A 139,777-nucleotide genomic window follows, 5' to 3' on the forward strand; every position below is an offset into this window, starting at 1 on the left:
GAAGAAGAAGAAGAAGAAGAAGAAGAAGAAGAAGAAGAAGAAGAAGAAGAAGAAGAAGAAGAAGAAGAAGCAGCTGTTCAAACATGGCGAGGCCCAGCACTGAGGAAGATTGAACCCCGTCTTTCTGTTCAAAACGTGACATAGACTCCACTGGCTGAAGCCGCTCTCATTTAGGCCGCTGAGGGCTGTTCTGTGGAACTGTGAGGGATAAGGTCTCATGAGACCCTTGTGGGCTTCATGGGTCCTGGGCTGCCATTCTCAGGGGCAGGCTCCTCTCCTGGCCTCAGGGCTCAGAGCTGCCTTCCACTGCACCCATCCCTCTTGACTCTCACTCTGCTTTCTCCTCTGCTCCTCCAGATATGCGGCTGGAAGCAGAGGTTAGGTCAGAGGGCTTTGCTTGGCAGTTTGGCTTTCCTGACTGTAGTTGTTAATAGAAAGGTGAGGGCTTGGAGAGTAGCTCCATGGTAAGAGTGCCTGCTGCTCTTGCAGAGGACCCAGGTTCAGCTCCCCGCACCCACTTGGCAGCTCACAGATTCAGGGGATCTGAAGCCCCCTCTGGCCTCCGTGAACACCAGGCATTCAGGCAAAACACTCACACACATAAAAATTGTTTAAACTCTTCTCTATTTGTTTGCCTTTGTTTGTTTGTTTGTTTGGTTGGTTGGTTGGTTGGTTTTTGAGACAGGGTCGCACTATGCAGCTCTGGCTGTCCTGGAACTCATGTACAGAGCAGCTGGATCCCCCTGCTTCTGTTTCCCAAGTGCCGGGATTAAAGGCACGCACCACTACACCTGCCTTTAAAAGGTCTTTGAAAAACCCCCTTCAAACACAGATTTCAGATAGGTTCCACAGTGCACCTCTGCCGCATCCCGGGGTGTCCGGCTGTGACTGGTGGTCACCCCAGACTCTGCCTCCAGCTCACTGGATAGGAAACTGCAGAAGCCTGTGTCTAAGAGCTGGAACCGTCCCGGGATGAGAGAAAGTGACGATCCTACTGGGCTTCTGAAGATGGGGAGAGAGAACAGAGGGACAGAGAAGACGTTTTCTGAGTTAGACTTGACAAAGGTCAAGATGAGGGGCATCACGGAGCATGTGCAGCACAGAGATGCCGATAAATGGGTGGGCAGCCCATAGGGGAGGTGGAAGGGCTAGAAATCCTGAGACGCTGCTACCACCCTGAGGGCAGGCCTGAGGGCAGGGACTCAGTATTGTCACACCAAAGGCGGGGACAGAAAAGCTCAAGCTTCATCCTTGCTCCGCCTCCCTGCCTCCCTCTGCCACCTCCCACACAGCCAGCCCTTAGAAGCATGGGCAGAGAAGGCTGGAAAGTGGACGGTCACTGTGGACCCACAGGCAAGTGAGACAGGCCAGGACATGAGCAGAGCATCCTGTGTGAAGCAGGCCACGGCTGGAATGACAAAAACCCCGAGCTGAAGCCCCTCGGTCCCGAGTCCCCTTGCAAACCCAGTGTGCGCTGAGAAGCCTGGACCAGTGGCGCCTCCGTGGAAAGCCCATGGCTGTGAGGCACGGGGCTCACCCTCACCGGGTTCACACTGCATGGGCTCCCCGCATGCAGTCAGGGGCGTGTGGGACAAGGCCAGCCTGAGGTTGGTCCTGGGACTGGCCAGCATCTTGGGGTTAGCCCTGGTCTTCCCATCTTCCAGTGAACCTATAGGATGCACAGAGCCAAGCAGGGACTTTCTCAAAGCTTCTTCTCACCATAGTGAGGTACATTCAAAAAGAAAGAACACTATTCATCTCCAGAGTGCAGTGTCTTCTCAGAGCTGTGTGGCTGCAGCATTCTGCCCTGCCCCCACCCCGCCCTGCCCCAACCCCACTTAGTTCCTGATAACCAGAGATGAAACTTGAACAGTGAAAAGGAAGTCTCCAGGCTCCTACCGGGCATCAAATCCTGTTTCTAGATGGTTTCAGGTCTTAAAGACACAGGGTTGCATATTTTCTCACCAAACGAGCTGGAGATAGAGCTTCAGTCACTGCCAACCACATCTGCATGGCCCAGAGGTAAGATGAGACGCAGGCAGAGGCTGCCCCAAATCCAGGCTTAAAGGGTTGCTCCAGCTGTGAGACCTCTCACTGTCCCTGACAATGTAAAGACGTGGTTTGGACAAGCACACAGATCTGTGTGTCAGCTTGGGCTGTGTTCATGCCTCTCCTGCGTCTACTTTGCTAGTCTTCTGCAGAGTGCAGATGACCCAGGGAACCCAAAGAATGGCTTTCAATGGCGGTAAGAAGGCCCAAGCACACACTTATGGTTTCCTGCAGGGAACCTCAGGACACTTTTTGTAGTGTCCCCCAAAGCGCCCATGGATCCTGGGAGAACTACCAGAAGTGTTGCTACCTCCGAAGTATTTGTTCACAAATACAGGTTCTGTTTTAGCTCCTGAGGTTGGAATAGGACAGAGCAAAAACAGATGGTAAGCAAAAACTAAGGGGAAAAGATGGGCTAACGGTAAGGTGGGCAGCGTGGGATGGTGCTCGTGAGGCTTCAGACCCTGGAAGCGCATGGGTCCCAGGACAGCAGGCTGGTGGCCCACCCCTAGTCCCAGCCCCAGAGCTGGAGACGGGTCTACAGAAAATCCAGTGATTCTCCACAGAACTGAGCTCTGTGAGCTCACAGACGCAGCCTCAGAGAACAAGGTGGAAGGGCAGTGGAGGACAGGTCTCAGCGTCAACCTTGGGCCTTCACGGGTATGTGTACAAACATGCAAAAGCACACGCACACACACACACACACACACACACACACACACGCATACGCACACACACACGCATACACATGCATACACAAACACACTAAGAATGGAAAAATACAAAAGGTGTTGGGTACGTGAGAGGGAAGAAAGGAAACGTTTCTACAAACATTTCCTTCAGGCCTCAAGGTGCTCTCCCTGGGAGGCCCTGGAAGAAGATCCTTCGAGACAGTGAGATCCCAGCATTCGGCTGCCTACAGGAGCCATGACAACCGGCAGCAATCAAGCTGTGCCTGACCTGAAGAGGTGAGGCCTGGGGAGTCCGTCTGATCAGGTGTGTCGGGAATCCAAAAGGCTCTGGAGAAAGAGTGTTTCGCCTGCAGCGGAGATGCTCCAAGTGCAGTGGGAAGCACAGAGGAGGAAGAGGAGGTCTGGATTCAGGTGACCGTCCCAGGACAACGGGGCAGGAGAGGCCACAAGGGCCTCTTTGCACCCTATTAATGTTGCCCAAGCATCAAAACGCTGCCTGGCTTTCTGGGTAGCTCCCAGATCAGGGAGCTACATTATTGAAACACTGAGGTCATTAACTACTTCAAAACACAACACAAACTTAATGGCCAAGAAGACAGACAGGAAAGTGCCACAGAGTCAGCATGAGGAGCCGGGGCACCAGAGCCATGTTGTTTGTTTCTAAAGACAGGCTTGCGGCCACACACCTACAACGCCTCTGTGTGGAGCTGGAGACAAGTGAGCCCCTGGGAGCTCACTCATCAGGCAGCCTAGCTCCAGGCCAGCCAGAGACTCGGTCACAGAAAACAAGGGGAGTGGCTTATAAAGGCACCCAAAGTCACACACACACAACGACAACAATGAACACACATTTCAGCCCACGATGTACTGTTTGTACCATGTGCTATGCCCAGAGTCCTGTCCCCAGGGCTGTGGTTCTGTCATTTGGGAAGTGGAGGCATAAGGATCAGAAGTTCAAGATCATCTTCTTTCTTTCCATTTAATAAAAAACAATGTTTGGTCTTTTTGTTTGTTTGGTTTTTTGTTTGTTTGTTTTGTTTTTTGCTTTGGGGTTGTTTTCTTTTTGAGACAGGGTTTCTCTGGCTGTCCTGAATCTGCATTGTAGACCAGGCTGGACACGAACTCACAGAGATCCGAGTGCCTCTGCCTCCCGGAGTGCTAGAATTACAGATGTGAGCCACCCAGCTTTGTTTCTTTCTTGATTAAAAAAAATATACTTATTTATTTTTATTTGATACCTATGGGTGTTTTTTCTGCACATATATCTGTGAACCATTTGCATGTAGTGACATAAAGGCCGGAAAGGGCATCAGATCCCCTGCAGCTGGCATTCCAGGTTTTGTGAGCCCCCATGTGGGTGCTGGAAATCCAACCCCAGTCCTCTGGAAGAGCACCCAGCGGCCTTAACTGCTGAGCCATGTCTCCAGCCCGCAAGGTCATTTCCGACTGAACAGCTAGACCAGCTTGGGCTAGGTGAGACCCCGCCTACACAAATGCATTGATCAGCTAATACTTAAAGGGCAAACAAATCTTGGCTTTCTATTCTGACATGAAATGACCGGGTTCTGTACCTGTGTTGCCCAGAGACCACTGCACAGTGAGGGAGTCAACAACCATAGCCAGCTCAAAAGGGGTGACACAGAGAAGCACGTTGGCAGCCCCGCAAGGCTGAGTCCCAGATCTGCTGTGGAAATGAGTGTGCAAAGGGGGGAAACTGAGCTGCGGGGGGAGGGGCCAGGACAGGGTTGGCAAGGATTCCTTTTCTCTGTCCATAACTCTGCCGCAATCGGCAGAGTCCTCACCCTCAGGATGCTGAGACACTAGCCTCCCGTTCCCAGAGCCCCTTGCTTTTCCCACTTGTTTTAGCTGGTGTTTGGTGTTGTGTGAGGCTGGGCTTCCTGCACCCCCGGCTGACCTCACACTAAGTCTGAGGATAACTCTGAACTTCTGACCTTCCTACCTTTACCTCCTGGTGCTTGGAATACAGTGCTACCATGCCTGGCTTACGTTGCCAGGGATGGAACCCAGAGCTATATGCACATTACAATCTGCCAAATGGGCTTCGGCACCATTCTTTTTTTTTTTTTTTTTTTTAAATTTCAGGCAGGTACTCACTTCATATCTTGGGACTCTCTGAGGCCCAGGCTGGCCTCAGACTTGTGCTGATCTTCACGACGCGGCCTCCCAGGTGCTGGGAGTCCAGTGTGTGCCCTCACAGCAGTCCCTGCTTCTGTTCTTTGCTGAGGGGAGCAGCTGCCCCTGCGCTTCTCAGACTGCTTTCTCTCTCAACCTCGAAAAGTACCAACTGGTGAGCCGCGCCTGCAGTGAGCTTGTGACATTCTGGAAGGTACCTTTGGGCCGTGCTGCTGGTCTGGAGGGAAGATTTGAGTAAGCTCTGGGGACAAGCTGATTTCTAGGAGACCTCACTGCCTAACAATCTGTGACCCCGAAGGTCACAGGCTGGGCTTAGAGCAGAGGGTCAAGACACTGAGGACTTAGACTGGCCTCGGCAACTGTGATTAACAGAAGTAGGCAAGGAGCAGGCTGTTACGGGGATGCCCTGAGCACATGTCTGGCCTTTCACAGGACAAACCCTAGGCTCTCCCTCACACTTTCCCTCGGGGCTGTGGCTGAAATTCTGAGCCAGTAGTCTTCACTCTGATCTGTGAGGACAATTCTGGACTAGAAAATGTCCTGTTAAAACACCCAGAAGTGCAGGTGAGCAGGTCTCAAGGGACAAATCTGCCCTGAGGACCACCTGGACTCAAGCTAGGAGCCCATCAAGGAAGTCCCACCACACTCACTATCACTGGCTACAGACAGGCTTCTGGCTATGGTCACTAGTGATGACAGTGGTGACCACAGGGAGGGTGGTAGCCAAGCTCACCTCCACTGTCCCAACAGATACAGAAACAATTTTAATCTATTTTTTCGGAGCTGTGACCAAACACCTAGCAAGAAGCAACTTAAGGGAGAAGGGTTCATTGTGGCTCAGTTTAAGAAGGGGCCAACTACATGGCTGAATGGCAAATGTGTTTGCTGCCATGTCCAATGACCCAAGTTCAAGCCCTGGGAGCTACACAGTGGAAGGAGAGACCCCCATCTCCACAAGTTGTCTTTGGAGTGCCACATGTGCCCAGGAGCATGTACGCAGCCATCCTTCCAGGAATAAATAAATGTAAGTTTTAACATTAAAGAACAATAAAAAGGGGGCTGGAGAGACAGCTCAGAGGTTAAGAGCACTGGGTGCTCTTCCAGAGGACCCGAGTTCAATTCCCAGCAACCACATGGTGGCTCACAAGCACCTATGGTGAGATTTGGTGTCCTCTTCCGTGTGCAGGCACACATGCAGGCAGAACACCGCATTCACAACAAACAAACAAATAAATAAATCTTTTAAAAGAAAGGCTAAGGCCCATTGTGTTGGCAACGGGATGCGGTAGCAGGAAGGTGGCTGGTCAGGTCTGCGAGCGGAAGCCGAGATCAACGCTGAGACGCTGGGACCTCAGCCCACGGGATCACGCTGCCGCATTCAAGGTGGGCCCTCCACCTCAGCCAACCCAATCCAGAAAGCCCCTCAGTGGCGTGGACAGGTGTGTCCAGGTGGTTCCAGGCGACCGTTTTAAAGCGCCAGTATTGCTTTCCAGATGAGCAGCCCCCAGAAGCTGCCGCCTCAAGCGCTAGTGAGGGGCTGAGGCTCTGGCCTGCAGGGCTCACACTTCAGGCTGTGCTGCATTTCTGAGGGTTCTGCTTCAGCGTGGCTGCCCCATGGCCTCCCCGCAAGTTCAGAAGCCTTCAGTCACCGCTCTCTCCTCCCTCTGCCCATCCCCCTCTTTCCTGTCCCCTCGCTCTCAAACGCCAATGGTGAGGCATGGGTGGCCCACCAGGACCTCCTGTACCCGTGAGTGCCAGGGCTGCCCCTTCCTCTTAGCTGTAGCTGAGGCAGAGCCTACGGCTTCCTATCAGTAAATACACCCAGGGCTGCAGCGAAAGGCCCATCCCTGGGAAAGAGAAGGGGATTTCAAGTCTGTCATTTTCCTGTCCAGTGGAGTCATTGTTCCTAACAAGGTTCCAGCTCAAAACTGGGGCCTAATTCAGCCCTGAAACCCCCTGAACTGTTCAAGGCCAGGCTGGTGCGGAAGGCAGCAGAATTTCGGACAGGAAGTTATGTGGCTGTGTGGGTGTGAGGGAAGCTTCCTCCCTCTCTTACACTTTCTATGCTTTGGGGCTTTGCTCAGCAGCCTCCCCTCCCCCAGCCCAGCAGACCCTCCGAAGCCTCATAAAAAGTCTCTGCTACAGCAGCGGTGAAGATAGCAGGGTGAATTGGCCCTAGGCCACTAATTCTGCCTCATCTTCCCTAGACACTCGATCGCTTCTGACAACACTCAGGACTTTCAGTTCTTCAGCACAGAGGCCTCTTTTCAGAATGCCTGAGCTACCCTGCTCTCTCAGAGAGCGTTTGACCCCCAGCACCTTGGCGATCCTAGCCTGGGTTCCCCGCCTATCAAAGCTCTGTTTCTGGGTAACAAGCAGAGGCAAACTGGACCTCCTCAAACTCAAGCCCAACCTCAGAGCACCCTGCAGCTCGTGAGGAAGTCTCCAGAGTTCAGAAGCGAATTTGAATAAAGTTACTGCTAGCGAATAGAGCAATTTCATGTTGGAACTCAGTGGGTAGGGCTGGGATGTTTAGGAAACGAACAGCAGAATTTGTAGACTGTCTCTGGGGCTCCCGGTCACCCCTCAGATGGGCTACCCTCAGCAGCAGCCCGGCCAGCATCCTGCTGCAAGGACATTTCCTGACCAGCTGCTGTGGAAGGATGCCACAGGGATCGCGCCTTCCTCTCCCTGTGTCTGCAGGACAACTGAAGGGGGCTAGGATGACTTTAACATCTCCTGGGTTAAGAGCGCACCGTTGTGTGGTTCTCCCAGGGAACATAGACCTTGTCTTCCAGCACTAGCCTTCGTAAGCCTTATAAAGGAATTGTGTGATTTTAGCCCTTGCTGAAGAGCTAAGAGGCCAGGAGCAGGGGTGCCTTCCACGATGGGGGCTTGCAGGAGTCACCAGAACCAAGCCCTTTGCCTGGAAAAGGTTGCAGTCTATCCTGTCTTTCCTCTCGGTGCTTTTTCTCCTTCTTCTCTCCTACTTTTATTTACGTCTTTGTAATGTGCTCACGGTATGTGTGTACAAATCCCCAGGCACCAGCATGCGCTCCCGTGCGCGTGGAAGGCAGAGGTCAGCCCTGGATGGCTTCCCCACTACTCACTACCTCTCCTCATTTTTTTCTTCTCCACTGTCTTCCATGCACCACCACCGCCCCCAGACAGGGTTTCCCACCACACCCAGGACTCACTGACTGAGCCAGGCTGCTAGACTGCCGGCCGCTGAGCAACAGCGACTCAGCTGCGCCGTCTCCTGAGAATGCAAGCGTGCTGCGTGGGTACCTGGCTTTTTCCACATACAGGGATGATGGGGATTGGAAGTGAGGCCCTCGGCCTTGCACGGCGAGCACTTCGCTGGCTTTGCAATCATACTAGCACAGCCTCTTTCTCTTCCCCTTTTTCTTCTCTCATTTTTCTTTTTTAGCATCTACACTCACAACAAAATCCTCGCCTTTCTGTCTATGCTTCTTGTTCCCTTTATAAGAAGGTTCCATCTAGCTGAGTGGTGGTAGCACACACCCTTAATCCCAGCACGGGAGGCAGGGGCAGGCAGATCTCCATGAGTTCGAGGCCAGACTCGTCTACAGAGTGAATTCCAGAACATCTAGGGCTACACAGAGAAACCCTACCTTGAAAACCCAACAAACAAACAAAAAGATGACTCCACTTCCACATCACTGAGGGTCCAAGGAAAATGGACTGCTTTTCTGGGGTCTTTCATAGCTTTACTTGACATTCTGGCATTTCTGCAAGAATAGGCACCTGGGGAAGAGAAGTGCTTATTTACGTAGATGAGGAGACAGTCTGTTCATTGATCCTGTGCTGACTACAGAATGAGCAAACAGAGCAGCTGGGAGGCCCAACAGGAACAAGATTCTCAGAGCTGGAAAAATGGCTCAGCAGTTAAAAGCACTAGGTGCTCTTACAGAAGTTCGATTCCCAGCCTCCAGCTCCAGGGAGCCTACAGCTTTTTCTGACCTCTGAGGATTCCTGCTATTAAAGTGTCACAGTGCTAGCTTCTCATGTGCCCAAATGTGCACTCAGGGATACACATAAAATTAAAAGAAGAAAAAACATCCTACCAGTTTGGTATAATGTCAGCACTTAGAAGACAAAGGCAGGGGGATTTCTGTGGGTTCCAAGACAGCCCGGGCTACAGAGTAAAATCTTGTCTCATAAGTAATTAAGTAAATAAGTAAACAAACAAACAAATAAAAAACCTGTGGTACTCTTCTGGATAAGGCTGAAGTCTGACAGTTCTGGATAGCCTCTGTGCTCCATCTGTAACGGTGGACTCCCTTTTCCTCATTAGAGTTCTCTCTCTGTGTGACCTCGTAACCCCAGATCTTGTAAGGAGCATAATGTAGCCCTCAGGGAAGATTACAGGCTGGACCGATTCCTGATAAGAAAGCCAGCTCGTTCAGCACCTGGGGATTCCTGGAAATGCCCAACCCTGTGCTAAGGAGCTCTTAGCTTTCAGCAATGACCTTCATTCTTCCCCACCCTTAGGATCATTAAGTAATATGTTCTCCTTCTGACAGGACTGTGCTACTGCTTGTAAATGAGGCACTGAACCACTACATGTAAATCAAGTATCCCTGGCACCTCCAACCCCAGCAAATCAAACATTCACCCTTGAAACTCCTCCCACTGCCCAAGGCTTATAAATCCCCGATTTCACACGAAATAAAGGTCCATCAGCTTTCCACCATGGCCAGCTGAGATTCATCATTTATTCTGGGGCAGGGCTCCCCTCATTCCTGGAGATTGAACTCCTGGAGCTGAGCTGCCAGGAGCCTGCCTGACTGCCACAAGCTCACTGACCACCAGGGAAGCACCCTGGACCTGCCCTGCACCTCACTGGGCCTGGGCCTCGCCAGGCCTGACTTTCAGCTGCAAGCCGACCAGGTATGGGCTTTTGCCTGTGCCCTCTGCCATGCTTGGCACAGTGGCTTAACCAAGGAGCTATAACACTTTGGTATAGCCACAGACTTTGGAATGCCCGAGCTTCCACTGCCACCGGTAATCTCCTTTTAAAAGAGCTGATTAACCTTAACACCTAGTGGAAAACTCATTTCTACCTCTCCCAGGTGAGACCAGGAGCCGTGCCTACCACTCTAGCAGTCCCTGAGTGAAATGGAACCCCTACCTGTTCTTTGCCTGGAAGCTGACAGCTGTGTCCCTGACTTTCACTGGGAGAAGAATGACAAACAACAGAATTCTATGGCTGAAGTGAGGTAAGCTGTGCCAGATAGGAGGCTAGGTAACAGGAGACAGGTGTGAATCACAGCCAACTCACCCACTGGGACCAAGCTAGGTCAAAGACTTCTTGGGAGCCTCAGTGGCAAAGGAAACCCCACTGTCTTGAGCTCTGCCATAGCCCAGGTGCCTCCCGTGCCCTCCATCCCAAGAAGATGGACAAAGGAAACACAGAAACTATCTTTATTACCCAAATTCTAGGTGAAAAGGCCCTGCCTAAGGACAGGGCCAGCTAGCTGCTGAGGGCAGCCTTCCTTCCAGGGCCTTCTGGCCCACTGCTGTAGGGCTCCAAGTCAGGTGCCCCAGAGCACAACACTGAGCCCAGGCTAGCCCCAGAGCTCCGTGCAGGGGCACAGCCACAGGTACCACTGGACACAGGTGAGAAGGTGTGCAACCCAAGGTTCTGAGAGGACAGAGGAGGACGAGCTGGGGTGTCATCGTGGCAGACAGCTGGCCACAGGGTCGGGCCGAACCTGCACAAAGTTCACGGGGCACAGCAGCAGCGGGCACATCTTCTCGTGCTCCCTCAGAGCCTCACTCAGGTGCCGCAGCTCCTCCCTCAGCTTCGCAATCTCCCTGCGCAGCGCAGCGTTCTCCTGCTCCAGGCCCTCATGCTCCTGCTCGAGAGAGAGGACAGGCAGAGATGGGGTGGAGATGCATCTTGGGAGGGAGAGGCAGGAGGCCAAGAATTCAAGGGCAGCCTGGGCTACTTGAGACCCTTCGTTCTTTGTTTTCAGGTAGGGTCTCTGTATGTCAGGCCAGCCCGGAGCTCAGTGTGTGTCTCAGGCTAGCTTTAAGCTTGTGAGCCTCCGACCCGCCTCCCAAGTGCCAGGGCTACAGACGGCTGCATGCCGCTGGCCACCCTTGTCTCACGGGCTTCAGAGCCCTGTCTTTCCCCCGGAACAAAGTGGTCCCAATTGCACGGCTCTCCTTTCTGAATCAATACTGCTGGGGTGTAATTTACATGACACGTGTCTGTGGTTCAGGGAGTAAGGACGGAATAAACACCTGTGTTAATATACAGAACATCCCCATCACTCAAAGCGGTCCCTCTCACCCATTGCCTCAGCTCTCACTCCCAACGCTCACCTGCTCTCAGAAGGTCCCTGCTGGGCTTATGGCCATCCCAGCACCCAGACCTGGACCTGGACTCGCAGCCTTTGGCTGCGCTAATGAAGGCAAGGATGTGTGCTGTCCCTCCCAGCAGTCTTCCGAAGTTTCTGCTGCATCCGGGTGTAGAGGCCCAGAACTGGAGGGGACCAAAGAGCTGCTCTGCCGTCCCCCACACTGTGCAAAAGCTTCTCATAGTGGGGCTAGCTCCTCCCTCCCGGGGTGGGCACCCACCTTGTAGGGACAGTCCCTGCCCTTTCTGCAATGCTTTGCTCTTTGTACTGAGCACTCCTGTCTTCCATATCCGCCCGTTGAGCTGGGCTCTACCTAACGGAGCCCCACAGAACAAATTCAGTACTCTGCAACCTCAGTTCATGAAATGATAGGTGACAGACTCGCCCCTCCTCCTAAGATGCCCCTGGGCTCCCTGTGCCAGGACTCTGTGCCCTCTGCCCTGCTGGCGCCCATCCCTGGCATGCACTCCAAGTTGGCAGACTCGCTGAGAAGATGCTACTCCCAGCATGCCGTGCGTGGCTCTCGGGAGCACGGGGGCTCTCTCTGGGGGCTGATGCACGGATCATCCTCATGCTGGACCCGAGCTGCTGGGGACTTCCCTGAGTGTCGAAAGCCCCCTGAGGGACTAGTAGAGCCTGACACAGGGCTGCCCCTGGCCCTGCTCTGCCATTGTTGAGTCTCCATGGCGCCCCCTAATGGACACATGTGTCACACAGTTTACATCACCCGGAACTTGGAGAGCAGCTCCTCCTCTTCACCCCAGCCCCTGACACACCCTGGCAGCAGCCCCCGTGCGCACCCAACTCGGCCCTCTCCAGCCTCAGGCGGGCTACATCGTGTTGAGCCTTTGTTTCCATCCATGCCTAACTTGATTTGTTTGGTCAGATCATGACTCAGACACACTGGGCACACTCCCTGAGCTGAGGACCCAGCCTCGTTTCCCATCACACCTTGTCTATCACTGACCATTTTAAACAAGCAGAACTAACGAACGAAGCCTGGCCTCACAAATCCCTAAGATGCACGCACATCCTCCACTTGGCCTGTGAGGCTTTCAACCCGACTGCCTCTGTCCTTTTCTCTGTGAGCCCAGCGTAAGTTCACCACCTCCAGGAAGGCTTCCCTGATCACAGCACCTACAGGTCTCACATTTCTCATTTTGAGTTCCATTCAGATGTTGACTATTGCATCTCACTCATCTCCGCAACGACCGGAGATGCACAGCCCCCAAGAGCTTCTGTCGCCCTCTTCAGAGCCAGCTCACGTGGGCCAACTCCTACAGGCTCACAAGCAGTCAGCATGTCTGTTTTCTTCCCACCTCTAGGAGCCTTTCTCTCTTTCAGGTCCCCAAGAGGGGCTGCAGGCAGAGACCACCTCAGGAAGGCCTCTGCAGCAGCCTCCCTTCCTCCTTCCTGCAGGCTGTCCTGGGTCAGTCTGACCTCACTGGTGCAATGGATGGCCCTGTCCTGTCTTTTCTTACCCTCCTTGTGGTTCACTTGTGGCTCCTGGCATCCAGATCCGGTGTATGAGGCCTGTGTATGAGGCAGATGGCAGAAGCGAACAGTTCCAGCAAGCTGACCACTGGATTTCAGGTTTCACTGGATTCCAGACACCAAACCACCTTTCTCTAGTTCCTGAGTCTGCAGCAAGATGCCCAGAGCTCTTGAGCTTTGTCTGTGGCATCATGAGGGTCCTTCGCCTAACTGCATCCTGAGGTGCCACAGTTTTCCAGACTACTGCTTTGAAAGGCTTCAGCGTCATCTGGCAACTCCTGCACCTGCCACCTCCAGAGGGGCTGTCTCATAAGCGCCCCTACCCCCGTTCGAATGGAGGATTTCATCCTGATGGGTGTACTTTGCGCACATGTACGGCCTCATTCCCTGTTCCCTATACCTCTCTCCCGGTCCCTTCCTCTTACCCATGGGGACTTTCTTTCCCGGACTTATGTTTTATTCTCAAGTCAGCGCTAAAGGGACTTTTAGTGATCTGGTGGAATAGGAAGGAAAAAAAAAATAAAGAGAAGCAGTAAAAACATGCAGGTAGGAGTCATGTTATGAAGAAGCCCCAGAAAGGGCGGAAGAGCCCACAGAACACAATCGGAAGCGAAGAGCAAAGCATGTAAGCATCTTTCATCGAGGACAGAGCACGGGGCAAAGGTGAAGCAAGAGGGGCCACAGCTCAGTGGTGGAGCATTGGCCGCAGATCAGGCCGCCACTGGTTTAAACAGATAGCCCCTGCCAGGCTTTCCTGTCCAAAGTCAGTTTACTGCCCAGGGATTTGGGCCTTCTTGGCTAAGAGGTCATCAGAGGGCAGCGAGGTGTCCACACCCCCAATCACCACAGTCACACTGTCAACACCGGGGTCCGAAAACACGAATGGTGAGACTATGACACATACCAGGCAGGCCTCAAAACTCAAACTCACCTTGCTTGGGCTGGAGCTGGGACTCGGTTGGCCGAGTTTTTTCTACACACACACACACACACACACACACACACGAAGCCCCCTGGGTTCAGTCCTCAGCTCCACAGAGAGCTGTAATCCTAACACTCAGGAGGATCAGAAGTCCAAGGCCAGCCTCAGCGACATGCTGAGTGTGAGGGCGATGTGGGTTACACAAGACTCTGTCGCAGAAATATTTAGTGGTCAACAGGTGCAGGTTAGGAGAGAACGGCCTACAGCAGGCACCCTCTGCCCGCCACATGCATGCCATGGCACACACACTCAGACGCACACAATCCATAAAGATGTAATGAGGCAGTGCCCGCCACCTGAGCATCTGAGGATGTGTCACAGACAAATGGCTCTTGCATCCAGTGGCAAAGCCAGGTGCCCTGCTCAGCAGCCTTCAGGACCTGTCCCAACCCCCACCCAACACACGGCAACAAGGCTAATGCCAATCATGCTGAGGTTGGGAAGTCTTGTCCTGGGGTTTCTAAGGTCAGGGTCACTGAGGCTGAGAACACAAATGAGGACGAACAGAAGAAGTGACAGGCCGGACAAGAGTGAGCAGAGGTCTCAGGGGCACACGGCCACTCCATAAGTGACACAGTTAAACTCTAAGGGGCCTGGAGACTTGGGACCCCAGTGTCATGAACCCCCACTCTCACACATCACTGACTTTTGCCTTCTCTTGGCAGTGTGGGCTCAGATTTCACCACAGTAGTTACCAGAATCGAGATCTCTGGATTCTACAGTTGGTCTGTCCTCAGCCTTATATGAAGACAGTTCCAATCAGAAAAATGGTGTCACCAGCCAGAGCTGTACAAATTAGTGTCATAATCAGTTCCCAAACCGTGTGTGTCCTATCACCAGGATTCTCCCTGAACAGGCAATGTTTGGCAACCCCATGGCAACACTCAACACAATCGAATCGCCCTCGGCATTTGTCAGTTTGTGACATTTAAGCCTCTCTAGGCTGGCATTACTCCCACCTTGGTTATGACTCAGAATTCTTTCTCAGTCTGACATCCTTGGCGCCTGGTCAAATTTTGACCCACTTCTAAGCCACCTTTCCACGTGGCACAGCCACCCTGCGGCTTATCTTGGTTCCTGTCTGTAGACTCAGCTTAACACTGCTCAGAAAGCAATGCAGATCAAAGTCCCAGCCCCAGCCCAAGTGACGTGAGTTTTGAGGCCTACCTGGTATTTGGAGTTCTGTGTGAACACTGAACACTGAGGGTCACCCCTGGCTCCACAAGGGACAAGGCAGGCATAAAGGCAGCACCACTCCTACGTTCCTTGGTTCACTTGGTTATCAAGTTAAACCTTGAGACACTGAGAGGGAACGAGTGTGCCCTGGCGTGCCCTTGCCTGGCACTCTTAAGGGGCACTTGTTACCTTCTGTGGCAGGTAGAATAAGCCCCTAAAGATGCTTCCGTCCCAATCTTGGGGACTTGTGAACAGGAACCCGATTTAACAAAAGGGACTTTGCAGATAAGACTAAGGAGCCTGAAATGGGGGTGATCATCGAGTGGGTCGATGGAATCAGGGGGTTCCTGAGTCAGCAGGGAGAAGAGGAGATTGAACATGGGAGCAGTGTTGCTTTGATGACTGCAGACCCAGCGACAGGGAACTCCCTAGAAGCTGACAAAAGCGTGGAACAACATCTTCATCGCAGCACAATGGGATGGGTCTGGACACCCAGCATGAGGGGGGTGGGGGAGGCGATTAATTTGCTGGGAGCAGCATGAGGAAGCGAACCCTGCCCTTCCCAAGGACACGTGAGGCCTCTTCTCTCTCTGACTCCTCAGCAAGGCTTTGCCCAAGGAACTACTTAGTAAGTATGTTTGGGTCTACCGTGTTGCTGTGTGAAAAGTCTTGTCTCAGACACCTGGTCACCTCTGCACACTCTCAGGACTTACACCACACCTAATTTGGGCTGGAAGATTCTTGAGGGGAGGAGCTGGCTCTCCAGCGTGCACACATGGTCTGGAAACAGGGCCAGCACAAACGTGGTTGCCCTTGGCAACACAAGTCCAGAACCACAATGACCTTAGGAGAAAGGGGACAGCAGGGAGGCAAAGGGCACCTCTGCTCTTCTGTGGAGGTTTGACAGACCTCACGAGGACTGAGAAGACACCCCCCCCCCCCGGAAGCCCAACCAGAGACCCTGGCCTCCAGGCCTCAGCCGTCCTGCATCCAGCAAAGACTCTGACACTTACAATGTATGCTGTCCTGTGGGCCCCTAACCCAGAGTCTCTGGTCCCTGGAGTGTGCGCAATCTAAAACTGTTACCTCTGCTCACCAACCCTTAAACAGATAAGAACAGAGACACTGCCAACTCATCACCATTCCTGGCTGTGGGGTTGTGTAGCGGTGGTCAAGGAGAGCAGGATCTTGGGGATACATGGCCGAATGTGCCCCTACTAGCTGGAAATCTGGTCCCCGAGATAGCAATATTGGGAGGGGGAACCTGGGGAGATGGCTCCCAGATGCTCTGTTGATGGTTGGGTACGCTAGGAGTGCCTGTCCATGGAAGAATGCTCACTGATTCGCTCGCAGTCTGCTCATCCTGCCCTCCACACGTGACCACACAGCAGAGGGCTCTCACTAGCTGCAGAGCACTGAGCAGATGTGGCTCCAAATTTTGAGACTTTTAAGCCTCCAAAACCCTGAGGCAAATAATCTCTTCTTTATCAACTGCCCAATCTGCGGTAGTCAGTAATAGAGAAAACAGACTCAGATATAGGCTCCTGATTTAAGAGATAAGGAACGCGGTTAAGGGCCATTAGCGACCACGTGGAGATAGCGAGAAGAGAAAGTCTTGGGGTGAAGAGACCACATTCTGCATCCGAGGAGCCTGCAGCAGAGCCCTGGGGACGCCTAAGCAACAGGTGACACGTGGCACTGAGCCCGCCTGGAAGGAACTCATGGACTGTTCAGTGCTGACAGTGGGACAAGTTCATAGAGAGATATCCCCCAGCAAGATGAAAAAGCAGGGAGAACCACACCTCAAACAGTTAAGAAAGCGGAGAAGAGGAGGGGGAGGGAAGAAGGAAGGTTGAAGAGGAGGAGGAAGGGAGCAGGGAGAGGGCGGGGGAAGGGCAGAGGAGGGAGAGGAAGAGGAGGAGGAAGAAATGGGAGAAAGAGTGGCACACACTTGTCATCACAGCAGGCGGGGCTCAGTGACACTGTGCCCCAAGGTGGGAAATCTGGGCAGCAGGCAGGCGCGCCCCGGAACCGTAGCTGAGATTTCACATCCGAGCCAGAGAGCTAAGGGGGAACGCTGTGTCAACGCCCACTCCCATCGACACACTTCCTCCAAAGAGGCCACGCCTCAATCCTCCCCAAACAATTCCGCTGCCAACTTCCACACTGAGCCTTCTAAACTATGAGCCTCCAGGGGCCATTCTCCTTCAAATCATCACAGGCAGGATGAAGAAAGAACTTGAAAAGGAGTTAAAAGCATGAAGATCTATTTTGTTTAGCTTTCTCAATTATCTCTGGTTGGGAGTGGGTCTCATGTAGACCAGGCTGGCCTCAAACTTACTTTGTAGCCAAAAATGGCCTGCACTCCTGACCCTCACAAGTCCCACCTCAGCCAGCTTCTTTTATTTATTTATGTTCTTTTTTGAGAAAAGGTTTCACTATGAAGCCTTGATTGGCCTTGGATCTCTCTATGTAGACCAGGCTGGCCTCAAACTGACGAGATCTGTTCGCCTCTGTCCCCAGAGTGCTGGGATTAAAGGCATGCATTGTCACTCTCAGTAATTTTTTTCCTTTCCTTTTTTCTTTTCTTTTCTTTCTTTTTTCTTTTTTTTTTTTTTTTTTTTTAAGATGAAGCCTCATTTGGCCAAGGCTAGCCTTTAAGTCAAGCACAATAAAGCCAAGGTTGACCTTGACTTCTGATTTTCTGATTCTCTGCCTCTGCCTCTGAGTGTTGAGATTACGCTCCACCGTGCCTGAGACCTGGACGCTGGGCATCAGTGGGCAAGCATGCTACTGAACTGCTTCCCAGGACTTTAACGTTACTATTATTAACATCATTGTTATTTCTTGAGTCAGTTTTTCTGTACTTCAAACCAGCCTCAAACTGGGCATCCTCCTGCGTCCATCTCCCCGAGGGCTGATGGACCTCACCCAGCTTTTGCTTGATTCCACAGAGAGAAAACCCAGTGTGGGAAGCACCCGGAGGGCTGGGCTGGAAGGAAGAGGCCCATGAACAGAGAAGCAGAACAGCAGGCTGGAAAGACCCAGCAGCAGCATGCGGCCCTGGTGGCCATCACTGCCCCCTCCCCAGGCAGAGGACAGCTGCCCCCATGGCTGCCCTGCGGTCCTGCCCTGACCACAGTCTCACCTCGTGGAGCTTGTCAGCCTTCTGGGTCTGCTTCCTCCGGCTCCTCTGAGCAGCAACCCGGTTTTTCTCTCTCCTTCGAACCTTCCTGTCCTCGTCCTCGGGGCTCTGGGGGTAACACGTGGCGAGGTGAGATTCTCTTGGCCTTGCTCACGGAGCTCCACCATTTCCCCCGCTGCCATGGACAGTGTGGTCCCCGGCCCAGCAGGCTGCCCCAGTTGAGGGATACCCGTTCTGGGCAGGGGCTTTGTTTTATGTTCACCTCCACCCCCATCCTGAGAAATGTGCAGAGAAACTGTCATGCTAAAATGAGGACTAAGAGGCCTGGGGTGCAGCGTAGTGGCGCCGCCCCTGTGAGGGATATGTGAGGCCCATACCCAGGACCACAAAAATTAAAAAAGACCGAGAGCTGAGGGATAAGAAACTCAGGTTAAGGAAGTTCTCCAGGTATCACGGCCAGTGTGGGGGTGAGTGGGAAGTGGAACTCAGGTCTGCTGGTCTCCAAACCAACGCTCACAAGCCTCTACCTCACAGGGCGTGTGCTGGAAGGGCTGCAGAGCCACTGCTCATCTGGCAGAGGGAAGACTAGAACTTGCCGTGCACAGCCTTTATACCCACACACTGGCAGGTCCTTCTGAAACTGTGCAGACCATAGTACGCATTTATTACTAACTGCTACCACTCAACTCTACCAATACGGAGAATACTGAACATCAATGACGACACGCTCTCTTGAATAATGCTTGGGTGACATTTTCCTCCAGGGGTATTCCAAATGCAAATTTGTGGTGCGCCTTGAAAGTTCTTAACCAAGCATCCAAAAATTCTTCATGAGGTGGTATGAAGTGGCAGACAGAAAAACGCACCGACTGCTGTGCGCTCTTGCTCAGTGGCAAGGTTTGCTTTTCAGAACTGCAGTCAAAACGTGTCTTCCAAAAGTAGTCTCCTTTATGTTTTCTTTTAACAGAGGCTCAAGTGCCCCAGGTTGGTCCTGAACCCTCCACCTTCCCTTTCCTCCCCAGCTCTGGGATTGCACGCCTGTCACTACGCCCAGCAGTGCTCAGAAGGCCACGATAAACATGCAGGGAGCGTCCGTGTGCTCCTCTTACTACCGCAACTCACCCATTCTTCCAATGCAGATAGTAACAGGGAACCCGCCCTGTACTGAGAACGCTGCTTGACCCTGGGGACAGCTGCCCCAGGGCAGACCCCTCTGCTGCGGGGGCTGCTCTGAGAGTTTGACCTCCCGGATCCCCACGCCTGCCTGCTTGAGGTAGCGCTTCTCAGGGGGAGTCGCTGTCGCTGTCAACGGGGCCTGGCTCCTCCGCAGATGTTCACAGCTCCCCCTCCGCAGAATCACCGAGTGGAGACACAAATCATCTATAGCTCGCACAGTCCGTGCAAACATCCTCAGAAGATGCTATGGGGCTCATCTTATAGATGGGGAAACTGAGGCTCAGCCAGTCGAAGCAAATGGTACAAGGCCACTCTTCCTAGTCTGTTGCTAAAGCAGCTAGCTGACCAACAAGTGTCCGGACAGCTGTCTAGATTTTGTCTCAGCTGCTTGTGGGTGCAGCTGTGAAACTTGGGGACAGCAGAGGGGGCTGATCGCGCGGGGGCGAGGAGTTTCCACGGCGCTGGGGGCGGAGTCTGCCCACTAGAGATACAACCCCACACCGGCGGGCTGACCGGTCCCTCGTTCCCCGCGCCGCCCTTAGCGGGTGGGTTGGATGCCGGGACGAACCACCCCTTTGGGCTGAATTCCCAGTATCGGAGCTCCGGCCCTCCCCACCTCCGGCGCCGGCAGTCGGCAAGGATGCGGCCGGCCCCGGGCAGCGCGGACCACGTGCCGGGCGCTCCGGAGGGAGCGCAGGCTGCCCAGGCGCCCGGGGCGCGCGGCGGGGACGCACGGCGAGCACCGCCCTCCCCTCCCCTCCCCTCCCCGCGCCCACTACCTGCGGCTGGTTCCCAGGCGCCGCCACGCTCCTCTGCAGGACGCTGCCCGCGGGGGGCCCTTGCGACATGCCGCGCGCTCGCCGCACGGGGCGCCCTGGACGCGGGGCTCGGCTACCCGCGCTCCGCCCGCATCCCCGCACCTGCCGCCCCGCCCCGCCGCCTCCCGCTCTCCCGGCTCCGCCGCGCCCGCCTCCCCACGCCGCGCGGCCGTCCGGCCCCGCCCCCGCTCCGCCCCCGCGTCCTCCTCGCCCCGCCCCCTCGCCGCACCTCGGCGTCCAGGATCTCCCTGGCCGCTGCTCTCCGCCGGGGGCCTGGCTCTTCGTGGAAGTCACGTGGCAGCCCCGCAGCCCACCCGCGGAGGAGAGCCCGCGGGGTGGGGACGGGGTGCCGGCGCCGAGCCGCCTTCGCGGGTCCTCGGGTCGCCCTCGGGGAGGGTCTCGGCGGCTTCTCCGCGCCCCGGCGCGGGTCCCCGGCGATGGCGACACTGGGCGCCTCCTCCCTGCGCCGCCCGGAGGCGCCCGGGGCAGGGACCGCGGCGGGAGCCTCCGGGGCCGCGGGCGCCCCGGGCTTTTCTCTCGCGGTGTGGCCCGTCCGGAAGGAGGGGGCGGCGGGGTGACCCAGGGTGCATTCTGCGGGGGAGGGCCGGGAGGTCGGGGTGCCGGGCCCGTCACACAGGGTCGCGCCTCCGCGGAGCCGGGTCACGCTGAGGCCCTGGGGGCGGCTCCGCTTGCTTCTTCAGGGCTGAGGCTGCAGCTCACCCAAGGCCGAGGTGTTTCTAGGCGGAGGCACCGCGCGTCCCCTCGCCTGCCCGCGGGTTTTAAAAGTGCCAGCTCAAGATGACTGTGCCCAGTAAAGCAGCGGCCGCGGTCTGCGGGCGGCGCCCAGCGAGAAAGCCTCGCCGCGAGCCGGGCGGAGGGAGCCGGGCAAGGGGGCCTTCCTCGGCTGCCCTCCGCTTCTGGCTTCCGGGCAGCAGGGGAGCCAGTGCGCGTGGCTCTCTGCCAGGATTTAAGGCTTCAGCACGAGGCAGTCGCGGGTGGCAGCGGGTCAGAGCGTGGACAGTGCCCACCGGCCACACCTAGCCAGCCGGGGTCATGCTGGGTGTTCTGCCTGCATTTTAGTTCTGACCCCCTTCTATCGACAACATAATTCGTGGGTGCGTTTGTGTGGGTGTGGGTGTGCGCACGCGCATGAGAGAGTCAGAGACAGGTCTCACACATAACTGCGCAGCACGCTGCTCAGTGCGGGTCAGCCCGGGACCTCCGGTCTTGAAAATCCAAGTGACTATTACCTGGAGGTGGTGGCTCTCCTCTACAGTTTCTCCACTCGCAAGGCTGAGGCGGGCTTCCGTGAGTTCAGAGCCAGCCTGGGCTATCCGGCAACCTCCAGGCCAGCCAGAGCTACCCAGCAAGACACTGTCTCAAAACAACAAAAGGCTACCGAAAGAAGCAGATCTGGGGGCAAATGGTCATAACTTTTAGAAGTTTCATTCTCACTCGTGTGAGAAGGCAGGGGGAGTCCTGCGTACTCTCATGCCTCATTCTAGTCATGACCCCTTTCCTGTTCTTGATAAGCCACCCCACACTGTAAGCCCTAGGCGGGGGGGGGGGGGGGGTCTCCCACAGCCCGGGGCCAGGGCCAGCAGCCCGCCAGAATTGGCTTAGTCTGCTAATGTGATTTCTTTTTTCTTTTCCTTTAATTCCCGCCCTTAGTTTTTCAAGACAGGGTTTCTATGTGTAACAGCGGCGGATGTCATGGGACTCACTTTGTAGACCAGGCTGGCCTCACACTGAACCTAGAGGAGTGCACCACCACACAGCATGGGATGGTCTCTTTCCCCTCTCCTAAGCCTGTGCACCACACCAGTGTCTGGTTCCAGAAGAGGGTGTCAGACCCTAGAAATGGAGTTCTGGGTAGCTGTGAGCCACCCTGTGCTTGCTGGGGACTGAACCTGGAGGCTCCTCCTGCCCCAGCTGTGTCTCCAGCTCCTAAAGTTATTGTCTCTCCTGCATGCTTTCTTGAACTTGAAAAGGTTGACACTGGCTCCCTTACACACGCCACACCTCTAAGGAGTTCTATTTATTTCTGTCATTCCTGTAATACTGTTACAGTATGGTGCTAAGCTCATTTGCCACACTAGAATGCCAGCCCTTTTCTGACCAACATGGATGCCAGCCTGGCCTATATACCAGGTCCCAGGGCGGTAATTAAACTAGGTGTGGTGGTTCGTGCCTTTCATCCCAGCACTTGGGAGGCAGAGGCAGGTGGATCTCTGTGAATTTAAGGCCAGCCTGGTCTACATTGTGAGTTCTGTCTCAAACAGACAAACAAACACATAAATAAACAAACAAACAAACAAATAAATAAATGGCTGAATAAGAGAAAAGAAAGCAAAGAAACACTTTAAATCTCCCTTTTTGTTTTCTCTGTGTGTATCTTTTCCTTGAACTGGGAGAAGACATGACATGATTTTTCAGCTTCCTATTTGCACCACAATGGAGTCTGTCTGGGGGAGGGAGCCGTGGGTCCAGAGCTTGATGCTCCAATGCTCTGGTGATTCACTTCACCAGAAGATGGTTCTTCCCGAGCTGCTTGGCTGCTTGAAAGTCCTGTGACCAGCTAGTTCTCTCCTAGAAAACTGCTCTTCTGGTAAATGTCCTGTCATGGTTTTCCCCAGAAGACAGCCCTGTGGGCTTCTGGTGAGGCCAGGAAAAAGCCAAAGATAGAGACCACCGCATTTACCAGAAACTGGCCACTGGTGTGGGCAGCACAGCCACACCAGGGAGCTTGTGTGTAGACAGACTGCCTCGTGATGGGAGTGCAATGATGGTGTGTGTGTGTGTGTGTGTGTGTGTGTGTGTGTTTTAAAACAGGGAGATCAACCAGGGCTTCTGTGCAGGGCTGTGGTATACCTGGAGGACATGTTCAGGCTGCCCCAGTGCAGAAGAAGGACTGTGGAAGTGCCACAGGAGACCCCAGGCTGGAGAGAGAGGTGGCCGCCGAGAGATGTGGTCAAGAAGGCAGTGACAGCCCTCCACGTGGGCTGCGTCTGTGGAGAAGGGTGGAAACACGAGGCTTCTGAGCAGAGGTATGGCATGACCTGACTGAAGTTGGTACAGATCATGTGGGTGACCTCACAGAATCCAGCTTCCGGCACCGGAGCCGGTGGTGCCTTCCAAGCCATGACAGTAATGGGATGCTTGCGTCTGAAGAACGAGCTGGAAGCAACAGGAGACACAGGAGATGAGGGCCATGAGCAGAGAGCTGGGATAGGGCTGGGAAGATGGCGGAGGGCCATGGCCAGTGAACCGGGCATGTGCTGAGTGGAAGGCTCACAGTGCTCGCTGCCACGGGCACATCCTGAGCCAGGGGGTCCTTTCCCCTGTTCCCCTCGTGATATGTGCACACAAATGCACTGCTCACTTTTGCCCCAGGGAGCAAAGTGCCTGTCAAAACAACCTAAGGGGCCCTGGGCAGAGCCCTGTAAATTCAGAATGGATGAGGTGGCTGCCTGGGAATTCAGCTTTCTGAGGAGACGGGGATTCCCCAGAGCAAGCAGGATAGCAAGGCTGGCCACGTGGTCAGGGGAAGAGCGATCAAGAGCATCAACCTCAGGCCTTCATACAAACTCACATGCGCACACACACATACACACACACACACACACACACACACACACACACCGCTCAACATGCCTAAGCCCCCACAGGCACACCTGCACACCACACACAGAGACCAGAAAACAGAATAAGGAAAGGGAAAAAAGTAAGGGAGGAAATACTTGATTTTGGTCTGCAAGCCTTTGGAGGTTCCAGTCAGTCATGGCACAGAAGACAAAGTGACAGTTCATGGCAGTGGGCTGTCCCCGGTGCTGCTGGCCAGCCGGACAGGAAGCAGAGAACACCCAGGTGAGACCATCCCTTCTAAGACTTCCTCGGTGTCTCAACATAGCACCACCTTCTCGGGGAAACATTCAGAACAGAGGCCCGTGGGGACCATTTTCAATGGTTGACAGTGAAATCTGTAAAAACGGGATATTTAACCACAAATGGGTAAGACCACCACTGTGTCTTTTCAGCTCACCGTCCCTCAACCTCCCGGCAGTCCAGCAGTGCCGAGGTGACTGCAAGCACTTGGGGACCCCGGAAAAGGCAGGCGTAACCAGGGGATTACACAGATGTGGAGCTACATGTGTGTGCTTTGCTGACACTTTCATGCACTTTCTGCTGGTTGAGTGATCTCCAGGAATATTGCCACTGTCCTCTGTGCTCAACTGTGTGACAGCATATGTTCTGCTAAGACAAAAGCACCTCCCACACAGCGCTGCAGCAGAATCATGTGGGTGGTAGCAGGGAAATCAGATCTCACGCCCAAGCATCCAGTCTGAACATTCTGTCATCGAACAGCAAGCTGTAAGCATGGGAGTCCCCTCTGTTTATAGTTCTTCAACAGTTTGCTCCCTGCAGGACTTACACACAAAAAGCACACACAAGAGTCTGTCGAGCCCATTGGTCTTCCTGTGTGTTTCTTGTTAGTAAGAGAAACCTTCTCACAAAGCTTGACTATGCCTTAACTTTTTAAATTGTTATTTTAAGTGTGTGACTGCGTGTGTGATGCCCAGGGAGGACCAGAACAGCTGTTGGGTCCTCTGGGCCTGGACTTACAGAGGCTGGAAGCAGTGTGTGGGTGCCGGAAATCAGCCTGGCCCTTCGCAAAGCCAGCAGAGCTCTTGGCTGCTGAGCCACCTTTCAGCTCCTCAACAGGCACTTTAACCGTTGTTTGGAAATGCACTAGCACGTTTCAGTGAGCGAGCTGCCAGAAGCAGAGTCCTGGCTGTGTACTTGTGAAGGCTGCAGCTCACACCCCTCTAAGTTATGTTCTAGAGAACTGAAAAATTTAAAATGCATGAAACCAAGGAAGTGTGAAAAAGACAACTTCAGGGAACTACAGCCAGAGGGAGCGTCTTCTGTCCACAAACCAATCACGACAAATCTCAGACTACGCAAGGAGGTGGTTCATTCAGAGGAAAGACTCAATGTGGGTGGGATGATCCAGTTCTGAGGTAGGGGCTGTAGAAACACACACACACACTCACCCTTCTTCGCACCTTCACCTGGAACCCAGCTGGTAGGCCACTGCGCTGGGGACAGCAGTGACTGACTAAACCATCCGTTCTAAGAACATGAATCACAGGAAAAGAAACCATGAAATGTCCTGAAAATCACAACTTGACAGTTCAGAAAAATTAATAGGGACTTTTCCAAGTCTGCTAACTCTTAAAAATGACATGACACTGGCCTCACACCACACACACACTACTGTGTGTGGAGTACAAAACTCCCCTGGGTGTTTCTTACATCACCATGCATTTACATGGGCTGAATTATCTTTTCAGTCTCTGCGGAGTGAGGTAGGAGAGGTGCATTGCATTGAAAAAACCGAAAACCACAAGCAGCTAGTGAGAAATGTCCAAGGAGAAATCACTACAAAAGCACTGCGAATCGATGAAATTCCGTTGTCTTGCTTTTAGGGATCTGTCACCTCTTTAGATTGATGCTGAACTCTGCCTTGTTTATTTTTATCTTGTATTAAACATTTTTAGGCTTATTTTGTCTACATACCTGGTATGTCAGAAGAAGCCAGAAGAGGGCTTTGGATCACCCTGGAACTGAGGTTACAAATGGTTGTGAGCCACCATGTGGGTGCTGGGAATTGAACCTGGGTCCTTCGGAAGAACAGCCAGTGATGTCAGCAGCTGAACAGTCTATCCTGCCAGCTGAGGTCTACATCCTTGCCGATTTTGGTGTCCCGTTTATCATGCTTATGTTTCCTGCTCAGTAAGTGCAAAATTTTATTCTCCTGTCACCTTAATTTGCCTTTCCATGCATCTTAGCAAGCTTGATCGTGAAATTTAATGTTCTCTCTCCTTCCTGGTTGTACTTCTCCAAATATGGAGCTCTGTTTGTGTGTGTTCATGTATGCACATGCATGTGGAAGCTGGAGGCAAACCTCAAATGTCATTTTCAGATGGCTTCCACCTTGGCTTTTGAGACAGGATCTCTCAGTGTCCCAGAACTCACCAAGTGTGCCAGGCTGGCTGGCCAGTGAGCCCAGGGATCCTCCTGGCTCAGCCACCACTCTTGGCTCTTTAGGTGATGCTGGGGATCTTACCCAGCTAAGACCTCTCTCCGGTCGCTGTCACTCACGTTTAACCCTTTAAAATGAGCCCTGCTTTGGCTTTGCTTTGGTTCTTGTTTTAGAAGAGGCCTCCACTGCCCCCTCTGAGCTCAGATGTCCAGACCAGGCTGAACAACCCTCCTGCATGTCTTCCCCCTGACACAGGTGCAGGTAGAAGCCTTCATTTCCTGACTGGTGCGGTTGTGGAGGGTCAGGGTCTCCACCGACGTCCACTGTGCTACAGTTCAGAGCTGACACTGCAGTTTCTCAGGGTTATTTTGGGCCCTGCATGGTCTACAAATATATTTCCTCTTACACCTCCTCCGTGGAGGCAGAAAGGCGCCAGCCAGCTCCTCGATCTGCCAAGAACCTTCACAGAACTGAACATTCCCAGTCTTGGGCAATATGCCAAGCTCCAACTTTGGTGTCTGAGGCCTATTTTCCAGGTTTGTTGTTTTTGTCCCTCTGAGGCATTCCTTACGTGGCCTGTTTTTCCTAATAGTTACTTTCCTGGGCTACCTGAAATCGGCCTCTCAGAAGGCCAGGAGCCACATGCAGTGGCCTAGGGAAGCATTCTCTGCGCCGACATTATGCTCACCCTCGGGCCTGGCTTCCGATCATCCCGTGGCCAGTTCTTGCTGACCCTTACAGCCTATGACTGAAGCATGAACTTCCTAGTAAGAGCCACAGAGAACCACACAGGCAGTTCCCGGAACCAGCCAGTTTCTCAGTGAATGGGGGATCAAGAAGGAAAAACAGTACAGATTTACTGTTTCCAGGCAGGGCTCCTCCCAGTCACCCTGGAAAGTGTGGTTACAAAGAACAGGCCAGGGGCCCAGAGACTTCTGGAATGGGGGCCCTAGCAAGGAGCATATCAGGGGACCATTTTTAAAAAGTATTTTATTTGCATTTGTGTTTTGCCTCCATATATGTCTGTGTGAGGGTGTCAGATCCCTTGGAACTGGAGGTATAGTGAGCTGCCATGTGGGGGCTGGGATGTGAACGTGGGTCCTTAGGAAAGGCAGCCAGTGCTCTTAACCACTGAGCCACCCCTCCAGCCCCTGGGGGCCATGCTTCTAGAGAGCTCTGGCCACCAGCTGGGGCACAGCTCGGCAGGGAAAAGGCATGCCTAGTGCCCTAGCTCCCTTTCTGGTGCTCTGATAAAGCACTGACCAAGAGCACTCGGAGAGGAGAGGCTTCATTTCATCTTACACTCTGCAGTCCATCACTGAGGGATGCAGAGGCAGGAGCCTGGGCTCAGGGAGTCAAGAAGGCTCCTAGGAACACTGCTGGCTGCCTCGCTCCCCATGACTTGCTCAGCCTGCTTTATCACAGCACCCAGGACCTTCTGTCCAGGGGTGGCACCGCCACAGCGAGCTGGGCCCTCCTGCATCAATTATTCATCATGAAAATGTCCTACAGGTTTGCCCAGAGGCCAGTCTGGTGGATGCAGCTCCTCAGCTGAGGGGCCCCTTCTCAAGTGACTCTAGTTTGTGTCTAGTTGACAAGGACTAACCAGCACGGCTAGTGTGCTCTCATGCCTGGGTTCAGTCCCTGGCACTAAGCCAGGTGTGGCGCCTGCTCCACGAGCGGGGCTCCAGGGTCATTCTCAGCTACACAATGTGTCCCTGGCTAGTCTTTGGGTGGGACTAGTCTTTGGGTGGGACTAGTTTCTTAGGGGCAGCTCAGGAGCTTCAGGAAGCTTAAGTACACACACGTCGCTCCATCCTGCTTCCTCATTTCTTTCCAAGCTGCTACCATGTGTAGTGCCACTGAAGCGGCTCAGTGTCTTGGGTACCAGAGAAGCTGAGATACTGTGTGCTTCAAACTGAGTCCTGAAGGAGTAGCTGTATGAACTAGATAATTTTATTGTTGGTGTGCCACTTTAAACAGCGCCACTGTGTGAACTCAGGACCTTGATCATCCTAGCGGGCACTCCGCCCCCAGTCACTCCCCAGACCCATCGTGCTGTCTGTTAATGGCCCTCCCACCTCCCATCTTTCATTCTGGGTCAACAGGTCCCCCAGTGGCTAGTGCAAATGTTTGTATAATTCAGGGAGGCATGAAACAGAAAGTGGATTTTACTAGGAAAAATCCCTGTTTTCTGAGGATCTGAATTCTGGTCTGCTGGGTGAAGCAGTCTCATTCTCTGTGGGGGAAGCCCCTTTCACGGATGACAGAGTGAGGTTGGTCATGGTTCTCCTAGCTGACACGTCCCTGTTGGGGATGCCAGCACACACCAACTTGAAGGCACTGCTGTCCCCAAGAGGGCAAGCCTGGAGGTGCTGGGGTTGGGTTGGGGACACAGTCCATCACTCCAGGCAGGCACTATGTTTGTTTATGAACTCTGCACTGCAGTTCCTGGAAATAGACAAAGCCATTTCTTGCAAACAGTTGATTCCACAGAACTTGCCCAAGGCTGAGTTTCACTCTCATGGTCCTTCTGGAGGTTGAAGTAGAGGGAGCTCTGGCTTCCCGGCTCCCTCAGATCTCACTTTTCTCCCAGGAGTTCTCAGCTGGCACTGAGGTCATGTGACCTGAGCACGCTGACAGGTGGGGATGTGGAGACACTCTCCGCCCACCCTCCAGAACTGCTGCTGAGCCACCAAGCGTCTGGAGAAAAGGAAGGCATGCTCGTGAGAAAACACACTTGGTTCAAACTTTGATCACAAAAATTCCCAACACAGAAAGAAGCTCCCCGAGACCAACAGCTGGCGATCTCTCACATTAGGCTTACTTTTTTGACAGGGTATCCCAGGCATCCCAAGCTGGCCTTCACCTCCCAAGTGCTGGGACTGTGCCATGAAGCCTGTCTCTCTACTCAGCTTACTTTAAATTTTTTTCCTGCTCGACTATCACAGCTAAACCTCTTCATTCTGCTACTATAAAAATGTCATGAAGCTGTCAGCATGTTGGAGTAGAGTACTTGCGGCAGCCCGAGTCTGTGTTCCTGGCTCTGCTCACTCACATTTGGCTCCAGAATAAACTCTCTCCTCCCTGTAAGGGAGGGTCCCGGAGTTCCAGAGCCTGCTTCTGTCTTTGGCTGATGTACTCCGGCTGTTTAGTGCCTGCTGGTTCCGTCTTTCGGCCTCTCAATAGAACTGTCCAGATTCTTCAGCGAATTCTGATCAGTAATACTGCCTGCAAAATGTTGTTCCCACGTAACCTATTTGCAGCCATGATTAATTTCCTTTCTTGGGTAAGTGACCTGCTGCTTTTACTGTATTTGCCGCCCAGTTCGTGATCTGGCTCAAGGTTCTGGGAGTCGAAGGGCATGACAGCTTCTGGTGAAAGCCGTGTCCACGTGATTATCCTTGTAGGGTAGAAAAGCAGAAGAGCAAGTAGGTTTGTGCAGAGATACTGTCAAGAAAGGAAGCAAGAGACTGAGCCAGGAAATCAAACAACCTGCTCATCCCTGGATGAAGGTGGAGCGCCCGTGGCCTGCTGACCTCCTGAGGGCCCCTCCCACCCCCTCTTCCCCATCTCGTTGGGGCCGGGCACCCCCACACTAAGTATGTGATGCTGCTCTGGCCAGGTTTCTGTTTCCCCATGTTCCTCTTTGAGACACGCACGGTCTATTGCACTGCTTCTAAGTGAGCCACTCTGCAGCTTGGCTGTAAGCCGCCAGAAGCTGCCACTGTGAGCGACCACTGACTTGAGAGGCATGTTATGGCTGGGCACGGTTGACATACACCTTTAGTCCCAGCACTTGGAAGGCAAAGGGAGATGGATCTCTTTGAGTTCAAGGATCTGAGGGAAGCCTGGTCCATACAGTGAGTTCCAGGCCAGGACATCATAGTGAGAACACCTGTGTGTATGTGTGTGTGTGAGACAGAGACAGAGTGAGAGAGTGAGAGAGAGAAGGAGGAGGAGGGAGGGAGAGAGAGAAGGAGAAAGAGAGAGAGGAGGAGGAGGGAGGGAGAGAGAGAGAGAGAGAGAGAGGAGGAGAGAGAGAGAGAGAGAAGGGGTAGCGCTGCTGACACATCAGAGGACAATTTGTGACTGTTCTCTCCTTCCACCATGTGGGCCCTGGAGCTCAAAGCCAGGCTGTCAGGCTTGGTGCAGGCCCCAACACACTGCTTCCTCTCAGCAGCCCTCAGCCGATGCCCTTAAGAGTTTTCAAAGTCTTCTTGATGGCTCTCTCTTCCTGGGGCTAGATTTGGCCTTTTGTTTAAGTTTTGCTGACAGAGACTCTTAAAAAATGAGTCTGGGCCTTTTGTTTGTACGAATATTTGTGAACCACAAGTGTATGGTGCCCAGGAAGGCCAGAAAAGGGCTTCAGATCACATGGGCCAGAGTTACAGGTGGCTGGCTGTGAGCCACTGTGGGTGCTGGGTTTGAAGCCTGGTCCTCTGCAAAGAGCTCTTAACTGCTGAGCTCACTCCAGCCCTCACAGAGAATCTTATAATCCTCTCCAATTCAGTCTCCCTTTTCCGGCAGACAAACAGAGGAGTTTCAGTTTTTCCTTCTGGCTCTAACTATGATTTTAGCTTCACTAACCCATGGCCTAAGAAGCCGTCTGTTACAGCATAGGCCTGCTCAGCCCTGGTGCTCTCTACCGCTGTGCCTGTATGGCAAGACTGGGCTTCTCAGCACTTCAACTCATCTGTCCAGCTGCTTCCCAAGAAACAAACTTTAAAATATACAAATATAAACATAAAACACATAATATATATGTTTATTATATATAATATATATCAAAGCCCAAAGTAAATGTTATATCACCGAGGTTCAATGCCATTAACATTTCTTATACATTTGCTTAACCTATCAATCTATCCCTCTTTCTTTTGGGAGGTGGTTGTTTCCTTTGAGATAGGGTTTCCCTGTGTAGCCTTGGCTCTCCTGGACTTGCTCTGTAGACCAGGCTGACCTCCCTGAACGCACAGCGATCTGCCTGCCTCTGCCTCCCCAAGTGCTGGCCTTGCAGGCGTGCGCCTCTGCGCCAGCTCATCTATCCCTTTTCTTTGCTTACATACTTCGGAGCAAATCCCAAAATATGCCATTTAACTCTATCAACATGCATCCCTTAAAACTCAATAAAAATGCAACTGTAATTAACATTTATTTTGAGACTTTTTAACACGTATCTTACAGCCTGGTTATATACAGTAAGATCACAAATATAGTCTGTCTTATGAAGGCTGACAGAGGGGTATTTTGACAAGAATTCAGTGCAACCAAGACAAACAGCACTTCCCAGATTGGCTGGGAACACTGCAGCAATCTCACCACCTTATGCTGCTGGCCTGCTCTCCTTGACAGGCTTTTCACCTCAGCACCACTGGCCTTGGGGCAAAAGGTTAGTTGTGTCAGCCACTGGGGCATGCGCAGCCTGTTCACCAGACAACAGTGGCACCCACCCAACACACACCTTGTCTAAGTTAGAGCGGCAAAAGGGCCTTCGCTGTCACCAAAGGACCCGGGGAAGATAACCCTCACTAAGAGTGCCTGCTGGGAGGGGCTCCCCACTGACCCAGTAAGCACTGAGGGAAGCTCACTGCTAAGCAAGTGCTTTAGCCCCAGCCTCAAGTCACATTCATGCCAAACTCCTGTGAGCATCACCTCAGAGCCCCAGTGTGCAAAGAGGCCTTTCACAATGTGACTATAGTTCCAGCCAGCATCATCCAGTGGGCTACCTCCAAGCTCACTCTCCCATCCTATACAGCACTTGCTCAAGGGAAACCTGCCAGATTGCTTCCCAGCCTGGAGTCTCGGCCTTGCCTGTTTGGGCGTTTCTGAAGTGAAATCAACCACAGAACTTGAATGCCATGAAAGGCACAGTAAGAACAGCCAACTTCTGAGTTGCAAAGTGGTTTTAAGGCAAAGGCTAGTTCACTCTGAAATGCAGAGCGCCAGCCTGCTAGCCCATGAAAGCCGACACCAGGAATGTCTTGTTAGCTGGAAAGTGCATAGCACCAAGATTATGGTCTTCTGTATTATTTTAAAAACAAAAATCAAAACACTGTACAATTACTAATACTAAATCAAATCAAATTTTAACCAAACAGAATCTAAAAGCTCCATATTGTGGCCTCACCACAAAGCTTTCCCAATTGATAAAAATAGACAAGCCTAGACGTTTATGATTGGGACATAATGAGCAAGAGCAATACAGATTTTCCAAGTCATGATTAGTAAATCCCTCTAAAAATGGACAGAAGTATATAATCACCACAAAGGGAAGTAGATGGCAAGCTGGACAGCCCGTCTACGGTGGACTGTGGAAAAGACACGCTGCAGAGGCCGAGCTCTGTGCCGCAGCAGGTTAGCGGCAGCTGCAGCAAAGCGGCTGGTGCTGTGTCTCACACCATTTTGCTGGGACAGCTTACCAAGAGGCCAGAGGCAGGACCTATAGTGACTAGGGGCTGTGCATGAGTGCAAGGAAGGTGTTCGTAGAATCTATGAAGAGCATCTGAAGAGAACAAACCCCAACAGCCCCATCACATGAGACACCAGTCAGTTTGATTTCACGGACGCTCTGGCAGGTCTCAGCTGTCTTGTCTACCACGCTGACACACAGACGCACCAGCCTTATAACAAACAAAGAGAAGACCTATGTGTGCCTCCGTGATAGGCCCACCAGGTGGGGAAGTACAGAGTTGGAAGCATTAGGGGCTGGACTGGGCACAGGTGCAGACAGCGTGCCATAGTGAATATTCTGTATGGTAGTGATCCTGCTTCTGTTCTGTTACACTAGAAACAAGACTGAACATGTGAAACGTGAGTGCTCTTTTCCTTCTGAAACCACCACTGCCCTTTGTTCCTTTTCTTTCTTTTTTTACGTAAACATCTTTATGATAATTCAGTTACAAAGTGCTTTTGCCTTTTAAGGTTGGTTCTGGTCCTTGAAACTGTTCCTGCCTGCTTTATAGCTGTGAGTGCACTAACCCTCCTGGGGGCGGGGGAGTGACAAGGTTAGCTATGTCCTCTAGAAATGTCTTAATGAAAAAAAAAGAACTGTTCTGTAGTGGTAAGAGAGGAGACAGAGAAGCTGAAAGAGGCTGTTTAAATCCCAGGGTGTCAGTTTGCTGACACTGATTCTGTCTGTTACTGTATCTCCCGTACCTGGAGCAGTTCACTCTGCTCACATCTCTGTCAAATGCCAATCTATGCTCATATATACTCGGAACTGGAAGGATCTATTTGCAAATGAGGACCCACAAAGAAACTATCAGTTCCTAGTCAAATTATGTTCAAAGATCTATGGAAATAAACGTGCAGGCAAAACATAGAGACTCTATGCCCCAGGTTTACTTTTTAAGAATATTTCCTGCACAAAGAATAGTCTTCTCCTTTACCTTATAAAACAAACCCTAAAACTGCAAATTAAATGCCCAAGGGACACAGCCAAGGCCAGGCCTGCCTTCCGTCTGAAAACCTGCACCAGAAATGTGCACACTGCAGGGCAGAGCCAGCACCAGCGCTCACACAGCGAGGAACTGCTCAGAGCTTCGCACACGGAGAAAGCTGCACACTGAGAAAACCCCTCAGAGCACGTGCCCCTGGCATGCCTGGAAAGCTGCAAGGCAGCCAAGAGCTGATGGCACTGGAGGACCCTGACAGTCTGTGCAACACCGAGAAGGCCTTTTCCTACAGGAAAGCAGTATGGGAGGAAGCAGCCGGTGGTCCACCGCAGGCCAGGACAAGCAGGACAGCACACTGCACCTGCGCACCTCACACGGCTTTAAAGGAGCCCCACTCAGACTGCGACCGAGTGTTGAGCGCTGCCTGTCAGCTCCCCAGCAGGCAGCTTATATATCGAGGTTAATCCTCTTCGGCCGCAGCGGGTAGTTCCTTCTCTGGGCGAGGTCTGGAGCTTGCTTTCTCTTTAGCACCACGTTGGAGACTTTCCTGGCAGCCGTCTCGGTTGGTGAAGTTTCTACCTGTGTGACAAGCTTGTCAGGCTTGGTCTCTACTTTCCTGTGGCAGCCGGAGAAGACTTCCTGGTTGATCCTCTGCAGCTGGATGATAGGCTGCATCTTTAAAACCTGAGAAAAGCCGTCTCCTTGTTCGATTAACACGGGCAAAGCCTTGGGAAGAAAAAGCTCAGGTTGAAGGTGAGTCCACAGAGCAGACACACTGTACACAGACTGGAGCCACTGCAGTTAACTCTCTAACTCAAGCCTATCACTACGTCCTGCTTCCCTGCGGTTAAGGACGTTTGGTTTTCTGTTTTAAGATCCCAGTTCAAGTGGAGGGATTTTAACTAAAGGCTGAGACTCAGAAAATACGGCTCATCCTTCCAACTGGTGGCGACATTAAACCTAGCAGGAGTAACAGAAGTTCAGAGCTAAGAATTTAAAGCCCGGAAGTCCTGCTATCTGATAACATGTTTTAGGAATCTTGATAAGACAAGGGACAGGCACGTTGTGACCCTAATGGATGGAACAGTAAGCATTTGGACCCTGGGGCTCTCTGCCTAAGACCTCAACCTTGGCCAGCCATGGTGGTACATGAATGACTAAAGCTAGTTTGAAGTCAGCCTGTGGAACACAGTGAGGCATTGTCCTCAAAACAAAAGAACTGAACTCCACTATTAGAAGATGAAAAAACACCAGACAGGAAGTAAATGAGTGGTCCCGTCTGTGTTTCAATAAAGCCTTGTTTACAAAAAACGAAGCAGGCTGAATGCCTGACCCACCAACTCTGGATCAAGACTAGGATAGAAGTAGTAAGATGATCAATTATCAGAAAAACATAAAAACCAAAAGAGAATGCCACAGAAGATGGACAGCAGAACTGGAGAGGTTCTGCAGGAATTTAAAAATAATTTCCAGGTAGCAGGAATTTGCTTTTGTGTTTAGGTAAAATAAATGTCCTACTAGAAACCCTGTTATTATGACCTTGAGGCTCTCCAGCTGGAAGAGACTAACAGAGTGATTAAGAGCAAAAGCAAACGGCTAGGAAACATTTGCCAGAGCTGAGTTCAAGCCAGTAAAAAAGCAAAAACAACAAAAGAACAAGTTCCAAAGCCAGAGATCCTGGTTCAGTTACTTGTTTGGGCTTTTAGTGCCTCAGTGTTCTCGTCTATAAATTGGGATTAGCATATCTACCTTGCTGGGTCAGTGTGAGGATTAAATGAGACAGTAAATGGAGCAGACACACGCTCCATAGATGTTACCAACAGCGTCAGCCCAGAATGTCTGACAAGCTGCCAACACAGCTCACGAAGTGTGACCTCACTAGAGAAGCCAGACAGAACACACAGGCCTGCCAGGTAGACTGTGGTACACACGGGCCTGCCAGGTAGACTGTGGCACACACGGGCCTGCCACGTAGGCTGTGGCACACAGTAGTCACCTGATAACGGACTCCTGAGCATCCTCCTGCAGACCCAAACACGCCTGCACCCCCGATGAGCACCAATCTTTCCACTCTGTGTATCAGCACCGCTCTTACCTTCATGGCACTGCTGATTTTCTTGGCTATGTCTTCTCCACGGCATTTCAAATTTTCCACATGAGAAGCTGCAAGAAACCACCAAACAGTAAGTATTTTAGGTTCTTTATCTAATTAGCCAGTCATAAAGACATTTAGACACAACACGGACAGAAATCTGTTAGGGTTTACCTTGTTCTAACCTACGAGTACTCTGTTTGTTCGAGGAGGGTTTCTCTGCTTAGTTCTGCCTGTTCTGGAATTCAGTCTGTAGAGCAGGTTGGCCTCAAGCTCACGGAGATGGGCCTGCCTCTGTCCCCCTAGTGCTGGGATGAAAGGTGGGCCCCTCCCCATTGCACCCTGCTGAGTACTCTGTAACCCACCAAAGTCAATGTCAGGATAAAAGAACGGTCCAGGAGTACATCAGAGTATTACTCAACGGTGTGCACACAAGCCGGCTGGCTGGCTCCAAGCGGCCTCAGTGGTGTCCCGAGAGCACCTGCTATGCATTCTCTAGATGCTGCTGACACCTCAGCACATCATCAAGTGTTAAGACACATGCATTCTGTACCGTGTGTATAATCCTCCACACATACACACAGTAAAAAAAATAAAGCAAAACATCATCTAAACTTCGAATACAAGCACTCTTGTCCTGAGGCCACGCACACATATTATCTGGTAGAAAAAATTTTAGCTTTGGTTGCTAGAATACAAATTTCTTTTTCCTTCCCTGATGCTTCTGAGTGTGTGTTTATGCATGTGTATAATGTGTGTGCATGTGTGTGTGTATGTATGTGTGTGGGTGTGTACACGCATGCTTGCATGTGCAGATGCACACGGCGGACAGAGGGCACCATCAGGGGTCTTCCTCTGGCTCCGTCTTGCTTTCAGACAGCATCACTGACTCAGGCTGATAGGCTAAGAAGCCCATGGCTCCCACTGTCTCTGCATCTCCAGTTTTTAACCTAAGCTCTAGGAATTCAAGTTCAGGTTGCTGTGCTTGCAGAGCAAGTGCTTTATCAACAGCTATGGCCTAGCCCTCTTCTGATGCAGCACGTCTGAGGCTGAAGTACAGACTAAAGGACACAAGAGTATAAAGAGCACCAGTAAAGCCATATGGGCCGGAGTGAAAGCCAGCGTGTGTACCTCATAATTTAAAAAGAACTGTACAAGGAACTATACGAAACTATGCCAACTGGCACATGATGCATAAAGAGGCAAATTGTGATAATAACAGTCAAAGGGAAGGGCAGAGCTATATAGAACAGTGTTAAAATGAGGCTGGTTTAAAGTTACACTGTTAAGACATGAATTGTGATCTCTAATGAAGCCACTAACCCTAAAAACAATTCAGAAAATAAAAGCAATATGCTACCAAAAGATCCAGTGCACAAAGGAGAAAGCGGACGACGATGGACAGAAGTGTGACGCTGCTGGATAACAAGCACAGGTGCAGCAAGCCCTCCCTCACCAGTCACGATCTCAAGTATCAACGGGGTCAACTTTGCTACTGAAAGGCACAACTAGAAGTGGCAACGGGATGAAGAAGAAACAATCCAGTCAGGCCACACCATTACTGCCCCGTAAGCACCGCTGCCACAGAGCTGAGAATGAAGGGAAGGATGGAAACACTCTACACAGAAGCCATTGTGGGACAGCTGAGGCTGGTGCTCAGCGGCAGGGCCTTGGGGGGGGGAGGCCCTGGCAGTGACCCTCCTGCTGCATTAGAAGAGGAGATCCTGATAAAAAGGGGCACCTCATCCAAGAGACCTAACAACTTTTCCTTCCTTCGAGACAGGGTCTCTCTACATAGCCCTGGCTGTCCCAGAACTCACCATTCTAGGCCTGGCTGGTCTGAAACCCACAGAGATCCACCTGTCTCTTCCTTCCAAGTGCTGGGATTCAAGGCATGTACCAACACCCCTGGTGATTTAACACCTGTAAACAGGTGCACCAAACAGAACCCCGAAATTCATGAGACGGAGCTGAGGAACTGAAGAGGCCGTCTGACAGGAACAGCTGGCGACGCCAACAACAATGCTCTAATGAGCTGCACGGCAGCGCGCACTCTCGTGTGCAGGAGGGCCTTTTCCTCTCTGCAGAACACGTGACTCACAGGTCAACAGCACGCCACTTCCGAGAGAAGGTTTGTAGGACAACTTGCATCCTCTCAGAAGCAAGCTGAGAGGTGACAGGGAGCTTAGAGGCCTCTGTCTTGAGGAGCTGAAGCCCCTTCTCCCAGGTCAACGGCGTCAGAAATCACAAGGGATACGACAGTGCTTATCGTTTTAAGCTGTTAAATTCTGAGATAATTTATTAAGGAACATGTTAACTCCAACATTAGAGCAGTGGGTTTTCAAATCAACGCATTTAGTCCTAAGTGTAAATTAAAGTCCCCAGTGAGTGACCATCTAGAACATTCCAGTGCATCTAGAATGTTCCCCAAAGGCCAATGTGTGAAATGCTTGATCACCAGGCAAGCCTATGTGGAGGTCTTCAGGTTTCTGGGGGTTTGTCCAATACATCTTGTTCCCCACTTCACTCTCTCCCAGATAAAATACTTCTAAACTTAAAGAAACAAGCTCAATTGTTGATCTGAACAAAACACAATAGACTATCTTCCTTATGACTCCAGGCTTTTTGGATACTCTGTTGTATTCACGGCACACGTGAGAACATAAGGCACATTTGAAAACAGTTTAAATGGGGGCTGGAGAGGTGGCTCAGTGGTTAAGAAAATAGTTTAAATGTCTATCATCTGTTTATAGTTGTCACACTTATATCGAGATGATGGTGGTTTTAAAAATACATATGTATGTATGTACATATGCATGTATAACTTCATCAAGTTGTGCACTGTACATTACTCTACAAAAGCACACACATGGATCTTCTTCCTCCTCCTCCTCCTCCTTTGGTTTTTTCAGACAGGGTTTCTCTGTGTAGCCTTGGCTATCCTGGACTCACTTTGTGGACCAGGCTGGCCTTGGACTCACAGAGCTCCACCTCCCTCTGACTTCCTGAGTGCTGGGATTACAGGCGTGTGCCACTGTGCCCAACATGAATCTCTTACTTCTATGCCACAGTCTTCACTGTTGCGTAGGTTTTACTAGCAGCAGCTATCCTCCTTGACCTGTGAGGCCCTTCTCTAGGCTCCTCACAGATTGAGTTCTATCTATAACTAACACAGACAATTCCTAAAAGACCTCATGCCACTGTTTTGGCCTTCACTCTCCCCCTGCTGTACAGTATCTGATCTTCATCTGCTGCATAAACAATGACAGCATAGAAGCCAAGAGTGCTTTGGACTTGGGTGTAAAATGGAGCTAGGCTCTCGGCTTGCATTCTGACAGACTTTCACACCCACCTGTGTGATGGGTTTTCTAAAGTTGGGTTAGACATATAAGACATCTACTGTTCCTGACATGACTACAAAACACTCTTACACCATCCCTTACCTCCAGCATCCTCCAACTTCTTCAGAAAGGCCACTAGGGGGCAGTATAGACAACAATGAGAAGCCAGAATCTTGCTAATCCTTGAGGACTTCCTGGTAGGTAGACTATGATCTTTCTTTATTCATGGGGTCTTTTAGCGGTGATCATAGTACCCTGAGAGCAGGTGCTCAAAATCTACGACAGGACACACAGATGGTAGTAGACTTCCTTAATCAAAGGGGGTGACATCACTCACAGAAGAACTGTATTGTGGAAAGTTTGTCTTAAACAGGGATATGATGCCAACATGGACTGGGGAGTACAGGGTCGGAGGCAGGGGGATCAGATGCATTCTGCCCAAATAAGGAAATAAATCAGAAACAGAAGAAAACAGGAACCAGGAAACATGGTCCACAGCAGGAGAGAAGTGAGGAAATTCCCAGGATAAAGGTGAAAGGACAGACAGGATGAAGGTGTTAGCAGGCGAGGGCAGCTGGTCAGGACTGGAATAGGAAGATGAAAGGTTCAAAACAAGACTGATGGATAACCTCAAGAGTTTGCCACACCTAGGAATTTACGATTCTGGGAGAAAATCAGAGATAGACAGGACAGAACAGAGAGAGGCAACTGTCACCTGAGAAGGGGCAGCAACAGGCACTACACAGTGTAAGGTGCGGGGCCAAACACACTGAGTTTCCAACAAGAACAGCAGAGGTAAACAGTGAAGCTAGTGGACAGGCAGGCGGTAATGGCACACGCCTGTGATCCCAACACTTGGGAGACAGAGGCAGGTGGATCTTTGTGAGTTCCCAGAACAGCTGGGACTACATAGAAAGATCCTGTCTCAAAAAAACAAAATAAGACTAAACAAAACAGAACACGAAGCTGGTGAGTACAAATGAGTTTTCTGAGGACCTGCCTATGACAGCACAGAAAGACAGACTCGCCCAAAGCCTATTCTACTCTATGAGCTGCTGTGGACAACACACACCCTGTCATTCTCAGGCTATGTCAGAGCAGGCCTGAGGGCCTCCTTTTACAAAAATCCTGAGAAAGGGAACTGCAACTGGGTAGATTTAGAACTCACAGCTTCTGAAATGCTATGTAACTCTCTAAAATATCACCTTCCCAGAAATCATATACTGTCCTCCTAAAAATGTAATTCAGAAATGGGCAAAACTTAGTTCCAGCAAAATGAAAGTTTCCTGAGATTAAAAACTATGTCCAATACCACTGTAAAGTTAAATGTCTAACTATGAATTTATAATATCTCTTCTTTTTCTAATTAAGTAAATTAAATCCTTTTCGTTGGAAACCAAAACATCTCTGCAATGCCTGGAGGTGCTCATCTTTAACCCCAGCACGGGAGGCAGAGGAGGCGGGCCTCTCTAAATGTGTGCTCAGCCTGGTCCACAAAGCAAGTCCCAGGCAAGCCAGATACATCTTCCCACGCGAATCTGGGGCATGGTGTCTCAAAAACAAAAATAAAAGCAAAACCACAAGACAAAACAAAGTTCACAGTATCAACAACTCTAAAGGAGGAGTTTAGAGGAGAAAGCGCACACGGAAACGTGAGCTAACTGTACAAGTCAGGCAGGCGGCCTGAGCCCGTGACCACAGCACAGAAGGACCGGACAAGAGGGCCGTGCACCCCAAGTCATCCCGCTGGACAGCAAGACCCTGTCCCAAAACAAAACACAGGACTCAACAAAACTCATTAAACACGTGGCATAAACATTCCCTGTGCTGGCAAGATAGTTCAGCAGAAAAGGCACCTGATGCCAATCCAAACAACCTGAGTTTGAGTCCCGGAACTTATGGTAGAAGGAGCAAACTGACTTCTGCAAGTTGTCCTTTGATTTCCACACGCATGCTGTAGTATGCACATGTGTATTCACAAACACACACAATAAATTGATGAACATTTTAAGAAGCCGAAAACATCATTTCCAGCATGAGTACTTGCTAAAGGAATTCCCAAGCAATAAGCTTTTGCCATACTCCCAGTGACTCTAAGTGACCGTCATATTTTATAGCGGAGAACACTGAAGCACTCCTGATACAGACTATTTGCTTTTAGAAGTCTCCTATGCTGGTGGCAGGCCTAGGCCATGAAAGAGACAGGATGAAAATGCATCTCCTGGATGCATTCTCCAAGCTCCTCCTCCACACGCTCAACAAGAACACTTCAAGACACCGAGTGCCACTCTTATCAAGGTCAACAGAAAGTTCCTGAAGAACCGCACCTCACGGGAGCCTATGGGCGTTTACTAAGCACAGTAGGGGAAGGATAAGATGTTTCAAGCCCAGAGCCAAATTATCCAACCCTTGTTAGCCCTTCCAGGTGTGTGCCCTCCTCTAAGTGACCTGACATCTTTGTGAGCATTAGATATGCTCTGTAAAATGTACAAGCTGACCCCAGCTTCTATCAACCAGAAAGCTAAAAATGCTGTCAGAGAGCATGTGAGGCCTACAGCTTTTCTGTCACCACCTGCTGGCGCTTCTACTAATGAACATCTCAGTTTATGATTTTTTTTCTATTCTGCTGTCACAAATGCCATGAAATTGTTACCACATTGCAGCACGAAGTTTGCAGTAACCCAAATCTGTATTTCCTGGCCACTGTCACTCATATTTATCTCCAAAACAAACTCTCTCTTACTCCCCTTAAAGTAAGTGTCCCACAGCCTAGATGCACACATGAACGCTGACAGGTAATTAGCTGGGAGCGTCCACCCGCAGGCTCTGCAGTGCCTGAAACCAGACAGCACTACCTGAAAACAAGCCAGGCAGCCTCGACTTGCAGGGCCACCCTAGAATTCAAGTGTCGACTGCAGAAAACTGAAAACATCTCTGCCATTACTATGTGCTAAATGCTGGGTAGTGGGGAGAAGAGCTCCTCCACTCCAGGGACTTTAAAATGACAAGAACCACATCTTATTGGTAAATAACCAGCTTGCTGGGGGAAAGTCTGCCCTTGAAAAATGTGGAAGTTCAAAACCCCTGAGACACTCTTCCCTAGCTCCTGCTCTCTAAAACAGAGGGAAATGAAAAAGTGGAAATGAAAGATTGGGTAATAAGCCCAGTTTTGCTTCCGGGTCACTGCACTAACTAAACAAGGGAACATGAACCTCCAAAGCCTGCAAACTCGGCAGAAATGTGCTGGCTGCGAGCTTCCCATTTACTTCCACCTTATTTCCTGAGTGCCAACAAACAAGCATGCGCAGAGGTCACCTGGCTTGTACGGTTTCTAGGGCAGAAATCAATGCCACCAATACCTTGCGTGAGAAGTGAGGAGGGAAACCAATGTTTCTTCTGAAGACAAACAGGTTTCAGATCTGTGACCCCAGGCACCCCACTCTTCTACAGCATGGGTGTCAGTCTCCCTTTGGGCCTGTCAAGATCCTAATGCAGGGCTTTTTATCTAGCCTCAGGCGGGTGACTAATCTCATTACTTTTGTTCCACAGTCTCTTAAGTTCTTTCCTCAGGAGCTTTGCCTAAGCTCTTTCCTCCGCTCCAGGGTTCTTCTCCTGATAGTAACCATGTAAATTCCCAGCCACTTTTGCCACAGAAGTTTCTTCTCACCTGCACCCTGTCCTAGCCTCATGCTGCCCACCTACTGTGAACTGGACGCTGCTCCCTGAGTCACACTGAGGCAGCCGCACTCGGAGCAGAGGCAGACTGATGCCCCAGCATCGCAACAGTGCTAGGACTTCTTTAGAACACCAACCAGTGCAACCTGACAGGACCATGTCTTTACACAGAGCCCCGGGAAGAAACAGTGGCTACCAACTTCACTCTGTAAACCGGAAGGAGCTGATGGGCCTCAGGAGGGTAAGAAGTGGAAATCATCAGCTTCCTAGTTTAAACCAAGGGCTGAGGAAGCTGGAAAAAAACGTGCCACCAACCAGCAAGTGTACCTGAAGTACACAGAAGTGCCGGGAGACAGGTGACACCCCAGGCCTGGGCACGGACCAGTGTCCAGATCCACCACCTCCAATGTCACAATGCACAGAGCCTCTGCTGCCACATACAGGTGGCCCGTGCTGCGCCTGCAGAGACCTGAGTTCAATTTCTAGCACGCACACTGGGCAGCTCATAGACACCTGTAATACAGTTCCAGGGGAATGCAAATTCACGTGCACATACCCCCACACACATACATGATTTTAAAATATAAATTAAAAAATCTTTAAAGAAATGAAAAGAACAAAGATAATGAATTCAACATATTCAATATGATGAAAGCAAATAAAATTTAAGAGCAAAGATGAAATAGAAACTCAGAGCTGGCACTTCACAACCTTTACCCAAGGTGCCTAAAAACTGCAAGCAAGAAGCACACCCAAGGGCTGGAGAGATGGCTCAGTGGCTAGGAGCGCTGTCTGCTCTCTCAAAGAACCTGGGTTCAATTCTCAGCACCCACATGGCAGCTCACAACTGTCTGTAACCCCAATTCCAAGGGATCTCACACCTTCAATGAAATAAAATTAAATAAAATTTATTAAAAAAAAAAAAAAGAAGTACACCCAAAATGAAGGCACAAAATGAAAAACAATAGTTATGTCAGAATTTTGAAAACTGGATTGATAAATCCAATTAATCACCAAATACAAAAAAAGTAGCTACTGGTGGTTTATCCTTATAATCCCAGCACTCAGGAGGTGGAGGCAGGAGGAGCATGAGCTCAAGAATAGCCTGGGCTACATAATAGGACCCTGCCTCAAAAAACAACAAACAAAGGCCCACTGGGAGTGTAGCTCCATGGCAAAGCACTTGTGTTGCAGGGACAGGCCGACCTTCCATTCTCAATAAGACAATCAAAAAGTCCTAACAGGTGAATTTTATACGCTTAACCAGAACTAAAACAGAAGACTAGGGGCGGGGGTGTACCTATCAATAGTCAGAGTGCACAAAGGGTCATTTCTTGCTCAAGAAGCGTGTCACCGGACTGCATAAAGTCGAGTAACTTTACTACAACAGATACAACTTTACAGGGGATATTAAAAGAACAGAACAGAACGTCACTTGCAACCTGGGAGACTGAAGAGAGAACACCGAATCCACACAGCAGAAGGCAGCCAAGGCAGGGCTTGAGAAGACAGACCTGGGATTGGAAACTAGAATAAGCAAGTTCCACAGGACAAGATTATGGTCTGAATCTAAAGTGTGACTCACCAGCTATGACCTTAACTGTACTCATCAACACTGTGACTGAACTAAACAAACTCAAGAAGATAAACAGATCAAAAATGTACAAAACCAGGCAGCCACATTACAGACAGACTCTGAGATCATGAAAACAAAAACTAAGACAGCAAAACAAACAGCAAAAGAGAAAGAAAATCGAGTTCCCGTTAGTGGAAGCACAGAAGCAGCCAACACCTGAGCGCATATACCAGAGAGGGGACACTTGCAGAACAACAAAGACTGTCTCAAAATCTAAAAACAAGTGCTAGGTGCCAGCTGTGGAGGAGAGGGCTCACACAGCTGGGGACGCTACAGTGGCAGCTTCATTTTCATTCTTACCTGGGTCAGGGTCACATTTCAGGTCCAAGGGCTGTACAACAGGGCAATACTGCTTCTAAACACAACACAAATCAGTTAAGTTAGACATGTGACACTTCAGATAAAGAAGCATCTCTTTCAGTCAGTGTGAGCAAGTATTCAGTCAACAGTGCTAGCCTCAGGGTTTCTCGTTTTGGACCCTGAACTCTGTCTGTAGGGAAAGTGTCGTTAGGTTTTAACACCTTTTATGTACTGCCATCTGCTGCACACAGTGAGAAATAGCAAAGTGAAGGCATCGTGGTGTTTAAGATACAGGGCAATGGCCACAGTGTGGCAGAGCTCATTCACGACAAATGTTTGGAACTCAGAATTCCTATTTCCACAGAAACTTTTTGAAAACGTGGCTAGACTGCCACACCAGCCAATTACTGTCCACACCTGTGGTACACAGGGACAGCTGGACATTTCACAATCAGGCGAAAGGAAAAGGGAAATGTTCCTTCTTACTCAATGACAACCGGAGCCAAAAGTATGAAAAATTGGCAACAGCACACTAATGCTCTCCAGTTTTGTGTCTCCACTGTCTGCCTAACTAGTGTCAGGGTTTTTTTTTTTTAGGAAGGTCAGCAAGGAGGGAGCCACAAGACAGTCAACACACTGCAAGCTTTTCTCCTGGAGTCTGGGAAGGGCTTGCTGTAGCGGCGAATGCTGTGGAAAGATAAAGCATTCGAGGATTTCTTTTTCCCTGTCACAATATGACTGAATGTTTAGCTCAAATGCAGGCCTGTAGTGCCCCAAACCGTGACTGAGGCAGAGACTACTGGAAGAGCCACACTTTTAAAGGCTAAAAGGACTGTGCACTCTAAAGCCTGCATATAGTCGTTTCCTGGGGCAACACCATCCCAGCAAGCCATCCCAGCAAATCACTCTGGTCCAACTGCCTGTGGCCCTGCCTCATTTGCATTAAGTCTCAGGTCTAATCTGCCTATGCATCTGTTCCAGTTTTAATAAATGTGTCATGTGACAGGCATGGTGACAGACACCTACAGGGAAAAGCAAGCCTATGTAAACAGCCGAGACAGCCAGCTGTGATTCCAGCACACAAGAGGCGAGAGGTGGAGGCTGAAAGATCAGGTAAGTTGATCCAGTTTTTACGTGGTACGATGCTGTGTACGGATTTAAACAGAAACATCTTACCAGACTCTCATGCTGTGCTTTCAAGGTTTGGATGAGGCTCTCAAGGATCCTTCGGGGGTACTGCCTCCGTTTTGTTGCCACATCCACTATGAGCTCATCAAACTCATCTTCAAGCACTTTGATGTCGGAATCTATTTCAGAGAAGTCCCGTATTAGTTTGGAAATATTCTATAAGCTCAATTCACAAAATAATTAAAGAAAACAGCATGGCAAACCAATGGAGTCCCCTCATCCTGTGCCGATCAATTATCAAGCACAGAAAACACAAAGACATACAGCACAGTCCCCAGAAACAGGCACTAGTAACTTGACAAATGCAGCAGGGTATAAAGACAAAGGACACCCGATCAGTGGGAGTTAAAGAACCAACATTAGGCCTGAAATCTGGCTGTAAACCGAGGCACTGGGTGAGCAGGATCTTTGGGAGAGGAAACTGTAGAGCCAGAAGCCATCTAAATGGCATAGAGTGAGTGACAAGGAAAGGGCTGAGGTGCAGCTCGGCATGACCGAATGTGCTTAGAATGCACAGGGCCCTGGACTGGCCCTTCCCCAGCAGTGAAGGCATCTCAAGCCATGGATAACCTTTCAGTCAACCTGTGACAGCAGCAGTGGGAAGCCAGGCAGGAAAAGCGAAAGGCATGGTGACCTGGGGCTTTCTCATTCAGCAACAACTGTTTATCCAGTTGTTGGCTCTCAGCTTGAAAGGGATGACTACCCAGGGAGGATGTTACTCAGGTCTAGGATAGGGCGCAAAAATGAAGCATCCAGAAGAAGTGAATGTACACGGATGCAACTGGCCTCATTTCAATAATAACTTTAGAGTGAAAATACTGGGCTGGAATAAGAGCATCCGCTTAGCATTGTAGGGATGTGCACTCTGCCCAGCACTGAGAGAAAAAGTAGGAATACTAAGTAGCTATGAGTGCCAAGTCCTCACGTAAGCGCTCACACCACGAGCTCAACTCTGCCAGCCTACACTAACCTCATGGACTAAGCTTTTCAAGCAGCCCGATGATGGCACATTTCTGAAACACTCTGAGAGCTGGCTGGTATGTGCACTCCAGCATACAGTGTGTAGCAGCTGCGGCCTCTCCTGTAGCAACTATTCACTGAGTCTACTCAGTGGCTCGCTTGAAGGATATCTGAGGAAGCTATGGAACTCTCACTTGGACACTCTCTGAAATAAGGAGCTTTACATTTTACTATGTTCATTTTAAAGTGACGTCACTAGCCTACAAAGGACAGCACACAGATTACAGAAGTTCTTTTTAAACGTGTGTATGCTAGCAGACGGTGCAAGCATGTAGGGTCAAGTAATAGCTCCGAGGAATCCATTCTCTTTCCACGTCTACCCAAGCTTTTCTTCATCCTTTTACTATGTAAACCCAAAATCTGTTTTGGTAATGTTAAATAGACAGCTAACATAGTCCCAAGTAATAGACAAGAAAATCTTATAGGCACAGCACTCTCCTGCCGTTGAGAAGAAAGGCTACAGGCACAGAGTCACTGTTGGCCTGAAATCAGCTCCAACAATAGGACAATGCAAACACAACACTGTGACTCTCAGCAGTGATGCTGATCAGCCCCAAGTGATGTCACAGAGGGACAGCTGGCACGTGTGGCCTGTCAGCACAGCCCTTCTCTACACAGCACTGCAGATCGGGGCTGCCTGTCTCTCTTCTCTAACTGAGCATTCCCTTCCTATTGGTGCTTCCTTCCCATTCTGGCCTTTCTCTTAACACTCTGCCTTCTTTAGGCATGCTAGCACCATTAGTAAGGCACAATGAAATCTAAGCTGGTATGGTGGCTCATAACTTTAATCCCAGCATTGGGGAGGCAGAGACAGGTGGATCTCTGAGGCCAGCCTGGTCTATAGAATTCTAGGACAACCATGGATACAGAGAGAAACTTTGTCTGTCTCAAAAACAAAAACAAACCTACAAAGACAAACTAAGTCTTGGGTAAGGAAACACTGGTCTTAAGAACAACAAGAGGAGGCATGTTCTGAAGGCACCCTCTGCATGGCACCCATATGGTTTAACGTTACACGTAAAAACACTTCACTCTCTATTATAGTATCATCTAAGCAAACACATAACCTGAATTACAAGGAAGTACAGGATTCTTCTGGCCTATTTTTTTTTTAAATGAAGATAATTCTACAATACCTTCCAAAAGCTTACTGACAAAGCAACTGAAGGACAGATGAAAGACCTTTTAGGATATCATCAGACAACATACAGATCAGGTAACCATGGAGTTTCTCTTGGGTTGTGTTCAATAATCTACATTACTTTCTTCTTTTTACTCTGTAATTGTCTTTTAAAATAACATACTGAGGCCAGCGAAATGTAAAAGTAAAAGTGCTTGCCAGCAAGCCCGAGGACCTGAGTCTGATCCTGGAGCCTCCTGATGGAAGAGAAAAACAAGTCCTGAGAGCAGCCCTTTGCCCTCTACACATGTGCCACAACACACACATCCCCACACAGGAAATAAAGTGCTCAGAAGAGAGGGGGTTTTCCTTCTACTGCTGTGAATCGACACCACTGTTACAGGAGAAAGGTATCCTGGGAGGGAATACCGCAGAGTCACAGTGTACAGCAAAGCGCACACCAAAGACTTACTGGAAGGAAACACAGCGGGGGAAGCAGCGAAGACCTGCGGAGGAGCAGGCTTCTGGGGCAATTCTTTCCAGGGGAGCTTGATCTTGGGGAAAGCTCAGGGACTGGTGAACTGGCTTCCACAAACAGGACCTGGAACCTTAGTGCAAACTCAAGCAACAGGGAGGACAGGCAGGTGCTAGACAAGTTTCGCTCCATCCGTGTGCAGACCTCCAAGCACCCTTTCTGGCCGAACAAGCTCACCCCGGCGTCAGAACACAGCCTCCACTGGGCCTTAGAAAAACATCGCAAGGCACCAGGAAAAGCAGTCTGTGTCCACACCCCAGGTTCCCACAGACTGCGCCCCTGCTAGCAAGGACCCACATGCCTTGCACCAGCCTGCCTGCAGCCATCGGCCTGGCAGAGCTGGTCAATCTGGCATCTTCCCTGGCCGTAGCCTCCTCCACAAACATGGACTTGCCCAGTGTAGAGAATATGATCAAAGTTACCTCTGAGAAGTCCCAGAATATGTCTCTAGAACTTTGCTAGGTTGTCTAGTCCATCAAGTTTGCCCAGGCTACCCAGATCACCCAGATATCCTCAGAGAAGCACAATAAATCGACCAAAGACATGACAAGTCACAAATCTTGGACTCAGGAGACCAGGAATGCAGTTTACTCTTACCTAGATTTTAGCAAGACTGGGCCAAGAAGGCTACCATCTGAAGGGAAGTGAAGTCTGTCTAGACACCAAGCACATCCCCTACCCCCCAGCTTTAGGGAGCCAAAGAAGAGTGAGTGATGTTGTCCTACAGCTTCCACAGGGCCCGCACTAGCTTGTAGCATGGCAGGGCCTGGCACTCTAGCATCAAGGGGCTTACAACCATGACTAAGGAAACTCTTTTAATTGGGGATTAGTCCATTACCTTCATGGTGGGGAGCACATGGCATGCATGCAGACACTGGAGTAGCTGAGCTACATCTGGGGCTACAAAGCAGAGAAGGGGAGACTGGGCATGGCATGGGCTTTTGAAATCTCAAAGCCCACCACCCCCAGTGGTGGCCAGATCTCCTGATCTTTCTCAAATAGTGTCATTTTTTTTTCTGATAACTATGAATTCAAATAAATGAGCCTAGGGAGGTGATTTTTGTTTGTTTGTTTTTTTTTTTAAGATTGATTGATTGATTTAGTATGCAGTGTTCTGCCTGCAGGCCAGAAGAGGGCACCACATCTCGTTATGGATGCTTACCAGCCACCATGTGGTTGCTGGGAATTGAACTCAAGACTTTTGGAAGAGCAGCCAGTGCTATTAACCTCTGAGCCATCTCTCCAGGCCTCTCCCACAGGGGAGTCCATTCTTATTCAAACCACCACATTATAAAATAACATTCAGAATAAAGTTAGCAGCCAGAGCTGTAGTGGCCCATGCCTTTAATCCAGGCAGAGGCAGAGGCACGTGTATCTCCGAGTTTTTGAGGCCAGCCTGGTCTACAGAGTGAGTTCCAGGACAGCCAGAGGTACACAGAGAAACCTTGTCTTGAAAAACTAAAAGTAAATAAGTAAATAAATAAATAAATGAAGAAAGAAAGAAGTTAGATGCAAAAAAACAACCTCAGAAATTAACAACAGAGGAAAAAGTTAAGTCACATACCCATAATACAATGATCTACAGCTTCCTGCCAGGCCTGTCCATTAATGCTGATATTCTCCTGCACAGCCAACTCAAACATCTGCAATAAATTCACAGCAGCCAAGTCAGCAAAAGTGATTAGAAATACTGAATTCAAAAATGTTTGCAAAACAATACTGAAATCTGTGTAACAGAATGGAAACAATGAAAAGTTAACTATTAGGAGAACAGGGGAATACGCATACCATGCAGCAGTGACTGCAATGGCTCTATTAGGGCCAATTCATCCGCGTGACACAGAAGCAACAAACAACAGCGTGGTGAACTGTGGAGAAGTACAGAGGCTTCAGGTTCCACCATGTGCTCCCCGAAAGTCAGTCATTTCAAACAGGACTTAATATACGCTACTGTTTGAAATGTTTTCAACAAGCATGTCTTTGGTACCACTTAAGTATAAATGACTGGTAATTATGAGCTATAATACATATGCCATACGAGCATCTTATAAAAACGGCTGCAATACAGCCCAGCGGACAAGACTTGCCAGCATGTGCAAGGCTTTGCATTCAGTCCCCAGCACTGAAGGAGAAAGAGCTACTCTATAGGGTAAGATTCTTACTATATTAAACTTGAGGGTTAAATGCAAGCACAAATTGCCTTTGAAATTCTCATTGTAGCTCCACCAACCATTTTAACAAGTTACTGTATTGCTCAGTTTTATCTAGAGGTATATCAACATAGTCAAAGCTTCTCTACAAAGGTTTACTTTTAATTCTCTTTAAGATCTCATCCAATAGGCTAAGAGATTAAGGCACATTTGTCTTTTTCTGTATGTAGATGCTCTAAGTATCTTAGCATTTTCTAGAATCAGACAAACCCTCTTATTTATAGCCATCTCCAAAAATAACTACTAAAAATGTTATGAGACATTTCTCTTTTTGCCTTAGTTCCCAGGAGGGTATAACATAGGAGCTACTATACACAAACTGGAATACAGAATTATAATCCAAGGAAGGTTTCATTATTCTTTCACTTAACCTGTCTAACAAGCTACAAGAACTCCTAACAGTACGCCACACCTGCAGTCTGCTCCTCATTTTTTTGTTTTGTTTTTTTTGTTTTTTTTTTTTTTTGAGACTGATAACCTATTTTTACTCTGCACCGTTTTCATTTGGTCACAAATATGCTGTATTACAAGCTTGAAACTTTCACCTACATATAGGCTAGTGTCTGCTAGAATAGAAGCAATCCCTCAAATTTTAGTGTCTTTCCCCAGAAACCATCATACTCAGAGTTTTGCAAAATACAGGAGAAAGGCAAAGTGGGTTACAAGGGCCAATGGGGTAGGGACGGACACATACACACTCTCTCTCTCTCTCTTGTGAGAGTACAGTCTACGTGGCCCTGACTGGTCTTGAACTCATAGATTTGTACGCCTCCGCCTTTCTAATGTTGGGCATGACTGCCATGTACAGCTAGACTAGATCTTAGTAAAATCTAGTGCCACCCACGTGGCACTCCATCACTACAGCATCTTCATCTATTTTCCACTTAAAATGTTTTTGCTGCATTCACAAGATGTTACAAAACAACAGCAACAACAAAACAAAAACAAAAAACCACAAAGACCAAAAAACTAGCCAGTGACTGACTCCAAGGATTACCGCTTCCTGGGGAATTTCTCATACCCGACGGTAAACCTGTGCTGCTCCAAAGAAGCGCCACTTTGTCGTTACTGAGCACTTAAATTATGGCTAGTAACAAAGGTGTTTTGTAAAACATGAGCCATCAGATTTGAAAGCTTAGTATGAAAGTAAAGTGGTCATAGTTATACGTATAGTACTGTACATACTAAAACACACGGGTACACTATTGCCGCCTGTTTCTCAAGATCACATTGAGTGATACAAGCACCCAGGAGGCACTAGCATCTAGTTGCCTTCCCTGGCATTTCCCACGTCAATCTGGGGCATCGTTCAATCCGCGGAGACCTGACTTGGAACCTAAGCCTGGAGCCAGGCTGAGGGGAGTGAGGACCGGGAAGGAGGCGGCCGGTCCGTACCCACTGCGCGTCCCGCAGCGCGAGCTCTCGGATGCTCTCCGGAAGCGCGGGCCCGAGCTCCTGCACGAAGCGACCGCACATCTCCATCACTTCCACCACCGCCCTCTTCAAAGTGCAGCGTACTCGGAAGTCCTCGAGGGGAGGGGGGGATGCTGTGGCCTGGGAGTCTGAGGCGGCCCGGGCATTTTGATCCTGCGGGGCGGAGACGAGCACTGGTTCAGGAACGCCCGCCATCTTCCCGGTTTAAATTGAAGCGGGGGACAACGAGACCGGAAAAATGCTTTCCTCAGTGGAACGCTCCTGCACGCGTCCGGCCGGAAACTCGCTCCTCCGCGGCCGTATGGTTCCGCCCGGGTTTCCGCGGCCCCAGAGTTCCGCCCGGCTTCCGGTTGAGAATCCTGCAGAAGTAGTTATGGGTACCGTGGGTCTGGGGCTAGTGGACTGTCACTGCCATCTCTCCGCCCCAGACTTTGACAGCGTATGTGAGGGCGATTTGGGGGCTTGCGGGAGTCGGGAGGGTCGCGTCCTTTACCACTGCTTATCTTTTTCTCCCCCAAATCCTCAGACCCTGCCTAGTCTAAGGCGACCTAACCGGTTTCCCCTTGAATCTCCATCCTCGTACTCACTGTTCTTTCTGATCTTAGAAAGCGGTAAACAAGCTTGTGCTTGTGGTGTCAACAGCCCTTTCTCCTACCACTCCTGAGATGGGATAGCCCTTAGGAGAGGGCCCAGTTCTGGGCCGGGAGAGGGGCAAACAAAAAGAATAACGCGGGATGAGGAGGGTGTAGAGGTGAAAATAGGTTTGACAGGCTAGGTGGGGAAGCCTGAACATGAAAGAGGAGCAGGGGTCCATCTCTTAGGAGATAACGCTTATGGTGTGAGTGTGCGGAAGCGAGGAACACCAGCAGACTGTAGACCCAACACAGTATAGAATTTAGCATATTTTAGTTAATCAACAGCTGGAAGCGCTTAATAAAAGAGACTTTTCAAAGACTGAGGAGATTTTCAGGGGACGGGAGAGGTAGATCAGTAAGACATTTTAGATTGCATTAGAAGCACAGTTTTAAGCCACTAACGTCGTAAGGCAAATTTAAAAAAGAAGGAGGAGGAAGAGAAGAAGAAACAGAATATTCTGAAGAAAAATTTGCTGCTGAGTGGCAAAACGGTGAAGGAGAGAAAGCTAAACCATTTAAGAAATGTCTCAGTTTACAGAGAAGAGGTGGTGGAGGCCAGTGCTGTGGGAATATCGTGAGAATCAGAGCACATACTTTAGAAATAACAATAACACGCAGGGGACCTGTATGTGTAGAGCAAGGGAGAAGAAGGAATCAGTCACAACATAGGTTTTTCGTTTGTACTGTAAGGAAGATGATGATGCCCTTTGCTGAGATGGGGAAAGACAAAGGTTTGGGATCTGAGTAGTGAGCCAGGCAGAGAGAAACCCTAATGGGGACACACTGGTAAGAGGGCATTTAGAATGTGAGTCATGGGTCCAGGAGAGAGTGAAAAGTGAGCTGAGTTGGAGATTAAGCATGCTATCTAAAGCCGCAAGAAACTGAGATAGAGCTTAGTGGTAGAGATCTTATATAGTGTGGCTGAGGGTGCTAAACAAGTAACAGAGAAATAGGAGCTCTGGCAAGGCAAGTGCAGAGGGAGCAGATGAGCTTGAAGTCACAAAAAGGACAGCGTGTGCCAAGGTGAATTCAGAGAGCCTACAGTGATATTGTGAAAGCAAAGTGTGGGGGCAATGTCCAAAAGCTGAGGGGTAGAGTGAAGAAAGACTTGTATTTGGATGTGTATCTGGCAGCAGAGGAGTCTGTTTCGGTGCAGAGTGTCACTGAGTGCAGGAGTAAGCAGGGGTGGTCAATGGAGGCACATCCTTGTCTGCCACCCTGTCCCTTGCTAACAGTGTTGCCCATTGTGGTGCCCCGGCTGCCTCTGTACAGCCAAAGAGCAGTTGATTCCTCCTGTAAAATAAGTGTGGTTGCTTACGTTTGTTGTAGGATCTGGATGACGTGTTGGAGAGAGCCAGGAAGGTAAGTTATTATCCACCACTTCTCCCTTTGCTCCCCTCCTGTTTTCAAAGGACATACAGATTTCACATACTGTTCACAGATCCTGCTGTGCTTTCCTGGTTAGCAGTAAATAACATTTAAAAGTGTTCGCTCCATGCCAGCCACAGAGCTAAGCCCTATTGAACTTTAGCTCATTTAAAGTCTCACCTTCTGAGGAAGTTACTTTTATAGTCATATATTTTCCATTTGATAGATCAAGAGTCTAATGCCTAAAGGTTAGTAACAGGACAAAGACACATGCTTGTGTGGTGATAAAGATGTATTAGTCTGATTTGAAAACATGTTCCTACAGCCACCACGCTTGGCAGCACAGAAGAATAGGCAAGTCTTCTAAAGATTTATGTATTATGTATACAGTGTTCTGTCTGCATGTACACCTGCATGCCAGAAGAAGGCACCAGATCTCACTATAGATGGCTGTGAGCCACCATGTGGTTGGTTGCTGGGAATTGAACTCAGGATCTCTGGAAGAGCAGCCAGTGCTCTTAACCACTGAGCCATCTCTCCAGGCCCAGCCTTTCACTTCTTAAAGACACATTATTTTGGAGACCTAGGATACATTACAAAAATCTTCTGAAACATTTTTGTTTGTGAGACTAAAGTTTGCAAGGGATAGAGTGCTGGCTCAGTGGATAAAGGCACTTGCAAACCTGACGTCCCATAGTGGAAGCACAGAACTGCCTCCAGAGAGGTGCCCTCTGATTGCCACATGCTCACTGTGGCATGCACATGCCTGCACACGTGCCTGCACATGCACACACAGAAAGAATAAATAAAAGTGAAAAATACAAAGTATAAAATCTTGGAAGTATTTACCAAGTTAGTTGCGCACTGTCCTGTGGCAGCTTAATTGTCACATGGGCTCTGGAGTCACATGAGCCTAAGGACTTCAAGCCCTCCCAGAACGCTGTCTCTGTCCAGTATGTTAAAGCAGTGCCCACCTTTGGTCTGTATAGGTTAGTGAGGTGACAGTTATACTCATCAAACTGAAATAATAAAAATTCAATGCAGTCCAGTCATTTGGTGTATATTATTGGAGCCCGCTTAAAAAAAAAAAAAAATATATATATATATATATATATAAAACTTTAACATTTCCCCTCATTTACATTAAACAGGCATATTGTTTGACATTCTGTTCTAGCCTTCTGTTTTGTTTTGTTTTTTTTAGGCTAATGTTATGGCCATTGTGGCAGTTGCTGAACATGCAGGAGAATTTGAAAGGATTATACAACTTTCAGAAAGGTTGTTGTTGTTCTTTGTTGTGTGTGTGTTCATGTCTGTGTGCAGATGAGTGTGCATATGTGGGCAGGTAGACACCCTAGGCTGACTGACATAGATGTCTTCTTTATGTACTGAGGTGAGGTTCCTCACTAAACCAAGAGCTCACTGATTCTGGCTGCTCTATCTACGCTGGCTTGCTGCAGGGATCCCCTGCCTCTTCCTCTGCCTCCCAAGTGCTGAGGTTACAGGAAGCCACCATGCCTGCCGAGCTGGGGAGCTGAGTTCTATTCCTTGAGCTTTATCTGCCGAGCTGCCTCTCCAGATTTGGTGCTACTTCCAATTAACATTTTGTTTTTTGCTGCCAAGGCTAGTCTTGACCTCATGAACTCAGGCAGTCCCTGCTTCAGCATTCTTAGTGCTGAGACTGAAGCACAGAGTCTCCACCAGCTGTAGCGACCATTTAAAGAGCTGCTAGGAAAGGCCGTGATAGCCAATTTAAATAATGCCAGAGAATTGTTTTTTAAAAGAACTAGGAGAGCTGAGCATGACAGCACAAGCCTGTAATCCAGCACTTACAGAGGCAGGAGGATTTCTGTGAGTTTTGCAGGCAGTCTGGTCTACATAGTAAGTTCCAGGCTAGCAAAGGCTACATAGTGAGACTTGTGTCAAAGAAAATAAAAAGATGGAAGAGGAAAAGGCACCTTCATAGCCCTAAAGCAGAGTCCCCTTTTGCTCTGCAGGGAGACACTGTGATCTCGGCCTAATGTTAGTCTCTTAATTTGTCTACATTTTTAGGTATACTGGATTCATCCTGCCATGTCTGGGAGTTCACCCAGTCCAAGAACTTTCACCAGAAAAATCAAGAAGTGCGACAATAAAGGTGAAGACACGTAAAATGACAAATGTGACTGCTGATTCGGTAGCCGTCCCCACACCACCCCCTAATTCTGTTCTTTGTGGTCTGGGGTTGGGGGGACTGGGGACTGGACCCAAGGCCTCAGACATGCTAAGAAGCATTCTGTCACTGAACTGTAACCTCAGCCAAGGTTTTCATTCTGAGAAAGGCTGGCCTTGAACCCATGATCCTCTTGTTTCAGCCTCCCAGTTAGAATTATAACCTCTGCTACCAAACCCAGCTTCTGCTTCATATACTAAGTTAATAACAAAACAAAGAAACAGCGCCTTGAATCAGGTCAAGCTTGTATGACATGATGGTATAGTAGAATTATGGATTGACTTTCTCCATTTTTTTTTAACCATGTCATACTGCTTTGTCTAAAAAAAAGTGATAGAAGGGCTGGGGAGATGGCGCAGTCAACAGGGTGCTTGCTGCCTGGAAGGTAAGGTGAGGACCTGGAGCACATGTGGAGTAACGTGGGTGCTGCCACACGCTTGTCCTCTGAGGGCTTGGAAGGTGGCGGCCGGGTGACACCAGGCTTGCCTGTCAACCTGTGGCCTAGTTCCTAGTGAGAGCCTTGTCTCAAAGTGAGACTATCTTAAAGTACAAAGAGGATGGCTCTAGCTCAGTGGAAGAGTGCTTGCCTGCCATGTATGGGTCCTAGGTAAAGCCCCCAGTTAAAAAGTCCAGAGCGTGGTGAGGAATTCAGAAGGCTTTACAGAGGACTCAATTTTGACTCCCAACACTCCCACTGGGCAACTTATAACCACTGTAAGTCCACCTCCAGGATACCCAGGATGCCCAGGCCTCTTAGGACGCATGTGTACATACACAATTTAAAATAATAAAAACAAATTTAAAAAACACACAGAATACATAGCCTACATTAAATAACTAATGTGAATCAGGACATAGGCTCAGTCTCTGTTCATCACCTGGCGTGCTCTTTCTCTAGGAGTTTGAACAGGTTCCTGTGAATCTGTTCTGCTTTTCTCATAACTAGAACACACTCCTCTAGGTGCAAGTCTGTGCATCCGAACTTCATCCTTATTGTCAGCCTCTTTCTGACTCAAACTTTGTAAGCAAGCTGTTTCTCCCTCTTCTCCAGTGCCCCTGTCCCCACAGGGTGCTCTGGATGTCCACCAAGAAGATATCTGAGAGCCATCCCGGCGTTTGCCAGTCAGCTTCTCCACTGTACGGGTCCCACACTGCCAGCTGTCCAGGGCAGTGTGGGCTCTCGCTGACCACGCCTGCTGCGACAGCCTTCTAAGGCGTTACTCTGCTCCCCTCGGCCCTGCCTCCCTTCCTCCAGAGTGCACACGTCCTGCTCCTCTGTCGGGGTTTCCTCCTCTCCTTGCTCCTCTCTCACTCTGATTCTCTTCCCCAGAAGAACTTGACAGTTGACATCTTCTGAAAATAGTCCACTAAGTAGTTGACAGTGTTCCACAGGGAGCGGAGGGACAGCTCAGCAGTAAGGGCACACGGTGCTCTTGGGGAGATCACCTTTGCATTGTCAACAGCCATCTGAGAGAACTAGTTCTGATGCCCTCTGACCTCCTTAGGCACCTGCAAACACATGGTACATGGAACTGACTGAGGTACATATGTCGCAAATGTATAGCATAAACATATAATAAACAATTTTTTATGAGACAGGGTTTCTCTGTGTAGCCCTGGCTGTCCTGGACTCGCTTTGTAGACCAGGCTGGCCTCAAACTCACAGAGATCCTCCTGCCTCTGCCTCCCAGAGTGCTGGGATCAAAAGCATGTACCACCACATGCCCAGCTAACAATACACAAATTTTTAAAAAAAACTTATCTATAAGCAATGTCACCTTAGAAGGACATCACAGGCTGAATTGTCTTAAATACAAAGGCACATGACAGAAATGAATGGCCTTCCACTGCTTCAGCAGTGCCCAGGCAAGCTGCGTGCGATGCATTGTTTATAGTTTGCACTCCTGTGACAGGCAGACCAAGCGCAAGATGAAGACAGAGCAGTGCAAAGGGCACAAGGGGAAGACGGGGTACTGATGCAGTAAACCGACAAACCTCTGTTCAGGGGGCACAGCTGTGTGCATGACAACCCCCCACGGTTCTCAGCCACCCCAGACACTCCCGGGCAGACCTGTGGGGCAGTGCCTCCCAAGCAGGGGGCCGCGTGTGAGTGAGGGCTTCACGAGCCTGTGACCAGAACATGTGTGTGTTCTGACATGACAGAGACCCAGCCATAGGCTGCCGAAGTGGATTCAGCTACGTGGAGTAGCAGTGTGGCCTGGGGCCTGGCATAGTACAGACTGAGGAATTAATGTTCCTATTCTGGGCATTTATACATTTACATTTTTTTCCTCACAGGATTTGGATGTAGCTTTGCCCATTATTGAGAATTACAAGGACCGGCTGTTGGCAGTTGGAGAGGTAAACCATTTGCTGATTTACATGGTCTGATCCAGACCGCCATGGCGTATATGCGATAACCTTAGTTCAGCTCTAGCGATTACAGCCGGCTTGGAGAGTTGTGTTCTTCTGTTCGGCCTTACTCGGGCTTATGCTAATGGGAGAGGATGGTGTCATAATATTTCTACAGACTGCTTTTGCTGAAGCCTGCTTCTGCCTTTGCCATTGCTCTGAGGAGCTAAAACAAACCTGTAGAGAGAGCGCCAGTGAAAGAGTTGAGCAAGTGAAAGCACCCGCCCCCAAGCTTGAGGACCTGGACCCCCATGATGAACCTCCTCCTGAAAGTGGTCCTCAGACCTCCACATGTGCACAGTGGCGTCTGCGTGTGACCCTCCACCCAGTAAATGTCATTTCTAAAGTTAAAACAAAAACCTCACAGGCGACACAAAGGCATGCCTTAGTCTTGTTCCTGACTGAATACCGTGTCTCTCAAATGATGACTGTGGTAAAAAACTAAGCGCAGTTAACGAATACCTCTTCCTGTTAAACATAAAGATAAGACGGCACATTCTGCACAGAGCTCACAGGACGCAGTCCAGGCAGCCTCGGGGGGTGGCCTTCTGCAGTGAGCACCGCCAGTGTGGTGACCGCCCGCGACTTGAGTACTTGCAGTGCTCCTGCACCAAATTGAGAGGTGTGACATGCACAGTGAGTTTTAAAGTTGTAATGCCCCAAAAGGGGAATGCAAAACAGCTTAGGCAGTGGGGTACACCAAATACACAACTGAACTCAGTTATATCTGCTCGGCTAATACGTTAAGGTGGCTGCCAGGTACTGACGCGTGTGCTGGGTGCCGACTCATCACACACGGACGGAGATGGGACTCTCTCTCTTGTCTTCCTGTTACAGGTGGGGCTAGACTTCTCCCCCAGATTTGCAGGCACTGATGAAGAGAAGGAAGAACAAAGACAAGTCCTGATCAAACAGGTCCAGTTGGCCAAAAGACTAAATGTGCCTTTGTAGGTGAAGCATCTTTCTGCTCGTAACTACAGAGCAAACTGTAATGGCTGGTCCTCTTGAAAGGAGCCCTGTGTCTCTTTTCCTCTGGGTTATTTGTAAAAATGTATTCTTTCTGTGTGTGGGTGTTTACCAGTGTGTATGTCTGTGGTTGCGTGCATGCAGTGCCTGTGGAGGCCAGCAGACCTGAGGGCGCCTCTGGGACTGGGGTTAGAGTTGTTAACCCTGTGGGTGCTGGGGAGAAACCTGATCCTCTGCCAGAGAAGCTGAGCCTCCTCTCCAGCCTCCAGAATCATTTTACTGCTCTAAAACAGTGTCTCCTATTTAAAAGTCTTCAAAGGAATTTTGTTGTTGTTAAACAGAAACGTGCACTCTCGCTCCGCTGGAAGACCTACCCTCAGCCTCCTACGTGAGCAAGGTACTATGTTCCTACCACTGGAGCTCCACAGCTCCCGCCGAGGGTCTAAGGAGCAAGCATGTCTCCCTCCATCCCTCAAAGAGAAGGAGTGCACCGGGAGGAGCTAGAAAGCCGCCAGGATGAGTGTGATGCCAGGCTGATATTTACAAGTCAAGCTAATCCTTGCAGTTATGTATTTGCCAGGCTTGACTAGAGAACATGAGACCTTGACTCTCCAATTTCCATTTTTTCCATTATTTTTTGGATGTATTTATTTTTACGTGTACGAGTGTTTTGCCTGCATGTATGTACCTTCATGGGTCTGTGCCAGGTGTCCTCATGGGCCTGAAGAGGGCATCAGGTCCTCTGGAACTAAGTTATAGACAGTTGTGAGCTGCCATGTGGGTTTTGGAAACTGAACTCAGGTCCTCTGTAAAAGCAGCAAGTACTGTTAACCACACAGCCACCTCTTCAGGCCCTGGCTCCTATAAGAAAGAAAAAAGAAGGCCAGGAGGACAGTGTCCTCACTCACAGTGTGCATGTTTACTGTCCACTGCTTTGGGGACCAGAGAGCAGAAGGGCTTCCACACAGGCCTGACAACCAGACTTCCAGTCTCAGATCCCATAAGGTAGCAGGCAAGAACCAAGTCTCTGGGGAGTGACCTCTGCCCTCTGCCATGGCATGTGGTACCTATGCAGACACAAATATATAAAAAGAATAAGTAAATAAGAAAACAGTACTGTGCAGACTGTGGCCATCAAATGTAAAGAGCACAGTCACGTGCTCTAGACCTTCTTAACCTGAACATAATTCTTTTCCAAAGCTTAAAATGCCATTCACAATAAGAATACATCTTACTTTTAGACTCCTATGTGCATTAAAAATTCCTGTCAGATGCATAACAAGCAGTACATGTATGTGTATACATGTGTTCAGTCTACAGCTGTATGTATACAAAAACATACATTGGTTGATTATGACTCCTAAATAAATTTTACAACAAATTTATGATCATAATGAATATTCACAGCACTTGAAAGAACACGTGATGGAATAATAAAAGTACCTGCAGTGGGAGGTGTGGTCAGGGATGAGGAGTGAGGCCTTCAGGGGTCACTGAACACATGTCCTGTATGAGCTGGACTTCATGTGGAGGAATGCTCCTTGGGGGTAGAGGGCTTGCCTTGTATGAGTGAGGGTCTGGGTTTGGTCCTCAGCAACACACACACATATAAAAAGGTTAGGCTTTGGTGTTATGAGCCGACGTGTGTTTAATTTGGGAGTCCATTTTTTTTCTACTAGCATTTCTGTTAGGAACATCAGTTTGCCTAAAACCCTTCTATTAAATATTATTTCAACAGCTCATAGACATATAGAAAGGAGCTAGTGATGGAGGGAATTTAGGTGATTGCTTTAAAATTGCATTCCAATGTTATTCAACTATTTTATTCTGAAGATTAAAAATTTATTTTTCTCTTTTCTGAATATTTTATGTTTATTGAAACTGTAGAAGCTATGGAATCTGACTTTATATCCTGGTGAGATATATTTATTAAAGTCCGGCTCTCTGTTAGTTTAACTAACAGGAAGCTGTTTGTTAGGGACCAAATGGAACACTGACTTCTTTTTCCTCTGTGAGGTGCTGAGCAGGTGCTGCTGCATGCTTTTGATGGCCGGCCCTCCGTGGCCATGGAGGGGGTAAAGGCTGGCTACTACTTCTCCATTCCACCGTCCATAGTGCGAAGCGGCCAGGTAAAATCTGTGACTGAAACTCAGGAAGCACTTCGTAAGACACGATTTCAAACCTAAGCTCTGTGACAAACTTGTGATTCTATTTTAGTTACATTTCAAAAATTGGTCTTAGTCCCTATTCAAACACATGAAAAGTTGATTCAAAAAAGCATCTGGGAGGGAGTGGAGAAATGGCTCCAGATTTAAGAGTGCTACTCTGATGCTGGGTGTGGTGGTGACACCTTTAATCCCAACACTCTCGAGGCAGAGGCAGGCAGATCTCTGTGAGTTCAAGGACAGCCTGGTCTACAGAGCGAGTTCCAGGACTCACTTATAAAACAGTAGGTCCAGGCCTAAATGTAAGAGTCAGTATGTTTAAACTCTCAAAAAAATAAAAAAAAAGCAGCTCTGATTTTTGTTATCATAGATTAAGCAATGGTTTCCTAGAGATGACACCAAAAACATAAGTGATCAAAGAAAAAAAATTGTGAAATTAGGCATCATTAAAATTTTAAATTTCCACAATAATAGAAACTAAGACTTTTATATTTATAAGTATACTATCAGTAAACTGAAAAGCCAACCCACAGAGGGAAAAATATTTCTACATCATGTGAACATAGTATAGAGGTGCCAATATAGTCTAATGGTGAACATAGGAACCTGACTGAAAAGCCGGTCCTTCTCTGAAGAAGAGAAGTGACCAGTTGCCACCTGAGGAGAGGCTGAGAACCATTCCCTCCAGAGAAGGCACAGCTGCGCCATTCCACACCACTGAATCTGGGAGGTCCCCCAAAACTAAGTGTAGAATTACTGTTACCCACTAACTCTACCCTAGGAAGATACCCCCAAGAGGAAAATATATATATATTTTTTTGGACATGAATGCTCACACGGCATTGTGTGTGGTAGTCAAAGAACAGAAACAACCCAGAAGTGCATCTTCTGCTGCATGAACAGACTGTGGTACAGCCACACAGCTGTAAAGAGGAAGGAGCTACTTCAGCATGTCACAATACAAATGTACCTTGAAAACATGTTAGTGCAAATCAGCTAGATTTAAAAGAACACAAATTATAAGATTCTGTTTCTGTAAAATGCACAGACCAGGCAAATCTATGCAGACAGAAAGTTGGTTTTGCTATTTGCAAGTGACTGGAGGGATGAATGAGAAATGCCTATTATATATTATTTAAATATATATATTAAAGAGTGACTATTAGGGCATATAAATTACAGTTCAAAGTGCTTGAAAGCAGTCTTTGGTAATTTGCCATTCTGATCATGTTTATGACACTCATCTCTTCTCACTGCCTGACATGAGGATACAGATTACAACAGTGATGCCTTCGACTCTGTGAAACATCTGTATCATTTTTCAAAAACTAATGTAGGCGAAGAATGTGGGATTGAAGTCCAGCCACGGGGTTTTACATCTCTTTATCAGCAGCCATTTGTCTTTTGATTGATTTCTTTGGGGCGTTTCTTACTTTTACTTTAATCCATTTGGTTGCTGGAAGCTTTGGGTGCTTTCTGCAACTTTCAGGAATACTCCTGTTTTAAAGCGGCCGGTCAGAAAGACTGTGAGAACGTGGTGGCAGTTCAGAGAGCACTGGAGCCTCAGTGGGGAACATGGACGCTAGTATCCTGCAGGACCAGACCCACCCACGTGTAAATCAGTGCTGCTCCACTTCCTCCCGCTTTAAACTTACTCTCTCTTTCTCTAAGAAGCAGAAGCTTGTGAAACAGCTGCCTCTAAGTTCTATCTGCTTAGAAACAGATTCGCCTGCGCTGGGACCAGAAAAACAGGTAAGCAGATCTCTGGTTTATGGCGATCAGATGCTCCTTTTTCGGGAGCTGTTCTGGCTTAGCGGGGACTCTGTGTTCCTCACTGGCACTGGAATGCCAACCTCAGGCCGTGTTCCCTGGAGGAGCTGGTGTAAGTACTGCTCTGCATCAGGGAACGCGCTTTCATCTGTGTAATAGTGTTATCAAACATGTCTGGGACTTACTAAGACTTCCATTCAAATCCTTTTTGAGAGTTCAAGACTTAATTGCCTGACTTTGAGAAAGCTCCTTAATTTCTTCAAAACTCTCTCTCTCTCTCTCTCTCTCTCTCTCTCTCTCTCTCTTTCTCCCTACCTACCTGCCTACCTATTCATTCATTATTGAAACTGGGTCTTACATAACCAAGGCTGGCCTCAAACTCACCGAGATCCACCTGCCCCTGCCTTCTGAGTGCTGAGATTAAGGTGTGTGCAGCACTACTGGGGGACCTGCGTCTTACACAGCACAGGCTGGCCTCAAACTCACTATAGAGTTGAGCCTGGCGTTGAGCCTGGCCTTGAACTATGATGACAGCCTTGAGTGAGAACCTTCGACACACTTCTTACATTGTTAGCCTGTATTATCAAGGGTTTTTGCCTTCATAATTTTATGCCTTTTATTAATATCCCATGTAGCCACTCACTAATAATTATAGAAATGTTTTCCACTAAGTCTAAATGGTGCTAGTTGTAGAAATATTATTTTTGTTTTGTTGGTCATTAAGAAACACCACTGGCCTGGTGCAGTGGCACACACCTGTAATGTCAGCACTCTGGGCGGCAGAGGCAGCAGATCGCTGTGAGTTCAAGGCCAGCCTGGTCCACAAAGTGAGTCCAGGACAGCTAAGGCTACACAAAGAAATCCTGTCTTAAAAACAAAAACAAAACAAAAAAGAAAAAAAACCCACTGAAGCTGGGTATGGTAGCACACATATGTATGTATATGTGTACATGTATGTATGTAATCCCAGCACTCAAGAGGCAGGTGGATTGCTGTGGGTTCGAGGCCAGCTTGGTCTACAAACCAAGTCCAGGACAGTCAAGGCTACACAGAGAAACTCTGTCCTGAAAAAAAGAAAAAAAGAAACACCATTGAGGGGCTGCAGAGATGGCTCAGTTGTTAAGAGCATTGACTGCTCTTCCAGAGGACTCGGGTTCAATTCCCAGAACCCACAGCTGTGTATAATTCCAGGATCCAACACCCTCACACAGACATACATGCAGGCAAAACACCAATGTACATAACGTAAAAAAAAAAAAAAAAAAAAAGGGAAAAAAAAGAACCACCACTGAATGTAAGTAGAATATTTACTTTACTGGTATTAAAATGGGTGTTGGAGGAGTCAGCGAGATGGCAGAACCTGCTGAGTCTTTCCAGCCCCTGGGGCATTTGAAACCACACTGGGCAGGCAGCCTTGGAGGTGAAGGGGCCACGCTGAGTGCAGTGACATTTCCCAGCACTGCAGTGTGCCACAAAGCAAAGGACAGTTAATCCTTCAGGCAAGCTGCTCTCGTGGGCTCAGTTGGCAGACAGCTTCCCTGGCTGGTTCTTATGGCTTCAAGTGCAGGCGCCTCTCGGCTCTTTTCTGGAGCAGCCCAGACTTAGAGGCAACATTGTTGTCCTGCCTGCCAAGTTCATCCCCTTCCCCATTCCAAAAGCAAAGACGTGTCAGTCCCTTCAGAGAGGAGAAAAGGAACCTCACCGGTGTTTTATCAGCCCAGTCTTAGGTGTGTGTGTTAGCTGCAGCCTCAAGGACCTGCACACTTTGATGTCAAGCCTTTGTTGTCTTTCAGACACGGAACGAACCCTGCAACGTTTCCATTTCAGCAGAATTCATTGCCCAAGTGAAAGGGATCTCAGTGGAAGAAGTCCGAGAAGTGACAACACAGAACGCATTGAAACTGTTTCCCAAGCTGCAGTGCCTGCTCCAGAAATAGCTTCAAAACCACCCCCTGCCAGGCCGAGCCAGCCCAGGGCAGCAGCGGGAAAACAAGTGTTCGCGTTAATGGCCTGAAACGAAGAAGCCTTTTTACGCGCAGAGTAGTCAAAGCCTGACAGAGATGCCCCCTTAGACGGCTCACCCTTAGGAGCACTCAGCCGCTGCTCTTCCAGAGCTCCCACCCTCAGGTCCCAGCAGTCACGTTGGGTGACTCACAACTGCCTGCGAGTCCCTCCCATCTCCAGAAGATGCAGCCGCCGCCTCTGGCCTCCTCTGGTACTAGCATACGTGGCGTACCCTATACAGACACAGACACATAAATAAAAATAATGATTTCTAAAACGTTTTCTTTTTTTTGGCTGTCCTGGACTTGATTTGTAGACCAGGCTAGTCTCAAACTCACATCAATCTGCCTGCCTCTGCTTCCTGAGTGCTGAGATTAAAGGCATGTGCCACTGCAGCCCAGCTAAAAACTCTGTTTTTAAAAAAGGAAGATTTGGCTTGGATACTGAAACCCTGGGCTCTGACTATTCGAAAGTCATGGAGCAGGCTGGGAAAGACAGACACACTGGCTTCTTGAGGGAAGAACAACCCCCCCCCCTACACACACCCTTTCCCCACTTAACAATAAGCTTATGGGCCTCTATGGGCATGATGTCTTAGCTGAGGTGTGCAGGTAAGAAGGACCCAGGTCTGAGCTGAGGCGGGAAGAGGCCATTGGCCAGAAGCAGCAGCAGCTGTGAGAGCACTGAGGCATTTCCCCGCTAAGGAGACAAACCTCACCGTGTTGCTTAGGCGCAGCAATGCTGTCTCAGCCTCCTACGCAGTTGCACTGCAGCCTCAAACCAAAGCACCTGCCTAGTAAGGACATACCTTTCAGGAAATGATAACAGGAGGACAGAAACTGGCCCCACTTGTCCACACACCTGTCAATTGGTTCTTGAAATTAGGACGCCCAGGATCTTGTGCTCAAGCATAAAAGTTAGTGCACAACTTTTTGCCCCATAAGAAGCTTGAATAGGGTGATGGTAGCCATTATGATATTGTACTGCCCTGTTTTTTGTTTTTGCTAGTTTGTTTTTGGAGACAGAGTTTCTTTGTGTAGCCTTGGCCATCCTGGACTCACTTTGTAGACCAGGATGGCCTTGAACTCAAAGAGACCCACCTGCCTCTGCCTCCCAGAGTGCTGCTGCCCTGGCATTGTTAGTTATTTTTATAAAACTCTCAGCTTCTCTCTTAACCCAACTATCACACAAATAATTGAGACTTTTATATTCATTTAGTAATAAGCTTTAAAACATAATAATTGAGCAGTTGTTACTCTATTCTTAACCCTCTAAACTAATTTGGCTTCCTTCCAGCTTGCATCACAGAGATATTTTCACTTTGTACCTTTCCTGCTCCAGCAGGAAGATATATCTTCTTCTGATCTGTCTTGGACCTCTCCCAGACTGAATCTCCTACTTCCTCTTCTAATTCCTCCTCCCCTGGCTGGCAGGAATTCCAGGCGTATTCTCTCCCCTGCTCAGCGATTGGCTGTAAGCCGCTTTATTGGCATATCAGGGGACAATGGAACAGAGTTTATTCAGCATTGAGACCGGAGATTCTCAGAACAAGGATTGCAACCAGATATGTAAGGTTCATCAATCAGCATTTGAAGCACCTGATAACCTTATGGCTACAGGCACCTTGGCAAGAGTGAGAGTAGTGTTAAGAATGTAATGCTGGCCTGCATCTGCTGCCCTGGCCATAGTGCCTACAGCACCGTCCCCTCTCACAGATACTGACAGGCATGCTATGGAGAACACTCCCTGTAGCTAACAGACTGTCAAGCTCGAAGACCTCATCTGGGGAAGTGAGTTTACATCCAGGGGGCGCTGGTAGTCACTCCTCCTGCTCCCCACCCTGCCCTGCCTCTGCCTGGGTCTCAGAGAGCCTGGCATCAGGCTTGTGCTGCGACACCTCCACTGTCCTCAGGAGGTATAAGAAGAGACTCTCTCTTCCAAGAGAGGCCTGGTTCCTGAGTTCCCACCGTGTTACCTGAACCCCTCAGGACCCCTGCCATGCTGTTGCCTGTCCATGGCACCAACAACCCAACAGTCTGGCTTCTTTGAACCTGCATCCACGACCTTTAACTTTCTGAAGAGCACAGTGCCCTCCTTTTGGCTCTCAAGACCATTAAAAAAAATGAACCTTGCGGAGCTGGAGTCTTAAGGAAAAGAAAGGCTTTAGTCTGATGCCAGCCAGAGGAGAAATTGGTCTCCCAAGAAGAGATTACAGAGTTCTGACAACTTATCAGCTCTCCTTACAGGACAAGCAGAGCCTGGACAATGGGGCTGATGGTGGCTAGAAACATGCTGACCAGGACTGCTGACCAGTTATACCTGTTTCCCCTCGACTGAACCCTCAGTGCCAGGCAGTTGCCTGGACTTCTTCTCAATGTGGCCACAGTAAACTGGTTTTTCTTTTTTCACTCCTACGCACACTCCCACCCCCAGTGAGCCTGTCCGGCCTGGAACTCACTATTTACACCAATCAGGCTTGAACTAACTTGCACCTGCTTCTGCCTGCTGAGTGCTGAGGTTAAAGGCACCACCACCCCAGCCTAGTAACAATGCCTAAAGTCCAGGCTGTTCTCTGTAACCTGCCTCATGGGCTCACGGAGGAGGAAGAGCCTACAAAAGGGACATAGCAAGAGTGTTTTCAGCATGCTCTCCAAGGAAGTGTGCAGATTCTCTGGCCTCTGCTCCTAGGCGGAGTCTCTTGTACTGGAGGGAAACTGAAGACTTGGGTAAGGGCTTATGTCTGAGACCCTTACACAGCCCATTCACGCTGAATCACAGTGCAGCTTACGGGCCCACACCATTCTCGTCTGAAGCCTTCTTAGATGGTCACAGTTGGTTGGTTCTGACCGACCTCTGGCTTAGCCTTCCCTGTCTCTTTGGGCACATGGCAGTGCGGAGGAAGGACGTGGATTCTGTAAGAGCTCAGGGAGGAGGTATCAGTTGCCTGTGCCTACAGTGACAATGTTGCCACACTAATGTTCTCTCCAGAGTACCAGAGAAGCAGTGTGGAATCCTGTGTGCACATTAGTGGGCTTGATGGGGCCCTGCAGGAAGCCAGGGCAGAGGAAAGGTGCTCTCACATGCTGGCTCCTGGGAGATGCAAGACTCCATGCCTGCTGATTCAGGTAGGGTCAGGGTCCAAATACAAATGTGCTTCTGAGTGTCTGGGTTCAGCTGGAGGCTGCCATAGGGTACACAGGGCAAAGCAGAGATGTTTAATGGGAAGGGCTAAAGGACGTTATCACGAAGGAGGTGCCTTTAAGTCACAGGATGGGAAGGGAGCTAAGAGGCAAAGGCAAGTAGAGAGAACTGCAGCCATTTGTGGGAAGGCAGAGGCACAGCTACAGGGTGGGGTAAGGGCAAGAAGGCTGAGGGGATCCAACTACCTGACAGTCATTTCTCTGTGCTCATTCCTACATCACGCTGGGCCCTGGCACCTCTCACCGGGATACTTAGAATATAAACTGTGGATCTTGTCCCTTGTTTCTGTTCAGCCAGGGAGGAGACACTAATGGCCGTGGGGCCAGGTGATTACCTCAGAAGATAGAGATAAGAGCTCCCTCAGGAGCAGAGGTAGGCCTGGTTACGTCACATAATAAAGATAATGTTTCCTTACAGGCAAAGGTTGGATCTTTGGCTGTGAATCAAGAGTCTAATGTCTTCTGTCAGGGCCCATGCTCATGAAAGGAGTAAGTCTCCCTTCAAGGTTCTTGAAACTGGGCATCTACTGTTGAAAAGAAAAGTAGTTCTAGTCTCATTACACATCCCCAGCTGTTTTCAGGGACAAGGTCCTGAGACATAGCCCAGGCTGGCCTGGGATTCACTGTCCTCCTAAGTTCTGGGGTTACAAGTGTTTGCCATAACACCAGGCCAGTTTTTTTTTTTTTTATAGTTAATGCTTCTAAATAATTCACAGACAATGAAGACTGTCAAAGAGAGTTTATTTGTTGTCTCTCGATATATACTTCATCCAAATATGGCATTATCTGAAAGATAGAAAATACATTTATTGGGCTGGTAAGATGACTCAGCCGCTAAAGGCTAGGCTCCTAAGCAAAACAGCAGAAATACATTTCAGCAATCTAATCTATGGCACAGATTTTAGAACAACCTGAAGGGCAGATGGTATCTTTACTCTTTCACTTGTTTGTTCTTGTCCTAGATTAACTAAAGGCATTGCCTATTTCAGACAGAAAGACAGACAGACACACAGAGAAAAGGGAGAGAGAGAAGGAAAGAGAAAGGGAAGGAGGGACAGAGAGAGGGGTGGGCCAGGGAGAGGGAGAGAAGAACATCTGTCAAGTTCCCGAGGCAGAAGCCAGCTTGGCATGTCCCAGAAGAGGAAGAAAGCAAAGCCAAGGGGCCAGGTAAGCAGAGGAGACTATACAAAGGGCAAGCTGGGACTGTTCAGGAAGAGTCATGTGGGTTCTATCCTCAATTAGGTGGGAAACCACGTGAGTTCTGTGCAGCTGCTAACATAATGTGTGTTCTGGTCAGTTCACTCAGGTTGTCCTGTGAAGTAAATGTGGGAGCAGAAAAGGTACAAACTGGGTACCCAGAGGCTACCATAGTGTCATAGCCGGGTACCATCAGCCAAAGGCTAATATCCTTCTCTGGTTTTAAGGGGGGCCAAGGTGATAGCAGTTCAGATTCAGGACTGATTTTGAAAGAGAAGCTGACAGAACTTGCAGACACACTGAGTAGAGGTGAGGGCCAGAGTTCCACACAGGTCTTTGGCCACTTCCCAGATGAGGAAGGTAAGACCAGTGGTGAGAAGTCACGTGTTTGGTAGCAGGAATTTTTGTCTCAGGTGACTTCAAGTGGAGTGACAGTGTGATAGTGAAATTCAAATGTGGGGCCACTGGAGAAGAGATGAGATGTGAGTCCTCTTGTGTCCCAGGATCAGGTCAGCACATGCTCCAGCCTGCCAGACCTGCCTGCTGCCTCTACCCTGCTATTATGGCCACTGACCCTCTGGAGCTGTAAATCAAACTCTTCCTTCCATGAGTTGCCTTGGACATAAGGCCTACCCCAGTTCAGAAAATAACACGTACCATGCACCAGCTGCCTGAGTGAGCTACCCTAGAGAGGACCAGGAAGGCTGGATTGTACCTCCTCATCCTTCCACACTCAGAGCACAGGAGAACACCAGCTTCCAAAAAGAGGCTGTTCCTTTGCAACAAATGATATATGTAGCTTTGTATTTGTTGAGACCAACTAAACTAATACCCTTATTAAACCATAATGTTGCAGCTCCTAACTTAACAAACGAGAATTTTCTCTGCACCTGTTCTGGCTCTCATTTGTTCTTAGTCCAGAGCAGCAGGTCTCTGGTTCTGCCCTGAGGATGGGTAAACACTCTTTAGGGATAAGGTGGCTTGGGGACTGCTTTTTAGTGAGTTTCTCTAGTCAATGTCTGGTTTTTCAATAATAAAGCCAACATTTTTATCTCCATCCTAGTTCTCACCTGATGGAAACTCAAGTCAAAGGCAAAGCGCTCTCTGCTCTCTAAACAATGCTTTGGGGTTATTGGCTTACAGTTTTGACACTGTGAAAGTTAGTTATGGGATTAGATGTGCTGGACTACTGTTGGAAACTGTGCACGTTCTGGCTTGTGTTTGTTCTAAGAGATGGATTTTCTCTCTACCATCAGAATGGTAAGAACTGACATACTGTTGTTCTGAATAACTCCAGCAGAATGAAGAACTGGATTATTTCTTTATAACTAGGAATGTCAAACCATTCTTTTTTGTAAAGATGGCTGGGTTTTGTTTGTTTTTAAACAAAAGAAACTCTTTAAGAACCTTAAATCACAATACAGTGTCTGGGCTTTCTGCGTCACACTGAACCACCTCCATCTATCAATCCCTGAGGACACTGGCCAAATGCAAAGTCAGCCACATAACATCCGATGTGGGCCATTCTTTGGGAACTAAATTAATAGTATATTGGCTATATTGAATATAATTACATTTGTACACCCTTTCCAAATAAATAAGAAAATATTGTCAGTTGCCTGGTTTGACTACAGAAAAGATTCACAATCCATATTAAAAACAATACCAAAACAACCATTTACCTTCCCCACACAACTTCCCTCTGTATTTTTATTACGTTTCTCATGGCATTATATGTCACATTTGTTATTAGAACCCTATTTTACTTCAATTTTGAACACAAAACTGTAAACAACAGAAACTGGTGAGACAGGAGGTCTGTGAAGGGAATGCAACTCTTCTCCAAACGTGTTTGTCAGACCATCAGCAGTTAAGAGCTACCTCAGTAGGCCGGGAATGCAGCCTGCAGGGCCCAAACACCTAACAATGGAACAAACTGGCCCATGGTGGGATTGGGGTCCTTTAGATGCAAGAAAATGAGTCTCTGGCCTATTGTGGGTCCTATACCAAGCAATCTATTTTTTTGCCTTCAGACACATTGCCTTCAAAGACGCCCACGAGCAAGACTTTGAAACCACTTTCAACCCAGCAATTCTGTCTCTGTATTTATCCCTCCTACAGGATGGTAGGAGTCCTACCGTATTATCTTACTTTTTAGCGGGAAGTGCCTTTTCTCCTTGAATACCAGGAATCTCTGGTTGACCCAAGAGTCCCTGCCACTTTCAGGAACAGGCACTTTGATATGCGTCCAAGCTGAGGACTGGTGGGCCTGGCTGAAATGCCTCCTCTGAACTCTCAGTAAGCTCACTTGATTGCTTCTTTCCACCAGACAGTGGGACTCTCGCTTCTCATTGAGCTCTTCCAGAAGCTTCCTGTGCATTTGCTGTTTTTTCTCAGCATTGTGCCTCTTCACAGATGCCATTTTGGTAATGCACCAGTTAGCACTGATTCTTGCTATCCTGCAAACACATTGAGAATACTTCTTAGTTTCCTGCCCAACTCAGAAGCCAGATTCACCATGATATCCACATGTTCCAGGAATTTCTCCTCCTGTAAGACCACACTCCAAAACACAGTACAAAACCAGCTTGGGTGATTATTGCCCCCAAAATATTGCAAAATTCAGCAATGTCCAACAGTTCATGTTGTATTTTCCTGTCACAGCCTGTGGCTGATCTAAGATGGGCTCCCCTCTGACTTATGTACCTTTTCCATTTTATCTATCTTCTCTGGGAAACCTGTGAGCTGAGAGCTATACCTTTCACAATATCTGCCTCAGTTTGAACGCAGTGTAAAGAGGAGCACATTGAGGAGCAGTTGAACCTGGGTATGGTACTCACACCTGTAATTTCAGAATTCAGAAGGCTGAAGTAGAAGAATTGCTTTGAGTTCAAGGCCAGCCTGGTTACAGAGTAAGTTCTGGGTCAGCCAAGGCTAACATGAGTCCCTACTTCAGAAAACAAAACAATAATAACAACTATATAAAAGGTAATGTATAAGCCACCTAAAATAGTCTGCTGGTATTTAAGTGATTTATATAGCTCTCTTTAGGTATATATTTCAGAAGAAAAAAAAATCCTCTCAACGTTGGATTCAGCAATTTTTAGTTAAAGGAATTAGAAATGTCTTATGGAACAATTAGCAAAGTACTTTGAGTTGCTTTAGTAAAGCTGACTATCCTAAGTACTAATTAATAATGTGACATAGAAGTTATCAAGAATAATTCACCTGAGTATGATGGTGCACACCTTTAATACCAGCACTAGAGGGGTAGAGGCAGGGGAATCTCTGTGAGTTCAAGGTCAGCCTGGTCTACATAGTGAGTTCCAGGACAGCCAGGGCTATGTATAGAGACCCTGATCAAAAAAGAAAAACACAAAACTAAACAAACAAAATTATGGATAAACCTACAGTTAGCTCAAATACCTCATTTAACCATTGAATTCTCTCTAACCAATGATGCTTATTCATCAGAAATTAAACTCTAAATGCTATCTCTTTTGATACTCTTTGGGAACACTGAGATGCGTATTTGAGATGAGAGCTGTACCGCTGACTCACATGCTCGGCCTGGCTTTTACCGGTCTTACCGTCTCCTGGATGTGTACACACGAAACACAAATGCAGATAGGATTCACAGTTTGTTAAAAGCCTGCTTTAAGGATCTACTGCAAAAGATACATAGCCACACAAAGGTTCACTGAGGTGACATTAAAACTTTCACAGCCCAACACTCAGCTGTAGAATCTAGCGGGAGAGCCATGGACTTCGGGTCATTTGGATTTATAAGCTTGCTGTGCCACCTGCTGCACACACATCTATTACAGGCACACCTGAGCCTCGGTTTGCCAACATGCTCAGCGTGCCATATAGACTGAGTGAGCTAACACATCAAGAGTTTACTATTTTCCCTCCTCAACAGATAGCCACTTTTTCACATAATTCGGTCCCCTGAGACAAGTGTTCATTCTATCTGATAAGTAAACTGTGTGTCTTGGTCTCCCCAGGTACTAATCTGGTTACATGTGTTATGGTGAGAATTGGTGGGACCCAGTGAAGCCAAAACTGCTGGATCCTTGTTAAAAAAAAAAAAAATCAGTCGAGACTTTTAGGGGGTTGAAAGTAGAGTGCCTTGCCAAGTCAGAGAGAGGCTCGGTTGAGCGGCGGCCTCCACAGGCTGCAAGCCTAGAGAAGCGGCCCTTTGCGTGACTGGCACAGAAACAGGTTGGTCTGCACTCCCTGTTCTCCCAGTTCCAGTCTCTCAGCTGGAGACAAGCTGTGTGTGCAGACATGTGATACTGAAGATATTTGAAAATATGAAACACAAATTCAGCAGACTTTGTAGAGTCCATATTTTAAGCCTTCCCCTCACTAAGATCTGCTAGCCTAGGTCAATCCTCATGGCTTTCACAGTCCATGGAAGACAAGTGCAGAGCAGCAAACCATCTCCCCCTTCCATACTCCCCAGGCAAGGCTCGTGTGGCCACTCCCCCTTCCTTTTTCAGTTCTCAGACTCTACTTTCTATGGTCGATATTAGCATCATATTCTTCACTATTGTGGGGTTTGTTTCTTTCAATGCTTAAAATGATGTGGGTATAGCACTGGAGTGCTCTCAGTGATTCTTACACACAGGAAGGTGTAATGTACCTCACAGGAGGATGTTAGGTAAGCCTCAATAAGCCTGAGATAGAGAACTGTTGGTTATGAATTCAATGAATCAAGTTTGAGTTCTCAATATATATCAAATAAGGTGTCTTTAAGCAGAAACAGAAACAGGGTACACTGGTACATACCTATAGTCTCACTTACCCTGGGCGCTGAGGCAGGAGAATCATTTAAGACCAGTAGTTCAAGAACAGACTGGACAGTACAGTATGATCCCATATCAAAATAACAACAAATCACAAACATACAGAAAATGAGGTTACACACTGCCTGGTTGACCACAAGCTTTTAGGAACTGACTCACCCAGGAGACTGGTATTGCCAGTTCAGTGTTTACAAAGATGTGACTAAACTACCAGAATAATGAGAACTAACCATACACAGAGAAACAGCACTGCCACTTCCACAGGGACATCAGTTATAAATTACCTTTGGCAAACACCAACCCAAAGCCTAGCTGAAGTCCACAGTGAAACCAGTGTACTGGACAGTTACCCTGGCGATGGAATTCTCTGGGCTCTGCCGCCTCAGCTCTTTTGTTCTCAGAACCCTGGTTAACTGAAGAAGTCTCAAGCCAGAGACCGTGTACTTCCTAACCAGGTGCCCTTGGATAGGTATCTTGACCTTTGTTTTTATTATCAGTAAGACATTAAATCACGTGTAAAAGGGCAACAAAGACACTCATTAAGTTGTATGTCAGACAACAGGCATATGTGTAAAACTGTGTGTAGCATCTGCTTCCTATTTACTGAGTTCTGAATTTCTTGAGCACTGTGTCTGGCACTCCCAAGGTAAACAGTTATAAGCAAGAGCATGCTTCCATGAACAGAAGTACTAGGAGCTCACAGAATCCTATGCCCAAGAATCTGGGACCAACCTAAGTGATAGATATCACATGGGCCTATCGCCAAAAGAAAAAAAAATACCTTCATATTTTACACAGAGGACTATTCATATAAACACCTGTCTTTCTTTGTTTTTACTTTATTATTATTTTTTTTATCTTTGAGTTTCTCTATGTGGCTCTGGCTGACCCGGAACTCACTAAGTAGACCAGCTGGCTTCAAACACACAGAGATCCACCTGCCTCTGCCTCCAAGCGGTGGAACTAAAGGTGTGTGCCTCTATGCTCAGCTCGGAGAACTTTCTTCACAAAAGGAGATCACCTGCTTTTTACGAAACCCTTAAAAAATAAACTTCAGAAACAGATGTCAGAATTTCTTCTATCTCCTTGCAGGGACTTAGTGATAGGGGAAAGACGTACTCTTAATGCACCGGTTCATGAAGTGTATGACAGGATATGACGTCAGCAAACACACCTAAGTCTAAAAACCCTGAGGGCTGGTAACTGAGAAGACCAGGGCAGAGCGGTTGGAAGGATGAAGCAGCGTTGTTTTGTGTTGGATGCCATACATAATACCTGATCTTGGCATCCTTAACTTCAGATCTACCCATATTCTCCCCCTTCCAGAGCAGCCGCAGGGAGATTTCCATGGTGAGCCTTGGCTTACCTAGCTATAGATTGGCTCGTTGGCACAGATCTGTGCAATAAGCTACAGGCTGGCTAACTAGTATAGATCCGTGGGATCAGATAACAGATCTGATGGAATTCAGTAAGAAAGCTGAAAAGATGTTCCACATTAGTTTTTCTAAAATACAGATTAGGTTATTAATTCAGAATATTATGCATGCTGAGCCCAGATACTATTATTTTACAATGTGATAATTTGTCATATAAGTAACCCAACCTGGAGTATTCTCAAGCTACAGATTTTTCCTGCTCAGAGGCCACTTTCCCTGTAGACTGCACTTTAAGGCTACATTGATCCCCATTCTCCAAGATTGCGGTTTGCTGACTACCCTAGACTTCACTCAAGTCTTACTTCATTCTGCTCCAGTGTGCACACTGAGCCACACCAGCTCTTTCACTCGCCTGAGCAAAGGGATGGTGTGCTAGCATCCTCATATCCTCCGGTCTGGACCTGAGGAATTTGCTATGAGTGCTTCAGGCTGACGATTTCTGTGATGAGACATCAAGACCAAACCGACCTGGGGAGAAACGGGCTTATTCAGCTTATGCTTCCACATCATAGTTCTTAATTAAAAAGGGTCAGGACAGGAACTCAAGTAGGGCAGGAACCTGAAGGCAGGAGCTGATGCTGGGACCATGGAGGAGTGCTACTCACTGATGCTGCTGACTGGCCTGCTCCTCACAGCTTGCTCAGCTGGACCACCAGCCCAGGGATGGCACCACCCTCAGTGGGCTGGGCCCTTTCACATCAAAATACCATACAGGCTTGCCTATAGCCTGATCTTATGGAGGCATTTTCTCAGTTGACACTAGCTTGTCACAAGCTGACATTAACCTAGTCAATATAGGTAGTTAATAAATACTTACAGCTGTGTGCAGAATACTCAGTCACTGAACTGCTGCCGAGCATCCCTGTCTAGACCAACACCAGGCGAGGGAGAACCAAACACTTATCAGGGGTGTGGTACACATCTGAGATCCCAGCACTTGGGAAGTTGGCAAGAGCCAGCATTTGAGGCCAGCTTGGGCTGCATAGTGAGACCTTGTTTCCAAATACAATGAGAAAAAAGGTATTTTAAATAAGCAATATAGCCAGACGTGGTGTTGCCCACCTGTAACCCCAGCACTCAGGGAGGCAGAGGCAGGTGGCTTTCTGTGAGTTTGAGGCCAGCCTGGTCTACAAGGGAGTCCAGGACAGCCAGGGCTACACAGAGAAACTGAGTCACTTAGCCTCCATGGGCACCAGCCAATCCAAATTTAGGAACATAGCCACAGTAGGAATTCCTTTCTGGCTTTAAAGGGGGCCTGGTGAGCTCACCTTGGGGTCCCTGCCATGTGTTGAAGGTGGTGACCCCAGCATGCTGGAATTCTCTGCAGAACAAATGTTCTTTGTTTTTGCATACCATCTGAGGCTGGGGCCTTTCTTCAGCGATTCACAGACCCTAACAAGAAGACAGTTTTAGATCCCTGAGAGCCAAAATTACAGATGGTTGTGAGTCACCATGTACATGCTGGCCTCGAGCTCACTTCCTCTTCAAGAGCAGATGCTTTTGACTGCTGAACCATTTCTCTAACCCCATGATGGACAATTTTAATCTACCAACAGTAATCTCACAAGAGCCCAAATCAATCAGCTCTTCTAAGCCTGCACAAGCCAGCTACAGTATAACACTGTCTCATTTTAAGTCAGACATTATGTTTAAGAATCTCTAGGGGAATATAAGTCACATGTTTAACCTTAAATGGAATAAAAATGTTTAGAGGAAGTTAAAGTTGTTGATCACAGAGCTGGAACAATCCTTTTCCCTTTCACAGTGAGGTTAAACAAGTGTGGAACGGCTGACCCAGATTTGATGTGCAACTCAAAGATCCTCGACAGTGATGTGTTCTCATTATCTGATGGGGGATAGGAATCTGGCTTAATTTCCCTGACAGTTCCAACTGCTGTGAAAGACCAAGAGGAAGAGAAACAAAACACACAGGAGGGAAAAGTCTAAGATTATTTTTCTAGGAACGCAATATATGCACATAACTAAACTGTCTCAGCAAGGTGTGGAAAGATACAAACAGAAGGACCTTAATTTCTGGGCTTCTCCGCCTCTTTCTACTTCCAGCTGTTTTTCCAGAGTGGAATGGCCTGGCCGCTGCTGCTTCGGCAGACAGCGTAGCGGCAGCAGCACACAGTGAGTCTACCCACTCCCCACAGAGCACGATGGGTTGTACGGCTGTTAGCATCACTCTGATCTGTACATCATCATCCTGAGTTTCCTAGGCTCTAGGAAACCTTTGTTCATGAGCAGCCACATCACTTTAGTGGTGCGTTGGACCTTGACTCCCACGTTCTGGCTAGGTTCCATATCAATAAACTGTTACTATTTAAATCTCTGCAGCCTGGTACTTAGCACACATGATAAAGCTCAATCTGGTCTTGACTCCTGGCCAGCTGATGCTCCCAGGAACATCCTTTCCAACAGAAATTAGGGTTCATGTTATATTATACACCTAGACATATGGTATAAAGTATGACTCAGGCCATAAAGGTTAATAAGTATCTACCTCAAGAGAGAGCGTTCAAGTTGACCATCAACCACAAGAACAAGTTTTCTTTTTCTGTAGCTCCATTCTCTATGGAGCTTTGTTGAAACAGGTATATGAACTGTATCTAATTCTTCCATTAAAAGCGTCTTATTTTACTTTTCATATGGCAACAATGTCAAGAGAAACCTCAGATATCACATAACTCAGTTTTCTAAGAATTCTGAGCAATTCAGAGACCATATCCATGACATACCTGTTTAGACAAGTTTGCTAATGCTTGTTGGGGCTGATGTCAGCAATCATGTAGTTGTCCAAGTAAGGAAAGTGGTGGTCCCTCCAGCTGTGGATCGCCTCTGATGAAAGAAAGGTATTAACTGAGTGCTTTCCCTCAGAGTATGTAGCTAGTCTTTGCTACTTTGTCAGTTCTTCTTTTTCCCACCTTTTATTTTCCTAGTTTCACTGCATAACAGTGAAAAGATACAAGAACAGAAAGAAAGAGAAACAAGAATAGAGGGGAGAGAGGAATTTGGAAAATCCCTGAATCTTATTTCTTTCCTTTTGTTTCTTCTTTGGCCATGGCTACTAACAAACCACAACGAATCCCCCTAAACGACCACCAGACAACGGATCTATAGGGGCTCTAGAATGCATGTACTCTCTGAAAAGTTTCCAGAATTCTAGCCTTCACGCAATCGCAGAAACTATCTGCAGCTGGCAAAACCGTACTTCTACTGGAACAAATCATAGTCTGCTGTGGGCAGTCCAAAGCAGCCCATGTCCCTGAAACCAAAATTCTAAGTTGTCACTACAGTAGTACCCTGTAAAATACCCTCCAGGTATGGGTCCTACCATTACACATTCCGACTGAAAGTGCTTGGTGTGAACAATTTGAACAATTGCATGACAATCCAAACAGGCCAAGATGGTGTCAAACCAGCTTAATTAATAAAAAGAATAAGTTATAAGAAATACACATATAAGTAGATAATATGGTGATACCATTTATTGAATATAGGAAGAGGTCGGGCCCTCCTGGAGTGTGTGTTTATTTACTACTAATTTATTTCTCCGTGTCATCCACCCTGCCCTCATTTACGAAGTACTTTGTGGAGCTCACTGCAGCACGGGTGCGTCACGACACACAGTGGCTTCTCCCTCTGCAGCCCCACACTGCTAGTCCCCCTCCCATCTCCCCATGATGGAAGGGGGAGTTTTGGGCGGGTCCTGTGTAGGCATTAGTGCCACAGCCATGCCTTGCCCATAAACAGATTTCAGCTAGGCATGGTGGCACCCATCTTCAATCCCAACACTCAGAAAGTAGAGACGGGTGAATCTCTATGAATTCGGGGTCAACCTGTCTATATATTCAGAGTCCCGGGCCAGCCAAGGCTACACAGTGAGACCCTGTCTAAAAAAGAGGAAAGGAGTAGGGCGCATGCCTTTAATCCCAGCACTCAGGGAGGCAGAGGCAGGCGGATCGCTGGGAGTTCGAGGCTAGCCTGGTCCAAGACAGCCAAGGCTACACAGAGAAACCCTGTCTCGAACCCCCTCCTCCAAAAGAGAGCGAGCGAGAGAGGAAAGGAGGAAGGAGAGTATATCTTAACACCTAACGCCCCGCGTTGGTACACACAGCTTCCCAAGGGGTAGCAGGCAGACTTTGTGGCCCCAAGACTTCCGCAGCTCTGTCCTCAGGCGGCCCGGGTCAAGCCTCTGTCTCTGGCTGGACTGAAGCCCCACCTGGCGCTCTCCTTCCAAGATGAGTGGAGGCTACGCGTGACCGAGCGGGCGCCGGGGGAAGCCTGAGGGGCTCCAGCCTCAACCGCGAGGCCACCGCTCTCCCCGGGCGGCTCTGGTCCCGCCCCTCTCCCCTGATTGGCTTTCCGATCTACGAAGGCACCAGTGATTGGCTGGAGCGCCGTCACCTCGCGCTACGCGGCGCTCTGGGGGCGGGGCCCGCCGGCCCCAGCCAGGCGCCGCGCGCAGCTTCACCCAGTCAGCAAGCCCCGCGGGCAGGCGCCGCGCTCCGGGAGGGACCGTGGAACCGGCGCGGGGGGCTGAGGGGCGGCGGGGCGGGGAGCAGGGAGGCATGGCGCGACCCGACGACGACGAGGGCCCGGCCGTGGCGCCCGGGCACCCCAAGGGATACCTTCCGGTGCCGAGGGGCGCCCCGGCCGGGGAGGCGCGCGCGGAGCCGCACGCCGGGCCCGAGGCGCTGAACGGAGGCCCCGGGCTCGCCCCCGGCGCCGCGGGAGCCCCGGGCGGGCCGCGAGCCCTGCTGGCGGAGGAGACCCAGGCCCGGCTGCTGCCTGCGGGCGCCGGGGAGGACGCGCCGGGCCCCGCGCGCCCCCGGCGCACGGCGCTGTCGCCGCGGCGCTTCGTGGTGCTGCTCATCTTCAGCCTGTACTCGCTGGTGAACGCCTTCCAGTGGATCCAGTACAGCATCATCAGCAACGTGTTCGAGGGCTTCTACGGCGTGTCGGCGCTGCACATCAACTGGCTGTCCATGGTGTACATGCTGGCCTACGTGCCCCTCATCTTCCCCGCCACCTGGCTGCTGGACACGCGAGGCCTGCGGCTCACGGCGCTGCTGGGCTCCGGCCTCAACTGCCTGGGCGCCTGGGTCAAGTGCGGCAGCGTGCAGCGGCACCTCTTCTGGGTCACCATGGTGGGCCAGAGCCTGTGCTCCGTGGCCCAGGTCTTCATCCTGGGCCTGCCCTCCCGCATCGCCTCCGTGTGGTTTGGACCCAAGGAGGTGTCGACGGCTTGTGCCACGGCAGTGCTGGGCAATCAGGTAAAGGCTGGGACGGCTAGACCCCGGGGTCCTGTAAGGACGGTGGGGCTGGGCGCACGGTCAAGGCGGGTAAAGAGCATATGCTAAAAGCCAGAAGCCTGGGCTCCAGCACCACGTGAAAAGCCGGGCCTGGTGGCTCCAGGTTGGATTCTCAGCCAGCACTGACAGGTGAGGAGGACAGCTCCCGAGAAAGGACGGCCGAGCCGGCCCTTGGCCTACACACAGGCACGCACGGAAGCTTTGACAGGGAAGGAGATCTCATAGGTATTTTTGTCGCCACTGAAGAAGGAAGGTGTTGAGTCCTGGGAAGTTTGTTTCTATATTGAATATCCTTGGAACAGCCCTGTTTTATTTATCAGTGACCAGTCCAGCTTGGCACATACTGAACACGTAATAAGTGAATGTTCAATAAATGTTCTGGTGATAAAGACTTGGCGGTATTACTGAGTGCAGTGACTAGTTCTTAACTGTCAGGTAGTGGAAAGCAAATCACTGATCATGGAATGGTTAGTGGTTTAGCAAGCCGCGGCTCCCTTAAGAAGTGACCTTGTCTGTCCTACCAGCATAAATTCAAATGCCATTAGAATTCCAGGAGCAGTACTAGGCAACAGGTTTCTCTCTCTCTCTCTGTGTGTGTGTGTGTGTGTGTGTGTGTATGTGTGGTTTTTTTTTTTTGAATCAGGATTTCTGCCACTCTGTAGGGCAGGCTGGTCTGGAATTCACTGTGTACCCTGGCAGGCGTCAAACCCTTGACAGTCTTGCTTTTCAGCCTCCCAGACGCCGCAAAGAGCTGCCACACTATTGTGTTTGTATCTGTTAATTTTAGGCTAGTTCTCTTATTGTCATTTAAAATCTTAATAGAGGGTACTCTAGTCACCACTGTAAATGTCACCATTGTAAAGGTTTGTATGCATCCATCTGAAGGAAGTCTAGTTAAAAATCTACACCCCTTGCTATGCATAGTTGCTACATGCAACTATGTGTCCACAGACGGTTACTTCATTGCTTCAAGTCTCACTTGAGTAAAGAACAGGGTTTAAAATGCCCCCAAGACTATATGTGTTAGGCTTATTTCAGTTAGATTTGCTTTCTTTTTCTAAAAATGCAGAAGAAAGGGTCACTTAAACTATAATTCTGTGTATCCAAAATAATTTATTTCTGATACTTTGGTTTGGTTGCTTTTTTTATGTGTAGATAGCAGGTCTTTTTAAAAAAGATTTTTTGTTTCTAACTTATATTCAAGATTAATGCTTCCTTAAGCATAACAAAAATGTTATCAACTATCTATGAAGTATTAATTTATGGGTAAGTGGAAGCATTTTCTTAGAGTGGAGTTCCCTCTTCTCAGCACATTTCTGGGTCTTCCTATGTTCTCCTAGGGTCTTCTTATCTCATCTCTTCTAGGCTCTTATAAACGTATGGTTGTTATTGTGACCAAATGAGCATTTTCAGCCTCTCTTCTGGAGTGGTCATCATACTACAGAGCAGCAGCATGCAGCCACCAAGAGTTTGGAGACACTAAAGTGATTTTGTGCATGTGTCATTTAACTCTATGTTGTAGAGTTAGGAACTGTTAGTTGAAACTTTAAGGAATGAAATAATATTCTGAAGGTAATAATACAGTATGTTCACATATAAATATGTCTGGTTCCCAAATGGTGGCTCTTAATTTTGAAAATACAAGGGCTGGAGCCATGGCTCAGAGGTTAACAGCTCTGGCTGTTCTTCCAAAGGTTCTGAGTTCACCTCCCAGCCATCGCATGGTGGCTCACAGCCATCTCTAATGAGATCTGGTGCCTTCTTCTGGCCTGCAGGCACACATGCAGGCAGAACACTAAATAATAAACAAATCTCTAAAAGAAAAGAAAATACAATGCTTTACACTTGCCAGTGGGAAGAGTTTCCCGTGAAGTACAGACCTTCATAGTGTGTCTGTCTTCTTGGTTTCTAAACAAGAGTTTACTGTGAACTACAAACCTTGTGTGTCTGTCTTCTGTGGCTTCTAAACAATGCCGAGCATGCACTTGCACAAGGGTCTTTACACAAACATTCGTTCCCTGCGCTTCAGACAGTCTTCCTGTTTGGGTCACATGACCTCATGCTTACTGCCCCTAAGCTCTCTTCATATTCACCTTTAATAGCCCTCAGTTTTCTTGATTCCATTAGTTTTACTCAGTCATTTTTTTAATACATCATCTTATTGTCTTGTGTTTATTGTTTACGTATTTACAAATGTACAATATTATTCTCTATTTTTCATTTTAGTTCCCCAGAGTTTTCCATATTCCTTTGTAATTACTCATTTACTTTCTTTTTAAAAATTTATTCCTTTGTGGGTGGTGGGGCAGGGTCGTATATACAGATACACACATAGGAGGGAGGTGGTTGGATGAGTGCACACTTGAAAACCAGAGGAGGCTTTTGATGCCCTCTATCACCCTGTACCTTATCCTTCTGGGGGAGTCTCTCACAAACCTGGAGTTTAGGTCTTTCAGCTAGGCTGTCAGCCAGAAGGCCCTAGGGTCATCCTATCCCGCCCCCAGTGCTTCAGGTACAGGTGTGCACGGGACCATGCCCAGCTCACTGAGGGGCTGGGATTAGAACCCTGGTCCTTGAGCTTGTGTGGCAAGTGCTCCTGCCCACTGAGCCACCTTGCCTGCCCCTAACTGCTTTCCATATGGTTTCGTCTATGCTAGAAATCTCATATAGGTGAAATTGTATGTGTGACTTTTTGTGTCTGAGTTAGTTCTCTGTCATGTTTTCACAGTTGGCGGTATACCACTATATCAGGCCTTTTTACAGATGGTAATACTCTGTTGGTGAAGATAAACGTTTAGGTTATTGCCATGTTTTAGATTTGTGAATGGGATTGCTGTGAGTATCTGTGTATATTTACTTGGATATATCTATTTTTAGTTTTGGGTCATACACCTTCAGGTGCGATTGAAACATCATATTTCAGTTCTGTGCTAAACTTGCAAAGAAATTGCCAACTGTGTCTGTAGAACAAGTGTCCCACTTTCTTCCATTCTTGAAAACACTTGTTTTCTGCTCTTTCCAGAACTGCTCTGTCCTTACAATCTCGCTCATCCTAGTGGATGTAAGATGGGGTCTCACTGTCATTTTGATTTACATTTCCCTTAACAACATGGTATTGATATTTGTTTTTTTATATTCTTAGCTGTTTGTGTGTCTTTGGAGAAATGTCTTTTCAAGTCTTTGGCCCATTTAACTTCAGGATTCTTGTCTTTTTGTTGTTGGATTATAAAGCTTCTTTATTCTGGATGCCAGTTCCTTATCAGATATAATTTGGAAATATTTTCCCTATGTTGTATGAGTTCTTTATTACCTTTTCAGACATAGGGGAGAGGTTTGGAAACAGTAGAGTAGAGGCAGAGACATTAGAACAGATTTCTCAGGGTTCACAGCGCACCCTTACACTACACGTTCTGTGTCTGTTCTGCTGCGTGCTGACATGTAGTCTTTGTTGCTGTTGATCTTACAGCTTGGAACTGCAGTTGGCTTTCTGCTGCCCCCCGTTTTAGTGCCCAACACGCAGAATAGCACAGACCTGGCTCATAACATCAACACCATGTTTTACGGAACAGCATTCATCTCCACGTTTTTGTTTTTTTTAACAGTAATTGGTAAGTAAATTGTTTGTCCTAAGGCTTAGATAAATGCATGACTAATCCATGAGAATAACTAACTGGAAAAGTTCTGCTGACGGTGTCTCCGGTGCTGTTTGTTTTGGTCTTGCCTAGGTCCTGAATGGAACAGCTTTAGGGATATGTTATGGTCCACTAGGTGTTTTGTTTTATTATTACTCTTTTTTTTTTTTAACATTCTGAAGAGTTTGAAGATTAATTAATCCCATTTATCTTCCTACTAACCAACTTTGTAAGTGTCCATTTCAAACATGTTGCCTGGCTTCCCTTCCCCTGTTCCTCAGTGTAATGTGCATCTTGTATTTGCCTCACCTGCGGTTGCTTCCTGTCATGCTCTGAAGCGATGCGATAGGCCACCGCCCTCCCTTTGATAAGACATTTTCCAGGGATCCCTAGTTTAAATTTTTGGGTCTAGAAATGTCGACCTGTGAATGACCCTGGGCAGCACTAAGCTGTTCGGAATTTCAAACTGTGGCAACTGTCTGCTTGTTAGGCCACTTCAGCAAAGCCTGGCCGCCATCATTCGTCCCTGAGTCCTCTCGTCTGAGCCTGTCTTTTGAAGGAGTCAGTCAGAGTCAGCTGCAAGCAGCCATCACCAGCTTGGAAGAAGCTTTGGGAAGGTCTGCTTTTTTTTTTTTTTTTTTAGTTTATTTTTAAGGGGAAGCAATTTTGGTTTCAGGGGAAAAGATAGGCCAGGTGTATCTAGTATTTTGCTGCTGCTGAAACTGGAGTAGTGCCTGAGAGCCTCACAGTAGCCCTTAAACAGATTGATTAGGAAAGGAAATTTGATGCTCACAGACCATTTTTTAATAAACATTTCTAATTAAGCTGTTATGATTTGAGGTTTTAGATTTACATACTAAAATTTTACCTTGGCTAGAAGTAATTTCAGTGAAAACTTCGTATTTTATGATCTCCAGATATGAAGTTGAGTTTTCAGAGAAATGGCTACTAATTGCCTGGGCAGGTGAGCAGCAGGATCAGCTGTAGGAAGCTCAGCCCACATCTGCAGTTTCCCTTGAGATAATGAACAGAATGTTCTCTCGGAAGCATTTGAAGTATGCCAGTACGTGCAGTTGGCTTTTCAGTGCCTATGTTTGCAGTTAGTCAGGGAATGGCATATTTAAAGTATGCACACTGCTGAAAACCGACAAGGTTTTCTTGTACTGTTTTAGTATTAATATTTTAAATTTTAAAAGAAATTTATACTGGTGAGGGAGCCTCTTAAATCTGCTCTTCTGGTTGGTAGACTTGGTTTGCTTGATGAAGAAGGAACCACTGCTTGTGTACATTTTAGAGAAAGGTCTTGTGCTCACAGTAGGGTTAAGTATCGTGTCTTTTTTTTTTTAACTTCACGCACACGTCCACCTTGCTGGATCTGTAGTCGAGTGTCTGCTCAGAGAAATGAACAATTACATAAGGCATCTTTATAAAAAGGGCTGGAGCGATGGCCCCACAGCTAGGAGAGCTTGCTACCCTTGCAGAGAACCGAGTGTCCCAGCACCCATGCCATTGGGTGCCTCTCAACTTCCTCCAACCCTAGCTACAGGGATCTGACTTCCTTTTTGGACTTTTCTTGGCATTTGCATTCACATGTACAGACTCTGCCACACATATACAAATAATTAAGAAAAATATTGTTTTTAATGAACTAATTAGCAGAGAGATGGATCAGGGGTAAGAGGACTTGTGCACTGCTGCTTTTGTACAGGACTTGGCACAGTTTCCATCTTGCAGTGTAGCTAGTCACAGTGGTACACATACAATCCCAGCACTTGGGAGGTAGAGGCAGGAGGATCAAGAGCTCAAGGTCATCATTCTTGGCTACTTAGCTATCTCAGGGCTAGCCTGGACTACATGAGACCCTGCCTCAAAAAAAAAGCCAAACAAAAAATGTAAGATAACATAGTCATTGTGTAAAATTGTGACAGTAAATGAGAAGCCAGCTTGTGTGGTCATACTCAAATATTTGCTATGGAAGAAAACTGAATCTGAAAATTCTTACTTAAAGCTTCTTATTTTCTAGGAGAGGTGATCTTACATCCGTCTAAATTCTGCTGATAATTACTTAAAAGTCAACCAAATCCATATTATGGATGGACATAAATTACAGTTTTTAGCAACATGATAGGTATTGAGCAGGTATTCATCAGGCTTCCTCAAAGACTTCCTTAAAGGTTCACCTTCTGTAACCCTCTTCCTTGTCCTCACGGTGTGTGTGTGTGTGAATGTAACCCAGCCTTCCACTGAGTCCACACTAATTCCTGGTTCTTTGAGCAGTCTGGCCTCTCACGTTTGGACAATAGATGTGTAAAAGCGTAGCTAATGCACACTGCTTCTTTTGGTTCTTGTTAGTCCTCAGGATCCTTTGAAGAAGGTGTTGTTCTCATTCCCAGCTTACTGAAGTTCACACACGTCAGAATATTAAATTTGCCAGATGTCACTGTTAGTGAATAAACAGGGTCTGCTTAGGCCTTGGCCTGTGAGCTGCTTGTTGCGTATGCAAACATCATTTTAATTCTTGCCTTTAGTTTCTGTTTCAGTTTAAGTTCCTTCTTAGAAGTCGCGGTGCTCTTTAAAGTCTTCACGTGCATCAGCACCAAGCTACAGAGTTAGCGCAGGCGCATTAGCTAAAACCTTCAGCCACTGAGGGAGTTGACACCAAGAACAATGGCAGTAAAAACATTTACTATTAGTCTACTCAAACACAGAGTGTATAGACTAAATTTGTAATTGTACTTTCGATACTTCTGTTCAACATGTCTACATGGCTATAAAACTTCACAGAAATACATTTTACTTACTCAGCCTAAAAGTATTTCAAGCTCGAGCAAAGTCTGATTTATATGATTTATATTTATATAAAATATTGTATTTATTTTTTATTTTTGGTCTCTACGTAGCCCTGGCTGTCCTGGAATTTACTGTCCTTACTTACTGTGTAGACCAACTGGCCTTAAACTCACAGAGATGCACCTGCCTCTGCCTCCCAAATACGGGATTAAAGGTGTACACCATCACATCCCACTTTAAATGAATATTCTTCAAAAGACACAATATATTTTGGATAGGACTTGAGATTTTGTGTGATCTTTGTAACAACTTATCACTGTCATTTCCATTTAATGAATGAGAACCTAAAACTGAGAACAGTAAGACAGGGCAGTGGCAGAATTCACAAGTGTGCTTCCTTCTAATAAGAGTGTGTGGTGTCTAGTGAGAGTCAGTGCAGTAGTGAAAGAGCTCTGACCTGCAGCTGTGCAGGGCTCTGAGCAGCCCAAGATGGCTGGTTCTGAACCATGGAAGGAGCCATGTGAGTGAGCGCTCTTGAAGCTTCAGGCAGTTTCATGTGCCTAATGCCAGGTGGACAGTAATTGCTTTTTGAATTTAATAATTCTTTTATTGGTACAGATTTTTAGTGGAAAAGTAGTTTCCATTTCAAAGGAAGAAAGGTGCCATTTCCTGCTTTGAGATAGCTACTCGACATAAAAAGGTCATAGACAGATGGTCTTTTGTTCCTCTTTTTTCTTTACATAGCACCGACTTTCCAACAGTGTGTAGCTGGCAGGTACAGGTTTTATTGAGACAGTTTACTTCTCAGAAATGAAGGGATGACACTTGTATTCAGAAAATAAATCTAAATGGAATTAAAGTCTGGTGAGAATTGCTTTCGTTTTATATGAATTTGTGAATTCATATTTGGTTCATTTTGACTTGATTTGCTATAATAAATTGAACCTAGAAAAGAGATGTAAGGCTTTCTGGGGATTCATGACTATAGTCATTCCCAGTCTGAAACCTGATTTACTACTGTGAACATTTTGTATTACCTGTGTTAATAAAAAGAAATGTCTCCTACCCAACTAGGATACAGAAACACTTGCAGGACAGACATGAGGCCTCCTAACAGTGCAAGGATCAGATAGGGAGAAAGGAAGAGGAAGACTTACAGCAGCTAAAGGTTTTGTGCCTACCAGGCTCCAACGTAAGGATGCTACAAATAAGTACCTCTGAGTTTTGTGTCCTCTTGAATTAGTTCTCAACTCTGAAATAAATGTATACTTAGTTTGGTTTTAGTTACATCATAATTAATGTTTTTTCCCAACAGAAACTTTTAATTTTCCATTTTTGTCAGCAAATAGAGAAATGATTCATAGTATTTTGTGGGAGTTATAAAGACTGCTTTTCCTTCGCTGGTGACTCTCAAACCTGTCTACGTATTGGGAACATGAAGAATTGTATATTTAATGCAGAGTCTCATATTAAATCCTGGAGATTCTGCTGTTGAACTTTGTGTAGAGTCTCAAAATTAGGGTTAAGTTTAAACTTTCCAGTGATCCCAATTGACAACCTGAGCTATCAGACTTAACCCACTTCAAACTGAAAACAAAGTAGGCATCTTCCAACCACGAAGAAATGGTTATGAAAGGGAAAAGGGAAGAGAGAAAAGGGCAAAATGATGAAGGGGAGGAAGCGGGTTCTGTCATTCAATGGTTAGTGCTCCGAGAGAACAGAGGGAGGAGGTGTCCGTTTTTATGAACTCTCTGATGATGGCTGGCATGCACATCAGGGATCTGTGGTGATGGAGACATGGTTGCCTCAAAACCTCTTGATACCTGGGAAGTAACTGAATCCAAGCATTTATGTCTTTCAAGTGACTGAATTTAAAAGTCACATCCTTGCCGTAGTAAACATTGATCTGGATTAGCTAAAAATGGGGTAGTCAGTGGGCAAAGGTAGTCTCATTGCCAGTGGTTTTTCAGCTCAGATGAATTGGCAAGTTCTCTTGAGTTTTACTTTGGAGAGCTAAGAGGATAATGCCAAATTATTCTTCACTTAGAAGCCAGTGAAGATATATAAGTAAATTTGCTATGAAAGACTTTTTACTGCCTCTTTAGTCCTAAACTGAATTTTGTCCTCTCACTAAGAAAGATGAATAACTTAATTATGTGTGGTTTGTGAGTGTACTGTACATGCTTAGTCATATATGATCATTTTCATACATGTGCCCAGCATTCAAGGAAAAGCCTCCCTTCCCACCGAGTCAGGCTCAGGCACTGCTTCAAGACAGCCCCCCTGCAGAGTACTCCTACAAGACTTCCATCTGGAGCCTGTTCAGAAACATACCTTTTGACCTCCTGCTGGTCAGTTACGGTGAGTGGTAACCGTGGAGCACTATGGATTCTTTCCATTGAAACTAGTAGCTTGAACATAATGAAGTTAGTCCACGAACTCCACAGCATAATCATGAAAATAAATCTTGAGATAAAAGCAAAAGTACCTTAGGGATTTTTTTACAAAAATGTTTTTAAAATAGAAAAAAACAAAAACAGATCTTAGAGAAGTGCTTTATCTTTTTTTGAGTCCTGGTGGAATGTTACATCCAGGATGTAATTCTATATTTCTAAAGTTTATATGGAGAACAGTTCTAATTGTCCATGAATACACATCTGAAATTTACAACACCACATGAAGATAGAAGCACCTTCGGAAATGAAAGGGTAGAAGTGGGAAAGTGAACCTGAAGCAAAGATGGCACAATGTTAATGTCTCACAAAAGTCGCCGATGAGAGGATGTGTTACTCTCTGGTCTCTGTGTGTCCGACTACTTCATAGTAAAGGAGAAGGAAACAGTAACTTGAATCTCAGCCAGGTTCCCAATCCAGCATCTCTGAGGGTGGGCACACCAGGGTTTGATACTACGTGTGTGATTCCTTTTTTTTTTTTTTAAATTCTCTTATGAATTGTCTTGTAAGTCTTTGATACAGGGGTTAGGTCTCTGAAGCAAGCATTTTGTTATGCCACTAACGAGCTGGTTTTTTTTGTTTGTTTGTTTGTTTGTTTGTTTAGTGGGGGTGTGGTGCTAGGAATCAAACTGAGGGCCTTATGCATCCTAGGCAAACACTATGAGTGAGCCCTGTTTGACTTTTAACCACCATTGGCTATAACTCATAAAAGCACAGGAAATGTTGTTTGAATGGTTGCCATATGCATAATTACAAATAGTGATGTGGTTTATAATCCACATGCCTGAATCAAAATAATGTGAATAACAAAATCTTATTTTTCATTTTCTGTTGTCAAAACAAAATACTCAGCATTGGGTACTTTATAAAGAAAATAGGTGTATTATTTATTTCATATCTTTGGAGACTGCAAGTTCAAAACCAGGGAGCTCCATCTCTTCATCTCTGCTGAGGAGTCCTTGGGGGCGTTCTGAGAGGGATAAAATTTGACTTTGTGCCAAATATGCCAATGGGTTTGGTGGCATTATTTTATAAAAGCTTCCTCAACTCGTGACTGGCTCACTCCATGAGACCCAAGTAAATCTTTCTGAGGAGCCCCTGAGCCTCATCTCCTGCTCTAGGAGGTTCCACCACCTTTGACCACCTCTGTGGGAAACCAAGGTTCCAGCCCAGATCTATAGTAAAGCTAGTGTTAAGTCCAGCTGTCCACTTTCTGAAAAGCAGCCATGGTGGCTTTAGTCCGAGAATGTTACATTTTCCACATGCTGTTTCATAGAGTGGTGACTTAACTCTTTTATAGGTATCATGACGGGAGCATTTTATTCAGTTTCAACATTATTAAATCAAATGATACTGGAAGATCATAAGGTAAGTTTTCATCGTTTTGTTTTCTGAGACAATCTTGTAGTGAAATGTTGGTTGGTCTGGAACTCCCCATGTGGACCAGGCTGTCCTGGAACTTGGAGTGACTCCTCTGCCTGGCGGTCTGCTTTTATATTGCATGCTTGGCCAGGACCTTTTCTCTTTTTTTTATTTATTATTAATTACACTTTATTCACTTTGTATCCCCCCATAATCCCCTCCCTCCTCCCCTCCTGATCCCACCCTCCCTCCCCTTTCTTCACGCATGCTCCTCCCCAAGTCCACTGATAGGGGAGGTTCCCCTCTCCTTCCTTCTGATCTTAGCCTATCACATCACATCACATCAGGAGTGGCTGCATTGTCATCTTCTGTGGCCTGATAAGGCTGCTCCCCCCTCAGGGGGAGGTGATCAAAGAGCAGGCCAATCAGATTATGTCAGAGTCAGTCCCTCTTCCCATTACTATGTAACCCACTTGGACACTGAACTGCCATGGGCTACACCTGTGCAGGGGTTCCAGGTCATCTCCACGAATAGTCCTTGGTTGGAGTATGAGTCTCTGGGAAGTTCCCGGTGTTCAAATTTTTCTGGTTCTGTTGCTCTCCTTGTGTGGTTCCTGTCCTCTCCAGCTCTTACTATTTCCCACTTCTTACATAAGATTCCATGCACTCTGCCCAACAGTTGGCCATAAGTCTCAGCGTCTGCTTTGATAGTCCTCAGGGCAGAGCCTTTCAGAGGCCCTCTGTGGCAGGTTTTCTTCTTCTGATGTCCAACCTCTTTCAGGACCTTTTCTTTAACAAGGTAATCTGCATTAGCATGGTCCTAAAATGATCAATTATGGCTTTGCTGGAAAAGATTATGCAGCAGCCCATCTAAAACTCGAGGTGGAAAAGGCTGAAGAAAGCAGATTTGGGGAACAAAGACAGACGAGTCTCACAGTTAGAGAAGGGCCCGGTCCCCGAGTGGATGGTGGCTCCTGGTGCAAGTGGCGGCATCCAGTTTCCTCTGTTCTCCTGGACCTAGTGCATAGACTCAGTCCGAAATCACTATCTCCCATGCTTTTCACTAAGCACACTTATTCCAATTTGTAAAACACATTGAGAGTAAATATCATTAGCATTGTGGCAGACTTTCACTTGGTCGTATGGAAAAGTGCAAAACCTTGTAAGGAATGCAAGATAGAGCATGAAGGTCTGTGGCCTTGTTTGGAAGGAGCCAGTGTTTACAGTATTCCGTAAAAGCGCTGCCCTCAACTCTGCACATGAATAAATGATTGCAGAGCTTACAGCCATGGAGGGCCCAGGAAATGCTTCTCTTTTTACTTCTTTCATTTTATTTACTGTTATTGCTGCTGTTTTAAAATAGAATACCTTCAATAGACCACTTTCTCCCAAAACCCAGCTCTAGCCCGTCTTTCTATCATGTGCTTAATTTTATATGACTATGTTAGTTAACTACGTAAGTGTATGGGAATATGAACCACCAGTTTGAATTAGAAATATCTGATTATCTCCTGCAAATTATTTTAGGGAGAAGAAGTGAATGCTGGGAGGATTGGGCTAACGCTAGTGGTAGCTGGAATGGTGGGCTCTATTCTTTGTGGCTTATGGCTGGATTACACCAAAACCTACAAGTAAGTTACAGTATATAACTTATGAAAGCTCCGTATATGCTTGGGATGGAAGTAAAGCTACATTAGTGTCAGGAGAGAGGGTTTCACTAGGTAACTTGGGCTGGCCTGGAGCTCAGGCATCATCCTGCCTCAGCTGCCCAACTGCCAGGGTTACAGCGTGTATCGCCATGTCTGAATAAGACTGAGTGAGTCTTTTAGTGATCTCTCTATGTTCTGTTTTATGTTCTGTTTTGGTTTTATTCATTCCATTATTGAAAACATGAATGCCTTACAAACCTTCTACCTTTAGCTCTGCCTTTGTAGGTTGTCTAGCTAAAAAGAACCCTCCCTGACAGACTTTGTCTTTCTTATGCTGTGAACTACAAAAAATAAAATAAAATAAAGTTCTTTGCTATGAAAAATGATTGTTGAGCTAGCTACATAATTCACGGGTGAGAAGGGGTGGTTTGTAATTGTGAGGAAGTGGGAATTAGCCATATTGTCCTCTGAAGGGAACACTAACAGTTGTGTTTGTTTCAGGCAGACAACTCTGACAGTGTACATTCTGTCGTTCTTTGGGATGCTCATATTTACTTTCACGCTGAAGCTCAATTACATCATTGTGGTGTTTGTTACTGGTGGGATCCTGGGGTAAGTGTCAGGTGTGATGGAGACATGGCGCCCTGCTTGTACGATTCTGAAGGAGTGCTTAGCCCTCCAAAGTCTCTTTTGACACTTTAAACTCTGAGAGTTCCACCATGTGTAAGTGGGCAGTTCCTCAGAACTGTAACAGGAAAGCTCCCCCCGACAAACAGATGTGCCTTGCCTGTGTAAGTGGCTTTAGCTGTCATAATCGCCTGTGTTGTGACCTTGTTTTCCCCCAGCTTCTTCATGACTGGTTACCTTCCCCTGGGCTTTGAGTTTGCTGTTGAGATCACATACCCCGAGTCTGAGGGCACATCCTCTGGGCTCCTCAACGCTTTCGCACAGGTAAGCCTCTCTTTCTCTAACCCGAGACAGTTAACCAGGTGTGGCAAGAGCAATTGCCAGCACTTGATAGTTAGAGGCCAGAGGACCAGGAGTTCAAGGCCAACCTGGGCTTTGTGAGACTCTGTCTCAAGGTAATTACTATATTGTCAGTGAGCTTGACCTGACTCTGGTTTAATCATGTGCTTTTCAGTGCTTATTTCTGGAAGCCAAATCTTAAGGAAAGCCAGTGGAGAGCTCTGTGGGGAGTGTGTGTTTGCTCTAAAGCATGGAACCTAACAAGAATTATCTCACACATTTTATTTTAGATATTTGGAATTTTGTTTACATTGGCTCAAGGACAGATCATGTCAGACTATGATACAAGGGCAGGAAACCTTTTCCTCTGTGCCTGGATGTTCTTAGGCATCATTTTAACAGGTATGTGTTGAGTGTGTGTACTATGTTATTTATCTGTATTAAGTTTTGTGCTTTGCTGCTTAAAGGCTTTGCAGAACTCTGGGGTTAAAATGAGAAAGGAAGCTGGGCATGGGTGCTCATACCTGTAATCCCATCATTCAGGAGGCAGAGGCAGGTGGATCTCTGTGAGTTTGAGGCCAACCTGGTCTACAAAGTGAGTCCGGGACAGCCAAGGGCTACACAGAGAAACCCTGTCTCAAAAAATCAAAAAAAAGAAAAAAAAAGTTAGAAAGCAGGACAGTTTGTTCTCGGGATGTGGGTCTGTCCTTTCACTTTGATGGTTCCAAGTTTAATACCATTATCCTGAGGAAAAGACAAAACTGGGGCTGGAGGGATGGTTCCCTGGTTCCAGGTTCCCACCATCCAAATGGTAGCTCATAGCACTCTCATTCTAGAGGATACAACGCCCTCTTCTGGCTCCTTTACTACTGCACAGACATATATGTAGGCCGCACACCCACATACTTAAAATAAAACTAAATAAATTTTTTTAAAAAACTTTTTAAAAAACCATATAAATTATTTATGTCACTTGTATGTGTATGTATGTTACCACTTCCACTTGGACATATGTGCGTCTAGCACCTCCCTGCCCAGGATTGAATTCACTGTATTCCCATTGTACATATCTGTTTCTCGTGAATTGTTCTATCTCAGTTAACTAGTGCTGTCATCCGTTCTGAAGTCACCCACTTTCCCTTCCACTCCTGCACCCGTTACTCACATCCTGTCTTTGGTAGCTGATGGCTGACCTGTCATTAAGTCAAGGGCTAAGGCCTTTTCTTGGCTGGAATACTCCTGGAGGAGGCTGCGGCACTGTAAAAGGAGGAGGTTGTGCTAACTCTTGGTGCTTCTGTTTTAGCACTGATCAAGTCTGACCTGAGAAGACACAACATAAACATGGGGCTTAGAAACGGTGACGTTAAAGCTGTAAGTAACAGACATGTTTACGGCTGTGCTTGGAATGCACAGCAGGTAAATGGGAACCCATTCTTGTTTAATCCGATTTTCTTTTATTGAGTCAATTCAAGCATTGATTGTTAAATAGCTTGTGTCAGGTGTGGTACAGTTCTTCAGTGTCAATTATTTTTACAGGTGCCAGATGACAGTCCGATAGACGAAAAACCAAAAGTGATGATGTCTCCACAGCCGGAATCTTCACTCTGAAGAGGAAGTGGCTGCCCCAGCATGGGCCGTGGCATCATCTTAGGGCAGCTGTGTGAGCAGTGAGGACACCTACTTGAAAACTACTGGATGAACTCCGAATATTATTTTTTAAGTTAATTTAAGCAATCCTTTGCTTAAAACACCCTTGCTTACATCTTGTTAACACTGCCGTTCCTCTAATACTGTCTATTTTCAGTTGTGTACTGTGTACCTGAAAGCAATGTTTTTTTCAGGATGCTTTGTTTTTTATGGAGACCTAGTTCGTGTGTGGCATGGAAGAGTATGCAGTTCACACATGAACATGTCTGGTACATTCCCAGTTGGCTCTCATCCTGCTGTGCTGACCACATCAGGTGTCACAGTGTGAGTGCCGAATACCATCAGGAAGGACTGCCTCACCCAAGACAGGGCTGAGATGAGAGTCCACAGGAGCCCGCAGACCTCTCCCACATCTCACACGCTTGTGATACGGTGTGTTGTGAGACATTCTGTCCCCCCCAGCACACACAAAAAGCAGTTGTGTGCACAGACCAAGTCCGTTACGCTGTGTTAGTTAAGGAGCTGAGGCACAGAGATAATCTGGAGGTCCCCTCTGTGCTGCCTTCATACACGTAAATGCTAATGCTGTATTTCCAGTGTGACTTCAAATAGCAGCTCTATGCCTGTTGTCCATTTTTATAGAAAATCTGTGCTATGGGCTAGCTCATGGTTTCTTGTATCACATCTGTGTTTTGCCTTTGATAAGGAAGTCTAGGATAGCTCCCGAAGGCCCACATGTCTCCACTCTGCGGAGAGCCCTGGAAACGCTAGCTGCTGTGTCTGCACGGTCGTTTCTCTGACCGCTGTCCTAAGGAAGACCAGCCCTGGCACGCGCTCTGTGAGGACTGGGAGGGGCAGTCATCACTCTGGGCTCCGTAACTGCGCGCGCAGGACTAGGAGAGTGGGACCAAGTGTGTTTTCACAGTGCCTCCCACTGTGTCTCGTTTACAGTGAGAATCAAATGTCATTGATGTTCTGACTCCAAGATCGTAGTCATGACATTTGATTAAACATAATATTTACATTATGTAACTTTGTAAATTTTACACAACAATTACGTAATATATAAAAATGCACACAGGAAAGGCAATCATGTAGTGAATGTGCTTGGAGCAAATGCAGCCTTGATTTAGGCAAAATATGCATTGAGTTATCTTGATATTATTCTCTTTCATCAAATTACTATAAATTATGTGGAATCTGACACTGGAAAATGTATTGAAAGAATCTAATATCACTCAGGGTCAGGAATTCTGGTTTTGTGTCCTCATGTGTTTCTGCCATGGTAACTCTGGACACATCATTTAACTTCTAAAATAATACATTCATTTTGATCTAAAAGATCTTTTTAAAATAGCCATTCATCATGGAGTAGACAAAATCACTGTACCACAGGAACTTAGAAATCTAGCTAGAAGCTGGTACTGGTGGCACAAGCCTTTAATCCCAGCACTCTCGAGACAAGCAGGCGGATCTCCGTTCTAGGTTAGCCTAGTCTACAGAGTGAGTTCCAGGACAGCAAGGGCAACACAGAAAAACCCTGTCTCAAAAAACCAAATAAATAAATAAAAGAAATCTAGCTAGAGAAAAATTCCGTGGAAAATTGAATAAACAATTATGATTGCCCCTGTGTAGAGATGGGGTACTTTCCAGGATCTTTTTAATGTTTTTAGTCAGTTTGTAGTAGTTCAGGCAGAATCTGCATCATCAGTAACTTCTTGTCACAGGTTAAAATGACCAAAAGTACAGTCTTCCTCAACTGTTTGTGTTTTTAAATTGACAGTGTTGTTTACAGTGGTCGTATACATGTCAGTTCCCGAAGCCTTGAACAACCAACAGGTAAAAGTTGCAACACTTAATGTCTGAAAAGTGTGTACATGTTTTGTTTGCCATTGTTTAGAAAAGGGAGAAAGTATGACATAGTAATGCAAAATGAATTGATGTTTTCATATTTAAGTAAATGTTATGTCATTGTTTCAGAAGTAGTAATTGCCACTGTCGGCTTTAGTCAGTTGGTTTCAGAAGCTATCACATCTGTAAATGTTGTGACATGGCTTCTGTCTTTTGAGAATGTTGGAGGAATGTCTTTGAAAATGTGTTAGAAACTGGATGTCTGATGTCTTCATTCCTGTTCTTATTTTTGCTATTTTTTATAATTTCTCTATGTGCTTGTTCTTCATTATTTCATACTTAAAATAAATATATTTTTTTAATGCTAACTTTATATGTCTTTTAAAAACAAGTTCTGGTACCTGGCATATGTAGGAAGTTAGAAAGCGACTATAAGATCTTAGAGTAAGCCAAGGAGGGAAATGAGTCCACTGATCAGCATCGGCAGAAAATAAAATGGTTTCACTTAAAAATACTGTAAGAGTAAGCGGGGAGAGGGGCTGAGCATTGGGAGTGTGTGCTGCTCTTGCTGAGGCCCTGAGTTGTGTTCCTAACACCTGCATCAGGCAAGCTCACAGCTGTCCCGGGGATCCAGCGCCCTCCTGTGGCCTCCATGGGCAGCTGTACTTACGGGCACCTACTCCTACATGTGTGCATAATTTAAAACAATAAAAACATCCTGAAAATCAAACTTCCAGAGGGTGACCCAGCCAACGGAGTACTGTTCTCAGGAGCCCAGTTTCTCCTGACTCCTCGTGGAAAGCGTTTTTGTTGGGTTCAGAAGCCCAGTGCAGAGGTTCAGTACCGTTCAAGCAGGAATCCTGTTAAAGCAAGACAAGTTCACTTTAACCACATCACCGTCACCCACAGGGGCATAGCACAGCGCCACGAAAGACTCCCATCAGAGAGCACAGAGCAAACACCGATTCATCAGCAGTGCAGATGCTGTCTACCTGGCCCATTTCTTGCTGAATGTCAGAAGGAAGACTGGGAGCCTCTGGACTCCATTAGGAGGTCACTTGAGGTGCCTTGCCTGTGGACCTGGGCACCCCAATACTCTGTACACCATACTCTTGAGCAGGCACTGGCTTTCCAGGCACATCCACATGGATGGTAACCACAAGTATCTCGGGCAAATAGTCACTCAACTTTGCAGCATTAGAAGGCACCCAAACTAGGGAAACAGGAAGTCCTGTACACCTGACCTGACTTTTTAGGATGGATAAAAGACAAGAAGGAATCCCTAGCCAGGCTGATCTGTAAATACATTTCTGTCCTAAATGTAAGGTGCCTGGCCTCAGGCCTGGTGACCTGAGACTAATCCCCAGGACCCATGTAGTCAGAGAAGAGAACTGACTCAAGTTGTCTTCTGACTGCCACACGTAATCTGTAGCGTGTGCATGCATGGACACACACACACACACACACACACACACACACAGGCTCAAACACAAAATTTAAAAAAGCTGGGTGTGGTGTGCACCTCATAGACAGGCAGATCTCTGTAAGTTTGAGGCCAGCCTGATCTTCAAGAGAGTTCCAGGACAGCCACAGCTGTTACACACACACACAAAAAAAAACCTATCTTGAAAAACAAACAACAACAAAAGCTTAAAAGATTAATCTAGAGGAGGCATAGTTTCTATGCATATGCAACAGTGGAAGGAAAAAACAAAAACTACGCTGTGTGGTGGCCCATGCCTGCCTTCCCAGCACTGAGACACAGGAGGATCAGGTTTCAGAGTCAGCTTCCACTTTGCAGTGAGTTTTAGGCCAGCCTGGGCTACGTGAGCCCCTGTCTCAGAAAATGTTTATTTAAAATAAAAACTGAAAACAAATCAAGGAAACACGATGCCACAGAAGAATACAGTAATAATCCAAAGAAGTTGAGACCTGTAAACTTCCTGATCAGGGACTGATAATAGTTGTCTATTTTTGGAGTGCTGGGATCAAGTCCAACGAAAACCTCAGTGCTGTGGTTTGAATGAGAGACGACCCTCACTGGCTCATGAGTTTGAACACTTGGTCGCCCGTTGCTGGTGCTATTTGAGAAGTTATGGAGACTTAGGAGGGAGTGTTTCTTGAGGAAGTGTGTCACTGGGTTTATAGTTGTGGCCCACTTTCTGTTCTGTGTTTTCTTTGTGTAGATGAAATTGTGATCAGCCAGCTTCCTGTTACAGCTGCCATGTTCTCCCTGGCTGTTGCCTTAGACCTCTGAAAGAGTGAGCCTCTGACTGCCATCAGCAGAGCTTCTGGGGCTGTGCTAACAAGCTTGCAAGATAGCAATGCTGATAAATGTGAGCTCAGCTCAAGAAACAAAGACTTTTTTAGGACTTGGGCTAGAGGCCAGTCATGAACAGAATCTGGCTGCATTCTGCCTGTAACCTGAGAATTTGTATAAGGCTAAATAATAGACAAAAGGACATGATGTCGAGAGGGCCAGGTGTGGGAGAATCCAGGAGGAGTTGAGGGAAGAATGAGAGGGTGAATATGATCAAATATATTAATTTATATGAAATGCTCAGTTAATAAAAATATTAAAAATGTGATGCTCTTTCTTTGGCAGAAGAAACTTCACAAGAACATAGTATTGAATCTTTGCTATAGTTATTACTGATTATTCTTATGCAGGTCCACAATGAACAAGTAAGAAGTTGAGGCAGAAAGAAGTGAAAAATGTAAATTGAAAGAGTAAAAGAACACTAGGACTCATAAGATTTCAGTCTAGGGACTGGAGAGATGGCTCAAAGGTTAACAGCATTGGCTGCTCTTCCAGAGATCCTGAGTTCAATTCCCCACAACCTCATAGCGGCTCATGGCCATCTATAATGAGATCTGGTGCCTCTGGTGTGTAGGTGTACATGCAGACAGAACATTGTGTACATAATAAATAAATCTTAAAAAAGACTTCAGTCTAGTCACACACTGAAGGTTGTAACTGTGAAAGGAGTTAACATTATTAAAGGAGGCTTCCTGCTTGGGCAATAGCAATGGTGCCCTGAGTTCAAGACCACACCTAGCCAAGCTCGCACCTTGGAAAGACTTAGGAGTTGCTTGCTCCTAGGAAGTAAAGGCCTAAGGAAGTCTTTTGGTTTTTTGTTTTTTCTCCTGTCAGCTTTGGTGTACAGAGGCTGCTGCAACTGTGGTCTAGGTAGGGTGGGGCACAAGTTGTCAGGACAAAATTAATTCGTTTAAAAAATGAAATTAAGAGCAAAACTGCCTAGGTCGATATTTCTCCAGGGTCAGCATATAGAACATGGTGCAGCTGTGGTCCAGTGGGGCCAGATGAGCTCCTTAGCCGGCACTAGTGCTCTCCACGTAGTACTAGACTTATGGGTATGAAAAGGGCAAGACTGAAGAGGAGTCATGAAGCCTTATATCAAGGTTCCGGAGAGCCGCTAAGGCAATGCAGTGTGTGGCAGTGTCGGAAGCCGTGTGAGGAGATCCTGAGAGGTTGCTGCATGAAATGAAAGTGAAGCCTGAACTGCAGTAGATACTGGAGCCAGAACCACAGGATTTCTGCCAAGAAACTCTGTAGGTGGGATGGAGTTAGCTCAAGGGAGAGCAGAGATTCCCATGACCTTTGGAGCCTGGGGGTCCCATCACTGGCCCTAAACGCCAGAGCTTTGGGATTTGGTGTTTCCCCTCTGGGTTATGATCTTGCTTTAATTTGATCTTTCTTTACGATGTCTTTATTCCTCCTTTTTGGAATGGAATGGCTCTTGTTCCATTGCAGCTTGGAAGTATGTAGCTTGTTTGTGATTTTATAAGCACTCATAGTTAAAAGATAGTGTTAAATCTCAAGAGGATTTAGACTTTCGAATGGTGTAGAGACTGTGAAAAACTGTGGAGACTGCTGGGGATGGCTTAAATGCACGTTGCATTATTGGTTGATGGAGTCAAAGGAGACTGTTCTTTTTAAAGCCATGTGTTTGGGGTGGGATGGAAGCAGGTTGGCAGAGTGCTCCTGTGCCCTGCATTAAAACCTGGCTCAGTACCCAGCACAACAGATTGGGTTTGGTGGTGTCTGCCAGTAATCTCAGTACTAGAGAGGTATAGGTAATAGGGTCAGAGGTTCAAGGGCAACTTCCATCCTCACCAGCCTAGGGCTGTCCCCTCTCATGGCTGCCAAGCCCAGTCAGCTACCTAGCACCTGCTGCTGTCCCTGTGGCCATGCCAGGAAGCACCTTGATAAGTGAATGCTGAATGCAGGGGATCCTCCAAAGTTCAGAAATGAAAACTAGCTTCACTCATGAAGGCACTCCTGTTCTTCACAGCTTTAATGATCCCAGTTTCTATCAGGCTGTGTTTTACAACTAAATCTTATATCTTTGAAGATGCCTCAGAACATCCAATAAAGAAGAAAGTTTTATGCTGTAATTGTTGCTCTTCATGTGGTTGTGGCCCCATTGGTCTATGTAGCCTGGAATGAAGGCTCATGACAGTGGCATGAAGGCAAGCAGGATTAAAGTGAACACCACCTTTTGATAGTACAAAATTTATTTTTTAATATCTTAAATATTTCTGTGATAATGATAATAAATGCATTTTGTTTGAATAAAGTTGAAAGAACATCTTAAAAATAAAAAGTTCAAGGTCATCTTTTGCTACGGAGTAACTTAAAGACCCAAGCATGAAATATATGTGTGTGTACATACATACATACATACATACATACATACATACATACATACATACTGCTGTCTGAAACATAATAAAGTGTTGTGATTGGATGTCAAGGTGATAAGGAGTGGCATTGTGATGGTGGCTCTTGGTTGATTTGACTTGAGTGGACTTACAGTCACTGAGGAAACACAATTATGGGTGTATCTTTGATGCTCTTCCAAGAAAAGCTAAACTGAAGATGGAAGACTCACCCAACGTGAGTAGCACTGTTGATGGGGCGGGTCCCAGCCTGAAGTAAAGGAGAGCGAGCTGAATAGCAGCGCTGTACATGCCTCTGCCTCCTGGCTAGGGATGAGGTGCGGTCAACTGCCTCATGCTCCTCTTGCCATGACTTCTCTACTCATTTACTAAAACTGAGTGTTAACCTGACAGGCTCTATAATATAATCACCAGAGACAAACATCTGGAGATGCCTCTGAAGGGTTATCTTGATCAGGTTAATTGAGGTGGGAAGATCCATGTGGGTGGTTGGCATTTCTTGCCTGTGGGCCTGGGCTGAATAAATCAGAGAGAGCCAGCTGAACGTAAATATTCACCACTTTCTGCTTCTCGATTGCTGACCCAATGTGACCAGCTGCCTTAAGCTCTTGCTACCAGAACTGCCAGGATGGCCTTCATTCTCAAGCTGAGAACCAAAATAAACCCTTTCTCCCTTAAGTTGCTTTTGTCAAGGTATTTTGCAGAGCAACAGGAAATGTAACTAAGATATAAAATTGGTACCAGGAGTGGGGTTGTTATTTTGATGAACCTGACAATGTGGTTCTTAGACCTTTGGAACTGGTGTACAGGAAGAATGTAGAAGAGTTTGAAACTTTGGACTAAAAAAAATCCTTCGAATGCTGAAAGCATAACTTACTGTTTAATTCTTGTGGAAGAAATTTTGGAAGACCAGAAGGTTGAGAGAAATGCAGAAAATGGTTCAAGAGCTTTCAAAGAGGAATAAAGATTTTATTGGGAACAAAACTAGACACAATTCTTGGTATATTCTGTCTAAGAATTTATCTTTGTTCTGCCCATGCCCTGAAATTTTGTGTAAGTGAATATAGTGAATTACTTTTTTGGCAGAGGAAATTGGCAGAGGAGAGCCTTTAGGCTATCAGTCTATAGGATGGCTTCTGTTTACTGCTCTTATTCAGGCCTGCGGTGGGAAAGAAGCAAAATTTTGGGCAAAAAGTAGATTTTTTAAATATGCAGTTTGGTGAGAAAAACAAAAAGTTTAAATTTGCAACCAATGTGAATGCTAAAAACAAACAGAAAAGACTGTAATTGTCAGTAAACCTGCTCTGCAACAAGTAGGCCCCAGGAGAAGACCCTACTTACCCAAGCCTGGACTTCTGAAAATACAAATTCATTTTAAAAGAGAAAGCTAAGCTTAGAACATGAAAGGGGTGCCCCATTCCTGGAAAGCATCTGCCTAGAAAGTGTCTCCCCCAGAAATAACACACAGAGTGCTTCAATGGGTCCAAGTGGACCAGGCTCCACCACAAGATGGCAACATTGTCCCCTTGTTTCTGTTTTTTTTTTTTTTCCAAGCTGCCCAAACCACTGTTCCTTTCTCTATACAAGAAGTAAGAATGTAATTGTAAGATCCACACAGTACCCAAAGCAGTCTTTCCCCTTTCACAGTAATTGCCACGCCCTACTGAAGCATGCTGTGAATATCCCAGGTGCCATGATCTTTCACCTGGGAAAGTTCACATCGATGCAATAATGACAGCTATTCATCCTGCTTCCCCCTTTCTGTGCTTCCTGTCTGAGAATCAGAGAGCCTTGCTACAGGCCTGTGCTATGAAACACCTGCCCCTCCTTCGAAAGGTATAAAAAGTTCTGAGCTCCCCATGCACCTCTGCCTCAGGGGCCCAGGTCCCTCTCCTCAGAGCCCTTGCCATACTGCTTACCTGTGTCCATGACATTAACAACACTTTAAGAAACTTTTTACTCCTAACAATTCATCTCTGTCCCTCTTGAACTTGCATCTGAGACACTGCTTAAAGCAAAACAAAATACAATAAAGACCTCTTCTTTTTTTTTTTAATTTTTTTAAAAATTCTTTATTTTTTACACTTTATTCACTTTGTATCCTCCCTGTGGTAAAGACCTCTTCTTAAGTACAATAAAGACCTTTCCTCAATTTCCATCTCAGTTAGACAGCAAAAGCAGGTAACAGCCTCAAATGTGATCCTGGTTATTGGTGTTGGCCAAAGCAATAAATCTCTGATAGATAGCCCTGCTCTCAGGGCTGGTGAGAGGACCTGGGTTCAATTCCCAGAACCTCCATAGTGGCTCACAACTCCAGTCCCCCAGGACAGAATTCCCTTTTCTGGCCTCTGTGGGCACTGAATGCCTGTGGCCCACAGATATCCATGTAGGCAAAAATACCCATACATGTAATATTTTTGGTATACACCTTTAATCCCAGCACTCTGTAAATTTGAGGCCAGCCTGGTCTACGAAAGTTTTAGGACAGCCGGGGCTGTTATACAGAGAAATCCTGTCTCAAACAAACAAACAAGATAGCCTCACTATCCAGTTGGAGATGGCTATGCACTGGTTCTGAAACCACCTGCCAGGCCTGCAATTACATAGGACCTTTCCAGAGCAGAGCCGCTCTGTCAGAAGAGCCTGGAGAGCCATTTTCACTTCAGCAGTGGGGGAAGCATCCTCTACTGGTCTCTTTACGAACCGTTTGAGAAGAAAGAAGAGTATTGAGTCAAAGAAAGGAGAGGCCACGGACTGTGTTTGGAGGCAAGCCACACCTAAAACCTGGAGGAGTTAGCCCGTCTCTGCCTTGAAGGTTGACGCTGCTCCTGGTGGGGTCTTCGGACCCGTGGTGGCACTGTGTGGGTGCCTTTATGGCCTTGGCCTGAGATGCACCCCAGGCTGGGGCTGGTAGTGGGAATTAAATCTCCACAGGGTTCCTCTTCAGCCTGCCCCTCGGTTCCCAGCCCGGCAGCCGACTAAACCCTGGGCACATGCTTTTGGACTGTTTACTGGTGCCACTACTTCCCTCCTCCGGCCCTCTTATTAAAGCAGAAGAAAGACCTCGGTAGAGTGCCTGCCTGGCACGCAGGGCATGGCGGTGCGAACTGTAACCCTATCTAGCATGTAGTAGGTGGAGGCAGATCGACCGTGAGTTCAGCGCCACCCTCAGCTGCAAGAGTGAGTTGGAGGCTGGGATCCCTGAGACCGTATCTCCAAAAAAAAAAAAAAAAAAAGGTTTTTCTCTTAGATCCTCACTGGGCAAAAAGAGCAAACTGGGGACCCATCTGCCACAAGCAACAAGCAAAGAGAAGCAGGAAGTAAGTTAGAGAGGACCCCAGTCTTGAGTGCTCCTGAGAGAGGATTGGTCAGGTCAGCCTGGTGCAGCTGGTAGCCAACAGTAGCCCCAGCTTGGCAGCGACAGCATCGGGCACTGATCCATGCTCCTGTCTCATGGGCCAGCTTCAGGTGGAGGAGCTGGACTGGTCAGACCGTCAGGGACCCGGGCTGGCACTCAGACACTTGGCTGTGGTCTGCCCCTAGCCCTTGTACCTGGCCCTTGTGCCTTTTCAGACTGCTCTGCTGTGCGGGGCCTGTGCAGACCCTCCAGAAGGAAGGCGGCCCGAACCGCTGTCATTTTGGACAGCTGCCCAAGTTGCCTGCAGGCCATCCTCTCTTCCACGCCCACCCCGTCCTCCAGCCTCACGGCAGCGATCTGAGTCAGTGACCACCCAAGCGAAAAGAGGTGGACTCTGTGGCCTTCTAGTTACCGTGATGACGACAGCAGGTCACACTAATGACTCTCTAATTTAGCCCTTGGGATCTCTCCAGAAGGAAAAGCCCAGTGAACTGTGTCTACCCTCTCCTGAGCCGGGTTCCCAAAACTTGTGTGTGTTCCGCCTTTGGTGACAGAGCAGTGTTGAAACTTTTCTGTTGCTCTCTTGCCCACTGGGCAGAGGTGTTTTCAGATGCTCTTAGTCCTAAGTTACCTGTCCGTGTGCTGGACTCTGGACACCCTGGGAATCTGTAGCCTAGAAGGCCAGGCTGGGGTGGCTGGGCTGCAGAGCTGGGGGCCCTGACGTCTGAGCTGCTCCTGATGCCTGGGAGACCCCATCTCTCCTATAACCGTCCTGACAAGAAGGAATGGTCTGGAGACACCATGTTTCTCCCTTCTGCTGTCAGACTATTAAAACGGTGGAGGAAGAAGAGCGAGCCCTGAAGGACCGCCTCACTTTTACCCCTCCCACACCTGTGCTGCCTGTTCCATGCCCCGGGGGACTACTTGACCCCGAGAGAGGCCAGGCGGGTCCCACTGAGGACAGAGGCAGCATTTTGGACTCTGTCCCTGTGGGGAGCTCTCACAGAAGCCTCTTCCGGCCAGCTGCAGCACGCTCCTGCAACAGAAACACACGTAGTTTTCCCCTTCTGGAAAGAGGCTTTGGGTTCGGTCAGACTCCAGTTCAAATCTTAAGAACTACCCTCTAGTAAACCTGTGAGCGGAACGCTGATCTGCCTAACCGAGTCACACCTCTGCAGCCCCAAGTCAGATCCAGAACTAGAGGTGGGACTATCCTTCCCCTTTGGGCACTCGGTGGCTGTAAGAACTACTTTTCTGTTTGCGCCCTAGTGGGAATCTCTCGCTGAGGTGGGTGCTAGCCTTTCTGGACGAGTGTCTGCCTCTGTCGTCTGGGCCAGGACTGAGTGTTTGTCTTTCTAGCCAGTTCTTGGGTAACGTGGCCATTGCTGCTCAGGTAGGAGCTGATGGCCCTGTGGTCTCTTCCAGCCCAGAGTCTCATGGGGAAGAGACACTTTCCCCTCCTGCTCACCCCTCTGCCCACACCCCCACTCTCTGACAGCCCTTATCTCTGAATCCCAAGGTGATGCTCCACCTGAGGCCTCAGAGACCAAACAATCATCTGTTCTCCAACACAGGAGGACTCAATAGCTGGCAGACACCATGGAGAGAGAACAGAAAGAGGAGAGAAGTAACTGGAGAAGGTCACGGAGGAGGGGTGTTACCCCAGACAGGATGGCCAGACAGCCACCTCTAGCGCTGAACTTCTGAAACAGGAGGGAAAGGCAGGACAAGAGGCCCTTCCGCACTCCTGGGCACCTTTCCTGGGCTCTGCAGGGCAAGCTGGCTTCAAGGGCCGCCCACCTGGTTCTGCTTATCCTGTGCCATTTGGGCTAGATCTAGCCTGGGCTGCCTTGGGAGCCACGTCTTGAAGATGGTGGCATCCTGGCACTGGAATGGATGCATGAAGCCGCGCACCTCCCCCAATGCCCAAAGATAAAAGTGAAGAAAAAAAAAGCCAAAACAAATAAATGACTAAATAAGACTCAGGGCCTACCTGCTACAGATTCTGCCCACCCTCAGTGGACTGACAGCCTCTGACCAGAAAGATTCCGAGTGCCAGCCCCACTCACCAGAGCCAGCCCATTTCACAACCAGCACAGACTCTTTCGCCTTCACAAAGTCCTTCGGGCCTTCACTCCATCTGTTAGACCCTGTTAGGCAGATGTGGACAGCAGGAAGTTGGGCCTGGGCTGGGGTCCGGGTCCTGCCCTGAAGGTTCCAGTACAGGAAGGTATTTGAGGTTCACACTGTCAGCTCCTCAAACTGCCCAGGCGCCCGTGGTAGCTGCACTTGAGCTGGGAAGACACAGCGTGGTTGGGTTAGGATCAGGAGGCAGGACTTTCCTGGTCCTAGAATTATTTGCTGAGTCCAAATGTTAGAGGAACACAGTGTGGCTTCAGCAAGAACAGATGCTTGGCTGCCTTGGGAGGTGGGGGGACGCCTCAGTGTGAGCATCTCTCCATGAGTCGCTCCTCATTCACATTCATCTCTTTCCTTGACTGCAGCCTCTTTCTCCCTCCTCTGTGGCCCCTGGGTTCCAGGTCTGTCCCAGCTGGTGCCTGACCCATGCACTGTTGGATATAAGTACAGTACCAGGCACATAGTAGGTGCCCAGAAAACATCTAATGAACAGTCCAGGAAAACTGATGCTGAAACTGGCATCAAGTGTCTGGTCACAGAGAATTCCAGGTCATTTAATGCTCTGACTCTAGAGAAACTCTCTGGTCCCCACCTTGCCTCTCCTTGGAATGGCCAGCAGTGACCCCTCTCATTTCACTGAGATGCCAAGGACCATGGGGCTAGACGAGACCTCGAGAGACCACAGGGGCCCCTGAGTCCCAGTCTTAACCAGGTTAAGTACTGAGGAGTATGAGCCCCACCCCCTGACAACTCTGATTTCATGGCTGGGGGCCATTTTTTTTTTTAGATCCTTCAAATGGTTCTGTTAAAACCAAAGTCTGGCACTAGGGACCTGACTCTCATTTCACAGTCTAAACCCCTGAGAAGGGAGAGGGCTCGGCCAGGATTGGTCAACTCCTTAGTGGCAGCACTGAGCACCTCACCCACCCACCCAGGAAGCCCTAATGCCCACGGCAGCTTCATCACCTGTTCAGAAAGTGCGGTTGAGGACACCTGGCCTTGAGCACACCCTTTCAACATCGCCTTGATCTGCCAAAAGCTTCAGCTTCAATTCAGCTGAGAACTCAGCCATCTCAGGACTTCGGCTCCATGAAGTCCTGATTTTGCAGACAAAGTTTCCTGGGGACCCACTGCTCCTGCTGCCTCCCCCCCAGCCTTGGTGGGTTGCCTGGCCTGCCTTTCCCCACCTTGGCCGACCCCCTGCCCACTCATCTTTCTCCTGTTCCGTCCTTGGCACAGCTCTACTCCCCCACGCTGCTCCCCAGTAATATTCAAACATCTCCGACTGTCATCCCCTTCTTCTCTGTTTTAGCCAGAAAGTCCCCTCTGGCTCTACGAAGGGAGTGCCAGCCCCAGAAGAGGGCTCAATCACCCGGAAACAGCATGGCTTTTGAAATAAACATTCTACTATCTTTAAAACAACAACAAAAGACAAAACATCAGCAGCCAAAACCAAACAAATAAAAAACAAACAGCAACAAAAAGGCACACTGATAAAGGCCCCCAGCCTGTGGGAGAAAATGATCAAAATGATGGAGGGAAGATAAGGTACACCTTCATCGTTTCATTAACACCCTCCCCCACCCTGCCCTCTCTCTCCAGACTCCTTGAAGGCTAATGAGGAGTTAGCCTCAGCTGGAATGGGACCACTGGTGCTTTTACACACCGAATGTGGTGGAATTTCAGGGCATCGGTACAAGCACATTTCATGTGCAGCTCTCAGTCCCGTGGACAGGGGCTGTTTGGTTCCTGTCTTCCAAGCTGAGGCCACTGCAGTCATTTATTCCTGAGCTTGCATTCCATCCCCCAGACCTGGGTTCCACGGAAGCCTTTCAGAACTTGTCTGCCCGTTACCCACGGGATTTAAAGCCAACCACAGGGTACCTGCACCCCTTACTTCAGCAGCGTGGGCAGCAGCCGAGGTAGGCGAAAGAACGTGGCAGCTGCACACAGGAAGCTGAAGTGCCACACGGAGAATAAGGGTGCCGGGTGCAGCTGCAGAGCGCCACGCTTTAGCGGGATAGCTCGGAATCAGAACGACAGAAGCCACACTTTCTCTGGCTGTGGAGCGCGGGTTTTACGAGCATGCATAGAAGCAGTTTTTATGTGACTCGAGGATGGAAGTGGGGTTGTGGGGGGGAGGAGGAAGGGGTGGGACACAAGGTGGACATGGCCATGGACATGACCAAGGAACCCAGTACACTCCACGAGAAACTCTATAACCTGAAGCTATGTACAATAACCAGATACCATGGGCTTTCTTAGCGAGTTTTGTTTTTAAACATTTTATTTGTGTGTGTGTGCATGTTTGTGCTCTGTTTTTGTGCCTGGTACCACAGAGGACAGAAGAGGGTATCAGAGCTCCCAGAGCTGGAGATACAGACCACTGTGAGCCGTATGTGGATGCTGGGAATGGAACCTGGGTCCCCTGTGCTCTTCACCATTGAGCCATTCTCTAGTCTGTTAACGTTTTAAAAATCCTCTTTCAAGAATGTGACAACTGGGGAGGCAGAGGCAGGTGGATCTCTGTGAGTTTGAGGCCAGCCTAGTTTACAGTGAGTTCCAGGACAGCCAGGGTTACACAGAGAAACCCTGTCTCAACAAAAAAACAAAATACAAAACAAAACCACAAACAAAAGAGAATGTGACAGACAATGAAACTGACAGTCAAGTGTCCATACAGAACACAAAGTCTTAAGGATGACATGGACGGCTGGTGAGGAGGGGCTCTCATCCACAGCAACTCAGAGCCGAGGCTAAGTACAGGACCACACCAACTGTTTCCTGGTGCACTGTCTAAGCGAGTTCTGTGTAAGACGGGCACTGTTGGGCCAGCTCTCTCATTCACAGTTGGCTGCGTTTGCTCTCCACAGGCTTGTGTGGGCTGTTTCTGCCTGGCTGCAGGCTCAGGAAGTATCTGAGCTTGTCTGAGGTGAGCTGGAACGGGTGGGTGTTTGATGGGTTAGGGGTGTTCAGTACATTTTTTTCTTCTATAATGCTGGGTCTTTACATCCCAGAGTGGCTTCAAACTCTGTGTTCCTGCCTCAGTCTCCAGAGTGCTGGGCTTCTGGGTGTGAATCGCCATGCCTGTTCAAATTCACTTGAAAAAAAACTTATCTATCTATCTATCTATCTATCTATCTATCTATCTATCTACCTACCTATCTATCTACCATCTATCTATCATCTATCTATCTATCTATCTATCTATCTATCTATCTATCATCTATCTATCTATCTATCATCTATCTATCTATCTATCTATCTATCTATCTATCTATCTATCTATCTACCTATCTATCTATCATGTATGTAAACACCATAGTGCATGGGGGGGTCAGAGGACAACGTTTGGGGGTCAGTTCTCTCCTAACCAGGTGGGTTCTGGGGATCAGGTGGTCATGCTTGGCCGCAGGCACTCTTCCCTGTCGCCACCTCGCCTGCCCGTGAGCAGCTTTGGCCTCTGATGGGTTATTGAGATGCCCACTGTAAGCCGAGATGCACCTGTGATTACAAGATGGCTGCTTCCCCGGGGCAAGATGGGCACGGGGCCCACTAGCGCAGAATCGGGAGAGGCCAGCGGCTCCTCACTGGTGGCCATTGTAAGAGAAGGCAGTCGCTTTACCGCGGGTGACCCTCTTCCCTGGGCAAACAGGAGCTGCCATCCAAGAAAGTCGTGTTTGCTCTTTCTAGCCAAGTGTCCTCAAAGCACCTTACAACATTGGACCCGACGAAGGACCGGTGTCAGGGCCCTGGTGCTGCCTGCGGGTTTTGGGGACCCAGCTTCTGTCCTTATTTTAGTTTCTGACTCTCCTTCACATTCCTTCTCCAGCAGCCCCCAAACAAGGGACAAGTTGGAGAAGTAAAGAAGTAAACAGTGGGTTTTGCTATTTTTCAGTGCCGAGCACTGAACCCAAGGCCTCCTGTGACAAGCAATATAACTCTTTGACAAGGACAGCCAGGAAATGCCTGTGGCTAGTAAGTCCATCTTTTTTCCCTTGCTAATAAAGAGTCAGGTGCTGTGGAGGTGTGCTGTGGGGAAAGTGCTCGCTGTGCAGGTAGGAGGACTAGTGTCATACACCACGTGACACACCACGTGACTCTGGCATGGTGGCATAGCCGTTAATCCCGGGATACAAAGGCTTACAGGTTTCTATGATTTTGAGGCCAGCCTAATCTCCATAACATGAATCTGTCACAAACAAACAAACAACCACCAACCAACCAATCAAACAAACAAACAATCCCAAACTCTGTGACTGTGTCTGCCCTAACCCAGTGCTAGTGAGTTAGGGTGGAGAAAAGTGGGCCATGGGCGTTCAACAGTCAGTCTGGCTGAAACGGTGAGTCCCAGGCTCAGTGAGAGACCCTCGAAAATAAGGCCGGGGGTGGGGAATGGCTCCGGAGGGTGTTTGCAGCTAAGCCGGATGCTCCAGTTTTGAGCCCTAGGACCCCCCCAAGGTGGAAGGAGAGAATCAACGTGTGAAAATTCTCCTCTGGCTCCACACACATGGGCCTGTGCACACACACAAATCAGAAAATAACTGTAATTTGGAAAATAAAGTGGAGTGGCACTTGGTCTCGACACCAGCCTCTGGACTCCATGAGTGTCCACGGATGAGCACACTCACACACATGTACACACCAAAACAGAAAACGCGGGTCTGGGATGCAGCCCGCTGGGTTGGAGCCTGAGCACTGACAACAACAGAAGAGCCATGTCAGAAACTGAGGCAGCGGAATCAGTGTCGGGATTCGTTTTGATATCAAATTGTCAGAAATTGGAACCTTGGCAGGAAGGGAGCAGTGAGCTTCACCCAGAAGCTCCTGCTTGCCTCGAGCGTGGGAGACTGCGGTGACCAAGACCGCAACTGTGGAACAGACAGACAGAAAAACAAGCAAACAAAAAAAGCTCAGTGTAGAAACAGGTGCACTGTTTACACTTCCTGGGGGGAAATTTTACATTGTTACGCTTTTACCATTCTAAGTAGAGGCTCAACAGGCCCATTTTGTCATTTCCTGCGACAATCAGCTCTCTGCCGCTGGGGTGCACACAAGGCAACCAGCTTAGAAAGAGCAGGTTTATTTTGATGCACCGTTGGGGAGGTGCCAGTCACTGGTGGGCCCGCATACTTTCTTTTTGGCCTCTGAGGATTGGACATCAGGGGAGTGTGAGTCCCGTAGTCCCCTGCAAGGACCCGAAACCTCCCTCGAGGTCCCATGTCACAGTCTCTACCACTTGAGAACAGCACCAACATTGGGTCCAAGAATTGAGCTCAGAGGCATTAGGGAAGACACTGGACATCCAAACTTCAGCTTTGCTGTCTGTGCCTGCGACAAATTACACAAGCTTTCCGAGGGCTAGTTCAAAACTTGCAGGGTCCTTGTGAGCATTACGTGACAGGCTACGTGTGAAGGGCTCACGTTGCGCTCAGCACAGACCAAGCACTGGGTGGGTGGCTGTTGCCTTTGTTCCTTACATGGCAAGACCCACTCCCCGAACAACCAGGGAGCAACGGAAGCCCCGTGCGAACCATTGGTAGCTGGTGTGGTTCAGAGCTTGGCTTTGATTTCCCATCACCACCAAAAATTCCTCACAGACGAAGTTTAAAAGAGGCAGCCGCTCCCAGCCCCCGAGGTTTCTGCACGTGGTCCCCAGCTCTACTGTTTCCGAGCCAAGAGAAGCTGCACTTGATGGCTGAAGGACAAGGACAGGGGAGCTGCTCTCTGTGCAGGAGCCAAGAAGCAGAGAGGCCTGGGCCAGGGCACACGTGTCCCCAAGGACACATGTCCAGCAGACTGCTTTCCTCAATTAGGCTCTGCCGGTTCCGTCTCCAGCATGTCCCCACACAATAGCATCCAGGGGACTGTACTCAGCATGTGCAGCCGAGAGGGACAGTTCGCACTCAAGCCTGACAGTCACGGAATACAGAAAGCATCCCAGAGGAAGGGGAGCTTTGAAAGTCCGTCTTAGACCAATCTTGCGGAATGTCATGAGTTACCAAATGTTGGTGTTGACATTGCATGGAAAAGTCAGGGCTTGCAGGCAGCCTGGTGAAGCAGAGGCTGACCACCCATCCTGCTGGAGGCTGGAAGGAATCTGAGGTCCGAGCCTGCTCCCTGGGAGGGCCAGTCGGTGCCACATCTTTCCCCTGGCCCCCCCAGATTCCTTCACGGTGGGGGTGTGGCTCCAGTCTTCACACCACCTTCCTCATGTACCCAGCTGTCTCTGCATCTAAATTCCCCCCTTCTCATGAGGCTACCGTTCACACTAGAGCAGCAGGCCAACCCCTTTTGTATGAGCTCATCATAACTCATTACCTCTCAGTGACCTTTCCAAATCTGAGGCGCTGGGGGTTAGAACATCGGCATGCAGATTCAGTGCAGGGGCATACACAATTCCAGCCCCCACTGTGTGGGTCTCCTTCTGTGCTTCCAGAGGAAGACCCCTCCCAGCTCCTCTGAGCTAGGTGCCCCTTTGCATGCCTGAGTACTGTTTCAAATGCTTATTGCTTCTGCCGGACAGTTGCTCATCAATCAGTCTTGACTAACAGACAGTGAGACGTGTGAGGCGCAGATTTCTCCAAAGCTGCCTGTGTAGCGTCTCAGGGTCACAGTGAGGCCCAGCTGACACATACTAGGCTCCTTGCCTGGGCTCCCTGGTATCACAGCTTCGGTCCCTAGAGGCCAGTTGAGAGTCCCGGGTGGTGGTACCGTCTTTAGAAGACAGGCACTTCCTTCTTGTAGGTACTTTCTCAGCTCCTTGGCACTAAGCGACTTAAGAGGAGTTGATTTCGGCTCAGAGTTCGTGGGGAGGCAGCCCGCTGTGGTGGTGGGTGGGGAGGATGGTGGTAGGTGGGGAGGAGGGGGGCGGGGAGGGGGGGGGGGGGTGGGGGGGGAGGAGGGTGGTGGGTGGGGAGGGAGGATGGTGGTGGGTGGGGAGGAGGGTGGCGGGTGGGGAGGAGGGTGGCGGTGGGGAGCAGCCCGCCGTGGTGGTGGGTGGTTCCACGGTGTCAGCAGCTGGGACCCTCTCCTCAGACCTGGGAGGAACAAGAAGCAGAGAGCAGGGTGGGAGTGGGCCTGGGCTATACAACCTTAGTTCCTAATCTCCATAACCTCCTCAAGTGAGGCTCCAACTCCTAAGGGTCAGATGGCCTTTTAAAGCAGTGCCGTCATCTGGATATCAAGGAATCACGCGTCAGCTACAGAGTCACTTAACACTTAAAGCCACAGCAGCTGCAATGAAAAGAACCTAGGCCACAGACATCATTTAAACGTGCGGTTGGGATTTTGGCCCTTGCTCACAGTCGTGTTGTTCCTCAGCTCAGCTCTCAGTGAAGAGGCCGTGGGCACCTGCACAGTGATTTCACTCTGGAGCCTGCACCTACTCCCTTGCAAAAGTTGCTGAATTTTGCGTCTATCTTCACAGACCACCCGGCTCACCCCTTCTGTGGGAAGGAGAAAACAGCAACCAGAGCCCTGGGGACTGTCAGCGAGTTGCAGGGCATTTCAAAGCAGGAAGGTGAAGCGCTCACTCTTTCTGGAGCTGGGAATGGGTGCTGAAAACCAGAATGCCAATCCTCCATGAAAACAGTGATCTCGACTGGCTGGGCCAACTCTCCAGCCTCACAGTATATGTGCACACACACACACACACACACACACAATGTGGTTCATTTGGTAGAGTACTTGCCTCCCACAACCTTGGGTGCCATCTCCAGCGCTGCATGAATGGGACATGAGAGGCCCCTGTTATTCCAGCACTTGAAAGCTGAGGACAGGGCCAGGAGTTCAAGGTCATCCTTCTCTACACAGCAAGTCTGAGGCTAGCCTGGGTGCTGTGAGACCGTGTCTCAAAAAAGAAAAAGAAAAGAAGATGAAGAGAAGACAAAGAAGAGAAGGAGGCTGAGGGAAAAGGTGGAGGAGTGAAAAGGAGGAGGAGAAGAGGAAGATGAAGAGGAGGAGAAGAGGAAGATGAGGAGGAGGAGGAGGAGGAGGAGGAGGAGGAGGAGGAGGAGGAGGAGGAGGAGGAAGGCCGTGTTTTAGTGGGGCCGTGGGAAGGCCCCTCCTTGGCTTCAAGCATCCCTCCACAAACCAGGCAGAACGGAAGGGGCGTCACCGGCCTCGTGTCTCGTAGCAGCCTGGGTTGAGGAACCGTGTTACACGACTACTAACAGAGGGTGCAAGGCCGTCCGCATTTGCTAATCTGGGGAGAAACTTGTCCCGGAGGATTCGCTGAAGTCGGGCATCTCCCGAGCCCTGTGAAGGGCCAGGTCGCTGTGCCCACCCCTCGGCGAACGCTGCTCCAACGGCCAAACCCTCTACCACTGAATCACACCTCGGGGCCTCCGCTGCTGCCTCCGCCCCGGGGAAGCGGGACTTCAGACCCTGGCCGGTGGCTCCCCTCCGCGGGGCTCCCGGGACACCGCAGCATCGGACTTCGCGTGGCGGCCCAGCTTCCCGGACTCGGAGCCCCGCCTGCCCGGGAATGCTGCAGCCAATGGCGGAGCCGCACGGCTCGGCGCTGTGGAGTCCCAGGTCCAGGCCCCGCCCCTCTTTGTTGCGGTGTCCAATGGGCGCGTCCGGAACATCGGCGGCTGCCCGGGTGACTCGGTTATCTGTCACGGAATAACATTCGAGAATGGGACATGGAATGAGGCGACGGTCGCCGCAGCCCCGGGAGCCCTCTGCAGCAATGAGGCCCGCCCGAGGTGGGTCCCCGCGCCCCGCGCGCGCGCCCCCCGCGGAGTCCGCCCGGGGGCAGGGGGCGGCGCCGCGCCCGCCCGGGAAGCCCGGCGGGAGCCGCCCCTCGCGCGCCGGGGCTCGGGGGGCTTCCGGGAAGACGCCAGGCCTCCTGAGCCGGCGGCCGCGGCGCCCTCGCGCCAGCCCCGGGCGCTCACGTGCCAGCTTGCTCTGGGTCGCACGCGGTCCAGCCCGGCGTGCGCGGGGCTGCGGGGGCCCTCGTGTCTCCGTGCTCCTCGGCCGCCTCCTGCCCCGTCCCTTCCACCCCGCGCCCCCCGCATGCCGCGCCTCCCCGAGCGCGGCTGGGTGTGAGGCTTCGTGGCGCCTGCCCGGCCGCCTAGCTGGCCCGGCTGGGGGCGCGCGGCTGTCCCGAGGGGGTGGGTCTGGGGCCGGGATGCGAGGAGGTGGGGGTGGGCGGGACCCCCGTGCCCGTCTCCCTGAGCCGCAGTGTGTGCCGTTTGCACCGCCTCCAGGCCCGGCCGGTGAGCGGGATTCCCTTCGCGCGTCCTGCGGCCGCGAGAGATGAAGGCCGCCCCCGGGGGGCTCTGATTCCCGGCGTGCCCACGTGCCCACGCCCCCCGCCGCGTGCCCCTCACCATGACCGGCTCCGCCGCCGACACTCACCGCTGCCCCCATCCCAAAGGTGCCAAAGGCACCCGGTCCCGGAGCAGCCACGCGCGGCCCGTGAGCCTCGCCACCAGCGGGGGCTCGGAGGAGGAGGACAAAGACGGCGGGGTGCTGTTCCACGTGAACAAGAGCGGCTTCCCGATCGACAGCCACACCTGGGAGAGGATGTGGCTGCGTGTCGCTAAGGTCCACCCCAAAGGGGGAGAGATGGTGGGCGCCATCAGAAACGCTGCCTTCCTGGCTAAGGTCAGTGGCTTGGCTGGAGAGGGCGGGCTGCGCCGGGTGGGTGGGATGGGGCCGTCTCAGCCAGGGCAGAGATGGGAGAAGGGACCTCAGGTCCAGCTGCCGAGTACTGTCCCTGTTCTGCTGCCAGGAGGGGCAGGCAGGGGGCTTTCCAAAATCCATCATTACTCAGCTCCTGTAGCATCTTTACCAAAAGGTAAGGTCACCAGGGCAACACCAGCCACTCCAAGGAAGCATGGAGCCCCGGGCTCCATCCTGCCTGTCCTGTCAATGTTTAGTCCCCTCCTCCACCCTGTCCCCCTAGCAAATGATTTACGGAGCTGTGAGTGAATTTGTAATCAACCAGCCAGACTTTTCAGTGTGAGTCATTTCAAGACTTTTTTTTTTTTTTTTGACAATCTTCTTCCTCCTCCTTGTCTTCCTTCTCCTTCTTCTCTTCCTCCTCTTCCTCCTCCTTTTCTTTTTTATGACAGTCACTTTTACCTCTGAAACTTACAGAGAACAGTGAAGTTCTCTTAGCAGCTTATCTGGCGCCAAGAGGAGAAAAGGGAAGCGATTGGCTGTGGCTTAAAGGGACTTTCCAGGACACAGGATGAATTAGTCTCCCTGGTAAAGGAAAAGACCAAGTGAAGCTCTCTTTTTACTCTGGAGAGCAGCCAGCGAGCAGGCCAAGGATACGGTTACAGACAGAAGATGTCCCCTGCTGGGAGTGTCCTGTTATATAAAATAGCAAAATGCGAGCTAGAGCTAGCGGAAGCTGGTGAACCACTGTGAAGATGGCTTTCCTGGACCCCAGGAGCCCTGTTTGCTGAGGAGGACTCCTGAGAAGAGGCAGGAATCCCACGCCCCACATGCAGCAGTCAGGCCTAGCCTGGCGACAGCTGAGCATGGGGGTCTGCAGGCCAGAGGCTGTGTGAACCCTTGGGGAAGTGGAGGAGGCTCTCTGCTTCCTGCTCCCTTGTGTTTTACTACTCTGCTAGGCAGGGAATTTATTCTGTCCAAATAGGAGCGTGTCTGTGTAGAAGCTTGTTTGACGGAGCATCAGTTGTAACGATCCCTGCTCCTGAACACAGGCCGTCGTGGCTCTGACTTCCCCACCTTTCTCTGCTTACCATGATTCACCAGAGTCCTTAAACATTCAGGAGTTGGGCAAGGGGAGGGAGGACTGGATGCCACCCTCTTGAGCTGGCTTTCTGAGGCCTGCACCTTCCTCATTGTGCCTTCATCCTTATATCAGTTCAGTGTGTGGAAGCCCTTCTCCACGTGACAAGCATTGAATCTTAGAATTGGTGAAGATTCTCTCATTAAGTCCTCCCAAGAGGGAGGCAGGGGTGGCGTTAGTATGAGACAGTGGGACCCTGCCTCTGTTCTCTGTGGCCTCTTCTTTCTTTCTTCTCTTCCCCTTTCCTTCTTTTTCTTTTCTCCCTCCTCCTTCCTCTTCCTCTTCTTAGTCTTCCTTTTCTTCTTCCTCCTCTTACCCTCATCAGTCTGCTCTTTCTAAGACTGTGGCTGGTTTGCCACAGGCGGTCCCCACACAAATGTAAGAGATGCAGTGTTCTAGGCGCTGATGTGGCAGTTTCAAACATACGTTTCTACTTCCAGAGACTCACGCTGATGCTGCCAGGATTATAGTGAAGTCTTCTTTTATAAAAGGATGTTCCAGACAGGCCTGGTGGGGAATGCCTGTCGTCTCAGCACTCAGGAGGGAGAGGCAAGAGGCTTATAAATTCAAGGCCATCTTGGGTCCCACAGTGAATTCAAGGCCAGCCTAGAATGTGTAGTGAGAGCCTGTTTCAAAAAAGAAAAAATGTCCTTTCTTATATGTATCTTTGTGTATCATGTTGTATTTTTGTTATAACCAAGAGCCTAATGGCAGCTGCTGACAAGCCTGGACTTCCCCCTCTGCCCAGGGCAGGCAGCTGGCTGCTTTAGATTTTGTTGTTTTAAGATTTATTTATTTTATGTAGATGAGTGCTCTATCTGCATGTACACCTGCATATCAGAAGAGGACATAAGATCACATTATAGGTGGTTGTGAGCCACCATGTGGTCGCCAGGAATTGAACTCAGGACCTCTGGAAGAGCAGCCAGTGCTCTTAACCATTGAGCCATTGTTTCTGTTTGGTTAGTTTTTGAGACACTCTGAAGCCTTGGCTATCATGGAACTGGCTATGTAGACCAGGCTGGTGTCTAAAACTCATAGCTATTCACCTCTCGTCCTCCGGCCAGGCCGTTTTTATTTCTGGAGCTTGTGGGATCTGTGTTCCGTGTCTGGGTTTTCGCTGGCGTGCCCGCCTGTGCACCACTGCGTCAACCCCCGCAGAGCTCAGGAGGGGCTGGGTCCTGTAGACCTGAGTCTCAGACAGGGGTGATCACCGAGTGGGCACTGGGAACTGAACCCAGCCCTCTGCAAGCCCTGAGCGTCTCCACAGCCCCTTCCCCGTTGTCTGACAGGGTCTTGGTCAGGGCTGAGGCTCGCCCTTCGACTTATGGTTCTCTTGCCTTGGCATTCTGAACTCTGAGCTTATAGGGTCCCACCACCCCCTGGTCACGACTGGGTCTTTAAACTTGGCTAAGACTGTAAGGCTTCATTTCCCTACATTGCATATTTGGTTTTTGTTTGGTTTTGGAGAGGTTCTTCTGTAGCCTGTTAGTCACAGATTGACTGTGTTGAGGCTGGCCTTGACCCCTGCACCTTTTGTCTCCACCTTCTAAGTGAACTCTGAATCTCAAGAGCTGGCTCTCCATCTGTAACCCCATCATGGCACCTTCTGGCCTCAATATCCTGTAAGCCCTTGCTCAGGCACAGGCATGGAGGTCCCAACTGCTGTCAGAGACCCTCTGCTCCAATTCCAGGGCTTGGCAGTCTCTCCTGGGGCCAAGTCGTTCTCCTTTGCCCAAGCCACCACTGTGCCATCAAGAATTTGCCCCAAAGGTGGATGGTGGGACAGAGGTGAAGAGGGACTGGTGAATCTGGGTGAGATCAAGATAGTACCCGGAGCAAGTTCCGAGGCTCTATGAGGAGGCACGGGGGCATGTCCTTCCGCCACAGGGTGTTGTTAGGGATCACCATGAGTTCTGTCTGAAGGCCTGGGCGTCTGCTGGGAGCAGGGTGGGCGAGGATGGGCTGGGGTGGGGTGGGGGATCCTCTTTCCAGATGGTGACCTCATCCTTCTGCGCTCATGGTTGCTGAGCTCCAGTGAGCACCTGACTAGGCTTTTTACTGGGATAATTGAAGAGAAAGAACAGTCACTGGAGTCCCACAGGCTGGAGAGAGAGTGGGAGGTGCAGAAAGAGCTACTAGCTCTTCTAGGTCTCCTCCAGTGCTTCCTGGTGCCTCGAGTGGCCAAGGCAGAGGCAGGACACTGGGGCGGCTTAGCAGGAAGCGTGTGTGTGTGTGTGTGTGTGTGTGTGTGTGTGTGTGTATGTGTGATTTTCACGGTGATTCCAAATTTGGAAAGAATTCACATTAGAGGCCTGTGTGAAGTGTCTGCTGGGAGCTGAGACTCCTTCAGGCTCTGCCCTGCCCCCTGTGCTCTCAAGAAGCTCCCCCCGGGCTGCGTCCTGGATTCTGAGGTATCCCTCTGCCTGCCTGGTTCTTCTAAAGCTGTGACTCCAGGGCCTCTGTCCCAGAGCACAGGCAGGCCCTTGGACGCTGGCACCCAGCACCATCCCGGATCACGGCTGACCCATGCTCCTTCGCCCAGCTTTCCAGGAGGCTCTTTTCCTGCAGCACCTGCAGTAAAGGAAATGCTTTGGTTACTCCTTGTTCTTGTCCAAGGTTGCTCACGTGGAGCCTCTTGCTGCCTTCCCTGGCTCCAGGCCTGGCTTCCTCGTCCCCCTTCATGGCCAGGCCAGTTACATATCTGTGCATTCCCAAGTCTTGCCTTCTGTCAGCTTTCGTTTGGCGAGAAGTGAAGGGCACACTGCCAGACTCTTGCCTGTAGTTCTCATTCTTCTCTGTCCACCCCATAGCCTCTTTTTCCAAATTCTTTAACCGTCCCCGGCTCTCCTCACCAGCACTGAGATGTGCCCTCCAGAGTGTGGTGACAAACAGGAAGAGCAGAGGAGGGCACTTTGTGGAGCTTCAGTTTGTCTTACTAGTAAATTCAGCCTTTCCCAGTCAGTCATTATTTGCTTTAGTAAAGCACTTTTTGTGATGTCAGTTGTTTCTTATGGTGAAATACATGATCCGTCACCTGTCTCTCAGCCATTCTGAGTGGACGGCTGCTGGTGCTTGGATCCCGAATGTCCCCAAAGGCCCACATGTTGACGGCTTAGCTCCAGCCTGTGATGCTCTTAGGAGATGGGGCCTAGCAGGAAGGACTTGGACACTGGGCAGGATGCCCCAGGATCAGACACTGGTCCTCCTTTCTCTGCTCATTTCTTGGGTTCCCTGAGGTGAAGAGACCTCCTCTGCCACATGCTCCTGCCATGCTGTGCTGAGCTCCAAAGCCATAGGTACAAGTGACAACAGCTGAACCCTCTGAAACTGCGAGACAAAATAAACCTTTGTTGTTTCTAAGCTGATGATCTCAGGTGCTTTGTCACAGTGATGGGAAGTTCTGTGTCAAGTTCTGTGTCATAAAGGACATGCACACAGCTATGCATCCATCCCCACCATCAACCTGCAAAGCTGCTGCTTTCCTCCTCTGAAACACACTAATGACTGATTGCCCAGAGCTTACTTCCACTCCCTGCCCAGAGCCCACTGCCCTGACAGCCACTCTCCACTTTGGTTATGAATCTGACCACTATGCGAGAGTATAGTATTTGCCTTAGAATTGTGTGTGTGTGTGTGTGTGTGTGTGTGTGCGCGCACACCAGGACATACATGTGGAGGTCACACAGGTGTTGGTCACTTCCCATCATGTGGGTTCAGGGGACTGAACTCAGCTCGGCAGCTTGGTGGCAAAGGCCTCCTGCTGAGTGTCTCCCTGACCCGGAATTGGCTGTTTTGAGGTTGCCTTGCTCCAGGGTTCACCCACATTTCAGTGTGTCCCCAGTGTGTGCCTGATTTGAAAGCTAACTAGCATTTCTCTGTGTCAGGATGGAGTTGTGTTTATTCATTCGTTTGCAGGCACTGAGCTGGCCTCCCCTTCTCACAGAGGACTAATGAGGTTTCTTATGACTGTATGAAGTCGCCATGAGCTGGTCACCGCCCACCTCACCATCAGCTGTGCTGCACTTTGCAGCCGAGTGGATGTTCTCACCTCCTGGGTAGGAAGACATCCTCAGGAAGCCAAGCCTCAGGGTTCTGTGTCTGGGAACTGGGGCCCCTCTGATTCTGAGCCTTTCTAGTCCAGCTCCGGGGAGCAGGCTACCGTGGGTAACAACGGCAGCTCACGCCTGTGTGCGCTGTGCAGCCTCTGCCCTGCTGCCTTTCATACAGCAGGCCGTGTTGTCCTCACAGCGGTTCCAAGGGCACCAGAAGCCATGTTATTTCACCTGGATGCAGCTGGTCAGAGACAGAGCAGGGATTTGAACCCTTGTGTGTGACTCTCAGGGGCCCCTCTGGCTTGCGCTCCAGTTCCACCCTGGCTGCCTAGGGTGCTGTTCAAAGCTGCCCCAGGCTGGGCCCCAGCCAGCTTGCCTGACAACAGCTGATGCGCTGAGCACCTTGGCTCTGCCTGCCACACCCCACTCCAGCCCACGTGGGGAGCGCTTACATTTGTCCTGCTTGGGAGCAAATGTGAGCACCGGCAGCTGAGGTAGCTGCAGCTGTTTCCTAAATCCCTTAGTCGCCATTGGCTGCTATTCTGAGGCCCAGCTGCCTTCACACCCAACTCTGTGGGCTCCCTGGGATGGACGGGGCTTGAAATAACTCTGTGATCAGCTCCCTAAGTGGACTCTAAGCCGAATCACTGGCTATGATGTATGCAGGAACTTGCTCTATGTCCCTTGCTTTTCACTTTTCTGTGACAAAAGTTCCCTCTTCCTTTCCTGATCCCATACTTCCTGCCCTGTACCTGGCCTGGAGTTCACAATGTGGAGAGGCTCAGGAGGGTCTGATCCTTGGCCAACTTTCTCACCACTCTTTGAAACCTCCGGTCCGTTTTCACAGAGCTTTGGTAGACATGTGGGTGTTACTGTGAAAAAAAAACAAGGAAGTCTCGGCAATTGCTAGTGTTTGTTGGACAGAGAATTCATGTGTGAATGTGTGTATGTGAAACTGTTTATGGGGGAGTATTTGTGAGAGAGAGAGATCTGAGAGAGAGAGAGTCTGAGAGTCTGAAGTCATGGAAACAAACGTTCAGATTGGAACCTTTTCCCCTCCAAAGTGACTCTCCCAGACAGGGAATCTGAGTTGAGGTGTTAGAGATGAACTGTAGCTTGAAGAACAGTTGGGCGTGTGTGTGCCCACACAGCCATGCTCACACTCTTAGCGCCTTGGTTTGGATGTGCTAGTGTGACTGCTTCCCTTCCAGCTGAAAGGGCAGTTTCTGTGAAGTTAGAATGCCTCACAGTGGAGGCTGAGCGGAGGCGCTGAGAGGGAGGTGTGGGCAGAGACTGTTTGCAGTAAATGCAGCCAGTGTGGCACAAGTGGGGGAGAGCCTGCTCGCCTGAGCTTGGTTCACCACGCCCCCCCTCACTGTGCTCGAGCCCTCGCCCGGAGAGCCACGTGGCGTTTGGCACGGCTGCCCGGTGGGGCTGTGCCCGTCGGCAAGGCTGGCCCCGTTTTCTCCCAGGACGAGGCTAATCTTGCCTTCCACACTTCCTGCTTCTCTTGAAGAAGCCCACGCCTAGAGGAGTCTCCCTCTCAAACCTGTGCCCAGAGGGACCACCGCAATCATGGAGAAGATGAGGACTCAGTGGGGCAAAGAAGCGCTGACGTGCTGCTGGCTGGCTGGAGGCCTGAGTGGCTAGGTTGAGGGCCGACTGTAGGCCCTGGGGGAGTTGGCTGGGCCTCGAGGATGGGGTAAGGAGGCTCGTGAGGTAGGGGCACAGCACTTCCCTGAGGAGAGTCAGACGAGAGGAGCGCCTTCCTTAATCTCGGGAAAGGGCTCAGGGAGGGAGCAGTGGACATGAGAGGGGTGTGGCGTCCAGAGGTGACGCGGTGGCCAGTGTACCAGTCTGTTGCAGTTGGCTGTCGGGGATGCTATTTGCCTCGTGCCCTGTGTCGGCGATGGTCACGAGGGAGCACATGTAACAGGGTCACTCTTCGCCGTGCTGCAGACTGGACCGTGTGATGGAAGTATAAGGAGCAGTGAGGTGCTTCGGGGTCCATTCTGGGCCAGTCTCAGTGGGAGACCCCGGAGAACGTGGTCCCTGGCCCCAGGATGGCAGTTACATTTCCCTCGAAAAGGCAAGCTGTGTTACCCTTGATGTCAGGAGGGCCGCAGAGAACCGAGGCCCCGGACGGAGTGGGGTGTAACTGGAGGGAGCTTAGAGGCCCTTCAGCGGCGGGGTGATGGGGCACCGTGGCCACAGGTGACTGTACCAAGTGTGTCTGCTCCCAGGAGTGGCTCCCACTTGATTTCAGCCCCGTTCCTGCTGGAGCTGTGCCAAAGCAAGCCCTCACTAACAGGAGCCGCTTCTCTCTCTCTCTGCAGCCTTCAGTTCCCCAGGTCCCAAACTACAGGCTGTCCATGACGATCCCAGACTGGCTCCAGGCCATCCAGAATTACATGAAGACACTACAGTATCCTTCCAGCCGGCCGCTGGGTGCCCCAGACCAGGGGTGGCACTGGCCACTGCAGGCTTGTGTGTCTGTTGCTAGTGGTCATCCAGAGCTCTGTAAGGTTGGTGAAGACAGGTGTTGGAAGAGCACCCTTGGGTGACCAGAACGACCAGGGCTTGTCCCGAAAGCAGAGGTGAAGCTGGTCCACCTTGAGGCTTGTGGCTTCTTTCTCCCTCTTCCCTGTCCTTGCCTCTGCCTTCCCTGGTGGCCCGTGTTTTCATTCCTTCCCTTTTCTCCACTGTTGTCTTTGCTTATTTCTTTTGCTACATGATTAGGCTTGCTTTCTTCTCGCTTGTTTTAACTCATTCCTGACCTCTCACGACACCAAAACACCTGTCTGTCTTTGCCTCTGGTTCCTGACAACCCAGGCAGGAGACTCGGTCCCAGCTGTATGTGCGGGGGAGTGGGGGTGGCTCTGCCATGGGGCCCCTGCCTCAGCTGGAACTGAAAGCTTCTGAGGAGCCTAAGGGTTTAGTGCAGGCATGCTTTTGGCCTCCTCAGTGCCCTTGGGTTGTTTACAGTCTGGGTTAGCTCAGTTCTGCAGGTCCCTCAGAAGCAGTGCCGTTGGGGACAAAGGGCAGAGGAGATGGTCCACACACACTGAGATGGGGAGTCCCCGTGTGCTGCTAAGGAGCTGCACTTGGGTTGACTTGTGTGGACCAGGCCAGGCTTGTTGGCTGGCTCTCTGCATGCTTCCCTCCAGCCTTGAGTCTGGGAGGACTTCCAGAAACTCGGAGCCTGTGTTCCCCCATTCTCTGCTGCAGGCTGCTGGAGGGTGCAAACAGCAACATCTTCCAAGGGCAGCCTATCACCCTGGAGAAGAGCACCTGTTCTGATCATCAAGGCTGATGAGTTGATTAGCTTCTCAGTTTCTGCCTCACAGGTCATCTTTCCTATCCGGCATCTTCCCCTGGCTGGCTGCTTCGTCAGGAGATGGTAGCTCCCTCCAGAGAGGCTGGCAGCCCCAGGCCCAACCAAGGTTATTGGGTATTGCTGCTTGTATCCAGACCAAGACTCCACATGGAGTGGTGGTGGTGGAGGGCATAAACGCCTTCCCATATAGACCCAGGCCTCAAGAGCCAACCCTCCTCATCACCAAACATTCCAGATGACCTGAAGTTAGGACAGCTCTTACTTCTGTCAAGGACGAGGCTTCCCAAGGAGAATGAGCCTGGCTGGGCTTCATCAGTAGGGACAAATTTGCATGTGTTTTGCATATCATTTTTTCTCCCTGATACAAAGCCTGCCACACACTCAGCGTAGCTCTCAGCATTGCTCTCCAAGGGCCCTTTTCTTACTTTTACTCTGACCCATCAGCCAAGACCATTAGCTGCAGAGCATGCAGTGGAAAGCACAAGGGAACCTGGGGACCAGGTCCTCAGGTCTTTGGGGCCGTCATCAGGGAGGCAGAGTAGAAACTTTTACTTCTGTCCTGCTGTCTTTATTTTCTTGGGGTGCCTGGCTGCTGTGTCCTGGACATGGGTGCCAGCATGTGGGCGTTGCTTGGGGTCATTCCTACCTACACGTGCTCAGCTGATGGGTGCAGCCCTGCCTTTCCCTGGAACAGAGCGTGAGTGGCAGTAAGCGAGAATGCCAGTCTTTGTGTCTGGAAAGGGAGCCCCCGTGGCTTTGCTAGGTATGAGAAGCCCGCCCAGGAGCTGTGTGCTTCATCCAGGGAAGGCTTGAGAGAAACTTCCAGAAGCTCAGCTATCAGCCACAGGAATTTAGAGAAGATGGCTAGACAACTTCTCATTACTCATTAATATTACTTTGTAGAAATTGAATTCTACTTTGAATATTTGGGGAACCCTACTGTTGGATGGAAATCTTTGATAAAATTAAAAAGCACCACGTCACAATAAGAGCCCTTGGTTTGTTTGCTTTTCTTTTACCACTAAGATAAAAAAAAAAAAAAAACCTTTTATTGGTTCTTTGTGAATTTCCCATCATGCACCTCAATCCGGCTCATTTCCCCCTCCCCTTGTACCAGCCCTCCACCCTTGCAACCTCCCTTCCAATCTTCTTGTGGAAGCTGTAGAATGTCACAGTACCACTGAGATTTTATTTATTTATTTTTGTTAGTTTGTTTCCTTTTTGTTGAGACAGGGCTTCTCTGTGCAGTCCTGGCCTCACTTTGTAGACCAGGCTGGCCTGGAACTCATGGAAACCCTCCTGCCTCTGTCTTCAGAGTGCTGGGATTACAGGCGTACGTCACCACACCCAGCTCTGCTAAGAACTTTTTAATATCTTATTTTAGAAACATCAAGGAAGCCTGAACTGTTATGAACCCAGGTCATGGCTGCTAGGCTGAACGTGTTCACATCACGCCTGGCCCTGACCGTGTTTTCAGTCCACAGTCAGAAGTGGGGCAGAAGTCATGAGCTGCGGCCTACACCTGGAATCCGCTTCTGAGCTACAGGCTCCTTCCCTGCTCGCTTTGCCTGGAGGGGACCTAGCTCCTCTCTGGGCAGCACGGTGTGTAGCCACTCCTGAAGCTGCTTGCCTCACTGTGACAGTGAGGGAGTCCTGTGCACCGGCTGGTCATAGCAGCTCTAGGCAAGCAAAGTAATTCAGCATCAGCGTATCCCCACCTCCTCCCCTTTACAAATACGATTTTGTTTTAGGCATAAGAGGGGTCTTTGGTGATACAGGTTTGCTAGCTCTGGGGAATTGGGCATCGATCAGAAGCAAGGTGTGTCATCTGTTTAGATTAGTGATGTCAAGTGTCAATCCAGGCATGAAATAAGTGATATTTTCTTAAGTTCTGTGTGCTATTGAAAAATCTTCCTGCCGTTCATCTACTCTTCCATCTTTCCTTCCATTCATTGATATATTGGCCAGCCCATACATACATACATACATACATATACATACATACATACATACATACATACATACACCATCCTTTTGTCCATCCATCCATCCCTCCATCTATCCATCCATCCACTCATCCAACCACTTATTCACCCATTTACCTTTCTTTCATCATCCATATCTCAATCTGTCCATGCATTTTACTATTCTTCTATCCATCTTATCATCATCTGTCTGTCCATCTGCTTGTTTCCTTTCTATCCATTCTTTCAGTTGTTTATCCAATGAGCTGCCCCCTCATTAGTTAATTCACTTTCTTATTCTCATTTATTGAATTACATTTGCTGACCTGTGTATGCTGAGCTACCTCCAGGCTTTATGGGTGAGCCAAATATGATGAAAGAACACTCCCAATTCTCAGGAGATTCTAGTCCAGCATGTAACTTCAGACTTGTGGTCAAGTAGCTGGAACCCAGGGTAGACTGGAATGATGTGTTAGGAAAGGCAGAGGCTCATGCAGGCTTCAGTTAGAAACTGGATTTTCAAGGCTGCACAGCGGGGAGTCAGGGGCCGTGGGCTCCTGCTCGCCACTGGCCGGAGAGCAATGACTACTTTCTTATCCCATCAAGAAATGGAAACCCGTGTGGCCCTCTGCTGGGCAATCATGAGTTTGGAGTTTCTGTCACTTTCCCTTTACATGTTTCACACAGATACAATCATACAGGGACCCAGTTCTTTGAAATCAGGAAAATGAGGCCTCTGAGCGGGTAAGTATGCATGATCTGTGGCCAGCACTTTCTCCTTCCAGTGAGCACCAACACCCTCCCCCAGCTTCTGCCCCTGTCTGCTAGGGCTCCAGGATTCTAGTCTGCCGGGGGTGGAGGTGACCAGGGCCAGGCTGTGGGTGAGACTGAGGACTAGCTGCAAAGTCCAGCGGTCAAGACTGGCTCTTGGGCCAGGTGTGCTGACACCCATTTAATCAGCACTTGGGAGGCAAGTGGATCTTTGCGTCTGAGGCCGCCCAGGGTTACATAGCAAGTTCCAGGACAGCCAGGGGACATAGAGAGACCCCAACTCAAAACCAAACAAACCAGACTGACTCAGGACAGCAGAGGCCTGCAAGCCTATCCCTGAAAGTCCCTGCCTCCATGGTTAAGGGCTAACACCGCCCCCTCTGAGGTAACTGGGAGAGTGGGGGGCAGGCGTGAGGACCTTTGAGGTCTTCCTGGGAAGTAAGTTGTTGCCTTTCGAGATCCCTGCATGACGCCTCATGTGGAGGCACGCCTGCAGACTGAGAACTGAGGCCAGTCAAACGGCCTGCATAACTGCAGAAGTCCTGAGAGGATCTGTTGTGCTCTGTCCCACAGGCTAATGGAAACGGCGAAAGAGATGACCCGAGAGTCCTTGCCTATCAAATGCCTTGAGGCAGTCATCCTGGGCATGTATCCTTTCTGTCTGCGTCGTGGCTTTGTGACCCTGCTCTGGACCTAGTTATGTCTTTGGTGTCCTTGGGGAAAAGAGCCAAACCCCCTGGTACTTCTCTGCATGTGACCTGGCTGGAGCTGAACACAGCAATGCTGGGCTCCTTGGACCAGCGCTCCTCTAAGCTGTCATCTGTGGCGCTGTCCGGCACGGTCAGGCCAATGACTTAGAGCCAGCCGTCACAAGGAGAATTCACATTCAGAAGGAGAGTCTGGCTCTTGCCTGACACTATCATAAGAAAGACAGTTAAATGGAGTTGAGTCAAGGCCAAGAGGGCGGATATCCAAACCCATCACCAGGGGAAGCGTGAGCAGGTTGCAGAGAGCAAGTGCTGGCTGTGTGTACCTGGTAGACACGGGCCTGCTCGCTAATGCCTTATCACTTTCACCACATTCGTGGCTCTTTGCCCTGAGAGGAATTTGGTCCAGAAAAGCTGTGATGACCCTGACTGATAGTGATGGCAAGTGAACACAACCAGATAGAAGAGCCAAAGAAACGTCGGGTCTGTGGGGTACTTGATTGGGAAGACCTTGGCCATGAAGGCAGGAAGCAGAACAAGGCATTGGGTTAGTAGTCGGCCCCAGATGAAAGCTGTTGGCTTCTTGAGTGCCATGCTAAGTGGCCTTCAGAAAGCTCTCGAGTGGGAGAGTGTGGTGCTCTCATCCCGGATCCCCACTTAGAGTAGCTTTCTGGAAGACAGGACAGGGTGGAGGCAGCTGGCTCAGTCTGCAGAGCCCACTGCGACTGCTCACCAGCAGGACGGTGATACTTGGCCATGACCTTGGCAGTGGGAAGGGCTTAAATGAGGTAGTTTCCAGAGCTGCCAGGAGATTGAGTATGCAGGACTTGGAAGCTGGCCAGACACAGTGGTTGACGAGGAGTCAACCAGCACAGGCTCTTGTCAGGCCATAGACTGTGAGGGTGAGCTCAGAGAATCAAGACTGACAGGACTGTCACACACGGGGACAAAAGCAGTGAGGGCTGAGGGGAGGGCTGTGTCCAGGCCACAGTTCCCGTGGGTCCCACCCTGTCTCACATGGTGATGTCATGGCCCAAAGGAAGGACTTGAGCGAGTCCAGATGTGGACTGGTTGGATCTGAAATATGGAATCTGGACTGTTCTGGATGGGGTGTTCAGAGTGTGGGCTTTTGAGAGGGCGGGTCTATGCTTGAAACACAAATTGGGTGATGTGAATATTTGGGAGACAAGTTAGGATGAGGAGAAAATGATCAAGGATGACCTTTAAAATATTTTATCTAGGTGGACACAAAGAACCCACGAATGAGACTGTCCTCGTTTGTTTTCTGTTGCTGTGATTGACACCGGGGCCAGAGCAGCACAGGGGAGGAAAGGGCTTATTCCTGCTAACAGTTCCAGGTCGGAGTCTGTAAGGAGGGAAGGCAGGACAGAGACCAGGAAGAAAGGCCACTGGCCTGACCCTGGCTCGTTCTCAGCTTTCTTATGCAGCCCAGGCCCACCTGCCTCGGCCACAGGGGCTGGGCCCTCCACACCAACCACCAGCCAGGACAGGCAGGCTGGGGGCAGCTCCTCAGCTGAGGGTCCCCCGTTCCATGTGACCCTAAGTCATGTCAAGTTGACAATAAAAACTAAGCAGGACACAGACTTAAGGAAACACAGAGGAAGGCTGAAAGCCAGGAAGGAGACAAGGATCGGTGGAAGAGGCACTTCACGATGAGATGGGACAAGAGGGTGCTTGACCTGTGTGCTCTATGGATGTGTGTGCTCTTGGCTGCAGATGCGCACGCCAGAGTTTGCGTGTGTGGATGCAGAGGGAGCGGCTTAACATCAGTGCATTTTATCACTCTCTGCCTTTGTGTAACGTGTGTATAAGTGTATGCGTGTATGTTTGTAAGTGTGGGCACACACTTGCTGTGGCATGAGTGTGGCAGTCAGGACAACCTCTGGTGTTGGTGGTCAGCCTCCACCTCATCTGAGACAGGGTCTCCTTGTCTGTTACTGGGCCCAGAAAACCATATGGCCCACAGGCGTCCAGGGCCCTTCCTGCCTGCCGCTCACAGTGGAACTGGGGTTCCAGCTGTGTTTGGCTGTGCTTGACTTTCTGTGAGTTCTTGGTATTGAACTCAGGTCCTTTGCCTGTGCAATAAGAGCTTCAGCCCATTGAGACAGCCCCTAATCACTTACCTGGCTTTTGAAGCACGGTCTCATACTAAACTGGAAGCACCCTGGTTTGGCCCTTGTCTCTGCTCCCCAGTTCTGGGGTTACAAACCTGTACCACCACGCCTGACTCCTTCACATGGGCGCAGGGATCCAAGTACTTTAACAACTGAGCCTTCTCCTCAGCCCCTCTTGAACATTTTTGTTTTGTTTTTGCTCTTTGAAGTGCTAGGGACCGAACTCAGTGCTTTGTCTGTGCTAACCCCAGAGAGCCACACTTCTGGCCCCAGATTTACATAGGGTCTTAGGCTTTGTTATGTATACACTTTGTGTGTGTATATATTGGTGGGTTTCAAAGCCAGGGCCATGCACCCACTCCTACAGGACCTTTCCACAGGACAGGGAGTTTTGTGCTTCTCTGCCCCTTGCAGAGCACCTTAGGGTCTTACCTAAGTATGGCCAACTGCATCTATCTATGCCTTAGTTAGCATTTGAAAAATGGCAACCAGAGTCTCTCTGAAGCCTCTTCTCCCTGCTCCACATAAAAAGGGGAAACATTAGGGAGTCCAGCAGGGGGCCAGGCTGTGGGCTACAGGTAGCTCAGGGCCATACTCTTCACTGGCAAGAGTTAGCTGCACTGCTAGCAGAGCCTCTTGCTGGAACCATTGGCTGGGGAGCTGTAGGCTAGAGGCCATGGGGGACAGGAGGCTGGGCCCTTCCCTGCATAGGGAAGCTCTGTTCAGCCACGTTAGCCTCCCTCTGAGTACGCACGTGCATAGGCCACCATGTTCTTTGGGCATTGTCATGCATCTGAACATCCAGTCCTGGAATCACCTGGAGGCTTGGACAGAATAGACCTAGGAGGCCAGGACCTGTGGTTTTATTCTTACCTCTGACATTTCAGAGAAGAGCAAGGCAGTGAGGGAGCTTCTGGCAGTTCCTCTCAGGGAAACTGGACTCTTGGCACAGCCTCCATCCACAGTTACAGCTCCGCTGTGTCAGCGTTCAGCTGTCTTGCTTTCCCCTGGGGATGGGAGAGTGATTCAGGTCACAGTGTCTCCCAGAGCTTCCCGCCATCTGGGAAACGTTTCCTTGATAGCTGATAGGTTTGGCTGACTTCTAGTCACCTGTCCTCCTTTTTCGTGTGTGTGTGTGTGTGTGTGTGTGTGTGTGTGTGTGAAGGTACATGTGCAGCCAGGGCACAACTTAAGCTGTGGGTTCTCAGGTATCTGTCTGTCTGTCTATCAGCCATCTATCAGCTTATCATCTCTATCCATCTATCTAATCTATCACCCATTATCTATCATCATCTATTAATAATCTGTCTACTATCTATCCATCTATCTATCATCTGTTTACTATCTGTCTGTCTGTCTATCTGTCCGTCGTTTTGAGGCAGCATCTGCCACTGGCCCAGAACTCATCAGGTGAGCTAAGCTGGCTGGCCAGTGAGCCCCAGGAATCTGCCTGTTTCTACTTTCCCAGCTTGGGATTACAAACCTGGGTTCTGGGTATTGAACCCAGCGAGTCTTTACAGACTAAGCTGCCTCCCAGCCTGTTTTTATGTCTTGTCACTTTAGCTCAGGGTCCCTTGGACAGCCACTTTGCAGCTGGCTAACTAATGTGTGTGCACACTTTCCCGGGCATGCCACACATGGACCTTAAAATTCTTTCTGAGTTATGTCAAGTATTTTGGAGGAACGGCTGCTATGGCCATCCACGGGGAAGACTGCTTGCTCCCAGGTGCACGGGGAGAAGCAGGCTTTCCTGGGAGAGAAGCTGAAAGCTACCCCTGCCACAAGTAAGCAACCTAGGTTGGTTTGTTTAGTTACATGTTTTAATAAGTGTCATAAGTACTTTGAGATGGTTTTGCTATCTATTCCTGCCTGGCCCTGCACTTCCTCTAGCCTCCCAGCTGCTAGGATGACAGGCCTATGGCACTGTGCTTGGTATCACTTTGTCTTTTAGCTGTACTGAGGGATGAGCCTGGGGCCTCCTGCTGGTGAGGTAAATGTTTTCTGCTCAGCTGCAGCCTGTACCACTGTATCTCACAGTTTCCTAGTATACTGTGCTATGTAAAAGTCATCTGAAGGTCCCTGTCTTAGCTACACCCTGTTGCTGTGGAAAGACACTGACCAAGGCCACTGATGGAAGAAAGCACACTTGGGGGCTCACAGTTTCAGAGGGTGAAACAGGAAGGCGTGGCTCTGGAGCAGTGGCTGAGAGCTTGCATCTGGAGAACAGACCGAGAGGCCAGGCCAGAGAGAGCTGATGGGGAATGGTGTGGGATTTTGATTCGCAAAGCCCACGCCCAGTGACACGCCTTCTAGTCTTTCCCCAGCAGGCAGTTCTGCCAACTGGGCCAGCCATTCAGATACCCAAGCCTGTGGGTGCCAGTCTCGTCCAAACCACCATGTCATCTAAACTCAGCTCCTTGCCGGGATGTATGCGCTAAGGACAGTGGACTCAACTGTTCTTAGCACAGGGTCTCATGAGGTAGCTGTGGCTAGCCTCACACTCAGAGATCTGTCAGGCCCTGCCTCTTAAGGGTTGGGGTTAAAGGTGTGTGCCACCATTCCTGGCTCCTGTGCATTTGTTATGGCTTCAGGATGTATCCTTCAAAAATGTCCAGGGCCTCTTGGCAGTCAGATAAGGAGATGAGAACAGAGAGTCAGTGAGCAGGAGCAAGTCACTTAGGACTGTGCTCAGGGGTCCAGGCCATCCTCAGAAGTGAGATGTGGACATCCCATATTTGCTTGGTTTTGGTAATACACCAGATTTGATACTCAAAGATACTGCAAATTCCAGGAAAGGTTAGATACTGAGCTCCAGGAGTTGGGGGTAGGAGGGTGCAGGTGGAGCAGGGGGTGGGAGGGTGGGAGTGGAGGAGCGGGGGCAGTGTGAGGGGTGACTCCCTGGGCCCAGGAGTGGTACCTCCTGGAAGGCTGTGTTCTCCGTCTGTCCCTTGACTCCGCTTGCCTGAGCTACTTAACCAACGGCCAGCCTTCCGTCGAGCGGTTCCCCATCAGCTTTAAAACCTACTTCTCAGGAAACTACTTTCACCACGTCGTGCTGGGGATTTACCACAACGGCTACTACGGCTCCCTGGGCATGAGCCGAAGGGCCGAGCTGATGGACAAGCCGCTCATCTTTCGGACCCTGAGCGACCTTGTCTTTGACTTTGAAGACTCCTATAAGAAGTACCTGCACACAGTCAAGAAGGTCAAGCTCGGGCTGTACGTGCCGCACGAGCCTCACAGCTTCCAGCCCATTGAGTGGAAGCAGCTTGTCCTCAACGTCTCCAAGATGCTGCGGGCTGACATCAGGAAGGAGCTGGAGAAGTACGCCAGGGACATGCGGATGAAGGTGGGTGCCGGGACCAGCGCATGCGGTGTGGGGGCCTCCTTCCCATTTGTATCGGCTACTCTACACACAGGGCCAAGTCCCTGACCCCAAAGTACGGACAGGAGGGAGGGAGAGTATTTTGGTTCACAGTTCAAGGATGTTCTCCATCATGGGGAACAACAGTGGGAGGAGCCTGAGGCAGCTGTGTCCACAGCTGTCCCCGGGGACACTGAGACGTGGCTATTCCACTCAGGCTTGCCTGTCTTCACTCCTCAGGGCCTGGGTGGTAAATGTGGGCTGCGGGAGGAGCAGCAGGAGCTGCTGTTCAGTACTGTAGAGGAGACTTTGCCTCCCAGGGTGAGACTTCTAAGCAGACAGCTCCAGGAGGCTGAGGGCCAGGGATCGGCTCCCCTCCCTCCACAGAAAAGGGGGCTCACTCTCGGGAAGTGGAGCCCTCATCCTTTCCCAGTGCAGAATGAGGGGAATGTGCGTCCTGGGCGGGCTGGAGCTGGGGTGTTGTGCTGGGGAAGGTGAGAGATGGGGTGCTTAAGGATCTAGTGTGGCCGAGTCCTCTATCTTCTTCAGATCTTGAAACCGGCAAGTGCCCACTCTCCAACCCAAGTGAGAAGCCGGGGGAAATCCCTGTCTCCCCGAAGGAGACAAGCAAGCCCTCCAAGGAGGCTCGGCAGGCGAGACAAGTCGTGAGTGTACACACATTTGTGGGGTGTCCTGGCCTGTGGGGAGGATTCCCTATTCATAGGTCATGGTGGAGATGGTACCGTGGTGCGTGCCACACCATGCCTGCCACTCTCAGGCAGCGTGTGCCACCCCAGGCAGTGCTCTGCTGAAGATGAGGTGAGTATAGAGATGGAGGGAGAAGCCAGGGGAGACCGAAGAATGGAGGACCCTGGGAGTTGAGTCAGGAAGCTTGGATCTGGAGTCAGCCTAGCTACTCAGGAGCCACCATGGCAGTTCCTGTAGCTCTCCGGAGTGTGAGTTCAAATCTGTCAGGGTCATAGACCTGCATTCTGCTGTGCCAGCAGGATGTGGTGGCCGTTAGCCGGTAGTGGCCCAGGAATGCTTCCTGGCTCTTCCTCATCCTTGGCTAACTACCGAGGCTGGTGATGCCGCCATGCTCTTCCTTACGACTCACATAAGACATGACAATTGAGCTACTAAGAGTCCCCAGAGTCCCCAGCGATGTCACTGAAGCTGTAGTCACACTGAAAAGTTGCTGTTTGCTAAAGTAATGGCAGCAGGTTGCCATGGCGGCCCCTTGCATACTGGGGGCTGGGGCAGTCCACAGGCTAAATCCCTGCTCAGCCACAGGTGGCCGTGTAGCAGGCAGACCCTGGTCCTGAGGGAGCCGTGGTCTGCATTTGTAAGAGGCGAAGAACGATTTCGCACTTGTCACCAACATTTCTGAGCAGGTCTAATGAGATCGTGGGGGTGTGGCTTGTTAATGGTAAGCCACTTCCACAAAAGCATGTTCCAATGAGGCAGTGCAGGCGATGCTCTGCAGGGCTCACTTTTTGAGGAGAAAACCAGAAGCCCATAGCTGGTCAGTTAGGGAGCCAACACAACTCCCTGGACTCTAGGGAGGGACAGCGGAGAGGGGCTGGTTCTGTTTGGAGGTAGAGGGTAGGACAAAGGGTTTTCAGTTTAAAGAAAGGCTCTTCATTCCATTTCTCGGGTTAGCATGGACAGCTGGCAGACGACAGGTGCTCAGGCATGGGAGGAGGGGTGCAGGGCTTCTGTGGCAAGAGAGGCTGAGAAGGAGACTAGCACAGGCCATTCCTTCAGAGAGAAAGGTGGCTGCTACAGTGCATGTGTGGCCTTCTAGTCTTGCCCTCAGCATGCCGCCCTCTGAGCTTCATACCAGCCCTCACCTTAGCACCCTCTTGTCACACCAACCCTCACCGAGTCCAAGCTCTTTGACTCAGTCATCCATTCTAGCTGCACTGCCATCTTAGAAGTGTGAATGGAGAAAAACCCTTCCTGAAGGGTCCGTGACAGGGACTCCACAGTGGGAGGGGAAGCCCTGTCGTTTGGTCTGATGTCCCCTCTGTCCTATAAGCAGCGGGGGTGAGCTGGTCACAGAGGGTGCTCTTCCCTCCAGACCCTGGACCAGCACACAGGAAGAACACCTCCTTCTGAGGCAATGGATCTCTGCTCTGAATGATAGCAATTGGCAGTTCAGTATTTTGGAGTCAATGTTTCTGGATGGATCCCTTGTCCCTGGACCCACAGGAACTTAATGTAGGGAGAGGTGTGGAAAGTTCTTAACAGTAAAAGGAATTAACAGAGTAAGTGCCAGGGGACAGAGCAGGGTAGCAATCTGGATGCAGTCAAAAGTCTGATGACTTGATGTCTAGTCAGGTCATCACACTTGTCTAGAGGCAAGTGTGAGCAGGTGCTTCTCAGGCTTCTCGAGGGATTGTTCTAGAAAACACCCATAACAGACACTCAGGGCTTAAGGACAGATTTAAAATTGGAGGCATCTCCCCAGAAGTGACAGTTTAAACAATGGTTCATTGCTGAGGAAAGGAGAGAAAAAGATGAGCTACTCTGAGGAGGCCAGAGAAGACAAGGCTGACTAGGAGATGGGGAAGGGATGGCTAAGATGGCGAGGCTGGCTCATGGGTGAGTGCTGCTGCCCTTGTCCCTGGTGATGGCCACCCATCCCTGCCTTGCTCTGGGGACCACTGACCCTTCTTCCATTCACCAGGTGGGTAAGAGGAGGAAGAACGGAGACAGATGCTGAGGGTAGAGGGGTTTTCCTTTGTCACCCTCCTCCCTTCATACCTCAAGGCTCAGTTTAATCCCAGAGTTGGGAGCTCCAGGAGGACCAAAATGAGGACTTGTGGCCCAGTGGCAAATGTGTAAACTCAAAAACAGTGTGGATGGTGAGGTTTGTGGAGGAGGAGGTCCTGAGGAGGTTGTGGGGAGGAGCGGAAGACACTGTGGATTCTGGGGACCTTTGGTGCACAGGGTGACAGGACTTGACAGGGCTAAGCCTGCGAAAGGGAGGGTGATGGAGGGAGCTAGGAGGAGAGCACACAATGAACCCTGCATTGACCAAGTGAACCAGCAAGTGGCTGTGGGCAAGCGTTTCTTTGGGCCCTGGTTTCCTTGCCTGTGATGGGAAGGGGAGACAGAGCAGAGTCCTTGATGCAGTTTGTAGAATGTAGTATTCCCTCTGGGTTTTTTTCCTTGCAGACCTGAAGAGAACTACACTATTTTTGGCTACAAGGTGGAAATACACAAGAGGAAGAGGTGAAGGTTCAAAATGAAGTGAGGAATTCAGGACACAAGGCTTTTGGGGAGCCAGGGTCAGAGGGATAGGTTGCTCCAGTGAGGGTCAGGGAGGGGTTAGAGATGCTCAGGTAGACAGAGGCTGGTGGCTTGTGCCAGGGTAAGGGAGCCGTGGGCCTGGTGACAGGGAAAAAGACAGCTGGAAGAGAGCCACGGGCACAGACTGGGCAGGGCCCAGGCCGAGAGCCTCACTGACAGGTGGACCCTGGCTCTCAGAGGGGCCTTGTTTCAAACAGAATGGAGGAACCACCCTCGCCTGGAGCTTCTGAACCAGCAGCTTTGAGACAGGAAGCTGAGTTTTTATTTATGACAAGTGCTCAGTTTTCTGCTGCTGGGTGGGGGGGGGGCTACAACTTGAGCTCCCCAGGGCCACTCGGCAGGAGACCACCTCCAGGACAAGGTTTACATTAACAACCGATTCGGCAAGATAAACATGTTGAAGGCCCATCATACCCCAGACTTGTTCAGTCCTGTCGGGCCTGAGAGAGATGGTCTCTGGGTAACTGATGGCTAGCCCCATGTTCAGGCTTCACTTCAGTCAGTCTGGGAGGTGTCCTGAGTCCCTTATGGGAGTTAGAAAGAGAACTGCTTTTCCTTGCCACAGACACTAATCTTTACTACTTTGTCATGAAGCCAAGGCAAGTGGCCACAATGGCGCCTTCACCTGCGCCCGAGGAAGACAGCTGTTACACAGCTACAGCTGTGAGTGAGAAGCTACTGGGTGCCAGGGCCCCATGTGTCCCTACCTCTCCTGACACACTAGAGTGGCCCGAGACTGGACAGACCAGGAGGGAATGGGTCCCCAGGTGTTTTCCATCCATCCTTTTCTGACCACTGCCCTCCCCCAGCAAGGTCTATACCAGCCCAGGCACAGGCCAGTAAATTGTAAACTTCTCAAAAAAGGTGGGGCAGCTGTACCCAGCTCCCAAGGCCCCCAAATCCATGCCCACAGCTTTTCCTTGCTGGCTAAGCAGGCTCCCAGGAGCTCTTCATTGGCTCTTTCCAGCAGGCAGGATGTGGGGGGCTCTATCAGGCCAGGGGGCCTTGGAACAACATGGTCATCAAGACCCCTGCAGCTTCTGGGGCCTGAGGACAGTCACAGGCAGAGCTCCTAAGGTCATGGCTCTTCTTGGCATCAGAAATCCAGGCCACTTTGCTCTTTATCTAGGTTGGGAGGAGCCTCAAAAGGGCAGCTATAGAGGCCTCTGTTTAAAGTAGACCCTTAACCCTTGGCTTCTGGGAGGCAGGACTCGGGGAGTCTGCTGCCACCATGCAGA

At 49.1% G+C, this 139,777-nt stretch overlaps 6 protein-coding genes and 1 pseudogene across 12 annotated transcripts in view; 4 read left to right on the forward strand and 3 right to left on the reverse strand.

The window, feature by feature from the left end:
* Positions 1-10,327: 10,327 nt before the first annotated feature.
* On the reverse strand, positions 10,328-20,214 carry Batf3 (basic leucine zipper ATF-like transcription factor 3). The gene is made up of 3 exons (XM_055609246.1): positions 20,037-20,214; positions 18,085-18,189; positions 10,328-10,777 (listed from the first exon to the last, which is right to left on the reverse strand). The coding sequence occupies exons 1-3, from the start codon at positions 20,103-20,105 to the stop codon at positions 10,595-10,597; spliced, it is 357 nt and encodes a 118-aa protein (XP_055465221.1). The 5' UTR covers positions 20,106-20,214; the 3' UTR covers positions 10,328-10,594.
* Positions 20,215-30,920: 10,706 nt separating this feature from the next.
* Positions 30,921-52,265, reverse strand: Nsl1 (NSL1 component of MIS12 kinetochore complex). The gene is made up of 6 exons (XM_055609282.1): positions 52,031-52,265; positions 49,990-50,068; positions 45,739-45,869; positions 44,563-44,617; positions 35,614-35,681; positions 30,921-34,244 (listed from the first exon to the last, which is right to left on the reverse strand). The coding sequence occupies exons 1-6, from the start codon at positions 52,262-52,264 to the stop codon at positions 33,966-33,968; spliced, it is 846 nt and encodes a 281-aa protein (XP_055465257.1). The 5' UTR covers position 52,265; the 3' UTR covers positions 30,921-33,965.
* A 141-nt stretch (positions 52,266-52,406) lies between these two features.
* Tatdn3 (TatD DNase domain containing 3) lies at positions 52,407-65,878 on the forward strand. Of its 3 annotated transcripts, none has more exons than XM_055609233.1 (10): positions 52,407-52,508; positions 54,034-54,066; positions 55,277-55,350; positions 56,125-56,209; positions 58,583-58,645; positions 59,534-59,643; positions 60,004-60,059; positions 61,679-61,791; positions 63,499-63,579; positions 65,391-65,878. In XM_055609233.1, exons 1-10 carry the CDS (start codon positions 52,443-52,445, stop codon positions 65,532-65,534), a joined length of 825 nt encoding a protein of 274 aa, XP_055465208.1. In that variant the 5' UTR covers positions 52,407-52,442; the 3' UTR covers positions 65,535-65,878. The 3 variants fall into 3 exon arrangements, with proteins under 3 accessions (XP_055465208.1, XP_055465206.1, XP_055465207.1); XM_055609231.1 differs by having other exon boundaries at positions 52,415-52,508; positions 63,502-63,579; XM_055609232.1 differs by having other exon boundaries at positions 52,415-52,508; positions 63,505-63,579.
* Spata45 (spermatogenesis associated 45) lies at positions 57,735-80,591 on the reverse strand. 5 transcript variants are annotated; one of them, XM_055609237.1, is made up of 5 exons: positions 80,364-80,591; positions 78,987-79,086; positions 77,514-77,637; positions 72,150-72,457; positions 57,735-57,793 (listed from the first exon to the last, which is right to left on the reverse strand). In XM_055609237.1, exons 3-5 carry the CDS (start codon positions 77,594-77,596, stop codon positions 57,786-57,788), a joined length of 399 nt encoding a protein of 132 aa, XP_055465212.1. In that variant the 5' UTR covers positions 77,597-77,637; positions 78,987-79,086; positions 80,364-80,591; the 3' UTR covers positions 57,735-57,785. The 5 variants fall into 5 exon arrangements, with proteins under 5 accessions (XP_055465212.1, XP_055465211.1, XP_055465209.1 ...); XM_055609236.1 differs by lacking the exon at positions 57,735-57,793 and adding an exon at positions 69,526-69,587 and having other exon boundaries at positions 80,471-80,591; XM_055609234.1 differs by lacking the exon at positions 57,735-57,793 and adding an exon at positions 69,526-69,587.
* A 193-nt stretch (positions 80,592-80,784) lies between these two features.
* On the forward strand, positions 80,785-98,281 carry Flvcr1 (FLVCR heme transporter 1). The gene is made up of 10 exons (XM_055609167.1): positions 80,785-81,524; positions 85,030-85,171; positions 90,206-90,346; positions 91,739-91,806; positions 93,328-93,431; positions 93,951-94,061; positions 94,295-94,400; positions 94,706-94,817; positions 95,719-95,786; positions 95,952-98,281. Exons 1-10 carry the CDS (start codon positions 80,820-80,822, stop codon positions 96,021-96,023), a joined length of 1,629 nt encoding a protein of 542 aa, XP_055465142.1. The 5' UTR covers positions 80,785-80,819; the 3' UTR covers positions 96,024-98,281.
* A 3,792-nt stretch (positions 98,282-102,073) lies between these two features.
* Positions 102,074-102,421, forward strand: LOC129678422 (vacuolar ATPase assembly integral membrane protein VMA21-like; annotated as a pseudogene).
* Positions 102,422-116,768: 14,347 nt separating this feature from the next.
* The window catches only part of Vash2 (vasohibin 2), a 30,320-nt gene continuing 7,311 nt past the window's right edge, over positions 116,769-139,777 (forward strand). Inside the window, exons 1-7 of the mRNA XM_055609168.1 lie at positions 116,769-116,825; positions 117,330-117,729; positions 125,280-125,368; positions 128,932-128,988; positions 129,589-129,663; positions 134,825-135,206; positions 135,771-135,886. Of these exons, the coding sequence (XP_055465143.1) occupies positions 117,454-117,729; positions 125,280-125,368; positions 128,932-128,988; positions 129,589-129,663; positions 134,825-135,206; positions 135,771-135,886 (995 nt within the window). The 5' untranslated portion in view covers positions 116,769-116,825; positions 117,330-117,453. The remainder of the gene's footprint in view (positions 116,826-117,329; positions 117,730-125,279; positions 125,369-128,931; positions 128,989-129,588; positions 129,664-134,824; positions 135,207-135,770; positions 135,887-139,777) is intronic.

The sequence above is a fragment of the Psammomys obesus genome, unplaced genomic scaffold, assembly GCF_907164565.1.
Source record: "Psammomys obesus unplaced genomic scaffold, mPsaObe1.curated_primary_1811, whole genome shotgun sequence".
In the NCBI taxonomy this organism is placed as follows: Eukaryota; Metazoa; Chordata; class Mammalia; order Rodentia; family Muridae; genus Psammomys; species Psammomys obesus.

What these genes read in the sequence shown, in the direction of transcription:
- Spata45 (XM_055609236.1), bottom strand. Translation starts at nt 77,596, where the DNA reads ATGCAAAAACAAAGAACATTTGTTCTGCAGAGAATTCCAGCATGCTGG. An exon ending in CACATGGCAGGGACCCCAAG is followed by an intron (nt 72,458 to 77,513) that starts GTGAGCTCACCA and finishes ATGTGTTTGCAG; the next exon opens with GATAGCAAGAATCAGTGCTA. An exon ending in AAGGCACTTCCCGCTAAAAA is followed by an intron (nt 69,588 to 72,149) that starts GTAAGATAATAC and finishes TCTATCTTTCAG; the next exon opens with ATAATGCCATATTTGGATGA.
- Flvcr1 (XM_055609167.1), top strand. Translation starts at nt 80,820, where the DNA reads ATGGCGCGACCCGACGACGACGAGGGCCCGGCCGTGGCGCCCGGGCAC. An exon ending in CCTCCTGCTGGTCAGTTACG is followed by an intron (nt 90,347 to 91,738) that starts GTGAGTGGTAAC and finishes ACTCTTTTATAG; the next exon opens with GTATCATGACGGGAGCATTT. An exon ending in GTTACTGGTGGGATCCTGGG is followed by an intron (nt 94,062 to 94,294) that starts GTAAGTGTCAGG and finishes GTTTTCCCCCAG; the next exon opens with CTTCTTCATGACTGGTTACC.
- Tatdn3 (XM_055609233.1), top strand. Translation starts at nt 52,443, where the DNA reads ATGGGTACCGTGGGTCTGGGGCTAGTGGACTGTCACTGCCATCTCTCC. An exon ending in ATTATACAACTTTCAGAAAG is followed by an intron (nt 55,351 to 56,124) that starts GTTGTTGTTGTT and finishes CTACATTTTTAG; the next exon opens with GTATACTGGATTCATCCTGC. An exon ending in CCATAGTGCGAAGCGGCCAG is followed by an intron (nt 61,792 to 63,498) that starts GTAAAATCTGTG and finishes TCTTTCTCTAAG; the next exon opens with AAGCAGAAGCTTGTGAAACA.
- Nsl1 (XM_055609282.1), bottom strand. Translation starts at nt 52,264, where the DNA reads ATGGCGGGCGTTCCTGAACCAGTGCTCGTCTCCGCCCCGCAGGATCAA. An exon ending in CGCTGCGGGACGCGCAGTGG is followed by an intron (nt 50,069 to 52,030) that starts GTACGGACCGGC and finishes AATTTATTGCAG; the next exon opens with ATGTTTGAGTTGGCTGTGCA. An exon ending in AAGCACAGCATGAGAGTCTG is followed by an intron (nt 44,618 to 45,738) that starts GTAAGATGTTTC and finishes TGTTGTGTTTAG; the next exon opens with AAGCAGTATTGCCCTGTTGT.
- Batf3 (XM_055609246.1), bottom strand. Translation starts at nt 20,105, where the DNA reads ATGTCGCAAGGGCCCCCCGCGGGCAGCGTCCTGCAGAGGAGCGTGGCG. An exon ending in CGCCTGGGAACCAGCCGCAG is followed by an intron (nt 18,190 to 20,036) that starts GTAGTGGGCGCG and finishes TGTTACCCCCAG; the next exon opens with AGCCCCGAGGACGAGGACAG. An exon ending in AGGCTGACAAGCTCCACGAG is followed by an intron (nt 10,778 to 18,084) that starts GTGAGACTGTGG and finishes TCTCTCGAGCAG; the next exon opens with GAGCATGAGGGCCTGGAGCA.